The 101,595-nt window shown below is 39.9% G+C and overlaps 5 protein-coding genes across 6 annotated transcripts in view; 4 read left to right on the forward strand and 1 right to left on the reverse strand.

Annotated features, from left to right (window-relative positions):
• prxl2b (peroxiredoxin like 2B) overlaps positions 1-952 on the forward strand; it is an 11,586-nt gene extending 10,634 nt beyond the window's left edge. The window contains exon 7 of the mRNA XM_080890416.1: positions 1-952. This exon is cut by the window's left edge and continues 3,363 nt beyond it. The gene's annotated coding sequence lies outside the window, so the exon portion shown is untranslated.
• Positions 953-5,081: 4,129 nt separating this feature from the next.
• Positions 5,082-57,067, reverse strand: mmel1 (membrane metallo-endopeptidase-like 1). Of its 2 annotated transcripts, XM_080890874.1 has the most exons (27): positions 56,835-57,067; positions 51,693-51,777; positions 28,912-29,038; positions 24,304-24,416; positions 19,976-20,152; positions 19,558-19,602; positions 19,189-19,248; positions 18,897-19,058; positions 18,716-18,796; positions 18,197-18,292; positions 17,556-17,674; positions 15,796-15,861; positions 15,298-15,432; positions 14,915-15,004; positions 12,173-12,309; positions 11,980-12,073; positions 11,776-11,904; positions 11,103-11,201; positions 10,937-11,020; positions 10,761-10,864; positions 10,455-10,513; positions 10,184-10,303; positions 9,920-10,053; positions 9,728-9,793; positions 9,528-9,623; positions 8,979-9,055; positions 5,082-7,606 (listed from the first exon to the last, which is right to left on the reverse strand). In XM_080890874.1, the coding sequence occupies exons 2-27, from the start codon at positions 51,745-51,747 to the stop codon at positions 7,507-7,509; spliced, it is 2,625 nt and encodes an 874-aa protein (XP_080747000.1). In that variant the 5' UTR covers positions 51,748-51,777; positions 56,835-57,067; the 3' UTR covers positions 5,082-7,506. The 2 variants fall into 2 exon arrangements, with proteins under 2 accessions (XP_080747000.1, XP_080746999.1); XM_080890873.1 differs by lacking the exons at positions 51,693-51,777; positions 56,835-57,067 and adding an exon at positions 47,762-48,504.
• miip (migration and invasion inhibitory protein) lies at positions 34,456-44,002 on the forward strand. Its single transcript, XM_080890714.1, has 9 exons — positions 34,456-34,803; positions 38,470-38,645; positions 38,930-39,035; positions 40,463-40,574; positions 40,653-40,732; positions 40,827-40,953; positions 41,468-41,564; positions 42,959-43,078; positions 43,259-44,002. The coding sequence occupies exons 1-9, from the start codon at positions 34,572-34,574 to the stop codon at positions 43,394-43,396; spliced, it is 1,188 nt and encodes a 395-aa protein (XP_080746840.1). The 5' UTR covers positions 34,456-34,571; the 3' UTR covers positions 43,397-44,002.
• On the forward strand, positions 47,026-53,046 carry tnfrsf1b (tumor necrosis factor receptor superfamily, member 1B). The gene is made up of 9 exons (XM_080890875.1): positions 47,026-47,179; positions 48,539-48,632; positions 49,972-50,097; positions 50,216-50,374; positions 51,161-51,254; positions 51,334-51,584; positions 51,702-51,788; positions 51,936-51,994; positions 52,360-53,046. The coding sequence occupies exons 1-9, from the start codon at positions 47,033-47,035 to the stop codon at positions 52,906-52,908; spliced, it is 1,566 nt and encodes a 521-aa protein (XP_080747001.1). The 5' UTR covers positions 47,026-47,032; the 3' UTR covers positions 52,909-53,046.
• A 3,459-nt stretch (positions 57,068-60,526) lies between the features above and the next one.
• On the forward strand, positions 60,527-95,833 carry trim62.1 (tripartite motif containing 62, tandem duplicate 1). Its single transcript, XM_080892432.1, has 6 exons — positions 60,527-60,593; positions 61,768-62,305; positions 82,366-82,461; positions 85,554-85,810; positions 88,460-88,575; positions 93,081-95,833. The coding sequence occupies exons 2-6, from the start codon at positions 61,898-61,900 to the stop codon at positions 93,629-93,631; spliced, it is 1,428 nt and encodes a 475-aa protein (XP_080748558.1). The 5' UTR covers positions 60,527-60,593; positions 61,768-61,897; the 3' UTR covers positions 93,632-95,833.
• Positions 95,834-101,595: the final 5,762 nt, after the last annotated feature.

A 101,595-nucleotide genomic window follows, 5' to 3' on the forward strand; every position in this document is an offset into this window, starting at 1 on the left:
TCGACCAATCAAAAAATGATATGGCAACATGAGATTTGGTTGTTTAGGAAGAGGGGGAAGTTTTAGGAGTCACAGTGAGAGAGAGAGAGAGCAGAAAAAGAGAGAGTCGTTAGCTTCATAGCATAAGTGCCTAAGTCATTTTTTGGTCAAATTGAGATTTTTGCCTAACTTTACTCCCCTACCACTGCTGCATCATCCTGTCCGTCTGCCTATGTCATTGGCCAATCACAACACTCATAAGAGTCAAAAAACATACTTGCCTAAGTCATTCATTTGACTTAGGCAGTTTTACCATTGGACTTAGGCAGTTTTGCTACAATCAATTTGACTTAGGCAGTTTTGATGTATGCAAAATGGCTGATAAGAAGAAGAGGTTGACCGCAAGTGAAGCCCTTGCTCTTCTTTTTGATTCATTTACATCTGGTAAAAGTTCATATTTTTTTAGTTTTTTGGTCACTAAATGTATTTTCATTCAATCAAAGAGGTTATGACCATGTTAAAAGATTACTTTTTTGTTGCAAACAAAGTATGATGGCTAGCTAACATTAGCGTTAGTAGTGTAGCATTAGCATAGTAATGTAGTACAAGCTAGCAGCTAGCTAACAGCAGCATGCTACCAGAGTAAATCTTTGGCAATTTCAAAGGCAATTTGAGCATTTTCAGCAAGTTTGCAAATTATATTATGTTTCAAACATTTGCTTTTTATTAGGAGGAGAGTCTAAGGACGGGGGACGCCCTGGGTTCATTGTTAATTGTTAAATTGGACTTTATATTGACTGTGTTCAAATGACTGATACTGGTTGAACTCTATTGCCAGTAATATTCATGTAGCCCTTTGAGGCGACTGTTGTTGTGATTTTGGGCTATACAAAAATAAATTGATTTGATTTGATATTAATAGTACAAATTGATTTTTTTTTTTTTTTTTTTTTTTACATAGCAGACATTTTGACTACACAAGTAGATTTAGATGTCATCTTGATTTACCATTTTAAGATACTCCAACAGCATTTTATTTTCTGTTGTATCATCAGGAAAGGAAGTTGATGTGAACTTAGAGGAGTTGGTGGATATAGATGAGGGAGAAGGAGGAAATTATGTTGATATGGGGCAACAGACTGATAAGCAGCCAGAGGAAGGAGAGGAAGATGAAGGAGAGGAAAAGGGGAAGGAGAGGAAGATGAAGGAGAAGAAAAGGAAGGGGAAGGAGAGGAAAAGGAAGGAGAAGGAGAGGAAGATGAAGGAGAGGAAAAGAAAGGGGAAGGAGACGAAGATGAAGGGGAGGAAGAGGAAGGAGGGGAGGTGGAAGCAGAGGAAGAGGAAGCCAGTCCAACCCCCAGCACTTCTGCTGTTCGTCACAAGCGTCCACTGCCCCATACGTGGAAGAAAAATGTCATCAAAGAAAAGCGTCTGAAGGGAGAGAATTACAAGAATACAATGGGACAGGAGAGACCACCAAAGGCCATGGGCCCACCATGCACATCACAGCACTGCTTCAAGTCAACGAAAAGAAGTTGTGAGCTACTGACTGAAGTTGAGAGAAGAGGAATCTTCAACAATTTCTGGTCCATGCCTTCCTGGGAGACACGCAAGGTGTATATCCAGACTGTTGTTGAAAATGTGCCCATAAAACAGAAGAAAGGTGGTGTTGATTCAAGGAGAACAACATCTCTGCTATACCACCTGCAACTCTCAGATAGATGCAAAATACCTGTGTGCAAAAATCTTTTCTGTTCCACACTTGGTATTGCCCTGAGAACCATTGGATCATGGTTAACTGCAGGCATGAAACCCAACACTCATACCCAGCCCAACCCCAAGATCAACAAGACTGGTCCTCATATGCCAATATCAGATGGAGACCAGGCCTTCCTGAAAGAGTGGCTCTCTGGAATACCTACAGTCCCATCCCATTACTGCCGCCAGGTTCCCTCTTATCAGAACAAGAAGTTCCTGGAGCCAGGAACAGTTTTGAGAGAGCTTCACAAGGAATACCAGAATGCTGCCAATGAGAATGGAAAGCGTGCTGTGAGTGAGACATACTTTCGGAAGGTTTTTGGAGAGCAGGATTACTCTGTGTTCATTCCAAAAAAAGACCAATGTGACATCTGTGTAAGCGCCAAGGTAGGAAATACAGATGAGGATGCTCTTGCTACACACTTGAGATTGAAGAGTCAGGCTCAAGCTGAAAAGGCTGCAGACAAAAATGAATCCAGTGACACACTTTCAGTGTGGACAATGGACCTTCAACGCGTTCTTCTTTGCCCCCAGACAAAAGCAAGTACAATGTACTACAAAACTAAATTACAGATGCACAACTTTACCTGCTTCAACATGAACAACAGAGATGGGTACTGTTATGCTTGGGAAGAACATGAAGGCTCCCTCAGCAGTGAGGTTTTTGCACATCTGCAGTCCAACCACTTTGAGTCTGTCCTACAGGCCAACAGAAACATTGAGAAAGTCATTGTCTGGAGTGATGGCTGCGGGTATCAGAACCGGTGTGCTACCATCAGCAACGCCTACCTTTACCTGGCCATGAAGCATGGTGTCAGCATTGAGCAGAAATTTCTAGTTGCAGGCCACACACAGATGGAGTGTGACTCCATGCACAGTCTAATTGAACGGCGCATTGTGCAAGACGTTTACACTCCACGAGATTACGTTGTCATCTTTGAGGCTGCACGCATTAATCCATCCCCATACAGGGTGACTCAACTATACCACAATGACTTCATGAAGTTATCTGGCACCTATGTCACCAATATTCGACCCGGCAAAAAAGTTGGGGACCCCACAGTCCATGACCTCCGGGCTTTGCAGTACTTGACTGATGGACGGATCAGGTACAAGCTGGATTTTGAATCTGACTGGGAAGACCTGCCTCGGCGCATCAGCATACCTGACAACAAGCCATTCAAGTGGATCCCACTCTTTCCTGCTCAGTTGCCCATCACCCTGAGGAAATACAGTGACTTACAGTCAATGAAAAATGTACTACCAAGAGTGGCCCACAAGTACTATGATGATCTTCCTCATCAGTAGTATACATAGCCTACCAAATAGTACACACACACACACACACACGCATGCACACACGCATGCACACACACACACACACACACACACACGCATGCACACACACACACACACACACACACACGCATGCACACACACACACACACACACACACACACACACACACACACACACACACGAAGAGAAAGAGAGAGAAGAGAGAGACAAACACACACAGACAGATACAAACACACATAGACACACGCACACCTCTTTTATGAGCCTACAGGCCTCCTCTGCAAATTAATGGGTGGGTGAGGTGAAGTGAGTAAGTCTCCTTACTCTAGCTGCCATTTTGTGATTAAAATTGAAAAGTTACAGTGTGTTATGGTTACATTATAGTATGTCATGTTCATTTTATAGTTTGAAGAAAAACTGCCTAAGTCATAGGCATAATCTGCCTAAGTCACTTTTATTAGACAAAAGAAATGATGTTGGGTTTTGTTCTTTTTCCATACTTTTCCTCACATATACTTAAATGTTCTGTGAAAATATCAATTAAAAATATGCATGTGATATTTAGAAAATTAGTTTTTTCTTGTTTTCCGAAAACACAAAAAAATGACTTAGGCAATTATGCTATCAAGCTAACGGAGTGAGTTTTGAGATGTGAGAGATTTGTGACGTTTAGCGTGTTTGGAGTGTGTAGTTAATGTGTCTTGTGGAGTTAGTGTGTAGTGTTGTGGATAGTTCTGTGTTGTGTGTCAGAACAATGAGGTGACTGCTGTCTCCAGGTAGAAACAGGAGTGATACACCTGCTCTCAGACCTGCAGGTATCAGGCTGTGATGTTCTCCTTTATAGTGGACAGAAATATTTGGAGTGGCACAAATAATTTGTGCGGCATCTTATTGAATGCAGAACAGCTGATTGTTTGAATGGTTATTAAAAAGAAAAGGGGGTAAAAGATAAATGGCTGCAAATAACTTTGTTGTTTGCAAAACTTGTGCATATGATTTTAAAATGGAGAATTTATATTTGCATTTAAAGTTATGAAATATGATTCATTAAACATGTTTTTTGGTTGTTACAGTAAAAAAATATAACTTTTTCTACTCGGATTTTATGTTTTTTGTCTGATTTTAGATCAATTGTGTTAATACAGTATGTCAACATGAAAACATAACTGTAAATTCAGACACGTGAGGTTGTGCTGAAAAGAATGATACCAAACAAGGCAAAGTAAATAGTTTTTAAAGGTGAAATGTGGAGGGAACATCAAAAGTGGTTAAAAATGGCCAATTATCCCCGGACCCCAGAGGGTTAAACATTTTTTTAAAGTAACGCAATAGTTACTTTTCAAGTAATTAATTACTTTCAGAATCTTGTAACTCAGTTATTTTTTTGAAGGAGTAACTAGTAACTAATTACTTTTTCAAAGTAACTTGCCCAACACTGGTTATTGTAGGGTCTACCCTACAATATAAAGCGCCTTCAGGCAACTGTTGTTGTGATTTGGTGCTGTATAAATAAAACTTAATTGAATTGAACTATCAGTGTTTTATCTCTCTGGTTCAAAAAACACTGAGAACTGAGGAATATAAAGACATTATCCTCACATCAGGTGACATCAGGTTCAAGCTAAAATAGCTGCACAGTGGCGAGTAGGTATCCTGCTCTGAGCAACTGTCCCGTCTCTTTGTCCCAGCTCTGCTTTCAACTTCTCCAGCAGGACCATTCGTCCCTCCTGCCTGTCCGCCTGCACCCTTTATCTTCTACATGACTGCTCCTGGTGGTCCACTATGGGTTGGCTGTGTTAGTTTCTGGCCTCCGTTGGGAGAAGATTCTGTCACAGCTTATTCAAACTCTAACCCTTCTGTCATTTCAGATCATGCTATTACCACCTGCCCTAGGATAACCCCTGCCTTTCCCACCCTTGCAGTTACCAGTTCACTCAACAAAGTTATTTGTATCATTCTCAGCGCATATATATATATATATATATATATATATATATATATATATATATATATATATATATATATATATATATATATATATATATATATATATATATATATAGAGTAGACTGCAACTATTGTGATTATAGTTGATTTTGAGCCACATTGCTAGCTGATTTTCAAACATTTTTTTTACCCCCCAGTTGTGCCTCTTTTTGATTCTTTGGCAGGTTTTGTTTTTTAATTAACTTTTGCCAAACTTGACTTAGAGGTTTGCATCCTAACTTTATATTGTTTAGAAGATTTTGTCAGAAGATTTAAAAAAAAAAAAATTACTGGTAACTATTTCGTGTTTCAAGGTTTACGGGTTAAGAGACTTTAACTATTTTGTCCTTTGCTTTTTTTACCCACCTGTGATAAAGTTGGGTCTGGCTTAATTAAAATATAATACATAATGATTTTAGATACAGCCAGGGTTATTAACTGTAGCCAAGTGATTGTTGTTCTCTGGGAAAATCTTTAAGTATATACAGTAGCTGTAATTTCTAGTAGACATCCTTGTGATTTATAAACGACAAAGGTGCTGAAAGGTGAATTTTGTTACCATTAGTCAGATGTAACTGTTTCCTCTTTGTTATTAAATGTGAAAATATGAAAATGAATACCTACATGTATATATTTTTTAAATGCATTTCCCAAAATGTCAAACATTTGTCTTTGAGATGGCAGCACACTGTCATCACTTAGATTCTGGGGAAAAATCTCTCAGTAATATTTCCTCTCCCCCCCCCCCCCCCTGTTTGAAACAACAGTTTTTGTTGTTTGGAGCACTGAGACTGACCCTCTGAAAGTATAAAGCTTCAATATGCACATTCAATTTAGCAGCCTCTGTTGAGACCTAACAGTCGTGTTCAGTTAACCAAGGCCACCCTAAATGTGACCAGTGACAGCAAACATTCAAAACAGTCTGTGTGTGTGTGTTGTTTGTGTTTGAAAGCTCTCTCCAGCACAAAAATGTCGGCTTACGGCAGCCAGTGTCTCCATCCTCTTTGATTCTCCTGTCATTACTTGTTAATAAAAGGTAGAAAATAACAGTCCTGGCCCTGGCCATCTTGTTAATGACAAGCCCCATTCTTCAGTGCGAGCTTGTGGATCAGCTACAGCGGTCACCGCGCTCCATCCTTTCATCTCATACGACACTGATCAATGCAAGATCAGAAGAAAACCACTTCATCTGCTGCCTGTCCAAGTGTATCTGAGGGGGTTTTCCCCTCATTTCAGCACAGCATGTAATTGGCTACGCCCCAGAGGCTAAATGTCTGTGTGAGTTTTCACTCATGTCGGAAAGAAAGCGCACAAAACTAAAAACCCAAGCACTATTTTGGGTTAAATGTGAACTTACAGATCTCACACGAGTAACATTATTTTATAAAATGAATGTAGGTTCACGTCATGTTAAGGATTTTGAGCTCAGCTCTTTAACCTCTCGGCTTCAGAAACACATAACAACTGGGGTCTAAACAGATTACAGTCAAAAGTGGGAGTAACCAATAATGCAACTAATATCAATGTCACATCACTCGACCTCCAACAAATCCTGGGTTTTTTTTCTCACGATCTAAGGAGCAGGCCACAGCAAAGTGTCATGACATACAGTACATGTATATAGTACATTTCCGTGGTAGAGTATTGAGTAACAATCATTTGCAAAATGTGGCAAAGAAACTTAGAAAACTGCTTAGCCAGCTTTGAAAATGTTAAATATTTATCCATGCCGTAAGTGTAAAAATGCTAAACGCAGCAGCTCCCTCAGAGTGTTAATTTAAGGTTAAAGCTGCAAAGATTTAACAGTCTTAAAGTCTTTAAGCAATTTGTTTTCATGTAACAGTGAATGACCAAACTCTCAGAGTGTGACTAATTCTTTTGTAGCTTTGCATCAGCAAAGCCGTAAGTTCTCATTTATTTCATGCTCTTCAGCCAGAGTCAGATTTGCTCACCATTATTCCTTCTGAAGTGGCACGATGTCTTAAAAACAGTACATCAGATGAAAGGCTACACATTAAATTACAAAAATCCACTTAAGATTTATGAGAAGAATTTGTTCAACAAATGCTCGCTGGGCATTTAAAGTCAACCTCATTAAGCCTTTCAAAAAGTCTCATCTTTTCCATGTAGCCTTTCCATTCATGTGCCCCGATGTGGGACATTAAAAAAATACAAATAAAAACAAAACAAAAGGGAACAACTGACCTCCTCATCCACTGACAATAATTCAAACTTGATAAGATATTCAAGCAAGTTTCTCTTTTACAATCTGCGTGCTTTAAATTTAAGAACCTATGGAGTACTGAGGACGCCAGCTGTTTAAAAAACACCTACGGTACCATATATGCACGTGTCTGCGTCATCACTCGGCCCCAAACATACTGGAATAAGTCATGAGCAGGATATCTCTGTGGGTTTTAAAGTACAACTTATTCTTTTGATTTGACTTGCCCATGCTAAGAAAACCAACAAATCTCAGGAGTTCTACCAGACCCGACACTTCAGCTCAGGGTTCATTGGACTGCCTTTTTGGCACTGAAAGGCTTCTGAGAAAGCTTCAAAATTCTGGAGCGATCCAAGGACCCTGAGGACAAAAGAAAAGCAGAACATCAAGGATAATAAAAGCTAAAGTATGTTGATGGTGTTAGTTCAGTCTCCAAGTACTCATTTGGATCAACAAACTGAGCTACACTGCACCAGTACTTCACGGATATATCCTTTGTCATGACAAGTGGGAGTATCAGGCTTATATTTTCAGTATGGAGAATCTTTAAATTGAATAAAGCAAAGCAGAGCTGTTCAGCTGAGGAGTGCAGCTGCACTCAGACGGGAGGAAAGGTCATAAAAGGTCAGTCATAAAAGCACAACTATGAATTACAAAGTGCAAATAAGTGATAATTATACTCACAGTACCTCATTTTTTGAGCCACTTCCACACTTACCCGCAAGCTTTAACCATTTAACACCGAGTGTATCATGTTTAATACATTTTTGAGACTTCTACGTCATCAGTGTGGGCCCATGCTCAAAGCTGATTATGGAAAAACATTATGCTGACACTTGGAGTGGGTGGATGATTTGGTTGTGGTTTTTAACAGCTTAAATGTGTCTGAAAACTTCACGTGGGTATGTGCTGTACTTAAGAAGTCATGAGGGCTCATAACTGTTGGAAAGAATGACGTGCAATAAAAAAAAGCTTTGATCTACCCCTATGTACTGAGAGCATCTGTACGTCTGAGAACATTCATACTATTATGGTAAGGTAAAACTGTACATGCCTTAAGTGAATATACTAAAGTTATTGTGAATTTTAAAAATAGATGAAACTCAAAACACTTTATATATGTATAAGTATTTCATATAGTTTATGAAATTTCCCCTTGTGGGACTAATAAAGATATATCATATCATATAAATACATTAAATTTGTTTGATTTTATATAAAATAGCCCTGCTGAATGAATTTCCAGTGTTGTAAATGTATAAAATTTCCAACAAACATGCTCTAAAAAATGAAGGACTGCTGCTTGTAAAAAGTAGGGTTTTTTTCAGCATAGCTGCACCAACACTTTAATTCAGCAGCATTTATTTTGCATCCAAATCTTTATTTAGTCAGTAAGATTTCTTCATTGGGTCATTATATAAAACAAAACACGTAATATTAATTCTGTTTTATTCAGTTTCATTTTTCCTCTTTCTGCTTTTCAGAGCTACATTATCACGCACTATGTATATATACATATGTGTGTGTGTATTTTTTTCATATATACACATTTACTTCAGTGCTTTCTATAAAGATTTGATCCTAAAGTCCTTTTTCTCAGTGCAGAGAAATGACACTGCACAGATCTCACATTTGAGTGGAGAGGAAGGACTTAAGGGTACGTCTGCGGTTCTGACAAAAATAAAATGTTATTAGTGTACCTCTGAAATTATTCCATACTAAAGCTTCTTACCTGTATTCTAAAGGACTGTGTGAGTCAGTCTTAATGGACTGGCTGGCATACTCAGGCCGATAAGCACCACACCATACCTGGAAAAAAATAATGCATTAGTGCTTCGCTCGATTTTTTGCAGACTTTGATTACTGCACAGGCTTCTCTTTGTATTAAACCAACCAAATATACTTCTGAATACTTTGTGTATTTAAAGTATTAATATCCCACCTAATAAATCAACTCTCAGTTTTTATATGTCCATTTTTTTATCTCTTTATCTCAGTGAGGAGCAGATTTTTTTTAATTATTTGTACTGTTTTATTGTCAGTGACAGCTTTCTGCCTTTGCTTTATATACTGTGGCACCAAGATGCTCTTTACTTTGGCAGCTACTCTGCCACACAGCTGCGTGTGTTGCTCAACAGTGATTTGCTTTGGGATTGCTTCACCCTCTGAAGCCCTGAACCTCTCCTTCTGCTGCTCTGTTTACTTCACAGCGCAAAGTATCCACTGAAAGAAATGCTCCTTGTGAGCTTCGGGTTTTAGCTCATGTTCCCCCATTACTTACTTGGGCAAAGTTAAGAAAGAAAAGCTGCTTGTGATCCATGTCTAGACCAGGTAGACGAGGCTCTTCACCTTCCATCTCCACCCACTTAAGATAAGCCTGTAAACACACATCCCCACACAGAAAGTTTATTATAAGCCTTCTGGAGTTTGTCACTGCTGCTGAAATAGTAACATGTGGGTTTTGTGCGTCTAACATCCAACCTGGTATGCTTGACGAACCCCTCCATTGTCTGCAATATTCTCCCCCAAAGTGCTGATTCCACTGATCTGCAATCACACGGACAAAACCATTCACACACAGCAGTGTGAAAACACTCATTGTGGTGCTCGCTTAATAAACGGTATTACAGCCAAGACAAAACATGCTATTTCGTACGTGCTGCAACTGCTTACATTTTGTCCGCCTGCTAGCTTCCAGTTGAAGTTGCCATATTGTTGCACCATGCACTGCGACTGCTCTTTGAAGTGCTCAGCAGAGTAATTACTCCACCAGTTCAGCATATTACCATCTTGGTCAAAATTACGCCCTGCACGGAGACACTCATCATTGTCATTAGCTAGCAATAACAAATTTGAAATAAAAGGTTACTTAAAAACAAACTGCCTTCATCATTTCAGGTTCCTAAAAATATGACTTATCAGTCACCAGCATCTCACCGTTGTCATCAAATCCATGCGTGATCTCATGTCCGATAACCATCCCTATTCCGCCGAAGTTAAGAGCTTGGTGCTGATGCTTGCTAAAGAACGGCGGCTGCAGGATTCCTGCAGGGAACACTGGATGGATACAGGCAAAGAGGGAGTGAAATCACAAGTACTAGCAGTGCTGAACAGGCATGTGATTAGGAGGGAGAGTTACTATAAAAAACATCTTTAATGTGTCAGAGAGGCTGCCGTTGGCCTTGTGTGATTCTTGTAAAGCTCTTACCAATCTGATTTCTGTTGGGTGAGTAGAATGCATTAACCACAGCAGCACCAATGATCCACCTGAGGTGTGACAGGCTTTATTAAGGCACATTTATACTTAATACAGCAGCTGTACAGCTCATGCGCAGAGCTCATTTTGCACCATGAAAAATGAATTTTAACCTTCACTTTTAGTATCCTTTGAGTTATTTTAAAAGGACGTGGAGCAGCAGCAGTACATTCAGTGCACCCAGTACATTTTTAGATAGACAGAACTACATCTGTGTTTACTACATCTGAAACAGGACCAGTTGTATCAGTCACTTACAAGTCAGGATCCACAGGCTCTCTGAGCTTCTTCAGACTCTTGTGGGCTTCTGACTTGAGGTTCTCCAGGATGTTCTCAAAGTAGTGTTCTTCACTGAAATTTAGCTAAAAAGAGAAATGTGACACATCAATGATGAGAGAATCTTTAGAAAAACTAGAAACTAGGCTTTTACTTACATGGGCATACTCTTGGTCAAGCTTTTGGTTGCTCTCCTGCAGGATATGATCTGGATAGCCGATATGTTCCTTGATTGCCATGGCCTTGAAGTGATGCAGAGCAATCAGTATGATAATGCCAATCACCCTCTGAGGAAAGCAACAAAAACTTTTATTTATATTATACCTTTTCTCTCGCCTTCTCCTTTGAGGGAGTGTCCATCCAGCTTAACTCCTCCAGTGTTTCTACGTACGCTGCTTGGATCTTGCTGATGAGGTCACTCACCTGTGAACAAATGACAAAGACTGAGAATCTGAGTCCTGTACTAAAGGAGAAACTCAGAAAAAATATGCCAAAAAATATGTTTTGAGTTTACAAATAGGTCTGTCTAGTGTGATAAAAATGTTAAGCATGGCCTAATGGAAAGTCTCATCCTATTTGGCTTCCTAATTTTGTGGCACTGCAGCTCAAAAATACTGCTAAAAAAGTTCAAGCCTAGACCGTAGAGCAAATTATCCATGTCTTTATCTTTTCCTGCATTAACAATTGTAACCTGCACCCCCTTTTTATTTTTCTGTTTAAGTAAAGCTGCATTTAAGTAACTCAGCTGACTCAGCATGTATTAAAACCTGCGATAAATTCTAAATAAAGAAGGCAAGTTATCCCCATACTGTCTAATTCTTCCAAAGCATCAGTGCTAATAAATGATATGTACTTTTTTTTTTCCAATTTGGCGTTTGGATAAAAATGCTACAAATACGTAACAACGAAGCAGAATTTGTGTTTCACTTGAATTTAAACTCATTTTCAAACTTCTTTCTGCTGTGTTCGAAGCGGTTTCGGGGCCAAAAGCACTCACCATTCGTTTACTTTCTCCTGCAAAAGTCTCGCGCACGTACAGAGCTCCCACTGCGTTCTCCATGCTGCTTTGGACATAACGCACACATTCTCGCCACCAAGCATCCTCGACAGTGGTCCCATAGAGAGTCTAACCACACACAAATACAGTTATTTTGTCTTCAAATAAGCTGGCATTAGCATATGTTGTTCTGTTATGTCAAACCTTTCTGTATCGCGCTCTGGCATCTTTAAAGCGGCGGCTCAAGCTGTTAACTCTGTCAATGATGAGTTGCCAGGTGAGGTAGTTCTGCATAGTTCTGCAAAGATTAATAGTTTTTGTTAAGCTGTGTTGCAGTGTATATTTTCAGTTATAATATAATCTTTACAGACTCCTTGGATGACAGTCCAGGATTGACCTGATACTGTGTCTGGAGAGAACATCGTTCATCTTCTCAAGATAGGGAGAGCTATACACGACCACCTCCTCGTCCAACTGGACATCAATGGACACACTCGACAGCACACCTTGAATAAATCGTGTCCAGTTGAAACCCTGCAAGACAAATATATTATATTTTTAACATATTTAGTTTTATTTGTGTATAGTTATAATTTAATATGGTTACATGTTGTAGGCCTTCCAGCTCTCAGTTAATTTAGAGGGTGAGGGGTCACTCATAGGTACAAACTTTAAATCTTTAAAGATTTTACATCTCATTGGATTCAACTAAGATGGTTTTCAACACCTCCTTTGTTTAAAATAAGGTTGAACAATGGCTGATAAACAGTATTTCTTAAAGAAACATGTTAATTACTTATTGATTTTTGCTTTTTGACCAAAGCCATACAAACACTGTGAATTAACTGCATTTATATGGTGCTTTTTACTGAAAACACACACACACACACACACACACACACACACACACACACACACACACACACACACACACACACACACACACACACACACACACACACACACACACACACACACACACACACACACACACACACACACACACAGTGAAGGAAAGAACAGGAACTTTCCTGGGATTCAGTATCTCGCCTAAAGAGACAGGCGGATTTGAGGAGCCATGAATCAAACCACTGACTTTCCAATAAGTCAGTGTGCTCCTTTCTTATGTGAGTATTTGGGGGATGCTTATGAAATGTTCCTTTTTAACTGAATAACAACATTATTTTTTTCAGCCATTTTTTTGTAACGTTTCTTTTTTTTTTTTTTTTGTTTATTTTATTTTCACTTACTGAATATGGGACAGACTTGACTGGGGGAAAGAAGGGGAGAAAGAAAGAGGGAAAGAGAAACAGCTGAGAAGAGGGACGGGGGAGAAGGGCAAAAACCAAAAACCAACAGAATGAGCAGAAAAAGAAAAAAAAGAAGAAAAAAAGAAAAGAAAAAAAGCATATATCAATCACCTGGGTTTTTGTAACGTTTCTAATTTCAGCTATCAAATATGGCCCCCGTGTCGGTCGGTGTCCAAAATAGCCACCATGCACAACAAGTTAAAGTGGTACCATCAATTACAATGTGCAAGGTGTAAACATTGTACAAGGCGTCATTACTCACAAAAATAACACGGCAGATTTTGAACACTGGCCACTTGTTGTGCACAGGATCCAAGAGATGTTTCCAAAGGTCTCTTTTTCTGTAAATACTTTCTTTGCAGCTACATAAGTATCACATGTAAGAGTCAAAAGCATTAACCTGAATAATTCTGAAGCAATGCTGCCTTATTAACCAGCAGTCTTGCGCTTGTTAACTGCCATATGGGCTTCTTGTTGCAGATTTTTGGAGAAATATTTTGCATTTTGGGAACTTTTCATGCAAAGCTGACCTAACTAGTTGCCGGTTATATCTTCATATTTCCTGTACAGGAAAAGGGTCATCGATCTTCTTCCTAACTCTTAATAATAAAAGGAATGAGGTGATTTTGCAAAATTTAAAACAAGGCATATAAATTGCATTTACATTTCAGAAACGGATGTTTTCTCATAAACAGTACATGGAGTCATGTGAAAAAGAAAGTTTTCACAGGGCTTTTTGCAGTCCTATAAACAGCTAACCACACCCCATGATTCAGTAGCGTGTACAATCGTTTTTAGCAACAATAACCTGAAGTAATATTTTCTGGATTTTATCTGTCTCTCACATACTGCTGGGAAATTTTGACCCACTTTTCTTTACAACATTGCTTCAGTTTATTGAGGTTTGGAGGTAGTTGTTCATGTGCAAACACATCATTTCATTGGGGTTGAGGTCTGTACTTTGAGTCATTGCAACACTGTGATTTCTTTTCCATGTTCAGTTATTTTGCTGGGGATTTGCTGCTGTGTTTGGGATCGCTGTTCTGTTTCATGGCACAAAGCTTTAGCTTTCAGAAACTTGACACTACAATACTTTGGTGTTCAGTCAGCTCAGTGACCGCAAGGTATCCAGGACCTGTGGCTGCAGAACAAGCCCAAATCATCACCTCTGTGCTGACAGTTCGTATGAGGTGTTTGGCTTTTACCAAATGTGGTGGTTTGATCCCATCTGTCCATTGTTGCATTCTTGAAATTGGCCTTTGTCCATTCTGGACATTGTCTGAGAAGTCTTGTGGTTCGTTCAGATGCTGCTTTGCAAACCTAAGCTGTGCTATCATGCTCTTTTTAGAGAGAAAAAGGTTTTCTCTTGGCAACCCTTCCAAAGTCTTTTTGCTGATCTTACTATCACAGATTTTTAACATTTTACATGCTAACTGAGTCCTGGTAGTTATTATGAGGTCATCCATTTTTAGTGAAGTCCTATTCTGAAGCCTTAAACCGAGCATTTTGGGTGTCGACGTCTTGGTAAATTGGAGAGAAGAAGAGAGGAAGGGAACCTGAGTGGAATCTCACCCTAAAGCACACCCTGCTTTATCCCATTTTTAACTACAATGAGGCCCAAAATATTCAAAAAGTCAGGCTTTATAAAGTAAGGCATTAAAATTGTGAATGTGACCAAAGAGTCATCAGGAAAGGCTTTAGTGAGTTTATACATCATGCAAGCAGTACGATCATTTTCTTATAGACTTCAATGCAATCTGACTTTTTGTAACCAATCAGAGTGACCTGCCTGCACCTCAATAACAAAAATGAAGTGAAATAATTCTTACATTAAAGGTGTATGTGCTCTGCAGTTCACCAAGTGCCATCTTGTTGTAAAGAATGGTGACATCTTGGCGTTCCTCTGCTGGTGATGTAGCCTGTCAGGCAACAGGAAGGAAAAACAAAAAATCTAAACTGATTTGTTTTTTTGTTATATAGTCACATTTTGCTATCCTTTCATCAGCAGAGTCTCATTTGTTATGCTCCTAGGAGGCATGAATTTGAAAAAAGGATGGTTAAGAGCTTGGCTGATCTCCTGGTTCCAATATGTATTTGTCTGATTCTCTCATTTACTGGAAGCAGAGAGGAGGTGCTCATTTTTCATCTTGTCATTGTTAATTTTCCTGAACCTCGTTTCACAGTTCCATTTCCTGCTGCAGCTGGCACTCACATTGGCGATGTCTGTCTCCAGCTCCAGCACTTGCATCATTTCCTCCCACACTCGGTCGTCATCTTGAGTCAAATTCCTGTCCTCTCGGGTTATCTTTGCAATGGAAACCATGAAGTGTAGGTAGGCCTCTCGAACCTGTGGTATAGATTAAATAAAATTTTGAATATATTAATTTTATTTTAACAAAAGCTTAGAACGAATATTCTAAGTATTATATGAGTAAAAAACTGCAAAAGTGAAACTCAACAGCACATTTTTTCCCAAACCAAACTGGCTGTTATTCAAGATGAGATCTCACTATGAGCAGTTTTCATTGGACTGCAGGTTCCAGATACTAGCTTTTAATATTAATCCTTTTCACCTCCACTGAACTGTGATGGAGGCAGATATCTCATGCATTCATTTTTCAAAATCAAATACAAGAGAAGACATCCACAAGATTTCATGAAGATAACAGTATGTTTTTTATCAGGGTTTGAGTGAAATGTTGCGTATCACCTTTTTGTAGTTTCCATCATTGAAGTAATAGTCTCTAGATGGCATCCCAAGCCCGGGCTGGTCAATCTAAACAAAATATAAGAATAAGGACAGCAATTAAACACTTTTTCATACCAATAATCCATAAAATACTTGCAGAGATGTGTTTGTAACAGAATGATAATCAAAAATCCGCATGCTAAACTCAATTATCTGTCTGACTGTCAGATCTGAAGACGTTTCAGAGTTCAAGATATTAAGTCTCTCACTGGGATTGACCAGAGCAGACAGAATTAGAAATGAGTACATCAAAGTGATGGCTCAGGCTGAGTGGTTTGGAAACAAAAGTATGCTGGACAAAAGATGTCAGATATAAAGCTGCCAGGCAGAAGGATAAGAGAATGACCACAAAGAAGATTTGTGGATGTAGTAGGAGATGCAGAGGATTGATGTAACGGAGGAAGATGTTAGAGATAGGGTGATCTGCTGCAGGGCCGTGCGGAGAGGTTTAAAGGGGCGGGTGCTCAAAGTTAAAAAGGGGCACATTGAGCCAGTCTGAATAACAACAACACACATTCATCAAGAATCTAATATGGGAAGGGAAGGGCTGTGTTGATCTGAGACTGTAGACATTAAAAAGTCCATAGGAGAGATGGTAGCTGATTAAATGTCATGAGATAATAACAAAATGCAAAGATTGGTGACAGCGCTTGGAACCATAAGGCAACAAAAAACTGAAAAATAATTTAGGCTCTGCCTGTGAATCACTCTTTGCTTCTCTTCTTCCTTCCATCCCATCATTTCATATATCACTCTCCACTTGCTGTCTATCTGACAACAAGGCACAACTTGCTATTGCAAACTATAATCTGATTATCCACACCTAACAACTCCAGCACTTAATCTATAATAAAATGATGACAGAAAAATGTTATAGCCCTGCCTTTAGTAGCCTCACACAGCTCCTACTGTTTCCTCCTCATGTACTTACCAGGCACGTCTAATGTTATATCATGAGTAATATTTTTTTTAAAAAAATCCATCTAAATAAAAAACACACATTAATAAAAAAAAAAGGACAGGTAATGTTTGTCGCGCTGTTGCACACACAGGACGCTCATTTGTTTCAGTTCGTCAGTTGCAACAAGACAACTTACCAACGTGTACGTAATAAGCTAATACTCCTGTGTGCTATACACTACAGTGTGCGCTGTACACCTACTTACTGGTTTTGTAGCATCAGTCTGTATGGAAGAAATATAGTAAGTCTGTGTCTCTGAGTTAACTTGTGTTTCTCCTACAGCTCCGGACCGCTAAAAATGCGCGTGCTCTTTGTGAGCTCGTTCCCGGCTCGTAACCAGCGCGTTCTGCCGTCAAGGGCGATCATTGGTTAAATGTGATCATGTGACTGATGCAAGCCAGATCCTTTTATTTAGCAAAACTGTGATTAATAGTTAAATATTATTGTTGAGGGGCACAGACAGGACTCCGCACGCACACACACATAAAAAAATAATAATAATAACTTTTTTTGAAAAGTTGCCTCAACAAAAGGGCACTTTGGGCACCCATCAGGAAAGGGGAGGGTGCTCAAGCCCAGCTCAAACCAGACAAATGTCTGAGTACGTGTGATTAGGATTGAGTCAATGAAGGAAGTTGGACAGATTGTTCATTTCATTAGTTTACGGACCTTGTTGACAACAGCAAATGTCAGGTTTATCTGTAGTAGTTGTATAGCAGCTGTCATGTACTAATTGTGCCCAGACAAAATGTTTTCTCACATAGATAATATGGCGCTGAGAGTCCCGGTCGTCCGTCCACACATACATGTCCAGCACAACCTTCTTGTGGAAATGAGCAGTAAGTGTTGCCAGTGTGTCCTCAAAGCTCCAGGCTTCCTCTGCAAAATAAAAAAGAGAAATTTGTACTCAGTTTAAGAACATTTATCTAGCTGTAAGGAGCTATTCAGCATACCTGGCTGCAGAAATCTCTATGCCTCTGCTGCACATTTTCTGGGCTCGCTTTGTAAATCGGTGTGCGCAGATGCAGCTATGCGTGGCTAATTCTGTTTGAGCCACCATCCATGATTACATTTAATTAAAGTGGCAAGAGCCAGGAGCACGAGGAAGAGGGGACTATTTAAAGCATCCTTCACAGTCCTGATTGAGGACTTGCTCTTCTGCCCACGCATCACTCTCCCAAACCCCACACCTGACTGCTCGACTGAAAAGCCTCGACCGGCCTCTTGATCCCACCAACAAAGCTTATACGCAGCTATTCACTGAGAGCAAATATAGCTGCACAGGCTCTGCGTGATGTTTTTGAGAAAGAACAGCACTTGTTTGTGTGCCGGTGTTACATGTGCACACGTGCTTGTTTGTATAGAACAGGCAGGAGGCATTAATCAGAGTGTGATTTGTACCTGTGGTGGTGTTCCAGTCCTCTGACGCCACAGGCCAGTCACCGATACTCTCAATGAGCTTCAGGAGGGGCTGCGAGTCACGCTGCTCTATGAGGCCTGCAGGGAAAAAAGAACAATCTCAGTTGTAGAACATAACAGGAACATTATGGTCTCACTACTAAAAGAAATTGCGCCATGTTGAGTTCAGACCAGCAGCAGGCACCTACACTGCTCTGAGATACAAAGCTATTTATTCACTGACTCAAAAGGCAAGTTTTCTTAAATAAATTTCCCAGTGACTCTAACAGGTTACTCTAGCAAACGATTTTATGCAATTTAGCCAGGCCCAGGTTGCGTAGCAGAAATTACTGGTATGCACAGCTGGTAAGTATTAAATATTAAGGTCTTAAAAAGTCTTCAGTTCAAGCTGGGGAACCCTGCTGATACCCCGGCTGTGGAAGGCTGACTGATATAATAAACAGCAAACAGTTTTTTGTCAGTGTATCTTGTGCTCTCTTGCCCCTTTGTAGACAGCCTTACTTTCATTCATGCAGGAGCTGTAAAGGATTTTGGCCTTCTTGATGGCATCTCTGTCCTCTTCACTGACTGTCTCGAGAACACCTGCAACAACCAAACACAAACAAACATTTTCTGTCTGAAAATGTCTCACCGAAATACTGCAGCCCACACTGACCCACACTGAAGATTTCACCCAGCTGACCTTTGAGGACAATCTCCAGCTTGTCTCGCAGAATGTCAAAGACGCTGTGACGGGAACTGGTCTCCGGAATAACATGTCGCTCCAGCCAACCCCCACAGGCATACTGGTAAAAGTTATCACAAGGCTTCACGGACTCATCCATGTTTTGCAAGAGCCGGGCAGCTTTAAGATGTCGGCGAGGAAAGAGAGACGTAAGAACAGTGCGGTGAAAATCTCACAAGGCAACTGAGGGAGGATGATAGTTTCAAAATTGTAAGAGCAGGAGAAAAAAAAGAAAAAGCAGATTTCTCACCTGCGGTAACACAGTCTGCAGTTGTACACACATTGCTGGGGTTGGAGCGTAACAGCTGGCCTGGAAAAATCAGTGCGAACAATTACGAGAGAACTCTTTGACAAACTGTGCCCCAGCTGAGAGGGAGGATGTTGTTGTGTGAAGTTCAGACCCAATTTTAAGTAGCCTAGATCTGTAGTCTGTGCGAGAGAGGAAATGCCTGTGTCAGCAGTGACTGTGTTCTTTCACTTTTGTGTGGCTCTGCTGATCAGGCAGTAAAAGGAATTACAGTATTACAGTGTCTTTCAGAGGTGCAGGCTCAAATATGACACATGCCACCCCGCTCATCCCGCAGTGTATTCTGTGTTGAGCTTAGAAGATTATACTTACCCTCACCTGTTGAGCTCCTGGACGCGCTCGGCCTGCTTGATTGTTCTGAGTCGGATGCAAGAAAAACGATCAAAACATCAGACAAACTCTGCAATCATTTATCATGACTTTAATAACTGGGTTGAGTGGGTTGAATTATATTTTTAAACAAAAGGCCATCAGACAGAAGCCAGTTGCATTTTCCAACTTAATGTTTAAATTTTTGTGAGTGACATTAAACATTAAACTTTCTACCAAGGATATCTAAAAACATACACACATTATTATTGCATAAAGATGACCATTTTAAAAAATACTTCCAGGATTATTTCATGTGTCAGTTTTGCCTTGATGTTACAAACAAACAGAGTAGGGAGACACATGCCATTACTACTGTAATATCTGGATTTTTCCACGGTTATCGTAGCAGAGCATTTACCTTTCATAGCTGATGTGTAGAGGACTACAAGCCCGGCCAAGGCACAGCTGACTAACAGGAGCAGCACAGACAGACCGATTTCCGCAACAGTCCAGCGACGCTTTCCGGGTTTACTTGATTTCTCCATGATATCCATTTGGCTTTCGGATTTTCCCATATTCCTCCTAACTGCCGGCTCTGTAGGAAAGACACCGTTGGAGTGTGGGATGGTCCAGGCACAGAGCTACCGCCGTGTGTTTTTGCGTGTGTATGTGTGTGTGGGCTGTGCAGTGATCCATCGGTAAACTGTGCCAGCTGACCTGCAGTGAGTGAGCTTCAACTGCCGAACACCTACAACAACTTCACTGACATGAGTTTCACTGACAGTGAAACTGTTGGTCTTGATGCACGATGCGATTTATTTTTCTTTTCTAAAGTGACATAAAATGTTTTAGCTCAGGTTTTTTTCTGTAGTCTTTCATTAAGACTTCTGAACCTGTTCAATCCACAAATAAGGTTTTGAGATTTTCTTTACACAGCTTAACAATATATTATAAACTTAATAAAATCCAAGTAGCTGGAGAGGTTAAAGTGCCTTCAATCTTTTTATTTATTAGAGGAGGAGGAATGCTGAATTATAAATATGGAGAAATATAAATATGGAGAAATTACTCTGCTGTTAATATTTAAACTGAAAAGGTCACCATGTGGGTAATGAGTCTTCATCGTGCAGACGGATGGGGGGAGATGAAAAGTTTTGGTGTGATTTAAGAGACAGTAACTATGAAAGAAATGTCAAAATTATTTTTCCATTTTGGGTACTTTAACCCCCCCCCCAGTGAAACTGGTGGATATCTTTATCTCTTAAGTCCTTCAGAAAAAAGTCGGCGGCACAGTCCAAAACAGTAGGTGCTTCAGTTTAAGCAACCATGTGCCAAAATGGAGAGGAACCACAGGCATAGGTCAAACATTGTTGCTATAAAAAATGAACAGACAGATACGAGAACTGTGCTCGAGGCATCTTGGCCTTCCAGTAGAGCCAAACGTTTACCTGGACACCTTAGATACACAGGTGTAAATGATTATGTGTCTCAGCTGTCCACTTGTGGGCCCATCACCTTCGACACATTTTAAGGCCAAGTGTGAGGGTCAAAGACTTTTTTGTAGAAGCCGTGTGGATGTGTTGTTGTTTTGGATTACACAATGGATTTCTGTAGCTTTAATATGTCAGCGGGAATGTTTGGTTGTTAAATATTTTTCTATAATCCTGATGATTCTACAGAGGTTGGTCTACATGGTTTAATACTTTTACTATATTCAGCATATTTTGTACTGTGTAGAAGATCATTTCACCGGTGCACCCTTATCGCTAAGGTCCATATGTTATTAATCTGGCAAGAAAAGAGTCACTGTGCATCGAATGCGACGCTCAAGCTGACAACAATTTAACAAACAGTTGAACATTAAACTTGCCTACTCTGTTCATTGTTTTTTTTTAAATGCAAGTATTTGGTCCCACCTTACAGCCCCACACACATGCACACTGAGCCATGCTTTACTTCAAGGGAGCTAATTTCTATACACAATAATTATGCATTTGTGAGCACAATATTGCAAATGAGCATTTGTGCAATGGACAAAACAACAATCACCCGTGGCTTTCAGCAGCATTGCTTTGCATCTATTCACTCTGCAGCACCTGTTTCTTCCATAACCATTCCCATTGCCCTATCATTAGGCCTGACAGGGACGGGCTGTAAATCAGAGGTTCACACTGCTGTGGCCCATTAGCCCTTCCTGATGAATACTCATGGGCACATATCTGGCTCTATAGTGATGAAGAGCAGGCAGGGGCTTGTTAAAGCTTCACTACCAGCCGCAGACTGTATCAGCATCACACCGCATAGAAACACCCTCTGAGGCTCAATCCTGACAAAGCGTTAAAGACCGACCTCATATTGTAGAAAACTGTTCAGGAATAATGTTCAGTCTGTTGTGACGACACAAGATTTACTGCTCACTACAGGGACTTATTTACATATTTCAAATGTTCTCAGACAGTCTCACTGAATATTAAATCCAATGTTCATTTCCAACTAATGCAAAACTGAGTTGGCATAAAGAAATGGACAATAAAGAAGCAAAATTCATTATTCTTTACAGACTCCTTTTCTAATAAGACAAGAAACCTTTAAAACCATCATGTATTATTTTTGACTGGTCATTTTAGGAAAAGCTGGTTAAAAGTTGAACACAAGGATGTCACTTTTAATTTGTACTTCACGCCATTACGGAAACTGAGATATTTATCAGTGCTGATTTGTTTGAATTAGTGCATTTGAGATTTAAAATTTTATCTTATAGATGAACAACAAGCAGATGAGTGTGCGCAAGCGCATGTGCTTCACATGCACTAAAATTAAATCAGTGTTGATTCACTCAGCATCTGAACCGTGCTCTGCCAAGATGTAGCCTTCTGAAGACACCTGTAATTGGCAAGCGTTTCCTATTATAAATTCGATTTTCTAAATCCTATAACCAGACCCTAGAGGAGGTTCAGGAGTCCAATTCCTTCTCAGACCACTTTCTTTATCATGTGGGAAAAAGTTGTCGTTTATTTTTATGTCCAGTGAAGCCAAAAACATATTGCCTACCTCCGGCTTCCATCTTTATTCCTCAACATGACCAAGCAGATGGTTAGGACAGGCTCTTTGTAGCCTGAGAGACACAACTCGGGATAAAAGAGGACCGAAAACACTCATCATTGTCAGTCCAGCGTATTGATTTATCTTCATTTTACCAACTATAAAGCTGGCAACACTTTTAAGAGACGGCATGGGCACCATGCTTGAGGTTTTCAGATGTTCAGCAGATTGAAAAAAGACATGTTAAACACATGCTTTCAAAGTGAGATGAATCAGCATTGTCACTGACTCAATCACGAGCTTTTAGCAGTGGAGGACAACTTGCGTCAGCTGTAGCTGAGATCCACGGAGTTTTACTTGCTTTTTAAAAGAAAGGCAAAAAAAACACAGAAGTAAAATGGGTGCTGAAATTTAGGTGGCTGCTGAGTTGGTAACCTTGATAACCTTTACTGAAGTAGGGCTCAAATAGACATAAGCGAGCAAAGACAAAAATTTTAATCAGCCAAGAGAGTAAATATTTCCAACTCTATCATCAAGATCACTGATCGAGATCGTTTCCTTCTCTCGTTGTTGGTTCAAATTACTTTGTTTAGCTGAGTTCAAAGGCTCACATGGCTACCTGGCCGGTAATCATATTGCTACTCATAACACTGTGAGATTACTGTGCTCAATGTAGCATAACGCTAAGCCTTTATAAGCACCATTTAAAGGACTCACAGCTCTGAAACTCCCTAACTGCAGCAGGCTTGTCACATTTTCAATATTCCTGAGTCCATCACAGTCTGTCAGTAAGCTTTTAGCAAGGCAGAGTAACACTGTCTGTCACAGCTGAGATGGCATTTCTATTTCTAGGCTCCTTTGTTTGATCAGTTAAAAACCATGCTGAAATTACGATATCATATTTGAAGATATTTGGCCAAAGAGGGTAGGAGAATAGACAAGAGCGAAGAGAATAAATGGTATAGCTTATTTAAAATATATTTAAAATGACAAATTACAAGTGCAAACAACTTCTACAGGCTATTTTGTTAATTCTACACATTCATATAAAAAGATATGGGAGAACCAACAGAGATTAATGTGTTTAAGTTAGTGGTACACTCTGTCAACAGTGAGATGAGCATTTAAGCGAAAACCAATTCATTTGTTGAGTGACATTGCAGATCAAAAGTTAAAATTCTGCTAAACACTTTCAGATTGATTTTAACTCATTTCCAAAGGTATTCACGGCAGCTTTGACATTAAAAGCTAGAAAACAATAAAACCCAAAAGTATCAAATACAATCTAACAGTCAGAGATTCAGGGTCTCCAAAATAAGAGCCTTTCTCTGTAAGTGGGATCAATCTGTGCTAAAGGTCTTATGGAGTCTTTGTTTTAGGCACGTTAAGATTATATGCGGCTTTGTTCAGTGACTGGTACTGATTTGTACAAACAAAACAAGGATTATCAGGTCAGCCAGCGATCTGCACACTTTCATAGGCGTTCATTCTCATTCCCTTATTTTGCCCTAAACTTTGTGACGGTGCCATCTACGTTTTCCCCACAGCAATGTCTTAACAGCTTAGTGTTTTGAATCTGTCCTGGGACCACTCTGCTGCTGACCTGATGCCTGAAGGCTGCAGCTTCACAGGGTAACTTTAACCACTTTCACTTTGGCACTTGACAGCAAACAGGAATGCAATCTAGAGGATCCGGAGGCTTACCTTTGTATATGGATGGCAGAAGTCCCTGAGCCGTTCCCCCACAGCGTGCTAATATCTCAAACACCCCTGCTGAGCATCCACTCAGAGCTGGTGTGTAGAGAAATGAGTCTGTGCTGCGGGTTGAAGGAGACGTTATCCAGTTCAGTGTGCTGCTCAGGGAATGAGTGAGGCAGCCGAGAGGGAGGGAGAATAAAAGAAGGAGAGGATAGAGGGAGGGAGAAAGAGGAGGCAGATGGGAGGTGATAGTACTAGATTGTTTTTGATTGCATGACTGTGATAAGAAAAAAAAACGCACATCAGGAACAAGTGTGTGTGTTATGAAGAGCTGAGGTGTGTAGCTGAGGGGTCAAAAGGATATTGGTTGTGTTACAGTGAGCATCAATTTCTTTTTCTCACTGTGGAGTGTGCCCAGCTGCTGAGCGGAAAGACCAGAAAAATCTGGAAAGCTCTCAGAGAGATAAGACAAACACGTCTTCAAAGCCCTCTGCTAACAAATAATCCGGCATACACCGTGTGTTTAAACCTATTTTAGCTGTTTTGTTCTCATCCCAGCAGCCACAAACATATGGATCTATACTACTCCAGTCATCATCACTACAAGCACCACTCACCGCTGATCCTCCTGTCACCCCTCTCTCCCCTAGTGTCCAGGAAAACTTAACTCCAGGGAGCTCTTAGATGCCTATGGAGAGCCTGATGGGGATACCTGGCCTGGTATCAAATCTAAATGGCATGGCGCCTGGGCTCATTATCAGCCTGATTAACCACACTAATAAGCTGATAATAAAGAGAAAGTAATGTGTTTGGCTGATGATCATAGACTCCCAGTCAGGTGTTGTTGCTACCCAAGAAATTGACAACAAATTTAAGGATCTTGATCAAAACTAAAAAATATAAAAATAAAGAGCACGTGTTGTTGAAAATGCACTCGTGTGTTTATTACTCACATGCAGCATCATTTACATTTAGAAAAAGGAATTGTGGAGAGATGTTTACAAGTGCAAAGCTGCAGTCATTTAGCATGACTGATGGAGTGAAACGCAGCAGGGAGTGGAGATTTGAAACTGAGTTAATAATTTATTCATATATTTTATTTAGCAGGAGAATGTTTCCTCTCCTATAATGTTTCTGCAAGACTGCAATCAATTTATTTCAGTGTTGATCCTGAATTTGGTCATCAGTCCACTGATTTCACTGATTTCATGTAATTAAGGCTTACAGTGATAGGAAATGATCAGACTAACTTTAATAACTACTAAAAAGTAGAATAACTTGTTACAATTAAAAAAAAGAAAACTACACATGGATTTTAAACACAGTTTGAAACATATTCCCAAGACATCATCATTATTATTTATTAATACTTTAATGTCGGCTCTACAGAGAGATGTGTCTTATTGCATGGTCCAAGTGTAATTCCTGCAGGGGAGGTGCTGAGATGTATTTCTTACTCACAGAAACAGGAACATGCAATCAGGCATAAAAGTGTTAGGTCATCGCTCTCTGCTTCTGAACTATGAAGTCATCCCACAAGGACCGAGCTAAATACACACAAAAGCAGAGGACTTGCACAGATGCTCATTTAAGTGTTACAAAGAGCTGTGAAATTACTTTTTAGGCAATAAAAATGTTGCTGCTTTAAAAGAAAGGACTTCTATTTTTCAACATATACGAGCTTTAATTCGGAGTAGGCAAACAAAAAGCTTTGGTTAATTTGGTTGACCTTTCTTTTTTCTTTTTTTCTTTTTTCTATTTTGCCACAATTCAAACAAGCTGCTCTGCTCGCATCAAGTCTTTACTTTTTTCAACGTACTTTTTACAATTCCACGTATTGCATGTCATATACTGAAGTGCAGAGTTTACCTGCGGTTTTGCAAGAGTCTTATAGCGTTTAAGTAGGCAACCTGAAATTAGATTATCGGAGATTTATTTGCTGTAAGACCGTTTGTTCTCGCGCAGGCCATAAACAAATACTGGACTATCTTGGTGATTAGTGGATCTGAAAAACAAGCTTGAAAGCTTTTTAATTAGGCTATTGTTGATGAATGCTACTGTACGTATTTGATGGAGAAGGCTGATCTACTTTGCTAAAAAGCTTTTGCCAGAAAATGGAATGTGTGTTCAGAAACTCTCAGAGTGAGGTTAGAAGGATGTTGTTGTTGTGGGAAGACAGTTTGTATATTTAAACCCCGTAACTAAGAATGATAATAGATTATGTGTTATGCAATTTGGAAAAAATAGAAATTTTATTTAATTTTTTTCATTAGACTAAGTAGATAAGAAAACAGCATGTTCTAACTGTAAACGCCTTAATTAATAAACATTTAAAAAACAGTTTTTCATTTCTGCTCATTACGGTTTTGCCTATTTTAGAGCTTGGTGCACGACAATAGCAGCAATCATGGCTTTACATTCTCATCTCCCTATTAATTACATCCTGTGGGTTGTTGGATTAGGCCTGCAGTCAGCGTAAGCTTAAAAAGCTCAGAATATTTCAACTCCAACAATTAAAACCATGCCATTTTACAAAAAGCTCATTTACTGGGACTTTCTGATGAGGTGATATGAACTTATATTTGTCTCTTCTTTCAAAAACCACTATAGTCTCTTGGTTATGTAAGAGTGGTTTGCTGAAAGAGGCAGAGATTGCATGAAACAGTGGCATTGAATCTTGTTAGAAGCAGGTGGATGTTGAGGCTGTCTGTCTGTCTGACAGTGTATGTTGTGCTGACACTCTTTGTCAGCTTGGTGGCATTCAGTTAGAGTCATTGTCTTCCCTCAGCCTGAAAGAAAGGCTGTGATTAACTGGTATGTTCCTCCTCTGTTGATTTACTGCATGTGTTTAATAGGCCTCGGAGAAGGCACACAGGCCATTAAGCACAGAGCTAACATAAAAGCTTCAAAATGAGGTCCCGCTGCAGACTAACTCTGAGGAACCAAATGGGAAGCAAACCTCATGTTCTCTGTCCTCATCTCACAAATCAGCATTCATTAGATCACAGTTTGCAGGTGTAATGTGTTGAAATACAAGTGGCTGCTGGTATATTCATTCCTCAAATGCAGCATAAGCATGGCTGAGCATAATTGCTTTGGGGATAACTTCTTTGGAAAAGAAAGTATAAAAGTATACTTCTTTAGACGATTTTGCCATACAAAAAGATTTTAAAAACATATTTTTTTGACTAGCATTGTCTTTTTTTATGTTTGTGTTCTGCTGAAAAAGTCCATTATAGATGGAACATAGGGTAATTTCTGCTTTTCATGGTTTCTTCTCAGTTTGTGAATATTGTCTAGCTTGCCAAAGACACTAATAAGAACAAATAGTTTTTCCCTGAATTATTTTGTCAAGCAGATGTAAACCTGCACTGAACTAATTAGAAAGTAATAACAAGAAAGGGGAAACAGTCACAGCAGCATGAAGAGCTTGAATTAGGTTAGGCTTTCATATGGAAAGCACTACGATACACTTTGTATGGTGCATTTATGAAAGCTTTATTGAAGTCTGTCTGCAGTTGGACCACAAATACTTCAAATACGGCATTTAAAATAAGACTTTTTAGCACAAAGTTGTGAATACCCGTAGCCTACACATTAAACACAACAAAACACCCCAAATAAAGTAGCTCAATAAAATAAAACAAAATGACCCAATAAAAACAAAAGACTTCTATAAGTAAAAATGTAAATAAAATGCAACACTAAAAGATTCATGATATTGCTTAATAATTTCTTAAATGTTTCCTACTTTTTATTTTACTGACACATTTACAACAGGTACAATCACCAGTGACCCCTGACATCAGTATAAAATCATTAAAATACTTAATAATATGATGCAACCCAATTCACCATAACAGTAGCTCTTTGACAGTGTCAATCACTACTGAACATTGTTATATTTGTAAAGGTATAATTTATGCTGAACTGTAGGGAGATGATTCATTATCATAGGCTGAACTACTCAACAGCGTGATCGTAATTCATGCTGGAAGGGGCACAATCGTCTAATCTGCACAGCTTACCTATTAATAAACTCTAATCAATATATTACAGATTTAACTAATGTACTACTGCAAATAGTAGCGTCTTGCAAGACCTTTCTTTTTTACATATTGTCACCACCTTTCCTTCAACCCGTTCATTTTTGTTGGACATTTAGTGCTCTTTCACTGCAGCTGTTAATCACAAGAGAACAGTGAGAATCATTCAGCTCTTCATTATTTCATTATTATGGAAATATTGATGGTGAGAGTTTTTTAAGCTTCAGGTAGAACTGTTGATGGTGAAATATAACTGGATTGCTGTCAATTGCAATAATATTAAACTAAATAAAACGTGTTAACGTGAATGGATGAGTTTCTTTGGTCACAGAAAGGTGAAGTGACAAAATACCCCCCACTAGCCACCTGTCCCTCGGGTTTTAGCAGCTAGGACAGCACCGTGGCAGGTCTAATCCTCCTTATCTTAATGGCATCTGGCCTTATCGCTGGAGCTGTAGGGAAGATCGACCCTTTGCCTTTCTTTATCAGCAAAAACCACTTCCCTCACCAATCCTGTTGGTCACCCTGCTCTCTCACCATCAGTAGGCCTGTGTCACTCTGAACTTACCAAATCTTCTTGTGCAATGTGATAATCCCAACCTCGGTTGATGTCCAGATGCATGTTTCCAGGAAAACATTAAAAAATCTTCTCAGGAAACGTCGCTGCTGTTGAAATAGGCATATGGCTGACGTATCTGAAAAAACAAAACACTCACATTTATGTGCAAATACAAAGAACACACAGTCTGGATGTGTACCTTGGCTCTGGGTTATTTTCTTTGCCTCCCCATATTCCCACTGTGGCAATAGGGACTTTGCAACAGGGGAGTCAAGAGAGGCTTTGTAGCTCAGATTTTTAAAAAAGATTTTCTTTGCAAAGCCTTATCACAGTTTGGCTTTTATAACAAGAAAGTTGAGTTTCCCTAGGTCGACTGAAAACAAATGTAGATATACCTGGTTTCCCAGGCAAAACTGTGTGTGCTGTATAAACACTAAAACTCAGAAAAAGCATGTCCTAGCAAATATGCAATGTGAATGCAAAGATTTTGCTTGAAATGCTTAAAAATATTTGAAATATTCAAACAGCATTCATATTAATAAATCTGAGCTCAGCCTAAATCTTCTACTTTGTCTTATTGTGACGTTATCTTTCTTTTCATCGCGAACGTGAAGGGAGCTGAGCTGTATGTGAAAGACTTTCACTGTCCAAAACACTCTGTGTGCAGAAATCATTTACCATGGATGATAATCGGCTGTGAAAAATAATTGCTGCTCAGGAGCTGATAGCTATCAGCATCAGTTGGATCACTTTTTTGTTAGTTCTGTGTTTTAGTTCTTCTGTTTCAGGCACTGTAGCACAAGGAAACAAAATTGTCTTCTTTCACCACATTTTTCTTGTATTTAAGACTAAAACTGTTTATACAATATGATGCATTTGTCATTTCAGGAGATCGGTCTGACACCAAAATGTGCTGAATGTGAAAATAAAAATTAATTTTGACCATCAGATAGACTCCTATCCGATGGTCAAAATTAAAACTATTTGTTCTTATTAGTGTCTTTGGCACTCCTACTTCCAGGCAAGTAATGAAGTGACCACTATTAACAATGAAGAATACTTTTGATTGACATATGACCCGGTAGTAAATACATCTAGGCATCTATGCAACAAGAGGCTTGAATGCCATCAGTTTCAAAGCAATATGTGACAAGCGTCCAGTGTGCACACCCTTGTGGGCACACCCCTAGGTGCTCCACTGGCCATTTGACGTTAGTGCCAAATTTCTATTACTATTATGCAGATCTTCCTTATTGAACTTATGCATAATTTCAAATAAGTAAGATCTGTATTCATCCATTTGCCTGCTTTCCTGGGTGTTTGGCTGCTAGTCTGTTCTTTTCTTCACTACCATTTTCCCATGCTATCAAACTCAGTGCGGCAAAGCGACATCATTACTAGTGATATCATTACACGAGTCTAATATCTTCTTCCCCACTTTCTTTGAGCCAATCAGCCTCCACTCTGCGTGGTTTAAATCTCAGTGCTCTCTGCCATGATATTGCTCTAATACCAAGTTAATACAGGGACAGTACTGATGATACCAATATTGATACTGACACTTTAAACCTATGAAGGTTTATGTAGGGGAGAGCAGTGTGTCATAATTCGTGAGATGAATCATCATCAATTTGCGAAAATCGCTGTGATTTTTCATTTCTACAATAATTAGTGAAGACAATAAAAACAAATTTGTCTATTTCAACTCATGTTCAGTTGTTCCAAATGATCTCTCCTTTTTCAAATGTTAAAATGCCCAACTTAGAGCAATTAACAACATGTTTATAGCTATAGTAGATTTCTTCTTCGTAACAGCTACTGAGGTTTGATTTTTATAGAAATCTTGTTGGACAAAAGTTATATATTATTAGGGTGTGGCTCTTTTGAAGGTAGGGTGAGTCCGACTGGGCAGCTTTAACTCCAGCTCATATTTGTGCCGTTGGTGCCTTTTGGAGCATTTTTATTGAATTATCTGCTAAATACTACAGCTTAAGGTGCATTTAATGTACTCCCAGCAAGTCAAAGAAAGCTATGCTCCAGTTTTATTTCACTTGTATCTCATCACAAATTACGCATAGAAATAATTTTCTAAATAAATTTGCCTGTTAGTTGGCAACACTCTGTTCTTTCATCTAAATATTGTTAATTCTCACTCCAAAAACCCAAAAACTAAAATAGCAGCGGCTCTCCAGGCTTTTGTATACAGTCTATATGTTAATTCTTATTAATACTTATTGTCACTAATGCTATTTGTTTCTTTATTATTATAAGCTAAGTTATACATAAATAGCTTTAAGCAACTGTAATGGTAAACAGTTCTTTCCCTCTATATGTGAGCCAATTGCACTATGCTGATTTAGTATTTAGTAAGAGCTTCATTACACAGAGCCAAACAGGAAAGGATACAAAGACTTGAAACGGTCCTTCTGAACACATCACGACAAATATAACAGTTTCTCTGGGTCATGGGACTCATTTTCTAATAATTGCACAGCCATTCTTCTGAACACATCAGTGGTTTCTTTGAAAAGAAAATGTCTTTCTTAGGTGATTTCGTTATCAGAAATATGAATATTTTCACATTTTCTTTTGTTTTTGTTGTTGATGTGTCCGTTATCTGTGCCTAATGAACAATGAAACGTTCTGGCGGCGGGCAGTAATTGCTCAGAGCCCAACAGTGGGGGTGTAATTAGAGAGACAGGGAGGAGTATATGACTTCATGACTGGTACTGTTTAATGATAATGGGGTGCAACGCCACACTACTGTGGTCAGCTAATCATACTGGGCCGGCCTGGACAGCTCTCAGTGCAAACGAGCCGTGACTGGAATACTGAGCAGGTGCTCGCCCACACAGTTCCACACCATTCACTCCACAGGGGATCAGGCATATGATTATAGGTGTGACCCTGCAACACCTGCAACAATGTCATTAGTGCTACCACGCATGGACAGTTTAATGTAAATAAACCAATGTCATCAAGCCACCCAGTAAAAAGAGTGACCACATGCTGCTGTCTACACTTTTACAAGCACAGATTGCCCTTGAAAGGTCATACAATGAGAAGAAAATGAGGGTGCTGATCTACAGGAAGTTGGCAAGAAATTCTGATTATTGATTGATCTTTGCATGCTCTTATCTGATACGAATATCATCAGCTAACGGCAGCGTGGCAACAGGAAAAGAATGTGCTGATTCGGTAGTACTTGGTGTATTACGAGAACTCTAAGGTATAAAAAAAGTTCTGATGACGACATCACATTTAAAACTGAGAAAAACAGGAAACTGAAGCGTGCATGTTCATTGCTGTAGTTTCTCTCAGTTTATATTCATAGAGACTAAAGTTTGTATGTATAAGAGAATCATAGGATAAAGACACATCCTGAACTTCATGGGCAAAGTATAGTTACTGCCACTGAGACAGATAAACAGAATAAATAAAGTACAACTGTAAGCAAATGTTAACCAGCGCTCTTCTATATTTTTAATCTTACGAGTAAATAGCAGCAGCTGGGCAAAAACATCAGCTGGGTCATGTTCAAATACAGTCATAACTGCTTGTATGTTAGATAAAAATATTAGATACACCCATAGACTTAAATCCAGTCCAAATGCAACAGGTCAGTCACTTAAAGTGCCTTCATATAATTTATTACTGCAATTTACAGTTAGGGCTCAGAGAGACGTTAATGCTCTTGTTTCTGCTGTTCATCTCAATTCGTTTTAGTAAAATGCACATGCAAAATAGTACAAAGACAAGTCAGTATAACACAGTAACATTAAAAATTGTGGTCTTAAAAATGAATGCCTCTCTGGCTGTATCAATGACAACTGGAGATGTCCGAGTACTGAAAACAAGAAGTATGTCAGACCCTGAAGTAGAATAATTATAGTTTGCTGACAAGTGATGGGTGGGTTTTGCAGTTATTAGGGAGCCTGTGTCTTCATTTAGGAAATTTGCAAACAAGTTCATTACTACATGCCAAATATCCTAAACTGTGTATGACATAAAGGCTGTAAATACAAGTAGTTTTAACTGTAAATTCACCAAAGGTTCTATTATTTTCTAGCACCTCTTGTAGGGGCCTGTGGAGGATTTTCCTCTGAGCTGCCTGGTCTTCCTTGCACCTAATATGGGTTTCTTGGGAGCATTTTGTCCTTGTTTTCTTTGAAACCCCGATGGTACTGTTTAGGCTCAACTCAGCCTTTAAAGGCTTGTTCTGTTCTCTGTAGTCTATCGTATCTTGTTTTGTTTTTCTTGTGCTATAAATAACATTTTTTTCTTTTCATTTATTAGCTGGATGTTGTTGGGCTCGTGTTTTGTAAAATTTTTAAAACATGCTTTGTGAATGGCTTTAAGACTAAGTTTGACCTTGTGCGTTCATATTTTTTACATCACTGACCTTATCAATAAGTAGAGAGCAACCAAGTACTTTTACAGAAACACTAATTTTTTTTTTTACAAAAAACAAAAGGCTGCAAAGTTATGGAGGCATGATTAAATATTATATGGTTATGTATATCAACATTAAAAATGTATTGGAATGTAACTAGTACATCATAGGAACAAACTGCTTTTAAGGTACATTGTTCATGATGTTGCTAATTTTAATATTTATAATGAACTTTGGATTATGTTCTCCTTTATGGCATTTAAAAAAAATTCTCCTACTTTAAAAATAAATACATAATTTCAAAACTCCTCTATTATCTTGGCAATGGGTATGCAGAAGGTGATGTTAATCCAAAAAATATCATATTTAATAGCAAATCACTAACTGGAACCATTTTACAGTACAGAAGTTCTGTTGAAGGAATAAGGGTGATTTAAGGGACTTTGGACTTGTATTTCAGATGCTGCTGATCTGCTGGGGTTTCCCCAGAAAACCATTTCTAGGGTTTACAGAGAATGGTTTGATAAAAGAGAAAATATGCAGTGAGTGGCGGTTCTCTGAAAGAAAATGCCTTGTTGATGCCAGAGGTTAGAGGAAAATGACCAAAGTGCTTTGAGTGGAGAGGAAGGCAAAAGTAAAAATATAACAAAAAATAACAAGTAACTACTGAAGTACATATATTATACATATACATTTATTAAAATAGTACAGGTAACAGGATACTTTTATTGTGAGATAAACTTGTCGGGCATTGTGATATAAAATGCCCGACAATATAAAATTATGCTACTGAAGAATTTGATATTTTTTAGACTTCGGTCACTCCTTCGTGCTTCTTGGGGGAAAAAATTAAGTAGTAGCAGAAACTTACTGAAAACAGAAACATAAAAATGTACTTATAAGTGTTTCTTTTTAAAAGGGGGGATGAAAAAGGGGGAGAAAAAGCCAGCTAATATCCTAAAAAACGTGGGTCCTGTTGTTTCTGGGGAAGTCACCCATCAGTCTCATCAGTGTTTCCATCATGGAAGTGTGGCGCCCTCTGTTGTTCAACATCTGGCCTTGTAGTGAAAATTTATAGTTACACGTGTGCCTGTCACTTTAAGAATGCTCAGAATTGTGGGTAAAATGTTAACAGCCAATCAAATCACTGTTGTCAACGCGTTGTTATGGAGTCGGCCTAATTGAAAGCATAGAAGATCCCGAAAGTTTCTTTGTGTGTTTGATGTACTTTTAATTAAAGCTACATTTTATTTGCTTTCTCTAATATTAAAACTAAATGTCCATGGATCGGCTGGAGGTGTTGCGAGAGCGCAATAAACAGTTACTGGACCAGTTGAGGCAGCATGGAGAGAAACTGGAGCGGCTGTGCGGCTGCCGTGAAAGCCGCAAGAGGGAGAGAGAGGATGGAGCTGAGGAGAGAAGACCACTTGAAGAAACGATCGGGATGACCGGTGGAGACCGCGGCCTTGCAAGGGCGGCCCTAGCCAAGTCTTCCGTGAAGTTTGCCGGTAATTAAACTGTTTGTTTACTTGACGCCAGCAGCACGAGAGAAGTAATTAGCAATGAGCTAAGGTCACATCAGAGTTGCTCTTGATCAATCCAGACCTCACATCACAACAAACCAAAGCTGTCGACGTTTTGTTTACCAGATAGCCAGATTAAACTCCTTCACATATACAGCCCCAACTCCAAGAACGTGTAAAACGTAAATAAAGGCAGACTGCGATGATCTGCAGATCTCGTAGGCGCATATTCACATTAGAACAAATGTTTAAACTAGAAAACGTACGGTTTTAGAGGCGAAGATAATGCCATTTTGAATTTGATGGCAGCAACACGTCTCAAAAAACTTGGGACAGGATCATATTTACCACTGTGTACACGTCTGGACACCGAGGAGACCACGTGGTGGATTTGTGGGACAGGAATGTTGTCCCATTCTTGTCTTTTGGGGGATTCTAGCTGCTCAGATGGTCTTCTTCGTCAAATTTTTCATTTCATGATGTGTCAAATGCTTTTACTTGGTTAGAAGTAACTGTACGCTTGCCAGTTCAATGCCCAGCAGCCATGCTGTTGAAATACATGCAGCATGGAGGAACTGAAATATCCAAGACTTTCCCTGAAAAAGAAGTCTGGAAACGAGGATATATTTGAGCACTCATGGGACCTTTCCAGATGCCAGTTTCATAGATGCTGATGTATTCCCATGCCATGAGCATTATTAACAAGCTCTATGCCCCTTTTCCTCTTTAGTCCAAAGGACATAGCAGCCATGTTTTCCAAAAAGAAACTGTTTTCACTTTACCTAAGTCCATGTAGTGATTTCCATGAGAGAGTCCTCATTAAATGTAGTGCTGCCTGATAGTCAGAAGACTATGGGCATCCAGTATTGATTCTCAGCCTTGTGTTTTGTGTAGAGAGATTTCTTCAGACTCTTGGAATCTTTTGATGATATTATGTACTGTAGATTAGATATTCAAAATCTTTTTAATTTCACATTGAAGAAATTATTCTGAACCTGTTCCACAAGCTGTACATGCTGTTTTGTACAGATTGCTGAACCTCTGCCCATCTTTGATTCTGGGAAACTCTGCCTGTTTAAAACGCTTTTTTTTTTTTTTTTTAATCCAATCATCTTGACCTGCTCCTCTAGCTGTTTCTTTTTAGTACCATTTACTTTTCTGGCCTTCGTTGCCCCTGGCCCATGTTTTGCTGCCATCAAAATGAAAGTCAACATATATTTTTCATGAAATAGTAACATATTATTTTGAAGTCAGTGACCAAGTCTGAGACCATTCCCAGTCAGTTGCCATCTGCAAAATGACCTTGGTGTGTCAAGACTACAATAAAATGAAAATACGATGGACTCAGTCTTGATCCTGTTTAATCAGTTTTTGATTGAAAAGGATCAAGTTGCCACTTACATGCAATCTATTTGCAATAATACCCCAATTAGCTGTGATAAATCTCTAATCTGTTGCTATCTGCATCAGATCTGTGGTGCTGTAACATCTAGAGGTGGACTCGCTACTGGCAGACCACGAAGAAGCCACACATGGGGTTTGATTCTCTCGATCACAGACAGCCAGATTGAAAAAGGGCAAATTTATAAATGTATAAACACAAACGCAGCTCGTTCATTTCAGTATTCTACCAAGAACAAAATATTTGTGTACAAGATAAAAAAGGTAATTTGCTATCATATCCAGAGCAGTCTGTGTGTTAATACAGATACTGCTACTGTGCCATGTGGGTTGTTCTACAGTCTGTGAAACTGAACTGGGTCTGTGCACCGCGGCTGCTGTTTCACATCTCGCAGTCAGAAAGCCTTGTTATGTGGGCGTCTCTGAAGACATGTAATGTGCAATGTTTGTTGGTTTTGCAACAGAAGGTGCAATTGCTGCCTCACTCCTGAGTGAAAAGACCCTAACCTCACCGTCACTTTACTGCTTCATTCCCAGTTAGAACTTGCAGCGCCTGATGCTGTAACAGACATTACAGAGCCAAACTTCACATATTTACTCTCAAACTCTCATAGTCTGTTTCGGATTTCACTAAGGCCTCAGTCACACTAGAGGAAAAATAGGCCGGTAACTTCTGTGCGATCACGAGAGGTGGTGGTTGGTGAGTGATTGGAATGAATTTTTTTGCAAATAGTTGCACCAACCAAATTGTCATCTACAGCAGGGGTGTCAAACTCAAATACACAGTGGGCCAAAATTCAAAACTGGAACAAAGTTGCAGGCTAACATTAATATTTATTGAAAAAAAAAAAATCTTCCTCCAGATATAAGAATAAATCTTTTCTTATGGACTCAAACAAGTTTTTCTGAAAAACTGAATATGGAACAAGCAAAGCTTAATACTAAACAATATATATATTAGCTGTATAATACAGGTAGGCCAGCTCTAATAGTAATTTGGTATGGCTTCGCGGGCCAAATGTAATTAGGCTGCGGGCCAAATTTGGCCCACGGGCCAGAGTTTGACACCTATGATCTAGAGGTTAAGCGTGCAGCACCCTCAACCTCTCAGTGACCAGCTTTGGTTGCAAAGCGACTGCATAGGCCACACTGTGGGAGTAAACCTGTATCACGTCTGCAGTTAATCGCTGTCTTATTTGTAAATGGAAAATTAATTGCCAAGATCGGTCGGAGTTAGTCTGCTCCATCATTTACTTCTCCAAGTGAGGATATAATGTAATAAATCACATACAATTGAGTTGCTAAAGTTTTTAGCAAATGCCTGCAAATAGCACAAAAAAGTCTTATTTTGCGCCCGATATATGTGCATTAGTTGTCTTTAGGAGTGTTCATTTATTTGGAATGAGAGGAGAGCAAGTTTAGCAGAATGAGTGCGTAACTTTTACGGATGGATTGCTCAAAGCTGAGTGCAGTGCCAAAACTTTGGCTTTGCCCCGTAACTGTGAGTGTTTAGAGCAAAGGCCCGCATATTTCTGTTCCCTAACAACCCTGAAATAAAGCAGAACTGAACTGAACAGATAAATGGATAAAACTTTATTTTTTCTGTTTACAGCAAGCAGAGTGGGCGTTTCAGTTTTTTAGTCACATTTCGACACAGTGAAGCAGCAGTTCGCTCACACAGTGCAACATATTCACATTTCTTTCACGCCCCTCGATAGTATGATAGGTTTGATTAAATTAAGATGCTCAACATTCCACTTCAGACACTCGCAATCAAATGCAAGACAAATGGTTTTTCGTGGTGTAGTGTGACTGAGGCCTGAAGTAATTATTAATAAAGTACTTTAAATATAAGTATTTCTTCCCTGGAGATGTGAGCTTTATTATAGAGAGTGGATGGTGCTTGGTTTTATTTTTTAATAGTGGATTTAGTATATACATGATGAAATGATGTGTAAAATTTGAAAGTATCTGGAAGAAAAACTACAAAGTGCACCTTTATTACCATTCATCAGAGATGACATTTAACTGATATGTGTTCAAATGTAACTAAAATAAAAAAAATATTTGTGTCTTTATCACCTTTTCACTATTGACACTATTGGCAGTTTTTTTTTTCTGTTTGTTTTGTTTTTTTTGTTGTGGAGCCTTTTTATCCTGCTGGTACTTTCCATTTGACTGTGAGCCTGTGGTCTGCATGTAATGTGTGAAATAATCATTTAGAAATCATTTTCTTCCTGTCTTCATCAGACACTTGTGAGAAAAGAACAGTCATCAAAAAGACTGTTTTCACACCATCTTTCACCAAACACAGAGAAGGAACTGCTGAACAAACAGTTAAATCAGATCTCATTAGAGGCAGCAAGAAACAAGACACAGAGCCATTCAGCACCAAGTCCTGTGTAGTAAATCCGAGCAAAGGACAGGTAAGCAAAGGAGCATCAGCATTACCCTGCCTGTGTTACTCTTATAAAGTTAGTAGGAATAAATAATTCATCTCAAACTGAAAAGGCACTCACTAGTATTTCACTGACAATCCCCCTTCAAAAAAGCTAATTCACATCTACATTGGTTTGGGAGCTTTGTATTTATATCGTTACAACTAGTTTATAAACTACAAGTCTGCAGCAAGCTGTGTGCTTTATGTCCACTGAAAAGGTGGAAGTAGAATATGCTGATTGCTAATGCACTGCCTGCTTTCTTTTTGTAGAGGGGTGTGCAGAGCAGGGTCACGTTTCAGTCGGACGATTTCAAAGACGTCCTTGACCCAGAGAGGCATCACCTACCACCCTTACTCGGATATGACTGGATAGCAGGTAAGCTTTATCGGTCTGTCACATATCGCACTGATCTGCAGCCAAAATGCTCCTGAAATATAGGGAGCCACGCTTTGCTAATTTAGGTTAAATTAGTTTGCATATATTTCAAATCTTATTATTAGATCTATTTAACCTTTTGACCTTTCCTCTGACCTTTGATTTAATCGTTCTAGTAACAGGAAATCTATAATGCTGAAAAGTCAAGTTACATGATTTCTTTTTTTTAATCCCACATGTAATACATTTTCACAATATGCTTTTGAAAGTACTGACTCATAGAACCTGCAGTAGTGAAATAGATATAACCTAGATATAACCTTTGCATTTTCTATTGTGGTGCCCAAGATTAACAAATAATTTAAAAAGTCTGATTGTGGAGATATCCACAGACATCTCAATACATTTATTACAGCTTTTTCTTTTGAATTAAGGCGGAGTATAGTTCTAGTGTAATGTTGCATGTTAAGTTTTCTTTACATAGACCTGTTTTCTGATATTTAAATTGTTTAATAATGATGAAAGATAAATTATCATATCAAAATTCTCCCCGTTGCCCCCTGGGAGTGTGGTATGCATGTTCGTCAGGCTCTGATCCTCTACCAGAGTTTAAGGTACTGACTGCACTTCTGGACAGAGACTTCTTAGCCCCGTTGTTCTCTACTACCTGTGGTAGCATTTCCCATCGGGAGTTGGACACTTGTCCATATGAACAACACATATTCCTGAACATTATCCCAGCCAGCCACCCAGGTTCGGACTGAACCTTTGTGCTGTTCTTTAAGCCGGCCTTTTCTAGCAACTGGTAGGATTTCTTGGTGTCAGCCACTTCCTCTGTATCTGTCTTATGTCAATGGTACATCCTATGCAGGAGGTTGGTCGTCCAGTGATAGTTCCTCTTCCTCTTTGTCATCACCGTCTGTCTTCAGCTGCCTGAGGTATTCTTGGAGCAGCTCATCTCAAGGGGCGATCCTCATGGTATATTCACGTATGCTCCGTGTTTCATCCTGTCGCTCTTGCCTCTCGTTCCATTGCTCATAGAGCGTCAGGGTGCTGGACTTCGGGTAGACACCTCCGTGCACTGTAAGGTGTTTTTGTGTCTTTACATCATTAGTGTCTATCTCATTCTGTGGCCAGCTTATTATTCCAGCTGGGTATCTGGTGATTGGTAGGGTGTTTGTATTGATGCCTTGGATCTTTTTCCTAACATTGAGCTGGCTTCTCAGCACCTGTCTTACCTTGTGGAGGTATTTGGCTTTAGCTGACCTTCATGTATTGTTATTGTGGTTCCTGTTGGCCGATGGGATACCCAGGTGCTTATAACTGTCCTGTTTAGCTGCTTTCTGACATCTCCACGCCTTGAGTCCACTTTTTATCTTTGAAGCAGAAGTACCGATAACAGCTGATGTTTGTTTTTACCCTGTTAGGAGTGCTGGATACTGAGGACTCCTTGATAGAGCGCTCAGACGAGTTCTTCAATGATCTCTGTGTATTTCGATCGCTCAATAAGGACGAGTGTGTCCACAGTGGACAAACCGAGTGAGTGGTGCTCTTTAAATATCTCTATTATATATCCATACTGTGTTTTCCTGTGGTTCATTAAGATTTTCCTCACAGATTCTCTCAGGGGAACCAGCCAGTGACACAACTGCTAACAGACAAGGATGGCCCACAAGCTAACATGGACACTCATCAGTGTAAGAGGGAGCATTTATCTGAACAGGCCACTTTCTATTTCCTCTCATTAAGGCTGTTCTAACACTTGTCTCTGCTTGCTCACCTTTTGTGCAGGTACATTCTCTTACAGGATTAACAGCAGACTGTTCCCGGTCCCCCTCCACTCTCAGGAGTGCTGTCCCTTGTGCAAAAAGCCTAAATCCTCCCACCCTCACACTGTTGCTGAACCTGCTCTAATCAGGTACTGATGGCCTGCACTTGAACTGCATTGTTAAACCACTTATGAACATTAAAGCACTTCATCAGTTTTATCTAAAATATATTAGTCTGTCACTTTCAATTGAATACAGGAGGCAGCAGCTCTACTGTGTGCAGCAGGGACTTAGACCTTGTGTTATTTTTTTCTGCCTTCCCATATTTTACACGTTAAAAGCTGAAGCTGTTTCTGAATTCAGTAAAACAGCAGCGACACAAAAAGCAAGCTATGGTAGCTTTGATCTGTAGTATGATACACTGCAACAAGGCAAGGGAAACCTGTGAAAAGGGCGCCCGAAACCTCCACTGGATCAAGTCCTAATAACTAAAAGCAACGGCGCCTGTATTCTCATTTTACATTTTGTTCAAATGTGCTGTAATCAGTAGTGTTGCTGTGTGATATTGACTAAAAAATTATCAGGATTAGTTTGAAAAAATTATCACCTCACAATAGATTTCTTCAGATTTCTTACTCATCTTCTTTCTCTTGTATTTCTAAGGGTCAGCATCCCTCGCACCAGGCTTCTGCCACCTTACATATACAAAGCTCATCGGCGATGCAGCTTTGACCCTTCTGACAGTTTAGGATTACCATCGGTGAGTTACAGGTTAATGACTAAAGATCATCACCACTTGATTTGATTGAACCACTGTCCCACAATAATAAAACCCCTTCTAGCCATTGTGTCTTTCCATTCATTGGTGATTTGAAGGTGCAACATCTCACTTCCTAAAAACAGTTAGACCGTGTGCACGGGTTATTGTCTTACTTGCTGCTCTTATAGCTAATAAACTGTAATGTTTCAGTATATACACACAAACGCACACTCACTGGCCAATTTGTAAGGTACACCCATTAATATGCTTGCTAACACAAATATCTAATTGACCAGTCACATGGGAGCAACGCAATGCATGTAGGCATGTAGACATGGTCAACACGACATGCTGAAACTGCTGAAAGTGAGAACCAAAATAGGGAAGAAAGGTGAGTTAACTTATTTTGAGCGTGGCATAGTTGTTTTTGCCAGTCGGGTGGGTGTGAGTATTTCAGAAACTGTTGATCTCCTGGGATTTTCCCACACAACCACCTCTAGGGTTAAGAGGGAATGGTCTGAAAGCGACAGAGCAGCCGATGAGCCGCATTTCTCTGGGTGAGGTTGCATTGACCTGATAGGAAAAGGCAAAAGCAGAAGATCACACTGGGTGCCACTCCTGTAAGCTAAGAACAGGAGACTGAGGCCATGTTCATCTACGAGTGGTTTCTTTAACATGACAGTGAGTTCACTGTACTCTAATGTCTTCTGCAGTCACCAGATCTCAGTCCAAGAGGGCATATTTGGGATATGGTAGAATAGGAGATCCACATCATGGAGGTGCAGCTGACAAATCTGCATCACCTGTATCTGTACAGGCGATATAGACCAATAAACACCTTAATATGGTGCTGTAGACACAGCACATTTAAATGCTGCAAACTTTAAGAGATAGGCATGCACGAGATTACTACTCCTGATAAATGTGTACCTCTCAGAATGCGTGTTGCTCAGCATAGTGAACACTTGCAGTACTGTGGCCTGTTATGACGCAGAAAGAAAATTTTGACCTCATGCATCCTGTGTGGCTTGATGTCCTACTTGGTATCTCAGGTATATTACACAAGTACCATGACTTTGTATGAATATAGCTCTGAGGAAAATTATTGTATCTGAAGTAATGCCATCACTTTACCAGATACTATGATACAGAAGTGTTGCATATCCCATCTCTAGAAAGGCTTTAGCATCTTTTTTTTTTTTTTTAAATTTTATTTTTTTTAAACTGATTGGTCGGATGTTCTGACTGTAAAGTACCCGCAATTGTGAATTTGACCATGAGGTCTGTATAGCCGATCAGCCATCTCTGCAACTTGTGTTATGGCCCCTGTATTCAAATCTATAAATTCATCTCAAAGCATTCTTTCTTTTCTTTCTTTTTTTTCCACCTTCAAGCACTGTCTATCAGGGTGGTCCAACACAGGGCAGAGCACCCTGCCACCACCCAGCAGCCTTGACCTGCAGAGCAGTGTTAATGTGAAGAACCCAAAAGGACCACTGAATAAACAACTGGAGGTGAGGAACTGGACAACTGTGTGGTTTTTATACAGTCCAAGCTGCCACAGGGCTGACTGATTTAATAATTAATAAATAAGCAGCTGTTCCTAGTATACAGTTTCTCGCTCTTGTTAACATAATTACGGAGGGTGCTGTACATGTCACAAATTAAACGGTGTTTTTAAAAATATTTTTCAGGATCGGTCTGCACTGAGGGTGTCTCATAACCCAAACCAGATCTCAGATGTGGCTCGCTTAGCTCGTCACAACTTTCAACGGTTTAATCCAAAAAGAAGAGTGGGCGGCATATCTTACCCTCCTTACCCTGTGTGCTGATAAACTATCAAAGTATACTGAGTGGGCTTTTTTTTGTTTGTTTGTTTTAAGCGCCAAAACTGAAAACCTTGAGCGGATGTCTAAAAAGTTTTGTCATAGATGACAGATTAGATTAATTTATTCACGTCTGTACAATAAAACTTGAATAACTGCAGCAATTCCAATTTGGTTGTTCCTTTTTTTCATCTCTGTTAAAAGCTGAACCGATTTAGACTGCACATGTTACTGTCAACAGCCTTGTGGATGTGAAGCAAGACTACTTAGAATTATTCAGTGAAGTGTATGTACAACATTGCAACATAAAGGATGTTGTTTTGGTTGTCTCAAGTTTGCTTTTCCATTTCCAGCCTCTTGTTTTGGCTCCAGGGTCTAGCTTACTTCTGTTTTTAAGCTTCCTTTGACACTTCCTTAATGTTGGGCTGAGAACACAATAGAAGCAAAAGCAGGGGCTGATGTAAGGTACAGAAGCAGTAGTTCACAGGAAACCAAAGAAACACCTATGTTAAATGTCACATGCTGTAGAAATCCCACCCATAACACTGTCGCTTTCCAGTTTGTCCCCTCTAAGCCAACTAATTTGAATTTCTGAATACATTAAAAAATCTACATGCAATGTATTTCAACCAATTAAATCCACAGAAATAGGGTAAACACGATTCTACTGATTTCTTTCTGATGTATTTCTGCTGCTCAGAAGGGATATAATGACTGGGTAATAATTCATATCTTCCTGTTCTGGTGAAGCACTTTGAAGGTTTGTGCCACAAACATCAGAGACTGAGTTATCTGACAGACAGACATCCGATAGTTGACTTACTTTGCGGATGTTGTGACATAAATGAAAGGCTTCTGTGTAAGATGTGGCCCTGTGATAGCAAAAGTGTTTTTCTCTCTAACACTTGTCAATAAACGAATCTAACCCTGTTGATTATGGTCGTTAAACCTTTCAGTGTATTTGTTAGAAGCACCAACTTTTTCTTCCTTCAGCGAAAACAGGATCTGAAAGTCACTAGAGAGTGACAAGATGGCATTGCATAATCATCATTATGGCTGGTAACGGTGGCATAGATGCATTTTGGGATTTCGATGGTATGCGCAATTTGCTGTGAAATATTTAGACTGACTTCTTCAGAAATAGAAGCAAGCAGTGCGTTCATTCCCGTCTCAAGAATGTTTCATGTCTGTCATTAACAAATATCATGCTGTACTTTTGGAAATTAGTCATCAGTACTATATGCAAAATCAGTGCCCTATCACGTGAAAGTTAAGATATTTAGAAAAACCTTTAAAAAGGTTTCAATTCACCTTGTTGTGGTTTTTTACTACAACATGAAACTCAGGTGAGGCTAATGCTCTAAAATAAGCTCAGAATTTCATGAAAAAAGTTTTTTATTTTAGATTAAACATTAGAAGACTGTAATGGACAAGAGGGCTGATACTGCTGAGCAGCAGAGACGTGATGACAATGTGGGAGGGGAAACTTTATTATGAAATGTCAACTTCTCACACAGGAACAAACACTGCGGCACAGGGGCATCAGACTGGGCAGAGCACAAACGCATTCAGTGTCATAGCAGAAAACATGTCTTAACAAGAATAAAACAGTTGAGGTGTAAAGTATGATAAAACAAACCTCTCTGCCTTTCACTATTCCCATGTCTCCACAGAGAGATCAAGCTGGGAACGTCTCACCCAAAGACTCTTGAGCAATGTCAGCTAGCAGCCACAGAGTTGAACCTGTGTTTCTGGTTTCTTTTTTTTTAGATCATTAAAAAGGAACTTAAAAATCTTTATTCGTGTGACAAAACTATAAGTCTAGACACACATATCTATCCACATCAATCCTTTGAGTAGATTAGGTAGTACAATAGCCATTGCATTTGACCCATATAATTTGCAAGCTGTGCTCTATAGACGGCTGTGCATCTAGGTTGCTGTGTATAAAGAAATCTAGGGCATTCACTTCCTGTTTTAAAGGTGACTTCAATACATATTTTTTTTAGCACTTCTATTTTTTGAATGAATTGTTGACACAGCGCTTAACTTTTTATTACCTGTCAGTTTTTCCCCGAACATCAAAAATCCTATTAAATGATCAAATTAAAGTAGTTTTCAGCTCCATAAGCTGATCCAAGATCTCCCAATCTAGTCTACCGACCACATGGAGAAGTATGCTGTTGGCATAATACAGGCTAAAAGCAATGCAATTGTGATTTAGACTAGACAAATGCTTACAGATAAAGTCCATTTACAACTGGAAAGGAAAGCTGCCAACAAAACCTAACGTTTACCAGAATCACTACGCCTTCATTAAGGCACAGGTGAATCTGACTATAATTACATATTGTATCTAGTGTGTTGTTGCTTAAATTATGCTAGTCTTATGGCAGGTAAGACAAGATTCGGCTTGCTCTTTCAGCCCTAACCCTGGTCGTGTTAAATGGACTGAAGAAATACAAAAGCACAATTCAAACTTGTAAGCAGGCTTACAAATGTATATAGGGTGACAAGTATCAAAACTTAGGTTTCACAGATATGTGAATGTGTGTTACTGGTTTTCTTCCTTCAACTTCTTAACTCAGTTCAAGGAAACTGCTCCTGCTTACACATGAGTATCAAAACTTAGGTTTTAGGACAATGTCCTTATTTTGAATCTTACAACTCCAAGACGATGTTTTTCATTATCTTCCAACAATCTTTGTGACACTAAAAACTCAGGGCTGAACCTTAAGTAACCCTGCTAAGTCCCAAATGCTATTTTGCAGTACAGCCCTCAGCAGCAGAACTTGATTGCTGAGTTTGAATTTAAAGCAGCATAATTAGGCAGATGTAACCACGATAAGTGGGAAGTAATTCTGGTGCATTTATGCTGATCTACGTTCGAGCGTTGAAGGGCAACAGACACACAATCCTCATCTCAATGCACATCAGCAAATTTAATGCTTATAGCTAAACACTAATGTCACATGCATTTTAGCTGAATAAAACTCTTTGTTTACGTGACTAAATAGAACTTAGTAGCTGAGAATGCCAGATCCAATGTCTTTTCACTCAGATGTTTAGATACTGATAATAAAGCCCTACCTTCTTGTTGAAACTAGTAAAGACCACTTAGCAAATCTACATAATGCGAAAAGATGTGGGTTAAAAATGACTTCCAAGTTGTTGTTCAAAGGTCTATTTCTTAATTTTTTTATGTGACAAACTTTTTGGCACATCATGTTACTGACCTAACGACCCCTTTTCATATGTACTAAATTAATTATTACCTATTCATACTGGTGTTCTGTCCATAGGCAGACATTTCTTTGTAGAAGTCTAAATTTTACTTTAACATGAAAGAAATATTATCCATAAACACCATTGTTTCCTCACGGCACAGCCAGCAGCTGGAGTAAATCTTACTCTTTTAGCAGACACTGAATTACCCCAGGTAAACAAATGCTGAGATCATAGCAATCTTATACTGCGCATTTATAACGGATATCATATGTAAACATGTGGGAGTCCAACATCGCTTTTTAAACATGAACTGTACCACTTCGTATTAGGTTTTTACAGATATGTGAATACGTGTTACTGGTTTACTTCCTCCAACTACTTAACTCAGTTCAAGGAAACTACTCCTGCTTACACATGAGCACAGTGAGTGTTGACCCGCCTAGAAATGAAAAGTACAGTGCGCACGCTGGCTGCCGACTCGTCTCCTCTGTGGTTTACTTTAAAGAAGCAATGAAGGACACGCTTTTACTGCTGTTTCTGCTGTGTGCCCAAACTATCAAGGTAGGCTTTGTCACTGTCTTTAAGTCTGTCACACTTGATTGTACTGTTCATCGCAGACTGGATGAATACCAGTGCAGTGGGATTCAGCTAATGACCAGAGGGACAGTTTAAATGGAAAAGGAACTGAAGACGCAGTTCTCTGAAATCACTGAAAGACCGTCATTAACATTAAAGATTTAATGTAGATGTCTAACTTCTGTCATGTAATTTAACCTTTCTAATGTGTTTCTGTATATTGTTTAATCTGATCACCTGTCCTGAAACCAACAAACGGAGAGTTTTTCATTTCTTTTAAAGCATTTCTTAATAGTCTGTATCAATGTGATCATATTACAGTAAGTTTTACCGTGGAATTTTAATGAATAGGTTGTGCTGTGGTGAACCTGTATGAATGTTTGGTTTCGGTTACTTGCTCTCTCATGGAGTTTCAGACTGAATATCTCATTGCAGAAATGAAGGAGCAGCTCTTTCTGTTATCTCCCTGTATCACTGTGCTTTTCTGTAAATCATTAGTTGTTTTAGGCATGAAGCCGAGAGCTGGTTAACTGTCAGGAAATAAGAACAAAGTGCTTCATAAATCACCTTTGTCATGACTCGCAGTAGTACCGGTGGTCACACTACACAAGAATTTACTGCTTAGGAACCCAGCGCTTCCAGGTCGCCGCCTCTGTTTCCTGTAATACGAGAAACACGGTGCTGCAGTCAGCATAATCGTTCATTTTGCTTGTCATTGGAGGCCACTGCGGTGAGGGAGTTTCATGTTTTTTTTGTGTGTGCATAGGACAGGTGTGCAAGCAGCTACAATGTACTTCAGTCTTTACTATCTTTTGGTGTGTGAGACAGAAGCACAGGCAGAGATGGCATGTGAGTTAAGGCATTGGTATGCGTGCACTGCCCAAACGCCCAGAAATACTGCAGAAAAAAGAGTCACTTCCTATGAATTCTGAACAAGAGTTTGCTTGTTTGACCATGTCTGCACTGGGGCCAGCACCATTACCAGAAAGGAAAAAGTGGGCGAAGGTGTGGGTAGTCTGGTTCTACTTTAAGGTCCTATTTAACATACTCAAAAGTACAGCAGGTTATATCTCAACCTGTCTGTTTCCTATATCAGACAGTGACTAAATCTTTGATTTTGAAATTACTATCTTAACTGAGTTTGCTAATGTTTACGCTTATTGTCTACTTCTGAGAACATTTATAGCAAAAACGTCATACACTTTCCACATAAATTTGTAATTTCAGAATTACTAAATTTACCTGAATTACTGGCTCTGGGTTGGAGGGTTACAGCATTCTTCGCTGTCTACATCTAAGGAGCAGAAAATGAGATGCGCTCAAGTATTTGTCTGTTTCCCATAGGTCTGCTCTACACCCTACAAGAGTGAAAATGGACAGTGTCGAAATGACACAGAGTACAATCACAATGGCCTGTGCTGTACAAAGTGTCGCCCTGGTAAGAGTTGTCCTGTAAACATAACAAAGACTGCATTTTTTTTTTTTTTACAAAACTTTCCACCACAACAGTTAGACTAGATAAACAATGGTCAGGCATAAGCTATTCTGAAAGTTGCATCACTACACGATGAGCACTAACGCATGTCATGAAACGTGTTAGTAAAACTTGGGTGTGAAGGTGTGAAAGAAGGAAATTTTCACCTACTGTGACTAATTATATGTATTTATAAGCTGCTCTTTCATCCTCAGAGACGAAGGAAAGCAAACGCACAATACTGTTAATTACTTAAAGATTTAAAGCAGAATTTTAATACCTTACACATAACACAGCTTAACAAACACAGACCGCCCAACTTCATTTGGAAAGGTGCACACACAAAGCCTCATAAAAGTCTACAGTTCCACATCTATTACAAACTGAAATAGACATGAAAAATCAAGCTATTACTATGTAGAATTTCATAGTTAAAATACAATGTGTATACTGTAACATAAACAGGTAGTACCTGTCAACAAGTAGTAACAATGAACACTCTTTTGAATGATACAGATATATTAAATACTAAGGTATTACTCAGTGGTGGACTTTATGGGATTTGAGGAATAGAGAACAGGGGCTTTTTTGTTCTTTCTGCAACAAAAACTACCAGCTTGGTAATTGTGTACTTCCTGACTCCGAACAAAAATGCTGGTTAATACTGCAGGTAGGCTGGGTTTCGTAATGACTGCACTAACAAAAGGTGCATTCACACAAGGATTTCCCTCTGTTTATTTCCTCTTTTGTTAAGCAGTGGCTTGTGTGTGTTTTTGGCTTTGTGAACCTCCTGCTGTGACAACAGTGATTTGGGCCACACTGAGCTGGAAATCAGTTTTACTTTGAAGCATTTCAGCCGTTTTGCCCTCGCTCCACCCCTGCTCATGAGATAACTTGATCTCCCATGCTCACTAATCTCATCTCTCCCACTCAGTATGAAGTTAATTGTTTTACTTCCCACTTTACCACTGAATGAGTGCAGCAGACATTTTATTGGACTGCCTTTTATCGGTTAAATGTGTGTATTAAATGCTATAGTTGCAATAACTTAATGCACTCAGGGACAGAGTATAAAGTATTGTATTATAATGCATTGTATGTGTCACTGTTACGTTATCAAAGTATGACCAGATTTTATTAGGCTGAACAATTAACAACTATGACAAATAACATTAAACTTATGCTTTTGGCCTTTTTGGGGCTTTTGTAGAGTTACGGTACCTATGTGCAGTAATAAAATGCATATAAAACTTATAAATTAAATATAAATGTAAGTTAAGTAACTAAAATGATATAATTACAGGCTATCGAGGGGACACACGTTGCACTGAAACTACCGATACTGTGTGTACACCATGTCCTCCGGATCAGTATCGAGAGAACTTTAACTTCTATCCAAACTGTAATAGCTGTCAAAAATGCAAAGAAGGTCAGTGGATGAACTGTACATCTCCATGTTATTACACTCATATTTGTCCAGTTATTGTTTTGTTTAATACCAACAAGCAATGGATGTGAGCAAAGAATACTTTTCTGTCTTCAACTAGAAAAAGGTTTACAGTATGCACAGAACTGCTCCTCTACAACACCGTCCAAGTGTATTTGCAGACCTGGGAGGTTCTGCCGCTTGGGATATGACAATCCATACTGCTCAGACTGCCAAAAATACAAACAATGCAAACCTGGCTTGGGAGTGTCTGTAAAAGGTAAAACTTTTTTTTTTATATCTCTCTTGTCACTATGTTTTTATGGTACATCTTAAAACAATATTTTGAAATTTAAGGATGTACCATTTGTCAGATGAGCCAACTTCTTTCTGTGAGGGTCTTCTGTAATTACTACTAATAAAAATATAACAAAAATAAAAGGAGAGGGGTACATGCTGGTGCAGTGGTTAGCACTTTTGCCTCAAGCAAGACCTCCTGATTGCCTGTGCGAGTTTCCTCTGGGTGCTTTAATTTCCTCCCACAGTCCACACTTATCTGGGTTGATGTTTTGATTTAACAAGAACAGGCCCTTTTCTAAGTATAGCTTTAACTTTAGTGGTTACTGGAATAGAAAAAGTACTGGTGTCGGCCCTCAGCCTCCTCGTAGATATACTCCACTCATTGACAAAGTTATATGCTGTTACAGATTCATTTATAGATCAATCAAGAGTCATCAACATGATCAATTATTCTGGCTCATCCCACCAAATCACTCAACAAATACCATGTTATGACATTATTAGTATATTGACCTTTATCCTTAGTGCAATATAGCTGTCGGTATACTGTGCTCATGTGACTGCTTTTTTCGGGACAGTGGGTCAGATGCACTCTTCGCAGCTACAGCGTTTTTTTCTACAGATTTCTATTCAGTCTCTCTGATATTTCCCATGAAGTCTCAATATGCCAGTGCTTTTATTAATGTTGTTTTGTAACATGTTCCATACAATACAAGTCATAGAGTGAAACACGTCATTAAATTAAATGTTTTTCTGTTGTTGCCAGGCACACCAAATTCAGATGTGAAGTGTAAAACATGTCCCGAAGGCACGTTCTCTGACAAGACCTCCTCCACTGACCCCTGCCAGCCCCACACAGAGTGAGTGAAGGAGAGCTATGGTATTTCCACAAAGGTGTTCCAGACTCAAATTGCTGACCCTTCTCTTTGTTCTCTTCAGCTGCAATGGGAGGGCTGTTCTTAGAGAAGGCAATACTGAATCAGACAATGTGTGTGAACCACAGTTGACAACAACTGACAATCACAAGAAGAGTGTCGGTACAACTCCCAGCACAAGCACGACCACAGTTGCACCAAGCTCAGGCTCGACATCTCTGCTAAGAAGCACCACACAGTCTGCCTCAGTTTCAGAAGAACCCTCCACCTATTTAATAACAAGCCTACTGACCCCACCGCCTGACAGCAGTTATGGTACTATAACTGACTAACTTTCAGACTACTCATAAGAAAACAGCTGTGTATGAAAAGTATTTCAAAAGTGCTCTTGTTTTGCTTCTTTTGAGATGTATCTCTGCTTACCTCTCTTAGTTGGATTAATTGCTTCTGTCACTGGATTACTTGTCATCACCATCATCCTTTTTCTGCTATGTTATTGTCAAAAAATCTGCAAGAAAGGTAAATATATGCTTTTATAGGCATTATGTTTATTTCTGAGTTACATTAGAGAATGATAAGGACCAGTTAGTTTTTAACTTCTTTACAAGGAACAGTTTTTATTACACTTTCCCTCTCTTACTTACAACCATTGTTCTTTTTTCTTAGACACTGCAAGTTTATCTCCTAAGGTGGATGCAAACGGAAACTGTGAGACTGCTGACGAAGTAAGTCTCGGCTTTCTATCTTTCATACTGAATACACCCTACATTTAGTAAAGTACACATCCTCTGTGGTCTGCAATTCAGTACAAGATCACTGCCATTTATTCTCCCCCTTTTAAAGTTGATTGCGTTCAGTTTTACAACAATTAAATCATGAAACATTCCCATTTGCACGTTTATTGATATAATCCAGTCCAGTACAACACCACTGCTAACTGTAACCACAGTGCGACTTCCAATAAAAGCATCAATAAAAACTGGGCTTGGTAGGCACCATAAAATTAGTCTTTATGGCAGAATAGCTCAGTGTTTGTGATTTTTTTAAAAATCCGCTGGAAATGAACTTCTCTTTTTCTTCCTCCCTGCAGAAATACAGTGGGAAAACTCAGCTGACTTTATTTAAAGTTGCATCACAAGAAAATGAGTGCCTGCTAGAAAAAGGGGAAGCCAGCAGTGATCACAGTCAATGCACAACCAATACCGAAACTTTAACTAGAACTGATGGTTGCAGCAGCCAGGAATCCATCAGCCCTTTACATTCCACTTTTGCGCTTGACAATCCATTGTCTGTTCTGTCCGAGCCCAAGACTTTACACTCCAACAAAGACTCTGCTGCACCACAGCCCAGTATCCAAACACAGACGTCCTCTCAGCCCAGCAGCCCTCAGATCATCACGCCCATGACTACCAGCCCACACGTCAACGTTAACATCACTTTGCACATAGGAAACGGGTCCTGTGGGACACCAGCTTTCATACCTGCGGACTTGATAAAACCTGACTGTAAGCTCCCCTATGGAGAGGAAGAGGAGTCCTTTAGCACCCCACAGCAAGAAGATGGCAAACAGTCACTAATGTCAGTGCCGGAGAGTTCCAATTACTGCACTGAGCACACGAAGCAAGACTCATATGCATGAAAGACTGATGTTAAGGTACACAACTATTTCCACTTTGAAGGCAGAAACTGTTACTTATTGTTTATATTTGTATATATATGTATATATAAATATATATAAGCCGTGCTGGAAATAAAAATGTAAATATGGAGAGAGGTGTAGTCTACAGTCATCATAATATATTACATCTATATCCAATCTTTGTTGTAAAATGCATATCTTGTGTGTACAGTTTTGCTGAAAGAATCATTTTCTTTTGTTAAGATACCACACATCACTGTATATTGTGTATTACATGTAAGGTAACCTCAAAAATGTGTTTGGATACCAAAACCATACTTTAAAAAAATGTAGGTCAACTGCACTAGATGACAAAATGTCAAAGATTAAGCAAATTATTTTAAAGCAAAATGGCACAGCTACACTTTAAATTATATATTTTTAAAAAAAAATACATATTCAAGAAAACACTCTGGTCATGCAGCAGTGGCTGCCCTAAAGAGTTCAGTCACAGTCTTTCAGAAACTAGGCTGGGTTCCTTGCAGTTTGCAGAAACTGCTTGACAATATTGGGCCATGAAGTCAACTAGTTGAAATAGCTGTGGTTTCCTCCATGTGACAGAGGGCACAGATATCCGCTCATTCACGCTTCTGTATGCTGCATGTGCTCTGTGGGATATTCTGTGAATTTAATTTCCTCATTTGCAAAATATTTCTACAACGGGGGGGCTGAAGATCGACGTCGGTCACATACGCTCATCAGACGCTTTATTAGGTACACCTTGCTAGTACCATGTTAAATCTCTTTTGTCATAGCCGTCTTAATTCTCTTAAAACATTCCTCAGAGATTTAGTCCATGTTTGGGTCCACTGAAGCAACTGTGTGACAGTTGCTGCAGATTTGTCATGTTTGAGTCCATGATGCAAATCTCCTGTTTTACCACATCCAAAGGTGCTCTGTTGGATTCAGATCTGATGATCTTGATGATTTGAAGTTTGTGCATTATCCTGCTGGAAGAAGCCATCATAACCGAACCATCAGGATGCCGTAGCAGAAATTGAGAATCAGAGCAGGCAACATCTTTCCAATCTTTTCTTGTCTAATTTTGCTTAGTACATACACATCTCAGCCTCAGTTTCCTGTTTTTAGTTGACAAGAGTGGTACAGACTGTGGTTTTCTGCTACTGTAACCCATCTGCTTCAAAGACTGGCGTGCTGTACATTCAAAGATGCTCTTCTGGTTACAACCTTGGTTGTAACAAGTGGTTGACTTATTTTTGCCTTCCTAGCTGCTCAAAACAATATGGCCAGTCACCTCTTGCATCAACAAGATATTTTCACCGAGAGAACTGCTGTTGGCTGGGTGTCTTGTTTTTCAGATGATTCTCGGTAAACTCAAGAGATGGTTCTGTGGGAAATTCCCAGTACATCAAAAGTTTCTAACATAATCAGACCAGCTCATCTGGCACTAACAAATATGCCACATTAATAGTCACGTAAATCACCTTTCTTCTCCTTGTGATGTCTGCAGAGGTGGGACCAAGTCATTGTTTTGCAAGTCTCAAGTAAGTCTCAAGTCTTTATCCTCAAGTCTCAAGTCAAGTCTCAAGTAATGTCAGGCAAGTCAGAGTCGAGTCTCAAGTCACTGGTGTAAAAGTCCGAGTCAAGTCACAAGTCTGAAACTTTGAATTTCAAGTCCTTTCGAGTCTTTAAAAAAAACAAACGAAAAAATAATGTTGCAGTTATATGCTAAATGTAAATATTAGACCATGTAATTTTAAAATCTGTGTTTTTCTCAACACATACAAAATAGTGAACTTAGAAAATATACACAAATTGTGAAATTGCACCTCTTTAAAATGCAGCTCAATTAAACTTAGCTCCAAGAATAATTTTCACCGACAGTTCTGAGATACGCTGCATGTTATTCTTGGATGCGGTTGTAGGACCAGCTTTAAAATCGCATGACAAAAATATCATACACATTAAAAAAAACTGTATCACCAACGTAGCCTGGAAAACATTTGCTAGTTAGATGAAGTCAGTAGTGATGGGTCGTTCGCGAACGAAATGGCTCTTAGAGCCGACTCTTTGACGTGAACGACGCGAGCCGGCTCCTTATCGCGAGCCGTCACGTGGGTTTTTTTTTTTTTCCTTTCTCTCAGCCTCTCTCTCTCTCGCACTTTTTTTCCGCTTCACTCTGCACGCGAGCCTTGTGCTTTACGCTGGGCAGAGGGGGGAGGGGCGGTAGTTACACTCAGTAGCACAGGAACAGAGCCAGAGAGAGAGAAAGAGAGGCAGGCACAACAACATTAGAAAGGTATAGTAATCATCCACAACTATTTTCGGTTGCAGATGATAAAGGATTGAGAAAGTTTATTCATGCAGGTCCATATGACAGAGAATATGCATGTTCTTTTAGTTTTCATATTATAATTTATATTTAATTGTGTTGTGGTTTGCAGTGTTTTGTGTTCTTTTCACTTTAAATTTGTGAAAGGAAAAAGCTGAAAATTTAAATAGTTAAAACTTGAAATGTGAATAGTTGATTTTTGTATTATATGATTTATTTATTACATTTTATGTGGAGTGAATAAATAAAAGTATATTTACGGTGGCCCCTAGAGACAAAGCACATACAAACTTCAAATCACGTACGAACTCTGAAGCATGTACAAACTCCAAAACACGTAAAAACACGTACAAACTCCAAAACACGTAAAAACTCCAAAAACACGTACAAACTCCGAAGCACGTAAAAACTCAGAAGCATATAAAAACTCAGAAGCACATAAAAACTCAAAACACGTACAAAAGACAACAGAAGTGCTCCAGGATGCTGGGCGCAGTGTTGAGCCTTTGTTATCTTGTGGCTACACAAGCCAGCAAGTACCAACGACCGGATTTGGTGTGTGGTAATAACAGGTAAATGAACTTTTTTTTAAATTATTTGAATATATATATATATATATGAGTGCCTGTGTATAAATACACAAACAATACACACATGCTTTCAATTGTGTAATTTAAGTGATCTAGTAGCTCTGCTTTGGAAGTTCAGTTCATGCTAGAAATGTGTTTTGGAGTTTGTACGTGTTTTGTCTCTAGGGGCCACCGCATATATTTATATATAAACATATATAAATAAAACCACTTGTTTTTACGTTAGTAATTCCTTTTGTGCATAATTTTATATTATTGTTAATAATAAATTAATTAAAGCAACAAAACAACCTGAAGAGCCGGTTCGGAGCCGAAAGAGCCGGCTCTTTTTAGTGAGCCGAACCGAAAGAGCCGGATCTCTAAAAAGAGCCGGAAATCCCATCACTAGAAGTCAGCTATCTCATCTTAGCATATTTATATGCATATTTATAATTATACGGTTCTTGGAGTGAGTGCATACACTCATGAAGTTTAGTAACTTCCGGTCACTGCAACAAGCCCAGGTACAGTTTACCGACGGATGGGTGCAGGACCTTGAAATGCACCGTGTAGAACGAAAGACCATCGTACGTATCATAAGTTTACCAGTCTCACAAATCGTCTTCATAAATACACATTCGTTAACAGTTTATTAATATAACCTTTGAGCTCAACGGTAATTAATTAGTAGTGGAAATAATTTCTGGTAGCATCACAGAAATGTAGCAGTGACAATAATATTGTATGCTGTAATCGTACTGGGCAATTAGTGATACAAAAAACCTGTTTTATCCTGTGAATAAAAGTATGTGTTTTTGTCAATGTACCATAATAACAGAAGCGAAACGCAATATTGTGTCAGGACAATTCACTATTTATGCACAATAAATAAAGGAGCATAGCGCGACAATTTCTGTTCAGCGCCAGACTTGCTTGTAACCTATATCCCCAATTATGTTAAGAAAAATGACGCATTAACTACAACAGCAGACTGACCTTTGTGTAAATGCTTGGAGCAGACTAACCTGTGAGCTGGAGGGTTCTGGGACGTTATATTTGATCTTTGAATGGCTGCAATCCAGTCGCCTCTTTGTTACTTCGGAAACATGGCTCGAACAATTTCTCTTCAACGACGTAATCCGATAACAACCGATCTCTTTACCCGTCGGCTTCCCGTGGCTGTCATGCGACCGGCTATTGCAGTTAATAATACAACAGCTTCTTGACATTTTTGTGTTTCTTTTTATTGCTGTGTGACTGATTTTAATTGAAAGCCTGCGTGCGCTAGTACCGCTTGCCACGAGTTCCCAGAATCCTTTGCGGTTCTACCCGTGAATGACGTCACATTTTCAATCTCCATATAATATGCATGTTACATTTTATATTTGGGGTAAAATATCAAGTCTTTTCAAGTAAACCGGTTCAAGTCCAATTCAAGTCCCAAGTCATTGGTGTAAAAGTCCAAGTCAAGTCACAAGTCTTAGAACATTTTTTCAAGTCAAGTCTAAAGTCATAAAATTAATGACTCGAGTCTGACTCGAGTCCAAGTCATGTGACTCGAGTCCACACCTCTGGATGTCTGGCTTGAACTTCTGCAAGTCATCTTGACCATAACGACCAAATGCACTGAGATCAAGCCATGTAATCGGCTAATCAGGAGTTGAAGAGGTGTACCTAACCAAGATGTCGGTGAGAGTCGACGTGTAGTTACATTTCTAGGGGGTGTATATCAGGTTATAGCAAAGGATTTCAGAGGGGTATGCAGTTACAATGTAAATAAAAGGTGTATTTTTATTTATGTATTTGGCTGATTTAAGTTTGCATCCAAATATTTACAAAAACAAACAACAGTACATGTCTGTTTGAAAATCATAGCCATAATTTCTGAGTTTTAAACATCACACACCCTTTTTATCCAAATTCCTTGATTCTACTTTAAATGTTCTGTAAACAGACTTGCATTTGGTAAGTCTCATTTATCCTAGAAGTGATCCCTGCTGCTGTTTCACACCTGCTCTGCTTGATGTTGCTCACAATTATTCAGTCCAATCTGCTGCTGCGCTTTCTCTGCCTGGTACCTCATGTTCTCAGTCAGAAGTCTTCCATTTCTTGTTTTATTCTTTAACATTTTAAACAAATGTGAAAGACAGAAGATTTTGCTGATTTGACAAAACTGCGCAAAAAACCAAAGCTTGACTTTTTCTTTGAGCTCATTTCACTCGCCTCTGAAACTATTTAAAACTATAATAGTATTTCTATTTTCAAAAATGGAAAGAGTACCCTAGCTAGTTTTAAAGGTTTTATACTTTTGGGTAGTGGAGTAAAAGAAGCAGCATATTTTCATGTGAAATACACCACCAAGCCACAGCATTAAAACCACCTTCCTAACATTGTGTAAGTCCCCTACCTGCGGCTAAATCACCTCTGACCCTTCACACCTCTGGTTCCTCAAGACCTCACGTATCATGCGGATGCAGTCCTTGGAATCTGGGAAATTTGGAGGCTAAATCAAAAGCTCTTCCTTTAAGCCCTTCCTGAGCATTGTTTTTTTTTGGGGGGGGGGGGGGGGGGTCGCAGTTCATTGTTTGCTTGGTTCGCAACAATGTTTGGGCACGTGTTATGTGTCAAAGAAACATCCACACGAATGCCAGGAACCAATGTTTCTCTGAAGAACACTGCGTTCTAATAAGATAATCACTGTTGTTTACTTCCTCTACAGTGGTTTTATTGGTGTGGCATCTTCGTGTAGTGGGGTTGGTGTAGAGTAGCAGGGAACTACAGCTGGCTCTGGCTACTGTCGATGTGAAAGTGCGTGACTCTACTATCAGAACGAGACTACGCAAGTTTGACTTTTATGGGAGGTGTTCAAGGATGAAAACTTCACTCTCTAAGAGAAACATTAAGGCCAGACTGAAGTTTGCCAGAGTGAACATAGACAAAGACAATGACTTCTGGAATAATGTTCTTTGGACTGATGAGTCTAAAATTGAATTATTTGGACACCAGAACAGTAGACATGTTTGGCATGAACCAAATACAGCCTTCCAAGAAAAGAACCTCATACCAACTGTGAAGCATGGATGTGGCAGTATCATAGTTTGGGGATGCTTTGCTGCAGCAGGACCTGGCCAGCTCACCATCATAGAATCCATCATGAATTCGACTGTGTATCAGAGGGTGCTTGAAGAATATGTGAAATCATCTGTAAAACAAAAAACAAACAAACAATTAAAGCTGAAGCGGAACTGGAGACAGCAACATGACAATGACCCAAAGCATACCAGCAAATCCACCAAGGACTGGCTAAAAACTAAGAAGTGGAGAGTCCTGGAATGGCCAAGTCAAAGCCCTGATCTTAATCCCATTGAAATGCTGTGTGGTGACTTGAAACGGGCTGTACATGCAAGAAACCCCCAGCTGAAAGAATTCTGCATTGTGGAGTGGGGCAAACTTTCTTCTAATCAATGTCAGAGACTGGTAAAAGGCTACAAAAAGTGTCTCACTGAAGTTATATCAGCCAAAGGGGGCAACACTAGTTATTAGGGGGTAGGGTGTCCTAACTTTTTTCTCTCCATTAAAATACACATTTTTGTTCATATCTTTTTTTTATGTGTAACAAAATGTTAATTTTTGCTGTTTAATTGCAATTAAGTCCCTTTTTTCTCCAGTAATACATGAAAACATGATTGGACACACTATTACACATATTATACATATTCATGATACATCAGCGACCAAGTGACCCACTTTTACATGTAGGTCCCTTTCAAGATTTTGTTTGGCTCTAGCTTACAAAAGTGAACATGCCAACAACAACAACAAAAAATAAAATAAAATAAATAAAATAAAACAAACAGAGCCAAGAAAGGAAAGAGCTGCTCTGAATTGCATCACAATAGAAAATGAAGTGCACAAGTTTACAAAGACATCAAAAAAGACATTTATGATTAGAATAAGTTGGGACTGAAATGACATACAGCACATTTATCCTTAAACTTTAAGAAGTATAGTTCGCTTGTGTTACACAAACCTCTCAGCATTATTAACTTTAGTCCCAGTTTGGAAGGATATGCTTACTCTAATCAGTGTCTCAGCAGAACCACTCTTCTTTATAGTATTAATAAACGAAACTGTTGCATTTTGCTTTAATATGCCAAACCCGCGGTTCTTCTCTAGCTCTTGAAGAAACCGTTTACTTTTGATAAAACAAACGCTTATCCTCTGTCACGATACCTAAACCTGAAGATTAGGGTAGTTTTTTTGCGGACGCTTCTGACACCTGCTGGTCGAAGTTGGACACTACAACATCTCTCTGACTAATAAAATTGTTTTCAGTTAGAAGTGGCAGTTACTTTTCATGGCAGCTGCTGAACTTTTTTTTAAAGTCAGGCAATTTGCTCTACAAAAAAAAGTTGCTAACGGTTGATTTCTGTATATTTCTTTCTTGTAATTAGCTGAGCAGCAGCAGCAGCTTGTGAACGAAAAGAAAGGCAGTACGAGTCAATTCATTAGGAGAGGGGGATAAAACTTTACACAGTTTTATTCCTTGTCTCGTACTCAACTTGATAATCATTTAAATTACCACGCTACATATAAATTACTCTCGTTATCTTCCAAATGTTAGTCATAGATGACAAGTATCTTTCTTCCGAACATTGTGTGTGGTCGAGTCCCCGGCCCCCCTAATTTTTCGGTACAGTTGGTTGCATCCGTTGCCGCTGTGTGTTGCTCCCTTCCTGAAAGACACTTGCGTTGGAGCCGCTGATGTCGTTGAGCGAAGGCTGGTGAGTTTAGGCTCTTTTTGCTGTTTTAATTCGTTTCTTCTATTAATAATGGGCATTTTTTGGGAAGCCTCAACCTCCCGTATAGATTCCTACATACACTTTTCTAATTATACGGCTAATTAAATCAGTGTTATGCCTCTTTTGTGTCCCCTATCTCCTCCCGCTGTGGTTGGCGGTGTCGTGGACCTGGTCGCTTATGTTTACAGTCCCTGCCAGCGAGCAAGGTGGATGAAATATGTTATATAATGTGTATTTATCCTAAGCAACAGCTCATATGTTCGTCCGATAGTTTGTGATAGATGGTGCGAATTAAATAAAAGAGCAGCACGGGATCTTGAAGCCCTTTACGGGAGGGTATTTAAAAGGCAGCTTCTTAACACCGGGGAAGGAGGTGGACAGGCAACGGAGATAATACTGACTGCTGCAGGTGTTTGTCTGTTGGTTTGGTGGACTGCTGCAGTCCACCAAACCAACAGGCAAATCCATTAGAAATGAGCAAATCCATTTCAAAGAGCGAGGAAATGGGTGCAGCAAAGTACAGAACTAGTTTGGTAGAAACGCTAATGTACGTCAGGTGTTTCCCCAGGTAAAGAGGAAGCTCACAAAGTGAAAGCAAAGAGCAGGCATTATATTATGAGAACAAAAGGGACTGCTTTAAAAAAGGTGGTACACGCTACTGCCAAATTATTAAAGGGATTTGTTTAAAGTTATGTCCACCGCCTTCATTAGGGCATGAGATTTTGAAGTGCTTTAAAATAAAGTCAGGATAATTGTATTCACTATCCATGAATGTGCGGTTGATTTCAAATTAATTGATGTGCTAAATGCTGCTGGATAAAAGGATACTTGGTACACTGCAATAAAATACTAAAATCACGAGCAAATATCCAATCTGAGAAACTGGAAAGTGTGATTTCTTTGTCATTTTTTAAATACTAATTACAGGTCTAATCTAAAAACCCATATTTAGACTGTGTAATCAGTTTGTACAGAGCTAGTACAGCTTACTAGAAGCTCTTGTGTTGTAGATTAAATATTAAAGGGTTGTTGTTGAAGTTGATTTTGTTAATGTGTAACCAAAAGAATGTCTTCACATAACTTATTTAGGGTTTGGCTGATTAAAGGTTTGAGGTGCCTTATTGTCTTTTTGTTTATTGTTTTTACACCCCAACAGAGACGATAATTTCAGGATTCCTGAAGTCAACTCCCACATGGCAGTGAACCACGTCCTTACAAACTGAACCAAGTATACTCTGCTCCACGACGTTGCCCTCTTAGATGCCTTTCAGTGTCAGTTTTTGCAAATGGCTTGCTCTCTGAAGGACGAGCTTCTGTGTTCCATCTGCCTCAGCATCTACCAGGACCCCGTCAGCTTCGGCTGCGAGCACTACTTCTGCAGAAAGTGCATCACCGAGCACTGGAGCAGACAGGAGCCTCACGGAGCGCGGGACTGTCCCGAGTGCCGGAGGACCTTCGCCGATCCACTACTTTCGCCAAGTCTCAAGCTGTCCAACATTGTGGAGCGCTATTCAGCCTTCCCACTGGACGCCATCCTTAACGCACAGAGGAGCTCCTACCCCTGCAAGGACCACGAGAAGGTCAAGCTCTTCTGCCTCACCGACAAAAGCCTCGTGTGTTTCTTCTGCGACGAGCCGGCGCTACATGAGCAGCACCAAGTAACCACTATCGACGAGGCTTACGAGGAAATACAGGTCAGTCATAGCGCACACACTCTGACAGCTCATTAGCAAGAGCGAGGCTGACATTTTCTTAAAACCCATCAGCACTCTGCTCCACGTTCAGACTCTTTCACCCGTGGGAGCTGCCCAGACAGTTCAGCATTAAGTCCACTCCTGCCCAGAGAAGCTGCACTGAAGCAGTTTGGGGATTTGGTGCTTTTTGCTTTTGAGTGTTTCAGGTACAGCAGGTGCTGATGAATGAGGCACATCTAATTTGCTTCTCCCTGATGCCCACAAGTCCACTGACCTGAAATCATAATGAGATTCCAGTTTGTAAGTCCCGTTATGATCAGAGGTTAATAGTTTCATTTCTTGGTTCAAACTGAACTGAAATGATGGTTAGGAATGCAGCTCCTGCTGCCTGGAATGAATCACAAAGAAATTGAAAGAAGCAGTCACTCTTTAGGTGTGTTCAAGGAAGTTAAGAGAATAAGACAAATCTGATTCATTTAGATTTTTTTTTTTTTTAAACTTCTTTACTTTTTTGGACTTCCTGTTTTTTTTTTTTTTGTTTTTTTTTTTTGGGGGGGGGGTTGTTTGTTTTGTTTTTTTTAATACAAGTAGGTGTTAGTTATGTAACACCTTTTTATTTAATTAAGTTTAGTTTTGTGTTGTCAGTGTCTTTGTCTGCTTCTTCATTGTTATGCCTCTGGTTTGGCAGTTTCTCCTTTAAAAGAAACAAACAAACTTGCAAATAAAGTTCATATCGCCAGGGTGATCTCGAATCAGTTGGGGACCTTTCCTGCTTAGGTAAAGTGCTTCTCTACGCAGAAACGCATGGCTTTTTTTTTCTTTTCACATTACTAATTAAAGTCCTGGAAATATTCCAGGAAAAAAGCATTTAGATTAGTTAGACATATACATCCACATTTCAGATCTGGCAGGGGGCCCTTGTTGCACATCAACATCATTTCTCTTTCTCCCTATCTCTTGTCATCTCTTTGCTTTCAGCTTAGCCCCAAATAATTTACAATTTAAAGGGGAAATTTGATTTTAGAGATCTTGACATCGGCAACTAACAGATGCTTGAAAACAGGAGAGGGGGAAAAAAACCTTCCTCAGTGATTCATTTAAATCTAGAATATTAGGAACTAATTGACTGTAACTGTGAAGAAATGAACTTCTCAATAAAGCGTGTGTTTAATGTGTCATTTGCGTTTACCCTGAGTCATGTTTTCCACATTAACGAGAATAGTTCAGTGTTTGCGTTCCCTTCACCATTTGGTTATTTCCATTCCCACGGAGCCAAAATCCAATAACTGTGAAACAAAGCTCCTAATCCTTTTCCTTCTCTGCTCCAGTATACAGAGCAACACATTCCAGTCTAATGTTATGGAGTTCCTTTCCGTTTTCATGCCTGCTGTTGCCAGTGTAGATGTTCATATCTGCTGTATGTAACATAAAACATTTTGTTTTCTTGATAGTGAGCACAGTGATGTTTCTGATAAAAGAGATTTATAGTTACTCGGTGGGGGTTTTGAGGTTTCACTGTCTTTCAGTGCATCTCAAACCAAAACCTCAAGTCTCTTTTGGATATATCACTAATGAAGTCTGAGTTTTCGGTTTCAGTGTCTGGCTCTAACTTCGTGATGCCGCTTTTGTTGTATACTTTATTTTTTTATGCTGGGGCTTACTGTTCTTCTTTTTAGAATTGGAATTTCAGTCAGGAGCAGAAAAACTATTAATCCCATCAGGGAAAGTCTATCAGCGAGATGGTCTCAGCCTTTGACTATTCATGACCTCAGACACTCTCCTTTTGTGGTGTGGTACTGTTAATGAGTGAGAAGGGTTATATGCAGACTGCAAGTGAATTAAGAAATCCCAAATAACACCATGTGTCTTTTATTTTTGACTTCCACCTTGAATATTCAAAACTTCCTTATGTTATTAGTTTCCAGTCTGCCTGCCCACAACTCTGTCCACAGATTTAGCTGTGATTATATTACTAACTATGCATATAGTTGACTGAACATCGAGACTGTCAGCTTAACTAGCAAATAAATGCCCAATTCTGCATCTGCATCACATGTTTGATGACTTCCTTTTGAAAGTTTTCAGTGGAAGTGGTGATTCACATCTCTGCTGCTACTTCAACCACTGGATTCTAGGGAAACAAGTTTGTCCCAACCAGCACCACATATTTTCTTGTGATCAGTTTCACTTAGCCAGCAACCACTTGCCTCCCAGTTGCAGAGGGCTCATAGGCATGTCTCCACACCTCCAAGCTGCATTGGGTCAAAGTCTTTCTAGTAGCCAGTCTTGCCACTTGGCAGCCATATAGGTAAGGCAGTTATTTTCAGTGAAAGTAAAACCAGGGCATAATCTATATTGCATTGATCACCAAAACATGCAAATTCAGAAGTCAAATCTGATTTAAAACAAAAACTAAGTACATTTGGTAATTTTGCCACGCTAATTAAACATATTACATTTTAGGTATTTTGTACTGTAAAAGATGATGCAATAATACAGAGAAAATCCCACCAGTCAGACAACCCCTTACGAATAAAGGGAATAAAGAATGGGGAGAGTGGCGTTTTATGGTTTACAATTTACAAATTTATGGTTTCATCAACATTAGTGCACTTAAAGAATTGCTCTCCACTTTCACATTGTGCATTTACCATTTTCTTGGTTTATCATTCACATTCTTACATCAGGAGATATGTTTTCCACCACACTTGAAGCCTTCATAAACCTCAGCTTTTGCCATGGATGGATAAAACGATGTGATTGGCTTTATGCTTTCCCATTTCACTTCTTATAATTCTTAAAATGTCAACCATTCTGTATCTACTGTTGTACATAATCCACAGTAGCGGATTTTCAGATAACACACCCCAACTCATTTGTCCATTTACAATAATTTGGCACTGCACTTGACCATCAGTTCAGTTGGATATGTTGTACTTGTAGCAGCAGAGATGAGGAAGTCTTGTCAGGTAAGTTCACTTCTTTCTGTCTTCACATTTCCAGATTTCAACAATAACAGACTCTGACTCAAGTGTCATCACTTGACTTTGTGCAGCTACTTCTCCAAATGTCTTCATGGAACTTTTTCACTTATTCCCCAAGAGCTTTAAACAGACTTTGGCTTGTAAAATCTGTGGAGACTTCTTTAATTGGGGAAAAAAATACTTAATTGGATTAAAACCAATTTGTATGATCTAGGTGTTTGAGGGTTACAAGGAAACATAATTAGGCAGTTTGTGCATAGTAAATAGCTACATTTCCCCTCCCTTGTTCTGCATTAAATATAATTAACAGTGCTGTGTGTATTAATGCTGTCCTCATCAGTTTCCAATCAGGCTGTGTGCTGTAAGCTTGAGAAAGGTCAAAACTGTGTAATCTTGGAGCAGAAGTAATTAGGCCCAACACAAGATGTTTCTCTTTTCTTGGACACCGGCTTGTCCCTCTGCTTGGAGTTCTTTTCATGGTGGCGATCTGGCATTTTGTATTCTGGCAGGAGACTTGGAGGCTTCCCAGATCCACAATACTGAAACGGAGTGTGCGCACACAGTGGCCCCATCAGACACAAGCATGTCCCATGATGATCTTGGCAAACTCGTATTTGTAGAGCTCGTTACATCATGCCTCATCTATATCAGACGAACAACTTGCACATTTTCCATGTTATTTATTTGTTTTGCAGTGAGCAGATAGGAGCTGAGTGTCAAACAGAAACAAATGCGAGAGCTATGCCTGCAGGCTTAAACGTCACTTTTAGCGTGAGGCTCAGCAGTGTTTCACTAAATGCCAAAACAACATGGCGAGGATGTGTTAAAATGCAGCAGAGATCACATCCAGTGTTTTGACAGTCATGACCAAAGGGGCACATGCCCTGCCAGTATGATGGTGTATTTAAAATAAATGTTAGTTTTTGTAGAGTGGGGAACTGTTTAGATATGGGGAAAGGATTTGGTAGGCCGAGTGCCAAAGCTTTGCCTCATTATGTTGAAATGTTGGAGAGGCTAGCAAGGTCTTTGCCGAAGTAGTTTTGAATTCTTACAGAAATCTTCTGGAGAGAGTGCAAGGAGAGTTTCCCTAGTTTGGTTATGATTTTGTTCTTGGGGGAAAATGAAAGTCAAACTTACTGTCAGTCGTAATAGTTCAGCATTACTGTCCAGTTTCCCAGCAGTGGTTGAATTTAGGTTAAGTCAACATCTTCATCACCCCGCAAGTAGATGCCGCCTCTTTTTCCTCAGTAATATATATATTTTTTTCATCTTTATCACAGCTTTCCAGAAAGCAGAAGGCTGATGATTTGTGTGTTACACAATCGGCATTCTAAGGATGGAAGAAATCAAGTTTTTTACATTTGAAGGAAGCATATCCAGACTGAGACCAGATCATAGAATAGACCTTCACGACGAAATACAAAGACATTCAGCACAAACATTTTTTTTTAACTCTTGTGTGTCTGCCAGAAGACCTTCTTTGGAAAAAGCTTTTCATTTTGGAGAAACTTGCAGAATAACTAATGCCTAATTTCTGAGCAGTTGACCCTTAAATAGCTCATTTTACTATGTAAAGTCAAGTCAGTCATGGCTTATATTTTTATTTAGGCTCTTCTCAACACATTTCCACATGAGATACCTTTTTGTTTCTTATTCTCAAGCTAGGTTTAGATGGAACACCCTTCTGTTATGTCATGCCACTACTGCTTTAACTCTGATGTTTTTGGTTGGTCAGTGTCTACTCACAAGAGCAGCCTTTCGTTAGTCTGTAGCAGAATGTAATCTCCTTAGCCTGGCATGTCACTCTGCTGACCTCAGGCCCTGAGTCTTGATGCCACGTTGAGAGCTTTGCCTCCTGCTGATTTGCATCCTTTAACCGGTAAATGCTGCTGTGGCCAAATCTGTAATGCACAAACACATATGACACCTGACTTTTGCATGGTGATGTGTACACATCTGGCAGGCATTTACTCAGCACATAAGTGCTTGCTCGTACACTTTTTTTTTCCCTCAACATAAAGGACATTAAGGTAGGATCTGGGAGGATTTGTCTGCAGCTCTGCCATTTGCTTCAGGGAGCAGAGATTTGACAGGGAACTAATGCTTTCTGATTAGGTAGGATTTTATTCCAGCAGTCATATTGGATGATTTGGGACACCCATTTAAAATGTACAAGAGCAAAAAGCACTCTTAATATAACATTCTTCCAAACGTCTTGTAATCTAAAACATTAAACAGAGCCGTAGATGGTCTCATAAATATCCACATTTAAATACACTCCAGACAACCCATTATGGCATGTATATAAAATTTCCCCCTGTCGGTTTTATGGTTAATTCATCAAATAAGGGTTTATCCAAAAGGCCGCATATCATTATCCAGAGCTTCATTCCTTAACCAGGTTGAGCAAGAGCTTTATTTTGTGTGAAATAATTCAGTCATACATCAGTCATGCTAATGGAGTGCTGGAGCGATTTTAAAAAGAGGTTGGCTGGATTACTGCACCCTGATTGGTGCTGGACAGAGTTGTATACTTATTACCACACTGCTGTGGCCCTTAATGTTGGAAGTCAATTCCTGTGGAGGACAAAATGGAAGACACAGCAGCCACTTTGCCTTAATTGTGATGATGAAGATTGTCAGTGGGTTGTATGCAACCACAGCATCGCAGAGATTGACACTCTTCCTGCAGTCTACTTGCTCGAGGGATGCGTTATCACTCTACATTCTAGTTGTATTGGACCAGATAAAGAGGAAAATAGATTGCAACCACTGCTTAACCATACATTTGGAACTTTAAGTTTTGTTTTGTTTTTCCCAGACACTATAGATGCTGTACAGTATATGTGTGAGGAGTATACAGCAGGCAGCTGTGCAGTAATGCTAATCTCAGTTTGACTGAAGCCCACGCTGCAGAAGAATTAAATGATTACTGTAGTCTTGAGTCACCCACACAGACCTGTCACTCAGGGTGTCCAGATGTACCTGTGTGCTGCTATCTATTAACACCATTCTTATAGCAAGGCATTATATGCTTATCAGGACACAAACACGGGGGTTAATCACAGAAACCCATTAGCATTTTCCCGTCTGCCTCGCTCTAGTGCAGGGTGGCGTTTGAAAATGGAGAATGAGCACGCCAGCCTTTGAAGTGTTCCTCTGGTGGTTTAAAAACAGGGCTGTCTTTCACTCTCTGACTGTCAGTGCCTGGCCGAGAGCTCTCTCTCTGAGCCTGCCATCACCATGCATGGCCGTGCTGCTGCAGTAATGAGTCAGGCAATTTCAAGGGCACCCACGGCTGCCATCTCCCCTGTGGCTTGCCTCAGTCTGCTCTCTTTTCCTCCAGCAGCTCCATCTTTCCTTCTGTCTCTCTGTGAATTTTTTTTTTCATTTACTTAGTTGTGTTTCTCGGTAATCTTCTCATTTCTAAAATATGGGCTTTATTGAGTACCTCATAGCTGGTTCTTCTGAGAAAACCAGTTCCCAGCTCTCCACCCTTCTGTTTTTCAAACATCCACCCCAGACAAATTAGTTTGTCCATCTTAGCGGTTGGTCGTGGTATTGTGGCAGAGGGGCTTCATTCGTGCAGAAATGGAGCCACAGGGAAAGAGAGAACAGTCATGTTCTGTTAGGGAACTGGGAGAGGTGGTAGCTCATCCTGTCCTCATTACTGATAGCACTGATGATGCTTGAGGCAGAACAGAGCCAGGCAGCATGTTTACTTCAGCCCAAGCTGTTGGTAGATTAGCGGATAAACATCTGCATTGATTGGAAGAAAGCGAGCTGGTGCAGCCTCCATCACACAAAACATTTTGTATTGTTTAGATCATTACTTTGGCCTGCGCCAAGTGAGTCAGATGTCTCTGCATCTGTTGTTCTTTTAAAATGTTTATGCATGCCTTCTGCAAAGAGTTGATTTTGTGACTTGCCATATGTTTACTAGTCATTTCTCCTTTCAGTAGAGGGCAGGACGCATACAGGTAAAAGCTGTTTGCCTAGCTGCAATATGTAGCTGTTAAAGACTGTTCTGAACCGTGTTTTTAGGCTAACATGATTTAAAATGCATCAGGCTTAACAGGTGTCTCCTAAACAACCGTTGTTACAGTTACAACCTTTCAAATGACTTCATATTACCAAGTACACCCTGCCTCGTCGCAGAAAGCTGAGGACATCTTAGGAAGCCCCTGAACCATAAAGATATCTATTAGATGAAATGTTTTTGGTTAGGTTTTAAGGGTATTTGCAAACATGACTGCCAGTGCTTTCTGTTAAAGGAAAAACAGGTGATGTTTCATTTCAAAACATGGGGAAAATTAATCTAAGAAAACTAGACTTGCATACATAAAAACAAAGGCTTGTTTATGACAGTTTGTCTCATCAGCCTTCATGATCTTGTAACTGACATGCCACTATCCTGATGTCATGTATTCAGTTTCTATGTAATTTTGCAGTTGCTGTCATGTCAAAGAGTTTTCACCGTCCTGTGAAAAACAAAGTATACCTTTCATGCTTCCACAGGAATTAAAAAGGTAAGTAGCGACCAGATGCTACAAGTGTGGGCTCCCCCTATAAAAGCAGAAGTTTTTGCAGTTTGCTGGTCTGAAGCATTCGGCTGTTTCCTAACAAAGTGTCAAGGTGGAAAAAGCACCTTGGAAAAGTGAAAAAGACATCAGCAGTGATCTTAGATAAGTAATTGTTGATGCCCATCAGTCCAGGAAAGGTTGCCAAGTGCATCACTCTACAGTGAGACATTATTCATAAGTGGAAAGCATTCAAGAGAGTTTCTAATCTTCCTCACAGTGGACATCCCAACAGACCCTCTCTAAGAGAACTGTGCATAATGAATACCCTCAAACCTAAATGAACTAAAGCAACGTAAAGGACAGTGGGGACAAAAGGGTGGTACTAATACTGTATATAAAAAAACAGATATCAGTGTTGCATAGCCTTCAGTATGACTATAAAGTCACAGTAATGCTATGGTAACAAACATCACTCTCGTAAAGGTGTGTTGTGTTGCAGAACTGTGCTAAACTTAGAAAGCTGCTGGGGAAAAACTGCCATCTGAGTCCATATGTTTGCTTAGCAACATCGTAAATTATATAGCCTCAAATCACTTCTTCTGAGAAGATGTGTTCTGTAGAAGTGGGTTTCATCAGAGATGCACAAACTCCCACATGTTAACTCTAGTCAGATGATTCATTGGAGCTGAATGCATGACATCTGTAGTTGCACGTCTACCTGTCAGCTAGTGAAACCTGAAGATCACGAGGGCTTGAGAGTGCTGGAACTGGCCTGACAGGCCAGAGAGTAAGACGGAGGATGACCAAAGACATGTGGTTTATGTGTCATCTTGGTGAATGAAAGGAGAAACGCTGTTCTTAAAGTTTTGCAGCTTTAAGTGAGGCTTAATGCTGAGCCCCCAGCCTCCTTAACGCAAGGCAGATCACCAGGGAGAGCAGCCTGCACACCAGTAGCACTGCAATGAAGATTACATTAAAAATAAAAGCCCTGACAGTGGAGGGTGTTGTATGAACTCCCTTAGAAATGGAATAGGCTTTAAAACACATTGAAGAAAATGGTTTTGGGCATAGACAATTACAGATTTTGGTAGATGTTAAAAATGCATGAGTGGTGAGCGATCTGAGGAGTTATACTGTGGCTTTGCTGCATTTAGTTTTGTCTGTCAGTTTGGCATTTGGGTGGATGTGAACTGCTGTTCCCTGTCACTGCTGCCATGAGACTCTGAGCCCTGAGTTGATTAGCTTGGGAATTAAGACAGATTACAGGCCATTGTTCTCTGGGGTCTGGGTAGGGCTGGACGGGGGCAGTAATCTCTTGTAATTCCCCGTGTTCGTGATTTGCTGCCGATGATTTAATTTGACTTGCTGCTGATAGGAGTCCTCATTTTCAGCTCTCAGGCACTCAGACTCCTCCCTTGAGCTTACCAGTTGCTGGGAAGAAGAGAGAAGGAACTTGTAGATGTTCACCTTTTAAATGCCTCCTTTGTCTAAACGAGAGAGTCGAGCTGTGTTGGTGTTTACCTAAAAACCCTTGGTTCTCACTACAGACCAGGTGCATAGGGGCAGGGCATGACTGACAGCAAGGCAAGTGCTGGGAAAGCTTTCACATGACCAGTCTCGTGCTAACTGTGGGATTAGTTAATGTTGTTAACTGAAGCAACAGTTCGTTGCTAAACATTAGTGTAAGTTTTAGTTGTGAGACAAATATTCAAAAACAAATGTCTTGCTTTAATTATCATTATGAAATGTAACCGCAACAGAATAATGACACAGTCAGCATTTATATTGGTTTCCTATTACCCTCACATTTACTGTAAATATGATTTCCAACTTGTCATTAAGAACTTATTGTGCAACCAAAAACAGAGGGATGGCACCTTTTGTTTTGCCTTTAGTAGTGTAGGAAGTCATGGGTTGAAGTAACCGATTGATCTACAGGGTGGGCCATTTATATGGATACACCGTAATAAAATGGGAATGGCTGGTGATATTAAATTCCTGCTTGTGGCACATTAGTATATGTGAGGGGGCAAACTCCTCAAGATGGGTGGTGACCATGGTGGCCATTTAGAAGTCGGCCATCTTGGATACGACTTTTGTTTTTTCAATAGGAAGAGGGCCATGTGACACATCAAAACTTATTGGTAATGTCACAAGAAAAACAATGGTGTGCTTGGTTTCAACGTAACTTTATTCTTTCATGAGTTATTTACAAGTTTCTGACCACTTATAAAAATGTGTTCAATGTTCTACCCATTATGTTGGATTGTCAATGCAACCCTCTTCTCCCACTCTTCACACACTGATAGCAACACTGCAGGAGAAATGCCAGCACAGGCATCCCGTATCCGTAGTTTCAGGTGCTGCACATCTCGTATCTTCACCCCATAGACAATTGCCTTCAGATGACCCCAAAGATAAAAGTCTAAGGGGGTCAGATCGGGAGACCTTGGGGGCCATTCAACTGGCCCACGACGACCAATCCACTTTCCAGGAAACTGTTTATCTAGGAATGCTCGGACCTGGCACCCATAATGTGGTGGTGCACCATCTTGCTGGAAAAACTCAGAGAACGTGCCAGCTTCAGTGCATAAAGATTGAAACACATCATCATGTAGCAATTTCAAATATCCAGTGGCCTTGAGGTTTCCATTGATGAAGAATGGACCCACTATCGTTGTTCCCCATATACCACACCAAACCATCACTTTTGTTGTTCCAACAGTCTTGAAGGGATCCATCCAATGTGGGTTAGTGTCAGACCAATAGCGGTGGTTTTGTTTGTTAACGTCACCATTCACATAAAAGTTTGCCTCATCACTGAACAAAATCTTCTGTGTGAACTGCGGGTCCTGTTCCAATTTTTGTTTTGCCCATTCTGCAAATTCTGTGCACCGATCTGGGTCATCCTCGTTGAGATGCTGCAGTAGCTGGAGTTTGTAAGGGTGCCATTTGTGAGTAGCTAATATCCGCCGAAAGGATGTTCGACTAATGCCACTCTCCAATGACATGCAGCGAGTGCTACGCTGTGAGCTGTTGCTGAATGAAGCTAGGACAGCCACTGATGTTTCTTCATTAGTGACAGTTTTCTTACATCCACATTTTGGCAAATCCAACACTGAACCAGTTTCATGACACTTAGCAAGCAGTTTGTTGACTGTAGCATGGGAGATGGGTGGTCTCGTAGGGTGTCTGGCATTGAAATCTGCTGCAATGACCCGGTTACTGCGTTCACCAGATATCAACACAATTTCGATCCGCTCCTCACATGTTAACCTCTTCAACATGTCAATGGCTGTGAAAAAAAAGAGAAACTTGTAAAGAACTCATGAAAGAATAAAGTTACGTTGAAACCAAGCACACCATTGTTTTTATTGTGACATTACCAATAAGTTTGATGTGTCACATGGCCCTCTTCCTATTGAAAAAAACAAAAGTTGTATCCAAGATGGCCGACTTCTAAATGGCCACCATGGTCACCACCCATCTTGAGAAGTTTGCCCCCTCACATATACTAATGTGCCACAAACAGGACTTTAATATCACCAACCATTCCCATTTTTATTACGGTGTATCCATATAAATGGCCCACCCTGTATATCAATCGGTTAACACTGGATCAATCAGAGGGCTCAACTTTATGATTTTTCTACTTTTTACAAGTAGATAACGATAACAAATTTACCTGAATAGTAAAGTAAAAGTCATAAGCGACAAATTACTGTCATGTTGTTGTGTAGTTGTGTGAATCAGTCAGTCTACAGATTTGGAAAGATTGCACTCTATCTAGGTAAGTCAACTCAGAATGTCTTAATTAACACTCCAGGTGTCTTCAAAAGTTTGGTGTAGGTGTAGGAACCGTTCACAAAATGGTGTTGGCTGGACAGTTCGGCCAACGGCCAGCAATAGCACAAAGAATTAATGTGCAACTTCACCTCACAATTGAAACGGAAATTGGCCTCTTTAATAATTGATACCTCAATTAGAAACTTAAACACCCTCATTGCTAAAGTGATACATGGCCAGTTCAGGTTTCTGTGGCCACGAATTCTTAGACTTTGTTCATTTATTATAATGCATTACAAGGTTCAAGCTAATTAGTGGGGAGAAGCCAGTTCTATTGTACCCACTCACCCTATTCCCTGTACTCGCTCTTAGTCTGCACCGTTAGCAGGCACTTCCTCCCGTAGCAGCTGTTTACAATTTAACCATTTAGCCCACGCTTTTATCCATAGTGTCTTATAATAATGCCAGCTGTAAACACAAGTGAGCAGTCTTCATAAAGGCACATGCTGTGAGACAGTTTAAAAGTGTGAAAAGTGTTACAAATTTAATCAGAAAAAAATCAAAGAAGAACATACTTCTAATCTGCAGTATCATCTATTACAAAAGTTCCCCTTTGAAATCCACAATTTTTACAATCAAAAGCTCATCCAAAAAAGCATTAGAGGTAGTAGTGTTTGGAAATATTGCTTAATTCATTGTAATCTTAGTGTGTGCCCACAGTAAACTAAGTGGAGAAGTATCCTTTTCTTTTTTTTTTTCTTTTTTTTTTTTCTTTTGGCTTATTTACAGTAACACTTCAGTAAAACTTTAGACGCTAAAACACGGCAGTTTGAACCTCTGGAAGGGTGCATTTTTTTGTAGAAGCACCCGAGCTCTCAGTATTATTCTGTTCTAATTATTCTAATCTTATAGCATTTTAAATGCTTGCTTCAAAGATGGGGACCAAGTCTGCAACTGTCAGCTTTTGCTTTGCAGTTGAACAGGCTTTGTTGGAAATTACACACAATCTCTTTGCAATAATGTTCCAATTATCAGTGACAAATGAGCAACAATCGCAAATCAGTTGCTGTCTACATAAGCATAAATTCATATAGACTACATGTGCAATCATTTCAAAAGTAGTCGCTCAGAAGTTGAGGGTGTCGTATTCTCAACCTCTGTGCAACTATTTGGTTGCTACAACTACTTGCAACAGTTGCAGAATGCGAAGAAATTAAATGTGTTCGCCAGGCAACCACCTGACTGAGCCATAAGTGTACTGATTTTTAAATGTTGTTGTTAGTCTTTCTTGTTAACAGTTTGAACAGCATACTTTGTGTGGCCTCCATTTCTTTCCAGAGGTAAGCGTGTTCTTTCTCATCCTGTTTATATTCCTGCTGATAGCGTTTTGTCTGAAGACCTGTGTGGGTTGAAACTGGTCATTACTGCCCAACGTGGCATGCATTAACTGTAAACAGCTTTTTTTTTTTTCTTTTTTTTTTTTTTAATCCCACTCTGTGCATGAGCAGTCTCCTGAAATTAGTTTTTTAAAATGATGATTCAGGCATATGTTATCAGGAGATTTAAAACCATACAAAACCCACTTGAGGCTATACTTATAATTTAAACAACAGTACTGCCTCTCTAACCCAAAACCAGTGTGTTGCTTTACTGTGTGACTTGACAAAAGAGGTGTGTATCCCAAATATTTATTTGATGTCAAGGAACTGACTGAAAGAGAAGCAGGCGCATACTTTATTTGGTCAGATAGAGCTGTTTATGAGCTGTAGCCTGCGTAGTGCATATGCACCAGCTACTGCAGAATAGCTTCCAGCTGCAGTCATGCCGTAAAGATGAACTAGAGGCAAACAAATCTGTTTGTTATCCCTGCCGTGTGGCACTGGCTGGCATATAACCACATCATGTTTTTTCACAAGGTGATTTGTGCGACTGACACATACTACATGGGTTTTATATTAACAACATGCGGACTGTTAGAGGTCTGACTAATCCTAAGAAGCTTTTTCTAAAAGATGACACAAGCCTGTATGCGGTTGTGGTGGAAATCTGCTGGCAGTCGTGCAGATCCAAGGGTTATTTTCAGGGTTTGTTTACGAAGTGTAACCAAAGGGTGAAGTCGTTCTGCGGCAGAAGAGAGATGATGGTGTTAGAAGGGAATGCAGAAAGTCAGTGCAGTGTTGATAAACCTGCACAAGTTGTAGTTCAAGTCAAAATATGAGATGAGTAGGTTTATCAAGAATCACTCCCTGAGTAGATTGTATTTAAGAAAAAGAAAAAAACAAAACTGCTGTACAATTGTAATGACATGCGTCTTTTAGCTGTATTTAGAGTAGGTCCTGACAGGCCCACTTGATGTGTGGGCAGCAAAAATTGGGCTGCATCCTAGACGGGTTAACCAGTAAGTCATAAGGGTTACTGGTTAGCTTGTCGTAGACGTGATTGTGTCATGGTTGTAGATCAACACATATTCAACCTTATTGATCCTTTGATCTAAGCTCAGTGAAAACATTGCTAATAATTTTGTGGTCTAAATTGACCAGACCTCCCTCTCCCCGGCCACCTCCTCCAGCTCTTCCAGGCAGACACCAAGGCATTCCCAAGCCAATCAAGGGATCTATTTTCAACATGTCCTGGGTCTGCCCCAGGGCATCCAGAACACCCCGCTTAGGTCACACGTGGGAGACATCCTGGTGAGATGTTGTAATCACTTCAGCTAGCTCGTTTCAAATCACCACTTTTTCATCATATAGCAATTTATGTGGCGTAGTCCTTGAAGCTATGTTGTCAGGGAAGAGCTCTAGGGGTCCAGTGCAGTATGGCCTTGGCACTCCAATCAGTGGTTTTATGATGTGTGGTTTAAAAAAAAAAAAAGAAGAAAAAAAAAAAGGTGGCAGTAAATGAAAATCCTGTTACTTAAAAATAAACAAGATAATTGGAGAAGTTAGTTGTAAAACGTTATTTACATTAGCACAAATGCTAGTCAGCTGTTGTAGCAGCTTGTACTTTCAAAAGTGTAAAGATCTCTTCACTACTAGATCCAGCTTCCAAACAACACTGCAAAATAAATCGGCATTAAAAATGATCCCCTTCTTTGGAAATAATTTTAGAAGGCTCATGTGAGAAGCTAGGAGTTTGTTTTGGACTTTATTTCATTTCACATGCATAAAAGAAGCGCCATTTTATGTTTTTTTGTTGTTGTTTTTTTATCCGCTGCCTGCGGAGATGATGTATAGCTCTCTCAAAGATTAGCATCTTGCTCTTGACAGCATTGATTGATAGTGCTTCAGAGAGAGACTAACTGGTTGCTGCACTGGAAATTATTCTGAAGTCTCACATTAGGCTTATAAGTCTTTAAACTTGGCTGTCTGTCAAATACATTTCCAACTCCAGTTGTATTAAAAAAGAAAAAGAAGAAAAAAAAAAGGTGTATGTCTTGAACTCCTGTTTGGCACTCAGGAGAGGACACGCTTTAAAAGCCTCAGGGCTGAAGGTGAAGCAGCGAGGAGCTCTGAGCTGCTGAGTGACTTTATACAAGCAGCAGGCTCTCTCTTATCGGTCAACACCTCTCCGATTTCCACTTTAAGGCCAAGAGAATCCCCCTGTTCCTCTTTAATGGCTTGTCCTGCAATGTGTACATTATCAGGCATAACACTGATGACTCTGAGATCTGTTTGCCTCTCTTAAAACCCTGAGACATCGACCTACTTTACAGCCCCGATAAAGCCATGCACCTCCTTTGTAGACCTTTGTCAACACTTCAGACGTCATTAATCTTTTTCATTTGAAGGATTAATCTGTTAGAACTGACTGGCAGAATAGTTTTTTTTTCTTTCTTTCTTTCTTTGTTAGCATTTCGTGTTTAGACTAATACATTTGCATGCTCTGTGCCCTTCCTCGCTCGAGGAAGTGGAACAGCAGCCTCTGAGCATTCATCATTTACATGACGTGCCCTATATTCAGAGGACTGGCGGAAGCCGCCAGCATCAGTGCTTTCCCAGAGTTCATTGCTTTTACTATATGTTGCCGGTAGGAAAAAAAATGGTGGTGGTGGGGTCATTCTTGACAAACCCAGGGTCACCGCAGACGAGAACAGCTCCCATCATGCGGATGTTTCTATAGTTAACTTCTAAAATTGTAATGCTATATTTATCTAATTAAGGCAATGAATTTACTTGCTGTAAACATGTTTATGTTTAGTCCTATGAGAGAGTTGCACATGTACTGTGCAGGCCGTTCTCATCTCAGGGCGCCTCTGTCTCACTAGAGCAGATGCTGCAAGTGAATAGTGTGTCTGTCCTCCAGAGCCAGGCTTGTTCAGTCAGCTCAGCTGGCCTCGGCCTGCTCTGCTGGCTGATCTCAGGCTGCAGGGACGTACTCGTCCCCCCCAGAGAGGCTGTAGGCGCTGCTGATGCTAGAGGAAACAAGGCACTGGAATGTAAGGCACAGCTTGAGCTCAGTTTGATGTCTTGGAAGAAGTACGTCAGAGTTTGCAGCCTGAGACAGCGTTTTAGTTGTCCTGCTCTCTGTATCAGTTTACAAGTTTTTGTTTTTGGTTACTATCTGTGCCAGAGGAGGCTGCAGACTGCTGTCACACTGGGCAGGTGAAACATTTGAGATCCCTTGGCAAACAGTTTCAGCATGACTTTGAACACAGTTCCAGTAAATGCACCATTATAGTTTTTATCCAAGGAAATGATGACCTGCATAATGGAGAAGGAAACATTTAAGCATACACAATGTGTCGCATTCCCAGAGGTCATGGGTTTGCATTTTTAAATTGCACAGGCTGGCACTTTTAGAGAAGAAAACTGCATCAGAGATGTCAAAATATATATTTTTAAAGTTTTCCACCCCAGAACACACAGTACATATCATAGCAGGTATTTCTGCAGCGGTGACATCAGCCGTTGCAGTTTGCTTGTGGATCTCTGCTGTTAGCTCCTTCACTGCAGCCTGTGTCAGTGTCTTCAGACTGCCCTCAGTTTGGCATCAAGCGCTGTAAAGGGCCCTCACATTGCACAGCCAGGACCGCGCACGGGCGAGTCAGCGTCAGAACAACTTGCAGATCAGTTCCACGTAGCTTTTTCCCATCAAACCAAGATCTATACAGAATAAAAAGGTGGCTGGACAGCTTTGGTCTTGTCACCCTACATCACCAGTACCATACAGACACAAGTCATATAGTAATATACTAAACTTTTATATATTTAGTTAATCATCTTCTTGAGTCTCAAAGATGGGTCATTACCAGTTGAAATTCCTTAATGACTTGTATATTCTAGATGACACACATATATCAATGAGCCACAACATTAACACCAGCTTCCTAACAGTGACCACGATTAAGTAACCCAGGTGGTGTGGTGCTTCCTGCTCGGGGAGGCTGTTACCCCCATGTGCTGGTGTGCTGCTGTGTTTAGTTTCAGATTTACATCTGCAGTAAGTATCAGGACCCCAAGGTTCCCCAGCAAGGGACCCTGTTTGTGCTTTTTAATGGCTGATCAGCGTACCTTACTGCTCAAACATTTTAGGCACGACTTCCTTTTTTTTTTTTTTTTTTAATATCCAGACTGATAGTTTTGATCACACAGTATGTTTTTTGTTTCTTTTGGGTCTTTTAATATATTGAGTATAGGAACAAGATATTTCAGTCCTGTTCTAAAAGCTAAATCGCCACAGGCCCATAAAGCTCACGGACAGACTGTGATGACTGCAGTTTGTTCACCGCTCTGTTATTGGCTGACGTCCTATTTACCCACACTGTCTGCTACCTGACAGAATTACACCCTGGGCTCGATGAAGGTTATGCCAAACCGCCCTCCTGAAAGTCACTTTGCAGCACTTTCAGTTAGCGAGGCCTGCGCTGGGGTGTGTGCCCATTGCCTTGCAATAAACAAATGAAAAGGATCCCAGTGTAATTAGAGCCCAAAAAGCATATTGGCTCTGCATTCTGTGAATCTTCCAGGAAGAATATGAATTCCAAGTTTTCATTATTTATTTTTTTTCCTTGTCACTATGTGTGAATGAAATAACTGGAAGCTCCTCTTGTCTGTGTGTGAGAGGAAGTTCTTCATCCTGTGAGCTTTTTATTATTCATGCTGCGACACTGCGCGACTGCATGTTGTTTTGTTCGCCTCTTTGTCGAGTCTAGCAATAATGCTCTGTAAATCCGAGCTACAGAACGGAAATTTTGAGGAATTTTAAGGCTTGTTTACATTTTTTGTTTTTTGTGGAAAACGTGCAAATAGTTTAGACTGTTGTGCGGTATAGACTATTCTATATTATTTGATTTACTTCTATGTATCTGCCCAGGAGCTGCTAATATGACAGGAAAGTAAGAGGACGAAGGGAATGACAGCAGGATGAAATGAGTTTTAGATTTATAATCCCCAAGCTGTGACCCCCATTTCCTGCAGCTCGACGTCCTGGGGAAAATGTCATGTCAGACTTGTGTTGGCCAGATTCGATGGACAGGAAAGAGACGCCTCCACAGAGAACACACAAATACTCACACACACACCTGCACAGGCCATCTTTTTCTGTAGGTACCCGTGTACAAGCTCTTTCCGGTTTCCATTTGATATCATCTCATAAAATCTTCATCTGAAGGACAGTTTCTGCTTTTGGAAGATCAAAAAGGATTAAGTAATTGCACATTTGATTCAAGGCCTTGAATTAAAATGTTTTCACCAAGGTTGTGGGGTTTTGGTTTTTTTTGGGTTTTTTTGTTTTGTTTTTTTGTATATTTATTTAGAAGGATTCAACAGATGTGGAGTTTCCTGTTTGTACATCCATCTAAACGCTGTGACAGCAGCAACAGTTAAAGCTGCCCTTCCCTGACCGGTCAGTCAGCGTGCAGCAGATAAGTGGTGGAGCATTTATTTATTTATTTATTTTATTCTGTCAGTGCCGGTCTATCTCAATGTGTGGGAGTGGCCTTTGACCCGCTGCAGACAAACGCGTAGCGATGAGGCAGAGAGCCTGCTGAGCCTGCCGCACTCCGATCATTAACATGGAGAGTCACACTCCCCCTCTGCACCATCCATTGTTTTCTGTTCCTGTCCTTGGTAAGAAACATGCTTCATTTCCCCAGCCCACATTTGCTTCTTTTAGTTGCAACTCATAACAAAGGTCAGAAATTTTCTGCTAAATGGATTCTTATTCATTTTTCCTGTCCCGTCGTAGGAAAAAATACTCGAATCAGTAATTTTTTATTTATTTTTTTCCCTGTCAGACAGGCTTGGATGGTAGTGAGGAGTGACGGTTGTTTTATTAGCCTCTCTAAGCTGACAGTTCCATTTGCTGGATTTTTGCTGCAGTTGGTGTTCAAAGGAAGTGACACTTAGTGGATCACAGAGAAGGGGGCACACAGGTTACTCAAGCAGATACACCAGGCAGCGGGAAAGCTTAACTTGGGGGCCTTGAAATAAATGAGGCTTTTGGCTGTGTCCTTTGATTCAGTTTAGTTTTAATTTCCCCTGAATCAAAGCAGTTGGTGCTAGTGATGCACTGATGGTGCAGTTCTGGGCAGATACTAATGCTGATGCTTAAATAACTGTTAACCAATGCAGATGCATGCTCTTTTTTGTTGTTTTTTGTTGTTTGTTTACCCTTATTTGCCAGGGAATTAAAAGCAATTATATTATAAAAAAAAATAACTGAACATTTTTAAAGCCTGTCTTTGGCAACAGAATGGCACCAAATATGTTCTTTCAGTCAACAAGGTCAGTGTTATTACCAATATATGTCCAGCTTGCCCAATATCGTAATTCAATTAATTTTTCAAAACTGTGACCCTTCTTCATCTTCTCATGTTAAGAGGTGTTAAGCGTCTCAAGATAATTCCTCCTTGTTATTTTGGATTTGTTTAGTGTCTGGTGTTGTTTTATCCCTGTTTTAACATCCTGCAAAGAATGTGTGATTTTTCCAGGTCCATTGTGCCCTAATTCTTTTAAAGAAAAATGTCTGTTTTTTTAGTATATAGATATTGTTGCTCACACTAGCAACACGGGTTAGTCCTTTCCCTGCTTGCATGGGGATCATTGCTTATTCAATTTTTGTGGAAATGTGTCTGCATGAGACATTTCTGGGCTTGTTTTTGGACGGCTTTTATCTCAGTTCATCAGTCAGATCATTGTTTTTGATGCAGGTGATTTGTCTACTGATGTCTGTGCTTAAGGGATTGCATCAGCTAAAATGCCTTTATCCAAAAACCTGAAACACTGGTGTTGTTGGCAAGTGAAACCTGCTTAAAAACTCTGCACCGTTCGTGACAATGGACATCCCAGCCATTTCCCGCAGAGCCAATTGCCTTAGGGAGACTTGGAGGTGGCTGAGCAGTGCAGGTTCTGCCAGCATGTGTCTGACTAGAGATGAGACCCAGTTTTTGTCTGACAGAGCCCAGTGTCTCCAGAGATTTCAGTTTATTTCTTTTATATCTCACTCTCCGTCTGGATTGTTTGTTTAAGCTGCAGCTTAAATCTTTGCTGCCTCATACCCAATCAAAAGCGATTTCTTACGCAAATAACACAATTTAAATACAGTATCACAGAGTTGGAAAAATACTGGTCTGCTAACATGATTAGCATTAGTTCAATGTGACTGATGGTGTTTTTGAGACTTTACCGGAAGCAAGCAGAAGCTGATTGGTTTAAATGGAAAGGGAAATCTTTCAAATACGTTTCACAATTGAGTTAAGCTCAACAGTTCTTTCATATTGAAGTCCAATTACTAGTCGCTGATCTGTGTTTTGTTGTCTGTGTTGCAGAGGGAGATGAAGGAGCAGCTGGCCACCCTGCAGGACAGTGAGAGGGGACACACTGAGGCCCTGCAGCTTTTGCAGAGACAACTCACCGAGACCAAGGTACTGTGACGGTTCTCCTTTATAAAAACAAAAAAACAAGAGTTTCAACTACAGGTAATTTCCATGATCCATATCATTCATAAAGCCTTTTTAAAATAGTGATAATTTGGCATTCAAAAATTCCAAAAAGAAATTCAGTTTGCAATGATATTAACAAGAAATGCACCTTGAACCACGAATCATGGTTTTTCTGGATTTAAAAAAAGGAAATTACTAAGATAAAGTAATTGTTGTAGCACTAAATATCACTCCACCTGCTGAAGCACGTAGGTTTATCTGTTAGAAGATAAGAATATCTGCATTTTTTTTAAGGTGTTGGAATTATTATCATTTTTTTTTTTTAAGACAAAGTGCCTTTGCTGCCTTTTTCCCTTTCAGAATAGTAAACAAAATATGTTCAGTGAAAATGCAACTCACACTTTTTTATTAGCTTTTTTTCCCCCACTCAGTTACCCTTTAGTTAAAATCATACATATACAGCTAGATCAGAGGAAATGTCTGAGCAACTACTTACAGTTGAGAAGTAAGAGCATTTTGGCATGTTTGCTTAAAAAAATCAGTTTTCAATTAGGGTCAATAAATGGCTTGCTAAGAATGAGATTTTAGGCTTGTTTATTGTTTTCTGGCATTTTCAAAGACGAAACAATTAATCCGGAAAAAGTAACTAATTAGGATAATAGCTTGAAGAAGCAAATCCCCAAACATGTCAGTTTGAAAAGACTTCAAAGATACTTAGAGAAGCAAGAAATCTTGTTTCCATTTTAGACATCCAAATTGACACAGTAAAACTTCCTCATTACAAGCAGCACAAGAAATGAAAGGGAAAGCTCTGGGTAGTATGTGCACTTTTTCAGCCACTGATCATGCATCTTTCCTTCTTACCGCTTCGACTGACAGTTAAGTTCCAATGCATAAACTGGTTTACTGAGTGACTGTTTAATCTAGACACCATGTTTTAATCAGGGAGCTGTGAACATCTGCTCAATATGTCAGTCTTTTGACCTCTCACACACACCGCTCCTCTCTCCTATAACTGATATTGACCAGGTAAGGAGCTCTGACTGTGTTGCCGCCGTCAGCATTATTTGTTATTCAGGGAGTACATTTGTCTTCTCTCTCGTTTTTGTATGCACTGTCTGCCACCACACAACTCACCTCAGTGTCCGAGACCTGCCAGAGCGAGCCTGGCCTGTCTATTTCATCGCTCTAACTGCTACGTGCAGGCCTTTTATCTGCCCCGCCTTCTCTTTGGAAGTGAGCTGATTTCATTAGATTTACATCCATTTGTACAGAGTGCTCTGCCTGGAAGAGGGCTGCACTGTGACTATATCGATCTCTGATGCATTTAGGGAGCTGACAATGAAATGTCTCCTTGCATTGCTTATTTGTTTTGTTGAAAGAGAGGTTGCAACCGCAGTAGTGTAGCTGGCAGCGTTCACCTCGTGTGGGTGTAGTCTCCATCGCAGCAAAGAGAATCCATGCAGAGCAAAGTCATGAAACTTAACAGTTGTGCAGTTTAAGTCTAAATGAAGGCCAAGTTTAAGGATTGGTGTGGTCCAGTGCATGAGTCCTGCATACACATGGATTAATGTAAGCTCATTGTGTTACTGCATTTCTTCACATGTCAGTTGCATTAACATTAAACCTTTCTGCCATCTTAGTCTTGGTACCAACACAGAGGAACAATCCCTCCAGCAGGTCGGCCTTTACCTATATGTGGCTCCAATTTTGATACCTTGGCTCACGTTTGCTGCGGAGGGTCTCCACGTGAAGGACCGACATTCTCATTCACACGCCCGCCGGGGATTCTCTTGATAATCACTTGCTCCCAGGAAAGGTATCCAGCCTGCTGTCTCCAAGGGCTGCAAAACAGCCATCACAGACATCGCAGCCTGCTGGGCCAAAACAGCAAACACGTCAGTGTGACTGATACCTGGGCTGCTGCAGTCCTCCTCCTCACCATCAGTTTTCAACTCTTAACTAGGTAGGAGGGCTGTGTTGGAGCTCACTTTAATGCCACAGCACTCAGAGTCATGTTAACAGGTTCTCACAGGCAGACTAAGAATACCTGCCCCTCGCCTGTGAAAAGCCCCAGAGAGACATGCCTGCTGTTTAAAGAGGATTGATTGAATTTTCAGGCGAGCGTAATTTACAAAAAAAAAAAAAAGAGCCAGATGATAGTTCCAAAACCCAGCTCGTCCTGTAAAGATCAGAGGAAATTCTGATCAGGCAAAATATTCATCGAAGCCTCTTAGAGACGACTTTCATCTGAAATTCTTTTTTGGATTGCTCTGAGGTCATTAAATTTCTCTAATTCTGAATTGCTCTGTGATGGGCAGATGTTTGGATTTCTTTTCAGTCAGTGTGCAAACACAAGTTCAATTTTTTTCCATTAAAATGATGACTATTTGAAAAATAAAAGTTTTAATGAAATCATGCTCAGAAGTTTCAAACTGAAATCTCTCCCCTCGTCTCAGTGCAATTTCTGGGTTTTACGTCACATCCCTTTGTTCTGCCTCTCTGACACTCCAGCTGCTAACACTCAGATGATTAATTCTCTTTGATGTCCATCTTCTCATTCTTCCTGTTAAGCTACAAATCATTTTCTCCAGTTCTTCCAATCTGCCATTCTCTGTCAACTGCTCGGTTCACTCAATGACTGTCTGCAGTAGCCTCTCCACCGATCTCGCGGTCGGTCGACTTCCTCCACAAGATGTCCTTTGTGACCTCCTCCTGGTCATCTGTTGGGGTTATTTCTATTAGTGTGTGCTCCTGTTTCTCCTCATCACAGTAATATAAAACAGACCTGTTTGTTTCCTCCCTGTGAGGTTGTACACATGCTCTCAGAGAGCCACTTAAAATCAATACATGTACAAGCTGAATCAATGAATGGCTGTTAATGCAATATTAACACAATTTAGAGTACTGTGTAAGCCCTTGAATTATTGACCCATGTCTAATTAAGAATTAGACTGTTGTGACTGAATCACTCACTAACTACAGTATGAAGTCTGCTTCACAATCCTGTAATGACATTTTCAAATAGCCCAGCCAAGAGGGGTTTAATTTTCCCACCGTCTTTTGCTTTTCAGTCCTCGGCCAAGAGTCTGCGGGCAACTATCGGTGACGCATTTGAGCGCCTTCATCGATTCCTGCGCGAGCGTCAGAAGAGCATGCTGGAGGAGCTGGAGATGGACACGGCCCGCAAACTGTCCGACATTGAGCATAAGATCCAGCGCTACAGTCAACAGCTGAGAGATGTCAAGGAGGGCATCCAGATATTGCAGGAGCGCCTGAATGAGACAGGGCGACACGACTTCCTGGAGGGTGTAGCAGTCACATCTGAGAGGTGCTTCTTTTTTTTCCTTTTTTTCCCCTCTGTCTCGCACTCAAAATGTATTGTAGTGCAGTAAGAAAATACGAGAGAGGATTCAGGTATATGGAAGTAGTATCTCAGAACATGCCAAATGTGTGTTCTGCTTGTGCTGACGTTCAGGAGAAAGTACAGATTTGAGTAACAGCAGTGGCTAATCCCAGAGCAGATGGAGCATTAGCACTGCAATAAACCAGCTGTAATGTTTAATCTGGGAGTGGCGCTTGAGTATGATTTAATTGAACAGTTTAATATCTTTAAATTGTCTTGATAAGGTTGACTATAGAGTTGGCAAAGCTTTAATTAACTCAAGGATGCCTTAAATTTAGAGTTTGGTACAAATGTGGTGTCAAATGAGAGCTGGCCAATACTGTTTTGTTTAGATTTTTATGAGCTGGAAACAGTCCCGGGAACTGAAGAGGGCATGAAATGAAGCGTTTGAAGCACTGAAAATCCAACATGGGCACATATCGAATGAAGGGACTGGCACAACTCCCTCAACCTTTTATTGGGTTCGTTTTGGAACAGGCTATGTCAAAATGTTGAGCAGCAATGTTGTTTGATGTGGGGGAATAAAAGGTATTGTAGTGAGTCTAAATGATGACAGTATATTATATAATCCTGATGTATTTTTAAAAAAGTAGAGGTAAGAGCTATTTTGGCACCAGTTTTGAAAATAAAAAACATTAAAAACATTATTAGGAGATGTATACAGTCATAAGAAAGCCAAGTTGGTCTTAATTTAGAGGTCACATCGTCAATTGTTAATGTGGACACAGAAGATGAAGGAACAAAAATACTAACAAAAAGAGAAACGAAGAACAGAAATGATGTTGGTCTCCCCAGTAGGAGTATAGCCATGAGGCTCATGATGGCCTGGCACCTTACAAAGGTCTTTGTTTTTTTCTGTCATGTAGTTTTGTTACATGAGCTACATGTGGCTTCAATAAAGAACGTACTAGACCACCAACACATTACAACAGCAGAAGCTCAACCATGGAAAGCCATGTCATGAAGCTCCCAGCGCACAGTTTTTGTTCTCCTGTTAATGCCAGAGGAGGATTGGAGCTCTGCACTGTGCGCCTTTCCCCTGTAACTTTGTGGTCTGCCTTTTCGTGGCTGAGTTTTGCTGTATTTCCTAAAACCTTCCACTTTACAATAGCACCACTTACAGATGATCATCAAATATCTAGACATCTAGAAATTTCATGAACTGACTTGTTGTAACAGTGGCGTTCTATTACAGTACTACTGTGGAATTCAATGAGCTTGTTAGAGCGACCCATTCTTTCAGTGTTTCAGTGCTACGTGGTTAGGTTTATACACCTTTAACAACAGGAATGAAAACACCTGAACTGAAAGATTAAAAGGAGAGTCACGTAATACTTCTGTCCTAACATTTTGTCCTGTACTTTAGACTAAATCAGTGTAAGCGGGCAAATTGTCAGTCAATCCATCTTTATTATAGACTCAAATGGTCCAAACAAGAAAATCATCATTTTAATACAGAAAGACAAACTGTATCAGTTTGTTCATACTTGAGTTAACAAGTTTATATTTGTTAGACCGACAATAATTTCATTATCAGAAACATTGAGCCTGTAAATAATTTATAAAGGAGATTTCTTAAGATACTTGCACTGATCCATCTCAGTCTCTTTTGTAATAATATCATGGTATCGTTTTGTGGTACTTGAAGTCTCCCTAAACACCCTTTCCTCTGGTTTGACTAAGTGTGAAGTGTGCAAAATTCAGAGGTGTACAATGGGCTCTACGTAAAGAAATTGTCACTTTGTCCATACATGTAGTTGTGTATGTAAAAGGCTGTTTGTTTGTGCACACATCACTTGGCATTCGCTAGAAATATTTTCTTCAGATTAAAGTGCAAAAGTGTTCTTAAAATATAAGATGTGGTCATGGTTTAAAAAAAGCCCCCATCTGCATTGATCTGGAGATGAATTGAAACATGCTGTTCTTGTAAATGCAGATCCAGCAGCACTTCTGTGACCCGTACCATCTCTCTGCAAGCTTACAGTCATTTCTTTTATGGCTTACAGTAGCTACTTGACCCAAATCACCTTGTGATCAGATAACAGAAGAAAAAAGTTTGCGCTCTCAATTTCAAGATGAGTCACAGAAATATTTCTGTGGGATAAAGAAAGAGGAACTCAAGATCTTAGATGTCGAAAACACATGTCAAATCTTGTTTTGACACAGGAGGAAGAAGAATTAGCACATTGACATAGGTTGCCTTAAAAAATAGCATTTGAATAGAAGAGCTCAAAAGCGTAGGAAAGTCCCATGAAGATTTCACACTGTTAACCAACTCACTCGATTGCTTGCCTGATCTCTGAACTTCATGTAAGTGCTCTGAGTGATTCGTGTAGAGGTCCGTATTGACTGTGTACTGTGATTATTATTTTTATTTATTTATTTTTATCCCTGTGCCTTGAGATTCATGAAGTAGTTTGTCAGTTGCTTAATGGCATATTTAAAACACACAAAGTAGATTTATTACTCGAGGGGTCAATGTTGTGGTCTGAACACCACAGGCAGTGTTATTAAGGGCGGGGGGAAAGCAGCAAATTGGATTTGGACTGTTATTGATCTCTCTTTCTGACTCAGGATCAAGGGGAAGATTCATGAGACCAACCTAACGTATGAGGACTTCCCGACATCAAAGTACATGGGTCCGTTACAGTATACAATATGGAAATCACTCTTCCAGGACATTTCACCAGGTACGATGGGTGCCTTCAAATCCTTAGTCTTGTCTTAATTTCAGTTTGAATGAGTCTGTTCTTATTGTCATTATGTGGGAATTTCCAAAAACAAAATGCTGCTGTTTTCACTGTTTGAACACATTTTACTGTTTCGCTAACTCATTCAGGTTTATATATGTAAAAATGTGTAGAAATGATTTAAGTAGGCTGAAGGTACTTTAAATAACTTAACTGTTGTCGATCCCACCTTATGCTATATCTACACCAGGGAAATGCAACCTGACAAAAATGATTGCAACTGTGTGCAATGAACTTGGAAAAGGTTGACCTATTGCCTTTAAAAGTTGTTGCTTGAAAGATGGGAACCAGGTCTGCATCTTCAAAGCAACTTTGGTATCAAGGCAGCAAAAAATTTAATGTCTGTTATTGATTTGGGCCAAGTTGGCATTATTATATTATATTATATTATATTATTATGATGATTGTCTGTCAACAGAAATCACAACTCTGATTTTCAGCTGTGCTTTTTAAGTCTTCATTGTGTGAAGACGATCTGTGCAATTGCATCCCTGCAGGTACTTGCAGTTAGTCACTGAATGCAAATATCAGATAACCAGAAATTATTTTCCTAGTTACAAGGACGTTGGCATCCTATTTTTAATCTAGTGTGACTGACCCAAAGGAGGTGGACAGTTTAGGCCAGATGGTGATGAAGAAGAGCTTTACTAGCCAACCTGCTCGTTAGTCTCTGGACATGGGAAGATACAAGCTGAACAACTAATGGCATAAGAATAACTATTACTCCTGCGCTAAAAGCACTAAAAGCCTGAAGCAAACTGTGCTGTGTGTCCAAGGTGTTTCAAAACTGAGCCAATGCAACGTAGCTTAGAATTATAATGAGATTGTACACAATAAGAGTGGGATTTTGTTTTGTTTTTTTGTATATTTTGACATTTGATGTGCATTTCAAACTCAAGTATGATCTTAAATTTTATGTAAAGTAAAAAGATCTCAAAGTTTTAAATGAGCCTTGCTTATATGTAGATGTACCCAGCCATGTTAGTAAATATACAGGTGTTAAAGGAGTGAATACTCACTTTTGAAAAATGTTGCTTGCTTTTAGTGCCGCTCCCACATCCTACCACTAAATGAGTCTAGACAGTGGCTAGCTTAGCTTCTCAGATACAGTGGAAGTAAACAGCTTGTCTTGCTTTGTGCATAACTGGAAAAAAATCAATCTAGCAGCCCCTCTAAAGCTCTCATTTACATTGCATGTTTGTTAAATCAGTTTAAAAGCAGCACTTTGTTTTCTGTGTGGCTGTCTGTTCCTGTTTTAAAGCTTTTTTGGCCTGTTTGACTTTGTGCTAAGACTTTAAAACCACAAATTGCCGGTTATACTTTATTTGTCCATATTAAACAGACAAGACTTTACATGTTAATCAGAGAAATTAAAAGAGCTGGCTTCTGGCTTTGGTGGTGTTTGGACACAGCCATACTTACTCTTTTCACCCGGTTTCTAGCTGTTGTGTTTATATTTTACCCAAGGATATTAGAAAGGAATTAATCATCTCAACTAACCTGGATAGAAAACAAGTAACCACATCTTCCATAGAAGATGGAGCCTAGAATAGGTTGATAATCTAATTTTCTTCACAAATATAGAGTGTTGGAAGATCCAGCATTAATATTTCTGGGAAGCTTTTGAGCTTCTTTCTCGTCTGTAATCGAACCTGCAGGTTGGTAATGTCCTTCTGTGTTTGCGGTCCTGAGAGGAGCTCTACCATCTCTGCCCTACAGTCATCACTCACTCAGAGGAGATTATTTAAAAAACTGTGCTGAGGATTTATTTTATTTTATTTTTTTTACTCCCTCAATCAATTCTCTCATTTCAGCCCGTTGCTGGCTGAGTGGAGGCCGGGCACTTTCTTGGCCTCCCTTGACTGCCTGCCAAATGGAACAATTGGTTACGATCCATCACCAGCAGTTGCCAGAGATGCAACAAAGACATTCTTCCCATCATCCCTTGTTGTCACTGATGGGTTAGCAGAAATAACTACCAGACCCTGTGCCATTTTTTTTTTTTTCCCCTCCTTTCTCTTTTCCTATTTTTTTTTTTTTTTCCTCATGTTCAGCAGCGGGGAAATGGAGTCTCCTCGTGTGTGTCTGCCTTCATGTTTCTTCATATGACACACAGAGGCACTCTGCTTATGAAATTTTAATGACTCGATTGTAACAAACACTGCAGATGTCATTGTGTGAAGAAGCTATTGTGCTGTCCACTGGCAGACTGCCAGACATTTCACCTCCATTTATCCCAGCTGATATAAATACGGGAGAACTGGAAAGTTGCCCTTCCCTCTCTTTCCTGAATTTGCTTCATATAAAAGAGGGCAAAGAGAACAAGATGTTATTGTTTGGCCTGAAGTGCTTCCCTTATAACTAAACGTTTGCAGACCCGCCTCCTACAGACGAGCAGGGCTGTGAGCTGAAGCTGCTCCTCCCATCCCTGTAATTACTGCTTCTTCTCTTTACATGGTCGCATCCTGTGCAGACTCATGAGAACACTTCATTTTTGAAGTATATGATGTATACAAGAATGTAAAAACACATTATGAAGACGACATCACAGTGTACGCACACTCACATGCACACGGGTCATGTTCCTGAAATAGGAGTTGAGCTGCAGTGGGGTGTGCCATATAATGACAACCCATTACTCGTCCTCTACCACAGGCCAGGGCTCTGGTCACCTTCTCCAATTCTGGCAGCAATTATACATACATACTGTAATGTTGTTTGGGTTAAATGCTTGGTTTTCCCAAAAGATAACACAATGCCTCTTACTTTAACTCAGTAGTAGCTTGGAGTGCAGACATTTTAGGATTTATTTGTCCGTTTCGCTTCTCTTCTGTATGGCTATTGAAAGAGCCAACCTTGACCAGAGTCTGCTTTGCAAAAAAGAAATGTACAACAAGAAAGTTACGTTTCATGGTTCAGGCACACTAAAGCGCCTCCTAGTGAAAATGGCTTCTAGCACTAGGAAAAATCTGGTTTCTCAGACTTGGTGATTGCATTCAGCCCTCCTTTGGTGGCCAATCAAATGTAGCTGCATTAAAGACTTACAGTTATAAGGCAATTGGAGACAGGTTGCTTCCCATCATGTGACCTGTGCAAACAGTCACACCCCAACTTGGACTCACTGCAGTCTCAGACAGATTGATGAAGGTTTGAAATTAATTGACGTCTAATTTACAAATCCAGATAGATTGGAGGCAACATGTTAGCAATCTGAGTAAAACCACACTGATCAGCGCAACCTGTCTGTGACATGATTACTTAGAATTGACGTTTTGGCCCTATTCAGTCACAAACTGTTAGCAGACTGATTGCAACTCTTTGAAAGTGGTCTGTAAAGCATTCATATCAAAGGCAGCGAGATCCCAGGGTCACTGCACATGGTCACAAAAGTTTTCTTTAGTGGGACATTATTGGTCAAACATCGGCATTGACCAGCTTTGTTGAATTAACAGCGATTAGCATCTGAGCAAACCAAATGATTTTGGTTGTCAGCCACATTCACAGCTGCTGCATTTCTAACTAACTGGTTCATTAAATTTTAATTCCACAGCTTGGTGAGTGTGGATTGATAAAGTTTATGAAACTGGTATCTCTGGGCTTTCACTCAGATGTTAGAAAGATTCCACAAAAATTAAGCCCCCGAATCATTTTTAGAAACTAACTTATAAGAAACTCAATAATGATAATAATAATGATCATGATGATGATAATAATGCAAACACTAGAGGTTCAATTCGCCAAATAAAGGCAAACAGAGAAATTGTGATTTATCCCAGATTGGCTGGTTGTCATTGTTACCATGGACAACATATGGCCACGTTGTTGCAGTATCAGTTACCCTCCAAAATCATGCCCCTAATTACAATATCTGCTGTCACCATCTTGTGCCTTTAAAAAACAGCAGCAACCACAAATCCTGAAGACAGTTCTTCATAACTCTGCCTGGAGGTTTGAGCTTGTTGTCATGCAGCAGAATAAATTTGGGACTGATCAGAAGCCTCCCTGATGGATAAGAAGGATCTGAAGTTTTAAGCTTTTTCAAAACTTTTTGCAAAGTACTGCAAATCAGAATCGGAGCATGAAGCCGAAACTTTTGTTCCAACTTTCAGTTTGTGATCGAAATGATGAAATCGATGGTAACTTTTCTGTTTCATCACCCTGACCCCACCTCTCCTACAAAGTGACCAGCAGTCTTCGAGTTTTCACTCACTGCCTCAGCACAAAACTGTTCCCGCAGCGGCAGCATGATGGAGCAAACGGACTTGCTGAGAATAACACTGCTGTCCTTGCTTTTCTGTCTGGCTAAGCTGAGTCATAACATATTAATGTGTTTGTTTTCTTTCTTTTTTTTTAACTTTTTGTTTTATTTGTCATTGTTCAGTCTCTTTTCAGGGTTAAATCTAAAACTAAATTAAATGTTCGCCCTTGTTCATTTCTTTCTTCAGTGCCAGCAGCTTTGACCCTCGACCCCATCACAGCCCACCAAAGACTGATTCTCTCAGACGACTGCACCATCGTGGCCTACGGGAATCTCCATCCACAGCCTCTGCAGGACTCCCCTCGGCGCTTTGATGTCGAGGTGTCCGTTCTGGGTGCAGAGGGCTTTTCGTCTGGCGTTCATTACTGGGAGGTGATGGTGTCGGAGAAGACGCAGTGGATGATCGGCGTGGCCAGCGAGACAGTCAGTCGCAAAGGCAGCATCCAGATCCAGCCGAGCCGCGGCTTCTACTGCATCGTTATGCACGACGGGAACCAGTACAGCGCCTGCACCGAGCCCTGGACCCGTCTCAATGTCAAGAGCAAGCTGGAGAAGGTGGGGGTGTTCCTGGACTACCCCAAAGGCCTCCTCATCTTCTACAACGCAGACGACATGTCTTGGCTCTACACCTACCGAGAGAAATTCCCCCCCAAGGTCTTCCCCTACTTCAGCCCTGGCCAGAGTCACGCTAATGGCAAGAATGTGCAGCCACTGCGAATCAACACAGTACGCCTTTAAGAGCTGCTCGCCTCTGTGATCGCAGTTGTCCTGACAGATGAATCTGTCATTGATGAATCCACGGGTTTCACGTGTTTCAAAAGATGTTTAAGAAGTCACTTTCAAAATGTTAAATAGGGTGTTTGAAATACTTATTTCCTTCAGTTCGGTGTTGGAATTGTGCTCGATGTTGCTCTTAAAACTAAAAACTTCATTTTTTTTTTTCTTCTCCTTCTTCTTCTCTTTTTGACTTGAAGTGACTGTACAGGTACAACCTGCTGTTGAGCCTCATTCTGCATCTTTCATGAAAAAGATGGCATTAAATGGAGATAGTGGGGACCCCTGGGCTTATTTTGAGGTCTGTGGCAGCAGAAGTTATCCTCAGTTTTAAAGTAACTGTCTAAGGCCCGCCTTGCACACTCCCAGGGGGCTCTGCTCTCTGTATCAAGCTTCAGGCTTTTCAGACTTGACGTCCTTCTCTCTTTCCCTCCCTCTCCCTGTCCAAACAAGTGGACAGTGGATACCAGTCACTTGTCTTCTCTGCGCTGTACAGTTGGCTTAGCTTTGTCTGTGGAATGTGATTGACAGCATTTGGCGCCTATTTTGGCTTTTGATTGGACAGCGATCTGCTCGTCAAGTCTGCTGGCACTTTTTTTTTTTGACTTGTCTCTGAGACCATGGTAGTTCCTTCTACATCCATGTGTCTGTACAGGTTTTATCATTGTGTAGAAAGCTCCAGTTCTGTGTGCACCAGCACCTAAATGAATGATTATAGAAGTCCATAGGCCGCTGAGGTGATGAGGTTGTGCAGACATATGCTGCTCATTGGTGGAAATGAATACGTGTGTGTGTGTGTGTGTGTGTGTATAAAGTATCAGTAGTTTAAAAAACTCATCATGCTGGATCATGTTTAAGTTACACAACGCCTGACGTTTGATCATTTGTCTTGATGTCAAAAACATTTGTAAATCATACTGAACTGAACAGAGACAAATGCATAAATTCTCAGATGTGAAAATCTGACCATTATAGATCAGTTCTGAGACCAGTTGTTCGCTTTGTTATTCTAAATCCTATCATTTGTGTAAACTGTACATTTTAGGAACTTTTAATTATCAAATAAAAGGTGATGGATGGATGAACGCGAGCAGTAATACGATATTTCCTGTGACTTGCATTCCCAAAGCTGCTGCCGCCGCCGTCGCTGTGATTAGAATCACTGAGAAGTCCTCAGAGGCTCACTTGTGTTTTTGACACGTGCCTCAAGTGCTCTTGTTTATCATTAGTTAAACACAAGTCGAGCAGAATCTGCTCTAAGAGGCTCTTGTCCCTCGGCCAGTTCCGGCACACTGAGAGACGCGTGAGGCGCTCGGAGGGGATGTTCACGGGTGTGTTTGTGCAGCCTGCTGCAGCTATAATTTTAAATCCAGCTTTGGTTGTGGTTGATAAACACCCATCTGGCCATCCAGGCATACCCACGGAGCGGCCAAAATGTTTATTGCAAAATACCCTGCTATCAAGCAGAGCTTAATAGATTTTTCTTCTGCGGGAAATCTACAAATGAACAAAAAAAAGGATCAGTTTGACCTTCCATTGCCTCTGTACACATTTGCATTTGTATGTGTGTCCTCTTGTTTTGTCCGTGCAAAAGAAAAATCGGGGCAGTGCCCCTGTTTTTGTAGGATGTGATTGCAGTATGTGCAGTATGACGCAAACTAGGGTCAAATTTTGTGACTCTGCAGATGACTCTGTGCGCTTGTCTTAGCTTGCACAGATCTGCAGGGGCCTGCGAGTTATTCACCAGTTATCTGATGTGGCTGAGTAACACCTGACACACCTCAAATACCCAACAAAAATGCCCCCAGATAACACGGTGGGTTATTTTTCTCTCTTCGATCTGTTATTAGGGAAAACCTCCTTGGAGTAACCCCCCCAGGTTAAAACAAAACTTGACCCCAGTTTGTTGCAGACCCTTGTGCTGTCTGCTTCATTAAGACTTTATGTTAAATATTAAGAAGGAGATTATTGTGAGGTGATGTTACTGGTGACAGTGATGCAAATGGTTAAAATGACGATAGTATCTATGACACTTTTAATGATAATTATGATGATTGTGTCTTTTGATGAGGGGCCCCCTTGCGTCATTGTGTGAATATATTCTAGTGAGCTTTTGCCACTGGAGGTTTGTGGGAAATGTTTTAATGTACAATAAATGACTGTGAAAAACCCCACTGTCTCATTAACTTTGTTTTGCTGGTGCATCAGCAGCAACTCCACAGAGCAGTCCGGTTCATTTTTCTCATAATACCAATTCGGAAAACTGAAGCCTGCTCATCTGCACACCTCAGTGTGCCACAGAACAGAGTGTTTAATAGAGAACTTACATAGCAACTGCAGCTCAAGAAATCAGTGGATCAGAGAATTGATCCCCGGCTCCTCCAGTCCGCAAAACATAGTGTCCTTGGAAAAGATGCTCTAAGAAGCTGCTGTAAATACTTCTTAGAAAGCGAAGGAGTGGGTGAATGTATGTTGTAGTTTAAAGCACATTAAATGATCAGTAAGTCTAAAAAAGCAATACATAAATGGACTCTATTTATCTTTTGAGTGCCAACATGTCATCACGCATGACTAGTTTTCATTTTGGAGGAGAGGTCATCAATCTTAAATCTACTTCTTAACTTTATTATTTCTTCTTTTCTTTCCTTGTTCCCCCTTCTCACATTTTCTAGAAAAATAGAGCACAGCTTTATCTCAGGGTGTAAAATCAAAACATTTAGTCTTCACCCAAACCCAGCCTTAGTGCTCTTTTTGTGCAGCACCACCTGGCGTTTAACTTCACCTTTTATTTGTGCTGTTTCCTTTGGACATTGAAGGGTAGCGGTCATCTATTCCTCCATCTGTGACGATCTGTCACATTTTTGTTAAACCATCATCATAATGAACACCATGCGGCAGCTGAAACCAAAACCCCTAAAATGAAACATCTGGTAGGCAGATGAGTCCTGCTTTAAATGTAGGAAAGCTTTGTCTGAGCTTGTCAATACCTGCTCCAGATCAGAGAGAGTTTTCATGCCACACATTTTATTGGGCTGTGCCAAACTCGCAGCTCTGCTAAGGTATCCAGCAGGGATGTGGGAGGCTGTGCACTCTTTTTCATTACTGTTCCCTATTTTGGCTGAGACTGAGGCTCGGGCGTGTGACATGATGAATAAAAAAAGATGTCTGCTGGAGTTCAGTGTTCCCTCACTGCGGATGAGCCACCGTTTTCAATGCATCCTGTTCGTCTGCCATCTGTGATGCATCTGAATGAAGCTCAGTGAAATGGCAAAGAAGAAACTGTCGTGCAGCCCCTTTATTTAACTTTTTTTTAATCTCGACAAAAACGATTAACGTCTGAGTCACGTTCTGTGTTTTAAAACGCCAGGAAGAAAAAAAAATGTTATTTTTGTTTCTGACTTTGCGCCTTCGTTCTTTCTTCTTTCACACTCCAAAGCAATTGAGCGTTGTTTCATGAACAAACAGTGCAGTTTGAAGCAGTGCCATTGATCCAGAGCACGCCCTCAGGACAAGAGGCTTCATATTCTCAGCTTTGACTCTGCGTACTTTTCTCCTGTGATTAAAGACATTTTTATCCGAGGAGAAGGTGTCCAACCCGTAATAGACATTTTTCCCAGAGGGGAAAGTGTCCATTAAAAAGTCACTGAGCTCTCCTTTGAGAGACTCGTATCCGATTCCAGTCTGATGTGGCCCTCCTGAGGCGGGAGTGTAGGGTTTTTAATCTTCTAAGTGATGGGGAAAGCAGAAATAGAGGCTCACTTTTGTCATCATTTTTTCCCTTCCTGCTGAAGAACGAGCTTCAGCCGTAATGCTGGTAGCATGAACAGATCCATCATCCATGTTATTATGCAGTTTATGTTCAAGGATTATGCACTGTATTAGATTAAATGGGACTTGAGGATCATGACTGTGCCACAGGATTTTACACCATCTCACTGCTGAAGGGATTAGTCTGACATCTATTTTGTTAATTGATTGAACACTGAGGTCATTTATCAAGCCAGAATGCCAAACATTGTCTGCTTCCTGTTTCTCCCATGTGTGGACTTCTTTTTCTCTCGTATAGGGGTGTGATTTTCCATTAGTTATGCATTTTTGGACACAATTCTCCATTACTGGCTTCTCTTCATTGGCTCAATGTTGAATTGATACAAAGTCGTGAATAATTAGCCTCTATTATATCTTAAAGACCTCATAGTACATTATTATTCTAACAGAGCACTTCGCTCTCAGACTGCTCGCTTACTTGTGATTCCTTGAATTTCTAAAAGTAAAAGGTAGGATCCAGCTCCCAGTTTGGATTCAAGAGACAAGACACCCTCTCTGCTTTTAAGAGTAGGCTTAAAACCTTCCTTAGAGCTGGATCAGATGGCTGTCCCTGCCTGAGCCTGCTTTTGCGGATATTTTCCTGTTAAAAGGGAGTTTTTCCTTCCCACCATGACCAAGTGCTTTCTCATAGGGGGTTGTTTAATTGTAGGGGTTTTCTTCAGTGCCATGAGCCATCTGTTGTTGTCATTTGGAGCTTCATAAAGGAACAGATGAACTTTAGATAGTTGTGTATCCCCCTTTTGGTTGATAAACACACTCCAGGGCTCATTAAAGAAATGACAAAATCTTGCCTTCATCCTGTCTCAGAAATTAAAAACAGAAAAGAAAAAAAAAAGTTGTGTAGGTGAAGCAGAGGATTACTCATCTAGCTGGGAGAAGATAAAACACTTGTGGGTGTCTTGTTAAGGCAATAAAATGTTACGCCATTAGGAAGAAAATTATCTCAAATCTTGTATAAAAATACAGTCTGTTGTTCTTTCCACCCTCCTCATAGATCACAGTTCCAGCACTGAATAGTAAGAACTTCAGAAATGAGGAAATTTGAAGCAACTTTTCCAATTAAATGTCATCATCTACTTATATAAAATAAAAAAAATCCTCCCTCTCGCTTTCACACACATTCACACCCTCTCCACTGCACTCCTCAAACTTTTGTCCACAGCGGACACACAGAGAAATTGACCTTCTTGTATAATCTTGCATGAGTCAGTGTATTTGTCAGCACAAGTCTCTACACCGTAAAAGAAGCAGTGCGAAGGTGTTTAGCTCAATCAGAGAGGAGACAGCCTAATTCACCTTCATCCTGTTTCCTGAGTCCTCCTCATGCTTCTCCTGTTACATGCTGAAGCACTGGACACAGCGAAGTCAGGGTTTGTTGTTGTAGCAGAGTGCCCTCTGGTGTTGGCACGTTTCCCTAAGTTTTGGCTGCTACATCATGTCAATTTTTATCTGAATTGTTCATCATTAAAAGAAGAACACAGACATTTTTTATGCAAATAGTTGAAGTAGAAACCTGAAGCAGTATTAAAAGGGGGAAAAAATCGTTTCCATGTCTCCTCTAGAGAAGTCAGAAGATAAAGCAGAAGATAAACTATAGTTTGGTCCCTAAGTTTTTGGATAGTGACACAGATTTGGTTTTTTTGTTTGTTTGTTTTTAATTTTGTCTATGCACACCACTGCAGGGGATTTTAAATCAAAGAATCAGTATGTGAAGCACAGGCTTCCAGCTTTAATTTAAGGTATTTGACAAAAGTAAAGCATTAATTGTTCAGGAATTATAGTCTTTTTTAAATGTATTTTTTATAAATAGTCCCCCATTTTCTCAAAATGTTCAGAATTAATTGAACAAACTAGCAGAATTTTAATTGTTTTTATTACGTGGATGAAAATCCTTTGCAGTTAATGATGTTCTGCTGAAGGTGCTGCTTGTTTGTGAGTCTCTCTGCCTCCAGTTTTGCATTTATTGAAAAAAGCTACACTGCTGGATTGTGATCAGCTATCTGACTTGGCCATTCAAGAATATGCCCAACTTCTTTACTTTTCTTTAGCAGTATGCTTTGGGTCATTATTCATTAGCACTGCGAAGCACTCAGCATTAGTCTGAATCTGTAGACTTCAGATGTGATGATGTGACTGCTGCTATATATCATCATCATCATCATCAAATAAACGCTAGTAGCCTGGTTCCCTGCAGCCATGCATGCCGATGCCACAACGCTATGTCGATCATGTTTGACAGATCTCTGGCTTCAGATGAGCCGTTTCCCTCCTCCATCTATTTCTTTTCTCATCATTCTGGTACACGTTTATCTTAGTTTCATCGCTCTGAAGAACAGAACCGTGCAGGTTCCTGCAGATATTTTTTGTCAAAGTCTAATCTAAAGGGTGGGCAATTTATATGGATACACCGTAATAAAATGGGAATGGTTGGTGATATTAAAGTCCTGTTTGTGGCACATTAGTATATGTGAGGGGGCAAACACCTCAAGATGGGTGGTGACCATGGTGGCCATTTAGAAGTCGGCCATCTTGGATACAACTTTTGTTTTTTCAATAGGAAGACGGCCATGTGATACATCAAACTTATTGGTAATGTCACAAGAAAAACAATGGTGTGCTCGGTTTCAACGTAACTTTATTCTTTCATGAGTTATTTACACGTTTCTCTTTGTTCGCAGCCATTGACATGTTGAAGAGGTTAACACGTGAGGAGCGGATCGAAATTGTGTTGATATCTGGTGAACGCAGTAACCGGGTCATTGCAGCAGATTTCAATGCAAGACACCCTACGAGTTCACCCATCTGTGAACAAAGAGAAACTTGTAAATAACTCATGAAACCAACCATTCCCATTTTATTACAGTGTATCCATATAAATGGCCCACCCTGTAATCTGTCCTCCTTGTTCTTGAGTGTAACCAGTGGTTTGCACCTTGTTGTAAACCGTCTCTTGATTGTAGATCTAAAAAAAAAAAAAAGATACACCTTGACTTGGATGGACGTTATGAAGGTGTTCTTCTTAAAGACGGAAATAATTCTGTCATCATCCACTTTAGCAGTCTACCGTGGTCTTTCAGATCTTTTGATATTGCTGAGCTGGCCGGTGCATTCCTTCTTTTCAAGAATGTGATTGATGATTTAGCAACTCTTAAAGTTTTTCCACATTTTTTTCAGCCAGAAAATGTCATTCTTCACTTTTCACTGACAAGATCAACACTTGGATTTAACTTCAGCTCATTTATCTGCTTCATTTGTTATGAAACAACCAGGGAACCTGAACACGAAATGGCCTGTCAGTTAATTATCCAATTATTTCTGAGCCACTGAAAATGTCTGTAACACCTAAACAGTTGATGGAAAACTTTTGCTCAGTCACTTGAATTAAAGCTTAAAGTCTGCACTTAAATCACATGATGATTGTTTGATTTAAATAGTCTGTAGTCGTGTACAAAGGCAAAAAAAAGGCCTCACTGTCCTCAAACGTATGAACTGAACTGTAGATGTCTCAATAAAGTGCAGAGACAAGAGAAGACACACAAAATTGGAGTAAATTAAGATTAATTTGAAAGTTATTCCTCTAAAACTTTCATTTGAATTTTTTTTAATCACTGAAACGCCAAAACTAACTAAAGAGAGCATGCCAGAACAATTTGAGACCTATTGGTCTAAAGCGGCTCTACCATTTGCGAAACTGGTCCAAAGTTGTTTTGGGTTTCCTTTTTCTTTTTTTTTAAAGGTTTGAGAAATGTGCTGTCTCATGTGTCTGGACAGGAAAACCCGATAACCTTTTCTGAGCAGGATACATGCCTTTTAAATATGAAGATATTGCCAGAGGACCAAGTCAGTTTTGTTTCTAAAGCAGAGGTGTCAAGTGTACAGCCTGCAGGCCAGAACCAGCGGAGGGGGGGCATGAACATGAATGACTTTGACACCACTAATATGAAAGAAACTAGAACCTATCGTCAGTTATCTCTAAGCCTCACTAATAACACCTTACATTTTGTTTGTTTAGCCAATGCGTACAAAAGAAGATTCTTCTGTAGAATCACAGACTTTAAGAGCCAGGTTTTAGTTTTTGCAGGGACTTGTTGCCAGACAAC

The sequence above is a fragment of the Rhamphochromis sp. 'chilingali' genome (assembly GCF_963969265.1).
Source record: "Rhamphochromis sp. 'chilingali' genome assembly, chromosome: 9".
In the NCBI taxonomy this organism is placed as follows: Eukaryota; Metazoa; Chordata; class Actinopteri; order Cichliformes; family Cichlidae; genus Rhamphochromis; species Rhamphochromis sp. 'chilingali'.

Coding starts and splice junctions, on each gene's coding strand:
- miip (XM_080890714.1), top strand. CDS start 34,572: ATGTCCATGGATCGGCTGGAGGTGTTGCGAGAGCGCAATAAACAGTTA. Junction 38,646..38,929: donor TAAATCCGAGCAAAGGACAG/GTAAGCAAAGGA, acceptor TTCTTTTTGTAG/AGGGGTGTGCAGAGCAGGGT. Junction 39,036..40,462: donor CGGATATGACTGGATAGCAG/GTAAGCTTTATC, acceptor TTACCCTGTTAG/GAGTGCTGGATACTGAGGAC.
- tnfrsf1b (XM_080890875.1), top strand. CDS start 47,033: ATGAGCACAGTGAGTGTTGACCCGCCTAGAAATGAAAAGTACAGTGCG. Junction 48,633..49,971: donor CTGTACAAAGTGTCGCCCTG/GTAAGAGTTGTC, acceptor ATATAATTACAG/GCTATCGAGGGGACACACGT. Junction 51,585..51,701: donor ACCGCCTGACAGCAGTTATG/GTACTATAACTG, acceptor TACCTCTCTTAG/TTGGATTAATTGCTTCTGTC.
- mmel1 (XM_080890873.1), bottom strand. CDS start 47,888: ATGCTGACTGCAGCACCGTGTTTCTCGTATTACAGGAAACAGAGGCGG. Junction 15,862..17,555: donor CTCAGCGCCATATTATCTAT/GTGAGAAAACAT, acceptor TATTTTGTTTAG/ATTGACCAGCCCGGGCTTGG. Junction 10,865..10,936: donor TTGACCAAGAGTATGCCCAT/GTAAGTAAAAGC, acceptor TTCTCTTTTTAG/CTAAATTTCAGTGAAGAACA.
- trim62.1 (XM_080892432.1), top strand. CDS start 61,898: ATGGCTTGCTCTCTGAAGGACGAGCTTCTGTGTTCCATCTGCCTCAGC. Junction 85,811..88,459: donor GTAGCAGTCACATCTGAGAG/GTGCTTCTTTTT, acceptor TTTCTGACTCAG/GATCAAGGGGAAGATTCATG. Junction 88,576..93,080: donor CTTCCAGGACATTTCACCAG/GTACGATGGGTG, acceptor TTCTTTCTTCAG/TGCCAGCAGCTTTGACCCTC.